This window comes from Hemiscyllium ocellatum, chromosome 43 (assembly GCF_020745735.1).
Source record: "Hemiscyllium ocellatum isolate sHemOce1 chromosome 43, sHemOce1.pat.X.cur, whole genome shotgun sequence".
NCBI lineage: Eukaryota > Metazoa > Chordata > Chondrichthyes > Orectolobiformes > Hemiscylliidae > Hemiscyllium > Hemiscyllium ocellatum.
Window position 1 is genome coordinate 17369513 of NC_083443.1, and position 144179 is coordinate 17513691.

The 144179-nt window shown below is 41.5% G+C and overlaps 1 protein-coding gene across 6 annotated transcripts; it reads left to right on the plus strand.

The window, feature by feature from the left end:
* Positions 1-16950: 16950 nt before the first annotated feature.
* On the plus strand, positions 16951-118988 carry LOC132834932 (cardiac-enriched FHL2-interacting protein). 6 transcript variants are annotated; one of them, XM_060854089.1, is made up of 4 exons: positions 16951-16990; positions 50065-50179; positions 103074-103177; positions 114741-118988. In XM_060854089.1, exon 4 carries the CDS (start codon positions 114901-114903, stop codon positions 118699-118701), a length of 3801 nt encoding a protein of 1266 aa, XP_060710072.1. In that variant the 5' UTR covers positions 16951-16990; positions 50065-50179; positions 103074-103177; positions 114741-114900; the 3' UTR covers positions 118702-118988. The 6 variants fall into 6 exon arrangements, with proteins under 6 accessions (XP_060710072.1, XP_060710071.1, XP_060710073.1 ...); XM_060854088.1 differs by lacking the exon at positions 16951-16990 and adding an exon at positions 49092-49155; XM_060854090.1 differs by lacking the exon at positions 16951-16990 and adding an exon at positions 49950-49976.
* Positions 118989-144179: the final 25191 nt, after the last annotated feature.

Genomic DNA, 144179 nt, shown 5'->3' on the forward strand with positions numbered 1-144179 from the left:
GTGTCCGCAAGTATTCCCTGTCAGTGCTACCTTCTCCACAGCCTCCCTACATTCTTGGACATCCTGAAAAACGGCTAACCTACTTACTGGACTACAAGTCCGGATCACATCCCCCTGCCAAATTAGTTTAAACCCCCCCCTCCCCCCCCGAAGAATGCTAGCAAACCTACTTCCCGGGATATTGGTGCCCTTCTGGTTCAGATACAACCCGTCCTGCTTGTACAGGTCCCACCTTCCCCAGAATGCAGTCCAATTGTCCAAATATCTGAAGCCCTCCCTCCTACAGCAGTGCCTGTGATTCTGTATGTACTCTGAGGGGTATTGAAAGTCTATTAGATCCTTCAATACTACGTTGCCACATCCAATTCCTATGTTACAGGAGCTAGGAAAAGTGTCACCTCAGGCACAAATACACTGCTGAAGGTAAATGTCCATCATTGTATTGGTTGCAATGTATTGAAACGTCGACTTCTCCGCCTCCTGATGCTGCCTGGCTTGCAGTGTTGTTCCACCTCCCGCCTGACTATTTTGGATCCCAGCATTTTATTTTTTGTCTGTAACTATCATTGTATTTAGAGCAGAACACGGGAAGAAAAAGCACCAGTGTTAACAGCATTAGCTATTTATAAAGAAGTGACCCCAAGATGTCATATCAACCAGAAGCTATGAAGAACGGGCACAGGAAGGATATGCAATGCCTCAAGCCAATGTCGTTCAATGAGAATGTACCTGACCTTTTACCTTAACTTTGTTTTCATATCTTAAACTGTGTATCCCTTGATTCTCTTTCCAAAAATCTATCAGTTTCATGCTCAATATATACTCAATGGCTGAGCATCCAAAGCCATCTGGAGTAGTGAATATCAAAGGTTGACAATCATTTGAACAAATGCAGGTCAGAGACTCGGAATACTGCGAGGAGCCCTGACTCGGCAAAGCCTGTCCACCATCGACAAGGCACCGGTCAGGAATGGAATGGAATATTTAACACGTGCAAGGATTGGAGGCAGCTCCAACAACACTTGAGAAGCTTTATACCATCCAGGATAAAGCAGTTGACTTGACTGACACTACATCGACAAACATTCAGTCCCTCCGCCACTGATGCTGAGTAGTGCACTATCTACAAGATACATGAAAGAAATTAAGCAAGTCTCCCAAGGCAGCACTTTTCAAACCTACAACCACTGCCATCTAGAAGGGCAGCAGACCATAACCTAAAGGAGCAGAACATTGAGCCCATTGATTCTGCGCTGTCATTCAATCATGACTGATATGTTTCTCAGCACCATTCTCCTGCCTTCTCCATCATGAAACAACTTATCTGTTTTTAAGTACACTCAATGACTTGCTCTCCACCCTTCTGTGGCAATATGTTTTACAGATTCACCACCCTTTGACTAAAGAAATTCTTCCTCATCTCAGTTCTGAAGGGTCTTCCCTTCATCTTGAGGCTGTGTCCCTGAGTCCTAATCTTCCTATTAATCGAAACATCCTTTCCATGTCCATTCTATCCAGGCCTCTTATTATTCTGGGAGTCTCAATAGAACCCCCTTATCCTTCTAAACTCTTTTGAGTACAGACTCATAGTCCTCAACCAGTCCTCATATAACAAGCTCTTCACCCCCAGGATCATTTTTGTTAACCCCCTTTGGACATCAGCCTCCCAAATGCCACCCTTCCTGAGATACAGGGACCCAAAACACATGGGAAACCAACACTTGTAAGCCCTCTGAGCCACTCACCATCCAGTCTTGGAAATATATCCTCATTCCTTAAGAGTCGCTGTGTCAAAATCCTGGAACTTTCTCCAAAACTGCATTGTCACAACCGGACTGTAACAATTCAAGACGCTAATCCTAATCCAAATTCCTAACCCTCTCACAGCTCACCACCACCTTCTTAAGGATGATGTGGGATTGGCAATAGATGCTGGCCCATTCAGTGATGTCTATGTCCCATGAATTAAAACTTAAGTTTCGAAATTTTGCCTCATCTCAGCCCTGTATCCCTCAGCCTGGCATTAAGTATTGATCTACATTCTGCAGTCAATCAGCATCTACCTTACTAAACACAATTTTTATAGATTGCAATGAGATCGCTTCTTGTTTTTCTATACATCACAGGATATGGTTCCATTCCAGTGAATTAATTCTCTGTGCATGAGATTTTGTGGCTCTCTTTATAGCTCCAGTTGTTAGTTTTCAGAGAGCTAATTTTAGATCAAGTCAAAATAAATACTGGAAAGATTCTACTTCTGCAAGCAATGGCTCGGGACAAGCTGTCCAAAACGTTCTAAATTCATTGCCCCACATCCAGATCACTCACATTTGGAAGGGTTTACAATGCTGTGATGTGATCCACACTAGATTGAGTCCTATGACAAAAGGCATGAAGATGAAAATTCCAATGTTAGAGAAACCTTTAGCTGCTCTTAGAGAAACACTACCACCATGGAAAAGATATTCAGCAAGTGTTCTCATTTGTTGATGAACGTTTAATGCCATGATATAACTTTAACTGTATTGTTAATGTACAGCCCATCTGCAGAGCTCAGAGCAGAGTGATTGTATCTGTGTATAGTAAAAATCAAATCACTTAAGCAAAATATTCATTCTGTTTTACTGAAACAATTATATTAATGTATTATTGTGTGGTCATTTGATTTTAAAAATCTATTATCATATACCTTGCCCATGCCCAAAATAAACAAATTACAAATCAAAATTATTTATATTTTAAACATTAATTGTAAACTGCAGAAAATAAATATGATCTTGCTACTGCTATTGACTCCAGGAAAAAAGTGTAACCTTTGGCAACATCAGTGCTTCTGAAACCTGAGAACAGCTGTTTGTAGAGTCATAGAGTCCTACAGCACAGAAACAGACCCTTCATTCTAACCAATCCATGCCGACCATAATCTCAGACACAACTAGTCCAGCTGCCTGCACTTGGCCCATAGTCCTTCATATATTTCCTATTCATGTAATTAACTAAATGTCTTTTAAATGTTGTAACTGTACCAAGATCCACCACTTCCTGAGCAAGTTTATTCCACATCCAAACCACCCACTCTGTAAAACAAATTACTCCTCATGTTTTCTAAATGTCTCTCCTCTCACACAAAAAAAAATGCCCCATATCTTGAAATCCCCATCCTAGGGAAAATACCTCTTATGATTTTTTACAGAGCTCTATAAGGTCACCTCTAATCTCCTACGTTCCAGTCAAAAAGGCCCTGTCTACCCAGCCTCTCTTTATAACTCAAACCTTCCATACCTGGAAACATCCGGGTAAATCTCTTTCGAACCGTCTTCAGATTAATAATATCCTTCTTGTAATTGGTTAAATTGGTGTGTAATAGGACATCTCACAAGTCAGGGCTTCAGCTACCTCACAAATCACAAAGGGCAAGCCTGGTAGCTTCTGGCTGTCCTCAGAGAATCAAGCTGGTTCAGATCCTTAAATAGACTTGTCAATCTTCCTAGATTGAGTGAGACTCTGCAGGAATTAAAGATTCATCTTTTAGATATATTGCCATGAAAAAACCTGGGCAAGCTGACACAGGGGTCTTAAAAATAATTTAGGTGTTTATTTTTGCTTTACTTTAAGCTTTCAAAATATAAAATGGTCACAGAATAGAAGGAGGCCATTCAGTCAGTTGTGCCTGGTCTGGCCCTCTGAAGGAGCAATTCAGTCATTGATACTCATTGTGTAAGGGCTCCAACAATCCAAAGATATGCAGGTTAGGTGGATTGGCCATGCTAAATTGCCCATAATGTCTAGGATATATGTGGATTAGCCATGGGTAATGTGGGGTATATGTGGATTAGCCATGGGTAATGTGGGGTCATAGGGTAGTGGAGTGGGATGGTCTTTAGAGGGTCAGTTTAGACTCAATGGCCTGCTTCCACTCAGTAGGGATTCTATAAATATGTAATAGACAGGGTTAGAAAGAAGTCGAAAGTCTAAAGACCATTCTTGACCTTGCTTTCACCTCGACTCATTCATCATTAACCATACCTCATGGATGTGGACATAAAACCACACAATGAAACACTGTTCACCAACTTCTCTCTATAGTCCTAAGTATTCTTCCTTATCAGAAAATGATCAAATTCACCCTTAAAAGCCTTGATAGAACTTTTCTGTACCAGACTCTCAAGCACTGAATTCCAAACCCTACCCGCTACACCTATGAAAAAGGGTGTCCTCATGTCACCATTGCTTCTTTTACAATCCTTCCATTGTGGGCTAATAGTTTTTCCCTATCTACTCTGCCACGACCCTCCATGATTTTCCCCACTACTCAGAATCCAACAGATGCCTCACTTTTCCCTACTCTACTAACTTTTTCTCACAATATTCTATTCACGTTGGCATTATTCTCTGATGCTATCTTCTGACTCACAGACCCCTACTAAGTTAGTTTAAATTTTCCCCAGCGGCACTAACAAATCAATCCACAAGGCAACGTGTACCAGCAGTATTTAGAGATGATTGCTTTAGCTTATGAGGTCCCATTGCCCCTTCAGCTGCTGCCAATGCCCCAAGAATCTAAAGCCTTTCCACTTGTGCCACTTGTCCAGCCCCACATTTATCTGCTTCACCCTCCTATTTCCATACTCGCTGAACATAATGGAGGCCCTGCTTTTGAGGTCCTGCTTCCTAATTTCCTATCGAGCTCATAGAATCATAGACTGTACAGTGTGGAAGCAGGTCATTTCACCTAACAAGTCCACATCGATCCTCCAAACAGTATTCCACCCACATCTCCCCCACCCCCATGACCCCACCCCCCCTATCCCTGTAACCCCTGGGTGCTATGGACAATTTAGCATGGCCAATCCACCTAACCTTGGATCCAGCTAGCTCTTGAAGTTCTGAGTACAGGACATCACCCCCCCTTTGTTTAGCCAATGTCATTGTCACTGTCGTTAGCATTTAGGATGGAGTACTAGTTGGATCAAGGACTTCCATATGAAATCATCGAATTCCAACAGTATGGAAGCAGACCATTCTGCCCATGAAGTCCACACCGACCCTCTGAAAAGCTTCTCCACCCCCCCCCCCCAACCCACTCTATCTCTGTAACCTTACATATCCCATGATAATCCATCTAACCTACACATCCCTGGACACTATGGGCAATTTAGCATTGCCAATCCACCTAACCTGCCCATCTTTGGATGATATTACTTATATTACCTTACTAATTCTTCTTGACTGCCTGGTGGTCCCTCATTCTTTCTCTCCTGGCATGTTCTTAAACCACAGGATATCCACAATTAAATACATGCTCTTCACAATGTTATCAACCTCAGGAAAGTGCCACATTAACACCAGTTGCTGTTCAGTCCTTATAACCCAGGGCATTAGCTGTGGTGACTGACAATACTTCCTGCACTTATGGTTATCCAGGAAACAGAAAGCATCTTGGAGACCCCGAATTACACCGGACGTGCACTGAATAGTATGGGGCTGTCCCGCTGTTCTGCTGTCAATCAGTTAATAAACCTTTGACCGCTAGTAACCCTTAGCATGACTGCAAATTAACTTTGCTACTTAAAATAAGAAAGAAAGACTCACCAAAATCCCTCTGCCTATTTGTTGATTTTGTGCAAACATGGAAAAAGTGAGTGCTTCACTTAATGGTTTGTTATAAAAAAGTTTTTTTTTATCTTCCCAGCTGCTTAGACTAACTCGCTAACTTTGGAGACAGGACAGTGCCACAGTCTTCCTTCCCTGTTACTGTGTGACTATTTACACTTTCTTGAACTTGTGTGCTCAGGTCTGTTCCAGCTTAGAATAGAATGGAATCCCTACAGCGTGGAAACAGACCATATGGCCCAATAAGTCCACACCGACCCTCAGAAGAGTAACCGACTCAGACCCATTTCCCTACCCTATTACTTTACATTTACCCCTGACTAATGCACCTCACCCACATACCCCTGAACACCATTAGCGTGGCCAATTCACCTAACCTGCACATCTTTGGATTGTGGGAGGAAACTGGAGCACCCAGAGGAAACCCACACAGACACAGGGAGAATGAGCAAACTCCACACAGATAGTTGCCTGCGGCTGAAATCAAACTCAGGTCCTTGGTGCTGTGAGGCAACGGTGCTAACTACTGATTCACCATGCCGTCCCAACCTCTGTAAAGTAAAGACTCCCACAAGCCTAGACCTCGATTTTCTCTCTCTCCAGTACTCTCAATTTCTGCATGGTCTGCTGCAGCTCCTAATGGTCTCCTCAGGTAAGGTTTGATAATAGAGCAAGATAAATAACTGACCACTCGAAGATTGTAAGTTCAGGAGTATGCCCAACCCTGTCTTGCTAAAGTGCTGCACTGGGTAGATGTTGCCTAGAAATGGACCAAAAGCTACAAAATGGAATGAATATAGTCAGATCTTTGTTGATCATTATGGAAACAATGGGCCAAATGGCCCCTGCTGTGATATCAACATCTAAGAATCTATATCCCGTGCAAAACTTTACCTGGTAGGATTGTATCTTAAGGACCTAGGTGCCAAAGATGTCTTAAATGGAAGGACACTTCCTAAACCTTCTTTTAAATGTTAACAGTGTGCAATGGTCTGGCAGTTCCCCACTGTCACAAAAATTTTCAAAAGAACTTGCATTGATGTACTGCTCCTTATGACCACCAGCATCTCAACATATTTCACAATGACGTGTGTGAACTCCCAAGTTACTCATTCACCACAAAATATATTGGGAGATGTGAGGCAATGTAACTAGGTGAAATATAAATGTGAAACAAAAGCAGAAGCTGCTGGAAAAGCTCAACAGGTCCAGTAGCACCTGGAAAAATAAATCAGAATTTACATTTCAGGTCCAGTGACCTTTCCTCAGAAAGGAATATAAATGCAAATTCATTCGCGTTTCACCATCTGTCTCTGTCCTTGTGAAGTGCTTTGGGATAACCACTCTACAAGGAGGTTATAAAAATACAGATACCATGCCATGATTCAATTCTGTTCATTCTGCATCGCTTAGATGAGGGCCAATATGATTGAAAGCACGTGGACAGTAAAATGTTTGAAAACACTGTCAGCACCATTAACCAGAAAGAACAAAGCAATTCAGAGACAAACTCTTCAGAAGGTCCACATTGAAGCTTCCATTTGTTGGTCAATCCAACATACCCTTCAGAATCTTTCGGTGGGTTCTGGACTGTCAAAGGGATCAAGAGGTACTGGGAGAAAGTGGGAGAATGGGGATGAGAAGGGCAGAGCTGACCTGATGGGCTGAATAGCCTAATTTCTGCTACTATGTTTTATGATCTTTTTATTTCAGATTTTGAGCAGTTACAATACAAGCGGTCCCTTTGTGTGAAGAAGTGCTTTCTGATGTCCTTCACAAATAGCCTCCATATAATTTCAAATATTATATCTGTCCATTCTTAACTCCACCACAAGAGGAACAAGTTTCTCTTGTCTGCATTCTGTACCTAATTCCCCCTTAGCACATTTAATACCCGAGAATACTAATCATTCAATGTGTGAAGACAAACTTCCTGTTACCAGTCCTGTTAGTTTCAGAGTTAGAGAGAACTAATTACAGTACACGTTTTAAAAATATTGTCAACTTTAATATGTATTTTTCAATGAACTACATGTCATATGCACTGAAATAGCACTCTGAACAAGAAGCAAAAGTGTTAAAACTGAAGTGTGCCTATTGCTATGGAGATAGCTATAATAATCTCAATCTAGCACCATCTGACAAGCTCCAACAGCAATCCATCGGCATCTATTTTGGTTCAGGTAAAGAAACAGTCAGGAGAAATGAGAGGTCTTAATGCAGTTTTGTTTACTGCTGCTAGGCATATTGTTGAGAACCTTTTGGTATTGCATTCAAAGTTGCATCACACTTCAGTACTTTTGTAGCATTGTAGCATTACCATTTGTATATTTATAAAATTGTAGAAACCCCACAGTGCAGATTTGAAGCCATTCCACCCATTGAGTCTTCACTAGCCTTCCAAAAAGCATCCCACCCAGATTCCCCTCCTCATCATCCCCCCCGCCTCCACCCCCATATCCCTGCATGGAGTTTTTAACCATGGTTAATCCACCTAGTCTGCACACTGTGGAGTAATGTAGCATGGTCATTCCACCTAACCTGCACATCCTTGGACAGTGGGAGGAAACTGGAGCACCTAGACAAAACCCACGTAAACATAGGGAGGATGTGCAAACTCCACACACACAGTCATCCAAGGCTGGAATCGAATCAGAGTCCATGTGAGGCAGCAGTACTAACCACTGAGCCATGGTGCCATGCTAATGGGATTTCCAAATGGATTACTGATGATTGCATTTAATTGGTTACCTCAAGTAGAATTCAACTGGGAACAGTTAGAAATGAATTCCAGGGATGGAATGTTCATTGTCTTTTTTTTTTCTGTGTAGAAGTTTAATTGCAAGATTTACTTCGATAATATTTCAATCTCAAGTTGAAATGTCTATCTGGCCTTAACTGGCTCTAGGAAATGAACTTGGTATTTGTGTAAACAAACACATTGCAAGATTCCATTTCACGGCACGGTGGCACAGTGGTTAGCACTGCTGCCTCACAGCACCAGAGACTCGGGTTCAATTCCCGACTCAGGCGACTGACTGTGTGGAGTTTGCACGTTCTCCCCGTGTCTGCGTGGGTTTCCTCCGGGTGCTCCGGTTTCCTCCCACAGTCCAAAGATGTGCGGGTCAGGTGAATTGGCCATGCTAAATTGCCCGTAGTGTTAGGTAAGGGGTAATGTAGGGGTATGGGTGGGTTTTGCTTCGGCGGGTCGGTGTGGACTTGTTGGGCCGAAGGGCCTGTTTCCACACTGTAAGTCTAAAGTAATAAAAAGATTACTTCATGATCTCAGTCACAGATTTTGTTATAAATTTTTTATTCCATTAAGGCAGCTTGTTGCCTCCTTCTCAAAGGCAGTTAGGGACTGGACAACAAATGTTGGCCACATCTCATGAACAAACATTAACAAGGCAGCGTGATAGGAATGGGAAAAGGCATGGGAAATATGGGAGTGAAATGAGATCAAATGTATCATATAGAGGTGATACAGATGAGGGTCTAAATGGTGCACTGTTACATTACAACATTCTGTAATTCTAAACAAACGCGGCAGGAAATTGTAAAGTAATGGAATGGGAGCACAGGAGTGGAACTAATTGCTTTTGCAAACTGCCAGCACAGGTTGATGGACCAATTAGCTTCTTTAAAGTGCTCTAACATCTACAGTTCAATAACACAATAGTTCTATGGAATGTCCGACAAACAGCTTTGATCTTGTCGATAGTATTGCAATCCTGAACTGCAGCCTGGATTTGTACCATTAACCTGTGACTCACTGCCTCTCTCTCAGGCTCAAAGTCCAATACTCCATAGCCATGCAGTAGGCATTCGATGTAGTGTTAATATCAGGCATAGTCCTTGAAATTGGATTTCCCCTCATTCATATGCTGTTCCATCCTATCTCTCAGTATAGGTTGGAGGCTCTCATGCTTGCTGAGGTTGTCTAGTTTAGGCTTGCTTGCTGATAAGAGTCCAAGAACTCTTTAATGATGAGTTCAATGGGTAATGATTGGTCATCACCATTCAATATTGGTCATGCGGTTATAGGTTTCATTATCGCAATGTCATTCTCTGATGGTATAAAATTAGATGGCAAGAGAGTTGTATGTGTTTTATAAAATTCTTTTCTCCAATAGAAAATTGGACATTGGATAGGTTCATCTCTCCAGTTAAATTGTAGAACCACGAATTTAGTGTAACTTCAATACACATGTAACCACATTACTCTGAATAATTTTCTGTTCTTTCATTTCAAACAGATACGGTTATAATAATATTTCTTTCCAAGATACTTTTTGGATCAAGCTGGTTTTGCTTCTCAAGTTCACCTTTAATCCATGGATTAACATCCATTGTTAGTTGCTCTGACTGTAATTACAGTGCCAAGAGACGATAAGATATCTTATTGAGATTTATAAAATGAAAAAGAGGATAGATATGATGGATGTCAATGGTCTTTTCCCTCGGGTGGATGATTCAAACTGAGGGGCGTATTTTAAAGTGAGAGGAGAAAGATTTAAAAAAGGACACGGGAGGTAAATTTTATTTTTACACAAAGTAGTTTGTGTGTGGAATGAGCTGCCAAAGAAAATGGTGGACGCAGGTAGAGTTACAATGCTTAAAATACATGTGGAAATATTCATGAATAAGAAAGGTTTGGAGTGATATGGGCCGAGCACAGACAGATGGGACTAGTTTAGTTTGGGAACATGGTCTAAGATAGCCAGTTGTACAGACATTGAGGGTTGGCAGTGGGATGGGTGAAGATGAAAATCAATTAGTCTCCATGCAAAACTAACCAATATTAATGGTACAAACTGGGGACAAAGGGGTGGGGAATGCCAGGAGGAGGAGACCAAAGCCAACCAGAATTGTTCACATAATCTTGGGTTAAAAGGAGGTACTATTTTTTTTTAAATTAGATTACTTACAGTGTGGAAACAGGCCCTTCGGCCCAACAAGTCCACACCGACCCACCGAAGCGCAACCCACCCATACCCCTACATTTACCCCTTACCTAACACTACGGGCAATTTAGCATGGCCAATTCACCTGACCCGCACATCTTTGGGTTGTGGGAGGAAACCGGAGCACCCGGAGGAAACCCACGCAGACACAGGGAGAATGTGCAAACTCCACACAGACAGTCACCTGAGGCGGGAATTGAACCCAGGTCTCTGGTGCTGTGAAGCAGCAGTGCTAACCACTGTGCCACCGTGCCGCCCATTACTCATTACTCATTACATACTGAGCCATAAACTAAAATCTCAAAAATGTCCAAGCTGGTTTCTAGATTAGAGGTCCAGCAGGTTGTTGAAAAACCATTGGCTGGAATGCCTGATATCTGGCACAACATGGCTCAGTATACATGGATCACACTCCTCCCATAGGTAAATGGAGGCTGCAGTTGGCATATGTCAACTTAGTCTGGAATGCTTACTGCTAGTTTTGAAAGTCAGGCTGAGTGTGGAATCAAGTAAGTCACAGGTGTCAGGGTAGGACCTGTGTGTAGGGGATCAGGGTAGGGCACCTGTGTTGGGGCCAGGGTGAGGCATGTGGATAGGGGTCAGGGTGAGACATGTGGGCAGGGGATCAGGGTGGGGTAAATGGGTAGGGATCAGAGTGGGGCAAGTGGGTAAGTGTAAGGGTATGGCACCTGGGTAGAGGTCAGGGTGGGGCAACTGGGTAGGGATCAGGATGGAGCAAGTGAGTAGGGATCAGGATGAGGCAAGTGGGTAGGGATCAAGATGGGTCAGGTGAGTAGAGGTCCGGTGAGCCCATTCCATTTTCCTCTTCTGCCTGTTCCTCAGTTGTGAGATTATCAGCCAGCATTTGTAAATTGCCCCCCCTGCGTCTTAGCATGGGTACATATGGATTGTAACAGAAACAATTTGGATGAATTAGTTTAAGGACAACTCACCTGAAGAGTGAGTTTCAGTTTAGAATACTAATAAGGATGCTTCATTTATTACATCACATGCTTTTGACTCACTTGCATTGATTTTGTTGAGACAATTTATCTGAAATCAGTGTCAGTGACTCAGATGATTGCTGAATCCTGAGCACAAATTGGGTTAAGTGACTGACACGGTATCGACAAATTGTTGTGCTCACCTTAAAAACAGTGTGCTGGAAGCAGGCCTAATTCATAAAGTCTGAAATTCATCCTCAAAGGAATTTTTCATGAGTGGCACTGTTTTATATGTTGTCTCCGGAGGGTTTTAATATTGAATTGGAAATTTTGGATGAACAGGTCTGCATTCAAAGCTTTTGAATGAGATTTTTTTTTAAATTCTAAGGAACTGGTTACAGTGTTCCAATCCAACTGGAAAATGATTTGTTAAAAATCATTAATTAAACATGCAATATTGGGTGACTCTCAGTGACTGGATTTAAAACAATTTTTTTTTGTGGTAACGTCAATTCTAACTGTATTAATCAAAGTTTACCAAGTTATTACTCATAAATATGCCATGTGATATTTAAAATGCAAAATGAATGTTCAAAAGAAATTATGGTTTTTTGTTGGCTGTCCAATTGCACTGTTTATAGACAATCAGCCATATGTGAATATTTTTTCACAGAAGCATGGGGAGAAATGTTACTTTGGGCATTAGTCTTGATATGGTTTACACTGCAAGTGGCAACTATGTCTACAGAGAAAGTTTATTCCTAGTTCTTTGCGGTACAAGCATTGGAAAGGAATTCATTAAAATTCATTATGTTCTTTCATATAACCTACAGCAGTTTGCTGTTTTTGATTTATTCATTCATGTGATGTGGGAATCGCTACTCTGGCCAGCATTTGTTGCTCATACTTAATTGTCCTGTAGAAGGTGACATAGCCAAGGGGAGTTGGAACACTCATGGTGCAGTTCATAGAGTCATAGAAATGTACATGATGGAAACAGACCCTTCGGCCCAACTCATCCATGCCGACCAGATATCCCAACCTAATTTAGTCATATTTGCCAGCACTAGGCCCATATCCTTCCGACCCTTCCTATTCACATTCCTCTGAACCCTTCCTATTCATATACCTATCCAGATGCCTTTTAAATGTTGCAATTGTACCAGCCTCCATCACTTCCTCTGGCAGCTCATTCCATATACACACCACCTTCTGTATGAAAAAGTTGCCCCTTAGGTTCCTTTTATATCTTTCCCAGCTCACCGTAAAACTATTCGCTTGAGTTCTGGACTCTTCCACCCCAGGGAAAAGACTTTGTCTATTTATCTTATCCATGCCCCTCATGATTTTATAAACCTGTATGAGGTCACCCCTCAGCCTTCGACGGTCCAAAGAAAACAGTCCCAGCCTATTCATCCCCTCCCTATAGCTCAAATCTTCCAACCTTAGCAGCATCCTTGTAAATCTTTTCTGAACCCTTTCGAGTTTCACAACATCCTTCTGATAAGAAGGAGACCAGAATTGCACGCAATATTCCAAAAGTGGCCTAATCAATGTCCTGTACAGCTGCAACATGACCTCCCATATTCAATGATTTGATCAATAAAGGAAAGCGTACCATATGCCTTCTTCACTATCCTATTTACTTGTGGCTCTACTTTCAAGGAGCTATGAACCTGAACTCCAAGGTGTCTTTGTTCAGCAATACTCCCGAGGACCTTACCATTAAGTATATAAGTCCTGCTAAGATTTGCTTTCCCAAAATGCAGCATCTCATATTTATCCAAATTAAACGCCATCTCCCATTCCTCAGCCCATTGGCCCCTCTGATCAAGATCCTGTTGTAAATTCTTTGCTATCCACTACATTTCCAATTTTGGTGTCATCTGCAAACTTACTAGCTGTACCTCCTATGTTCATATCCAAATAATTTATATAAATAACAAAAAGTAGAGGACCCAGCACTGATCCTTGTGGCACTCAGGAAAAGATATTGGAAAGGACTTCCAGGGTTTTGACCAGTAACAGTAAATGAGGGAAGATATATTTCCACGTCAGGACAGTGAGTAGCTTGGAGGGAAACTTACAGGTGGCTGTGCTCCTCTGTAACTGCTGCCCATGTCCTTCGAGGTGGTAGAATCTCTGATCTGTTGTTGTCGCCAGATATTTATAAGGCTGGTCCAGTTAAGTCTCTGGTCAATAGTAACCTGTAGGTTGTTGATAGTTGGGAATTCAGCAGCAGTAATGCCATTGAATATCAAAGTGTGATGATTAATTCTCTCTTGTTATAGATGGTAATTATCTGGCACTTGTGTGGCACAAAAGCTATCTTGCTAATTGCCAGCCCAAACCTGGATGTTGTTTATGTATTGCTGTACTTGGGCAAAGACCGCTTCAATATCTGAGGAGTCCAGAATAGTGTTGAATACCATGTAGTCATCAGTGCAGGCCTCCAAGGTCAGTGGGCGGCAGTGATTTCTGCAGCTTAGAGAGAACATTGTCTTGGACAGTACCCTAAGAAGTTCCTGCTCTGATGTCCTGTGGCTGGGAAGACTTTAGAGGACAAACCCCCAACAAGCAAGTAAGACTCCAGCCAGTGGAGTTATTCATTTCATATTGACTGTAAGAATCCAACACAGACTCAGTCTGAGGCAATGTTTTTTCCACAGTTGACCAGCTCCACCATAGTGCAGTTGGTGAGCCATTGTAGATAGTGAAATTCCCAACTAGAGTATTCTGTGCCCTCGCCACCTTCAGTGCTTCCGCCTAGTCATAGAGTCATACAGCACAGAAACAGACCTTTCAGTCCAACCAGTCCATGCTGAACATTATCCCAAACTAAATGAGTCCCATTTGCCTGAGCCTGGCTCATATCCCTCCAAACCTTTCCTCTTCATGTACTTACCTAAATGTCTTTTCAATGTTGTAACTACTCCTGCATTCACCACTTCTTCAAGAAGGTCATTCCACCCGCGAGCCTTTCTGTGTAAGAAAAAATAACGCTCATGTCTTTTTTAAATCTCTCTCCTCTCACCTTAAAAATATGCCCTTAGTCTTGAATTCCACCAGTGTAGGGAAAAGATACCTATCTCTACTCCTCATGATTTTATAAACCGTTATAAGGTCACCTCTCACCTTCCTATGCACCAGTGGAAAAATGTCCCAGCCTATCCAGCCCTTGTTTATAACTCAAACTTTCCAAACCCAGCAACATCCTGGGAACCCCTTCTAGTTTAAGAATATCCTTCCTCTCATAGGGCAGCCAGAACTGGACACAGTCCAGAAGAAGCCGAGAGGAGAATAGATTCTGAGCCATGGTGCAGATTTGTGATGCTGAATGGTAATAAACAAGAAGTCCCCTTACCAATATTTAACCTAGATATCATGGTGGCTGAAGTCCACGTTGAGACTCCCAGGGTAACTCCCTCCTGACAGCATATCAATGGACTCTGAGAGATGATGATAGTAGTGTTTGGGACATTGTCTCTAAGGTATGATTCCCTGAGTATGATTATGTCAGGATGATGCTTGGTGAGTTGATGGTTGACTCTCGAACGTTTGACACAACACCCAAAGGGGAAGACTTTGCTGGGGTTTTTTCGTTGTTGATGTTTCCAGGCCTAAGTCAATGCTGGCAGTTGATCTGATTTCTTTCTTTAGAGTAGCTTGTTAGATCAATCACATTGCTAAAGGCCTGGACTCAAATGTAGATGAAACCAGATATGGATAGCTAGGTTTTTTATTCACTTGTGGGTGTGGACATCACAGGCTGGGCCAGCATTCATTGCCAGTCTCTAGTTGCCCCTTGAGAAGGTGGTAGTGAGCTGCCTTATTGAACTGCTACAGTCCACTCACTGTAGTTTAAACCACAATGCCCTGAGGGGGGTAATTCCAGGATTTCAACATAGCAACAGTGAAGAAATGGTGATAAATTTCCCAATCAAGATGGAGAGTGGCTTGGAGGGAAACTTGTGGGTGATAATATTCGCATGTATCTGTTGTCCTCGTCTATCTAGATGGGAATGATTCCCTAAAAGACATTAGAGAACCCCAGATTTTTTAATGGTAGTTGACAGTGGTTATCAAGTCCCCATTGGCTAGGTTTTGAGTCAGACTTTCTTTCATAGACTTCAAATTTCTTCAGGTGCCTGAGTAGGTTTTAAATTCATGTCCTCAGAACATTAGCCTGGGGTCTCTGGTTTAATAATCAATGACATTACCATCGCCACATTACTTCCCTTAAATATATATCTCTATGGAGGTTATCTTATTAGTGTCCTTTCTCATTCAGATGTGGGCTGAATAATGTATATGTCAGAAACTGCCAAGATCAGAATATCCAGCTATTGCTGTACTCTGGAGACTGGGTAATGGAAATGAACATCAGTCTGGATGGGATGCAAGTTCTGCTTGTTTACTGACACTGAGGAAATACTTACTGTCAATCTGTGCAAAGTGTCATAGCCAGTGGGTGGATTAGAATGGACTGGAGTCCAGAGAGATGTTAACTGCAGCCTCATCCTCTCAACCTGTGAAGTGAGGCTATCTGAAGCTATTGGTGTGACTGTACTTCAGCGACTGACTTACATGAAACTGAGTTAAAAATCACACAACACCAGGTTATAGTCCAAGGGGTTTATTTGGAAGCATTAGTTTTCAGAGTGCTGCTCCACATCAGTCACCTGATGAAGGAGTGCTGCTCTGAAAGTCAGTGCTACCAAATAAACTTGTCAGACTATAACCTGGGGTTGTGTTATTTTTAACTTTGTACACCCCAGTCCAACACCAGCACCTTCAAATCATGGAACTAAGTGGTGTCTAAAAACTTGCAAGGCATTCCAACTCTCTGGACATCAACTCACACCATATTGATGTTTGATATTGTTCTGTTTCCTAGCATAAAGAAGGTAATCAGTGTTTGCAGTCAGTGAGCAGTGACTTGCACATTTGTGCCAGCAGACATCCGTTTGTGTGATCACAGAGCAATATGGAGCCAACAGTATAACTTAAGTCAGCAGTAAAAGCATGAACCACCGCAGTTGTAATCTAGTGATTTTACAATTAAAAATAAAGTACTTGATTTTGATTCAAGGTCAGGAGGAACAGAGGGTTGATTCTGAAACTCCTAACAGATTGCCAAATACTCTTCAGCATATTAATGAGACCACCCCTCCCCCCCCCTCCCCCCCCACTCTTTGACAATCTTTCTTCAAATGAAATAACTGCCCTTCACTCTATCCCCATAGGCTTGACGTAACAGAATGCTATCTGCATCACAGCAACCATAGAGTAATAATGGAATAGCTAGTCTGCTGCAACAAATCCCAGTCAAGTGCTGCAACCAATCAAACATTTAGCTCTTCTGTTTCAGCCTGTGAACAAGGAAAAGCGAAATCCTTTTGAGTGCTGTCCTGATCTCACGCTTGATCAGTCAGGAACCATGTCATGGAATTTCATTGACTATTTCAGGTCAGTTACAAACAAGCTTCCAACATCAATAACTGTCTCTCAAGCCCGCACTGGGCACATCAATGATGTCAGAAGTGGAGAGAGGGAGAGAGAGAGAGAGAGAAGGTTGGTAATGTTAAAATTAAAATTGTATTAGATTGATTGTGGTGTGTTGCAGATATGAAGAACCAGCTGCTTTATGAAAGAAGTATTGTAGGTGGTCTCTTGATACAAACATATTGTAGTGCATTCTTTGCTGTTGAAGGGCAATAAATCGTATGATTATTGCACCTCTAAGAACTTCACTGGACTGAAACATATAATGTGACAATCATGCAAAACTGTTTGTTAATGCAGATATGACAGCATCAAACCACAGTTAAAACAGCCAGTGCTTTAACATGCTTAATGCATAATATACAAGAACATACATGTAATCATGTGAATTAGGAGCAGGAACGGGCCAGCTGACCTCTTGAACTTACTCTGCCATTTGATATGATCATGTTTGATCTGATTGGAGCCTCTACTTTCGCTCATACTCTTTGACACCCTTCTCACGTGATCCCATGTCTTTAAAAAAAATTCATCAGTCATGCCTCTGAAAGGATATGAAAGGGAAGGACAGAAAGAAAGTGACGTGTGTCTAAAATAACAGAGAAAACTGCAAACCCACTTCACCAACAGACCTGCTCAGACCTGCTGAGTTTCTCCAGCAATGTCCATTTTTGCTTCAGATTTCTAGCAACTGCACTTCTTTGTTTTTTGGTCATTATGCTTCCAGTTATTTTGCAACTCTTGCAAGATTGTTATTTGAAATGAGCTTTAATTGTTAAGTGTTGTTACATTAATCAACAAAAGTGCACTCTAAGCATTGCATTCAGATTTCCTGGAACTAAAAATGACAAAAACTGTACAATGATTCATTCAGCATTTGAAAGAGGAAGAGGCTAATGTTTGCAAGGCTGCTTTTTATCAATGGCAATGTCACATCTTTTGGATTGGAAGTCAGAATATAGGCTAGTTTGGACTACAGCTGAAACAGGGGAACTAAAGACAACTGAGGTGTTTCTGTTGAGAACAGCTAATTCAGAATAACAATCTAACTTCAAACTCAGCTTGGTCTCCATATCTGAGTACCATTTGGAAAATTCAAATGTTAATTGCAGTATTGGCAAACGAAAGATCGAGACACCTCTTTAAAAATTATATCTGTGGGCACATTGTAAAAGAATTTAAAAAATTGGAATCTTGTCAATGCCTTGCAAACATCTCCAAATGCTTCATGAGCAATAAATGGCTGAATGTTAGGCTGGATCTGTCAAGTTCCTGCAGGTTGATTTGCCTGATTTTATTTATTTGTTAAATTTCCAGATTTTATTTGTAACCTCATTTGTGTATTCTGCACCTATTCACTTCGAAGCTGTCTTGACAAAGGCTGCAATAAAATTGTATGTAAGCTTTTTTTCAAATACTAATTATTTCTATTCAGTTAATTCCTATTTAGGTAAACATAATGGAACCTAACACTTTGCCCTTTCAGTGTGGGAAATGTAATATACTCGAGATAGTTTGCTAAATATTGTTGTCAACAAATGCAGGAATGTGACATAATAGTTACTAAAACGTTTCTACAATTGGTTGCTAAATCTCCCCAGAGGTTTGTAATCTTCCATGAATGAAATCAAAGGGCAACAAGTTGCAGAGTGACTTTGTCCTGTGAGATTACTGAAGAACGATGTTAGCATTTTAATATTTTCACTGGATTGACTAGCAATCATATAAATAGCATGGAGCTTGCCTAAGGATTTTACTATCGACCCTTATTGTTTCTCCCCCATTCAGTTGAACAGAAAGAGATTGGTCCAATTCAATGATTTCAGAAGTCAAATACTCTCTCTCTCTCTCTCTCTCATTCAGGCGCACACACACACACACACACACACACACACACACACACACACACACACACACAGTCTGCCTATTGTTTAAACCCTGTAAAACATGCATGGTCAAGCCATCCTGGCTTTGTGGAGACCTAGGCCCAACTCAGCTGTTAAATCCACCTCAACCCACCCATTTCTTAGCCGACCAACCAATCTCTCATTCCCTCAAGCTAGCCTAGAATGTATCATTCTACAACGTTGCTTTTTCCAAAAGGTGCTTTTCCCTTCTGAATTTCTTCCTCCCTCTCCCAAGCTGGATATGGTTCCATGGCGGTTGCCTCTCTCTGGGCCTCAACCAAGCAGTCCTTCTTAATTGAGTCACAGAGTCACGGAGATGTACAGCATGGAAACAGAGTCTTTGGTCCAACTTGTCCATGCTGACCAGATATCCGAAATTAATCCAGTCGCATCTGCCAGCTCTTGGCCCATATCTCTTTAAACCCTTCCTATTCATATACTTATCCAAATGCTTTCAAATGTTGTAACTGTACCAGCCTTCACCACTTCCTCCGATTGTGCATTCCATACGCACACCACCCTCTGTGTGAAAGGTTGCCCCTTAGGTCCCTTTTATGTCTTTCCCCTCTCACCCTAAACCTATGCCCCCTAGTTCTGGATTCCGGTACCCCAGGGAAAAGACCTTATCTATTTATCCAACCATGCTCCTCGTGATTTTATAAACCTCTATAAGGTCACCTCTCAGCCTCCGACACTCCAGGGAAAACAATCCCAGCCTATTCAGCTTCTCCTGATAGCTCAAATCATAATCTGGATAGAATCATAAGCAGGCTTTCACAAGAAGACTACACTATAGGGAATAGGAATACAGTTTAGGATCTCAATTCAATGCTCGATTCATGAATAATGATCATGAACCTATGAGATTATTGGTTTTAACAAGCCCATCAAGTTTACAAATGTTCTTCGGGGAGAAACTCTGCCATCCATACATGGCTGGACCTACTTAAATTTCCAGATCCACAGCAATGTGATTGACTCCATAACTTCCCTCTAAAATATCCTAGCAAGTGACTCTAATGTAGTTGGCACTTACTCACAGGCAACTAGAGATAAGCAACCAGTGCTACAGGCCTTACCATTGGTGTTGACATTGCTACATCAAAAATAATTATAAAAATTACTAATTCTAACAGCAAGCTTGAGGCAAGCAAATTGAAGTCAACTGGTATGTCCCTGTTGAGTTCAACTAATTTAGAACAGGCATTGAACCTGAAAAATATCCTTGTCCCCATGTTTCACGAATACACTGAGGGAAGTATTTGTATTTTTATACAATTAAAATGGAGACATTGTTTTAAGAAAAAAACACACATATGAGGGTGGCATGGTGGTTCAGTGGTTCGTACCGCTGCCTCACAGCGCCCAGGACCTGGGTTCAATTCCAGCCTCGGGCGATTGTGGAATTTTCCCAGTGTCCATGTGTGGTACCTTCCATAATCCAAAGATGTGCAGGTCAGGTGAATGACCATGCTAAATTGTCCCATGGTGTCCAGTCATGTGCAGGGTAGTTGGATTAGCCATGGGAATATAAGGTAGGGGGGTTGGATCTGTGAGGGATGCTCTTTGGAGAGTTGGTGTGGACTTAATGGGCTGAACAGTCTGTAGGGATTCTAAGCCATTCTAACATAATTTAATGAAGTTGGGGAAAAATTATGGTCTGTGATTATGAAGTTGAGGATTCAGTTGGAAGGAAGAACAGAGTCCTAGGTTCTGGATATAGGTTTGCTCGCTGAGCTGGAATGTTCGTTTTCAGACGTTTCATCATCATACGAGGTGACATCATCCATGAGCCACCGGATAAAGCACTGGTGCCATGGCCCGCTTTCTATTTATGTGTTTAGGTTTCCTTGGGTTGGTGATGTCATTTCCCATGATGATGTCATTTTCTGTTCTTTTTCTCAGGGCGTGGTAAATGGGATCCAAGTCAACGTGTTTGTTGATAGAGTTCTGGATGGAATGTTATGCTTCTAGGTATTCTATTACGTGTCTCTGTTTGGCTTGTCCTAGGATGGATGTGTTGTCCCAGTTAAAGTGATGTCCTTCCTCATCTGTATGTAAGGATACTAGTGAGGGTGGGTCATATCTTTTTGTGGCTAGTTGATGTTCATGTATCTTGGTGGCTAGTTTTCTGCCTGTTTGTCCAGTGTAGTGTTTGTTACAGTCCTTGCATGGTATTTTGTAAATGACATTAGTTTTCCTTGTTGTCTGTATAGGATCTTTCAAGTTCATTAGCTGTTGTTTTAGTGTGTTGGTGGGTTTGTGGGCTACCATGATGCCAAGAGGTCTGAGTAGTCTGGCAGTCATTTCCAAGATGTCTTTGATGAAGGGGAGAGTGGCTAGGGTTTCTGGACGTGTTTTGTCAACTTGTTGCAGAGAAATCGGTGGACTATGTTCATTGAGTACCTGTTCTTTTTGAATCTACTACATAAATGACTTTCCTCTGCTCTGCATAGTTCCTCTGTACTGCAGTGTGTGGTGGCTCTTGAAACAATGTTCTAATGCAGCTTCGTTTGTGGATATTGGGATGATTGCTTCTGTAGTTCAGTATTTGGTCCGTATGTGTTGTTTTCCTGTAGACACAAGTTTGAATTTCCACATCGGCTGTTCGCTCTACTGCAACATCTAGGAATGGCGGTTTGTTGCTGTTTTCCTCCTCTTTGGTGAATTTTATGCCAGTAATTTTATACCTTCACAGGAAATGATACCACCAACCCAAGGAAACCTAAACACATATATAGAAAGTGGGCCACGCCAACAGTACTTTATCCGGAGGCTCACTGATGATGTAACCTAGTATGGTGACAAAACTTCTGAAAATGAACCTTCCAGCTCAGCGAGCAAACCTACATCCAGAACCTCAACCTGAGCTACAAATCTTCTGAAAACTCGAGAATCCTAGGTCTCAGTCAAGGACAGAAATATTGAGGTTAGTGTAGGACATAGTGGAAATATTGGGACTCCTATGAAGTTGGGAGCAGCTCTTACACTGATTGGGCACAGGCGGGTCCCACTGGCAAAGTGGGTATGCTTGATGCCAATTCTGTGTGAACACCTATCAATGACTACTCTATTACCATGCATAATTACTATTGGATAATAATTGTGTAATATAGTGTAAATATTGTGTTACTAATGTATAATAACATTACTATTGTATGAATAACATTTTGTCTCTCATCAATGGTTCATTTGGAAAGGATTATTCGGAGAAGGAATGGAAAAGTGAAGCTGAGAAAATGAAAAGGGCTAGGTGCCATTTGCACTGAGGTTTACATTCACCTGAAGTATAATTCCATGAGCAATGCATTGAAAGGAATGGTTTTTGATTAGATTAGACTTACAGTGTGGAAACAGGCCCTTCGGCCCAACAAGTCCACACCGACCCGCCGAAGCACAACCCACCCATACCCCTACATTTACCCCTTACCTAACACTACGGGCAATTTAGCTTGGCCAATTCACCTGACCCGCACATCTTTGGACTGTGGGAGGAAACCGGAGCACCCGGAGGAAACCCACGCAGACACGGGGAGAACGTGCAAACTCCACACAGTCAGTTGCCCGAGTCGGGAATTGAACCCGGGTCTACAGGCGCTGTGAGGCAGCAGTGCTAACCACTGTGCCACCGTGCCGCCCCAAAGGTTGGCCTAAAGATTGTGTGATCAATCAGTGACTAGTTGTTGCAATAGCTTTGTCTCCCAATTGCAACAAAATTACACCAGCAAGTAGGAACTGGCAGAATCATGCAAGAAATTGCAAGTGAGGCTTTATGCTCAAGATACAGATATAGGATGTTACCAGACCTTCCTCTCAGCTTAAGACTTTGAGAAGTTTGCAATGGAATTGGTGATCAACTTTTCTCTTAATGGTGACAGTGTTGGATTGATGAGAATGAAGACACTTTGTTGCTCTTCTGTTGAGACCCTCCATGAAATGGTGTCGGGCAGGGCATTAATTAACAGTTCAAAGTTTGTGAGAAGATTTGTAGCTCGGGTGCTCGTTGTTGTGGTTCTGTTCACCGAGCTGGGAGTTTTTGTTGCAAATGTTTCATCCCCTTTCTAGGTGACATCCTCAGTGCTTGGGAGCCTCCTGTGAAGCGCTTCTGTGCTGATTCCTCCGACATTTATAAAGGTTTGTCTCTCCCGCTTCCGGTTGTCAGTTGCTGTCCGCTGCAGTGGCCGGTATATTCAGAACTGACAGCCAGACTACTGCGACCACTAGGACTCATAACAGCACACAAACCAACAGCCACGCTCAGACAACAACTCACCAGGACAAAGGACCCGATATCCAGCAAGAGCAAAACCAACGTAGTGTACAAAATCCCATGCAAGGACTGCACAAAACACTACATAGCACAAACAGGAAGACAGCTAACGATCCACATCCATGAACACCAACTAGCCACGAAACGACACGACCAGCTATCCTTAGTAGCCATACACTCAGATGACAAACAACATGAACTCGATTGGGACAACACCACTATTATAGGGCAAGCCAAACAGCGAACAGCCAGGGAATTTCTAGAGGCATGGCACTCATCCACAGATTCTACCAACAAACACATCGACCTAGACCCAATATACCGGCCACTACAGCGGACAGCAACTGACAACCGGAAGCGGCAGAAACAAACCACTATAAATGCCGGAGGAATCAGCACAGAAGCGCTTCACAGGAGGCTCCCAAGCACTGAGGATGTCACCTAGAAAGGGGACGAAACGTTTGCAACAAAAACTCCCAGCTCGGCGAACAGAACCACAACAATTAATTAATAGTCTCAAAACGAGTATTGACAACTCTTGTACTCTTCCTGCCCAAAAGACCCTATTTGTATTGCACATGTGTAACCTGTCAATATTTTCTTTTAAAAAAAAACTATTCAGAGATATTATTACACAGCTCTAGAGCAGGTGGGACTTAATGCTGGGCCAGAGGTAGGGACACAGTCACTGTACCACAGAAGCCTACGTTAATTTGTATTGTTGTTAGAGTTCACTTGAGTGAAGGCAACAATTTGAAACTCGCTTCATAAATGCCAGACTGAGTAGGTTGCACAGAGAATCTTGTCAGAAATTTTGTTTGTTTTGTTTTTGCAGCATTAGTATTTACAGTGCTAAGCAACTGTCAGTTTTGACGATGCTTTTGTTAATGTTTTAGGTTTGTATATACAAAGAATACTTTCTCTGAGCACATTGTTTGCTGAGGGAGGTGGGACAAGTGAGAGGATATCTCAGTCAGAGATTTCCAGTGTTCTGATGGCTTGGAAGGGAAGTTAATCCCTTTATGATTTCCCCAGTGGTCTGGGAGGTTGATTTCCTAACTCAATTCTGAACATAAAGTCTATATCAATCCAAATATTCATCCCTAACACCTTGTAATAAAGGTAATAAAGGTCATAGTGGGTAATGATGGCTGGTGCAGCATTTTACTCAAATATCTTTGCTAACTATATCTTTTAAAATGGTTAAAAATCACACAACACCAGGTTATGTTCCAACAGGTTAAGTTGGAAGCACACTGTGTGTTGTGTGATTTTTGACTTTGTATACCCCAGTCCAACACTGGCATCTCTAAATCTTTTATCATGGATCTTGTATTGAATTTTCACCCGATGACCAGCACACATAGAACATAGAACAATACAGCACAGAACAGGCCCTTCGGCCCACGATGTTGTGCTGAACATTTGTCCTAGCTTAAGCACCTATCCATGTACCTATCCAATTGCCGCTTAAAGGTCACCAATGATTCTGACTCTGCCACTCCCACAGGCAGCGCATTCCATGCCCCCACCACTCTCTGGGTAAAGAACCTACCCCTGACATCCCCCCTATACCTTACACCCTTCACCTTAAATTTATGTCCCCTTGTAACACTCTGTTGTACCCAGGGAAAAAGTCTCTGACTGTCAACTCTATCTATTCCCCTGATCATCTTATAAACCTCTATCAAGTCACCCCTCATCCTTCGCCATTCCAATGAGAAAAGGCCTAGCACTCTCAACCTATCCTCGTACGACCTATTCACCATTCCAGGCAACATCCTGGTAAATCTCCTCTGCACCCTCTCCAAAGCTTCCACATCTTTCCTAAAATGAGGTGATCAGAACTGCACACAGTACTCCAAATGTGGCCTTACCAAGGTCCTATACAGCTGCAACATCACCTCACGAACCTTGAATTCAATCACTCTGCTAAAGAACGCCAATACACCATAGGCCTTCTTACAAGCTCTATCCACCTGAGTGGCAACTTTCAAAGAACTATGAACATAGACCCCAAGATCCCTCTGCTCCTCCACCTGACTAAGAACCCTACCATTAACCCTGTATTCCGCATTCTTATTTGTCCTTCCAAAATGAACAACCTCACACTTGACAGGGTTGAACTCCATCTGCCACTCCTCAGCCCAGCTCTGCATCATATCTAAGTCCCTTTGCAGCCGATAACAGCCCTCCTCACTATCCACAACTCCACCAATCTTCGTATCGTCTGAAAATTTACTGACCCACCCTTCGACTCCCTCTTCCAAGTCATTAATAAAAATTACAAACAGCAAAGGACCCAGAACTGATCCCTGCGGAACTCCACTTGTAACTGGGCTCCAAGCTGAATATTTACCATCTACCACCACTCTCTGACTTCGACCAGTTAGCCAGTTCTCTATCCAACTGGCCAAACTTCCCAGTATCCCTTGCCTCCTGACTTTCCGCAGAAGCCTACCATGGGAACCTTATCAAATGCCTTACTAAAATCCATGTACACTACATCCACTTCTCTACCCTCATCCACTTGCTTGGTCACCTCCTCAAAGAATTCAATAAGACTTGTAAGGCAAGACCTACCCCTCACAAATCCGTGCTGGCTGTCCCTAATCAAGCAGTGTCTTTCCAGATACTCATAAATCCTATCCCTCAGTACCCTTTCCATTACTTTGTCTACCACCAAAGTAAGACTAACTGGCCTGTAATTCCCGGGGTTATCCCTATTCCCTTTTTTGAACAGGGGCACATTTGCCACTCTCTAGTCCCCTGGCACCACCACCATTGACAGTGAAGATGAAAAGATCATTGCCAATGGTTCTGCAATTTCCTCTCTTGCTTCCCACATAATCCTAGGATATATCCCTCAAGCCCAGAGGAGTTGTCTATCCTCAAGTTTTTCAAAATGCCCAACATCTTCCTTCCTAACAAGTATCTCCTCTAGCTTACCAGTCCGTTTCATACTCTCCTCTTCAACAATACGGTCCCTCTCATTTGTAAATACTGAAGAAAAGTACTCATTCAAGACTTCTCCTATCTCTTCTGACTCAATGCACAGTCTCCCACTACTGTCCTTGATCAGACCTACCCTCGTTCTCGTCATTCTCATGTTTCTCACATACGCATAAAAGGCCTTGGGGTTATCCTTGGTCCTACCCGCCAAAGATTTTTCATGCCCTCTCTTAGCTCTCCTAATCCCTTTCTTCAGCTCCCTCCAGGCTATCCTGTATCTCTCCAACGCTCTGTCTGAACCTTGTTTCCTCAACCTTATGTAAGCCTCCTTCTTCCTCCTTACAAGACATTCAAGCTCCCTCGTAAACCAAGTTTCCCTCACACAACCATCTCTTTCCTGCCTGACAGGTACATACATATCAAGGACACGTCGTATCTGGTCCTTGAAAAAGTTCCACATTTCAACGACATCCTTCCCTGACAGCCTATGCTCCCAATTTATGCTCCTCAGATCCTGTCTTGCAGCATCGTATTTACCCTTCCCCCCAGTTGTAAAACCTGCCCTGTTGCACGCACCTATATCTCTCCACAACCAAGGTGAAAGTCGCAGAATTGTGGTCACCATCACCAAAATGCTCACCCACTAACAAGCCCATCACTTGTCCTGGTTCGTTACCAAGTACCAAATCCAATATGGCCTCCCCGCTGGTCGGACAATCTACGTACGGAGTTTGAAAAGCTTCCTGGACACACTGCACAAATACCGCCCCATCCAATCTACTTGATCTAAAGAGCTTCTAATCAATATTTGGGAAGTTGAAATCGCCCATAACTACTACCCTGTGACTTCTGCACCTTTCCAAAATCTGTTTCCCAATCCGTTTCTCCACATCTCTGCTGCTATTGGGGGGCCTATAGTAAGCACCCAACAAGGTGACTGCTCCTTTCCTATTTCTGACTTCAGCCCATACTACCTCCAAAGCCAGATCCCCCTCGAACTGCCTTTCTGCAGCCGTTATACCATTTCTAATTAGCAACGCCACCCCGTCCCTCCTTTTTTTTTAACCACCCCCCCCCCAATCTTACTAAAACATCTGTAACCAGGAACCTCCAACAACCATTCCTGTCCCTCTTCTATACACGTTTCTGTGATGGCCACAACATCGTAGTCCCAAGTACCGATCCACGCCTTAAGTTCACCCACCTTATTTCTGATACTCCTTGCGTTGAAGTATACACACTTGAACCCATATCTGTGTCCGCAAGTATTCCCTGTCAGTGCTACCTTCTCCACAGCCTCCATACATTCTTGGACATCCTGAAAAACAGCTAACCTACTTGCTGGACTACAAGTCCGGATCCCATCCCCCTGCCAAATTAGTTTAAACTCCCCCCTCCCCAAAGAGTGCTAGCAAACCTACCTCCCAGGATATTGGTGCCCTTCTGGTTCAGGTGCACTCTCCACTCAAACTTCTCACCTTCCAGAAGCCTCTGTTGACGACTTCCAGGTTCCCGCTCCTAGTTAAAAAAAAAACACAGACTGCGAAAAGAAAATCGTTAGTTTAAATTGATCTCCGCTTACCTTCCGGCTCCCGTCTCTGTGCGCCCACTGTAGCACTGTAGCACATGATAATCAAATGCTACTGAACAGAAGGTTGCATGACTGACTAGTGCAATGACAATAGGAGCTGGGAGAGCATGCAAAAAAAGATGTTTTTAAAATTATTATAATTAACCTGTCCTCCAACTGTCCGCTCAATTTTGTATCACAACGCAAAATGTAGGGGAACCTCTAACAGCAGGTGGCGACAGTGTGGGAGGGTAACTGAATCATTTGAACAGATGCCTGTTGGAGGAAGGGGGAAGCAGGTTTTAATGCAGAAGGAGAAGGTGAGGACTGCAGATGCTGGAGATTAGAGTCGAAGAGTGTGGTGCTGGAAAAGCACAGCCAGTCAGGCAGCGTCCGAAGAGCAGGAAAGTTGACATTTTGGGCATAGGCCGTGGACCTGACAAGGGAGTCACAGAGGGAATGGTCTCTCCAAAATGCAAATAGGTGTGGGGAGGGAAATATATCTGTGGTGGTGGGGTCTGTTTGTAGGTGGTGGAAATGGTGGAGGATGATGCGATGTATCTGGAGATTGGTGGGGTGGAAGGTGAGATCAGGGGATTCTGTCCTTGTTGCTCTGGATCCTCACCTTCCACCCCACCAATCTCCGGATACATCGCATCATCCTCTGCCATTTCCACCACCTACAAACAGACCCCACCATCACAGATATATTTCCCTCCCAATCCCTATTTGCAGACCATTCCCTCTGCGATTCCCTTGTCAGGTCCATGGCCTCCACCAACCCATCCTCCCCTCCCAGCATCTTCCCCTGCCATCGCAAAACGTGCAACACCTGTGCCCTCACCTCTGTTCAAGGTCCCAAAGGATCCTTCTATATCCAACACAAATTTGCCTGTACTTCCACACACAGTATCTAATGCATCCATTGCACCTGATGTTGTCTCCTCTACGTTGTGGAGACAGAACGCTAACTTGCAGATTGCTTCAGAGAACATCTTTGGGAAACCCATACTAACCAACCCCACCACCCCGTGGATCAACACTTTAGCTCCCCCTCCCACTCCCACTCCACCAAGGACATGCAGGTCCTGGGCCACCTCCATTGCCGAACCCTAACCACCCAACACCAGGAGGAAGAACACCTCATCTTCCACCTTGGGACTCTCTACCCACACAGGATCAATGTAGATTTCACCAGTTTCCCCACTTGACCTCCCTCTCACCTTGTCCCAGTCCCTACCTTCCAACTCGGCACCTCCATCTTGAACAGTCCTACCTGTCCATCATCCTTCCCACCTATCTGCTCCACCCTTCTCTCCAACCTATCAGTTTCCCCCCACCCCCTCCCCATCTACCTATCACATTCCCAGCTACCTTCCACTCAGCCCCACCTCCCTCCCATTTATCTCTCAGCCCCCTTGGCCCACAAGTCTCACTCCTGATGAAGAGCTCTTGCTTGACGCAGAAGGATTAGACAAAGAATCTCTTCAGCTGCAAATGTGTTGCTGGTCAAAGCACAGCAGGCCAGGCAGCATCTCAGGAATAGAGAATTCGACGTTTCGAGCATAAGCCCTTCATCAGGAATAAGCTCTTCAACCAGATATGAACCACAGGCTTCACTCCATGGAAAGATTATCTTTTCCATACTTGCCCTACATTTCCCTTCATGTTTTACTTACTTGATGCCAGTGGAATAAAAAATTCCTGTCTCATGCTCTTTGGGCTGTCTGTGTGTTTGTGTACACCGAGATAGAGACAAAAAGATACACAGGAAAGGAGGCGAGACTGAGCTAAATTAAAACTGAAAGAACTGTGGATGCTTTAACAAGAACAGTCTTGAACAAAAATGGAAATTGATGAAAGAGTTCTGAGGAAGGGTCACTGGACGCAAAATGTTAACTCTAATTTCCTTCCACAGATGTAACCAGACCTGCTGTTTTCCAGCAATTTCTGTTTTTGTTCAAGACTGATCTGAACTCACTTCCTCTGTTCTATCATGTATCACTGCATTACATTGTAAATTCCCTTCCTCCTCATGATAAACGTGCAGTGAAGACATTGAACTGCCAACATGACTAGGTTAAATAAAACAGAGACTTTACCTTTCTGTAGCCCCTATCATAGTTACAGGACATGCTTTATAGTAAATGCAGTACTCTCTGAAGTATGGTCATTGTTGTACTGTAGGAAACACAACAGCCAATAACATGCACAGCAAACTTCTGCAAAACACCACTTTTATAATGACCACATAACCTGTTTTTGTGATGCTGGGTGAGAGCTAAAATTATTGGTCAGGACACCAGGAAGCACTCTTTTCTTCAAAGTGATGCCATGGATTTGTTCACAACTGTCCAAGCGTGGGGCCAGCCTCGAAACATCTCATCCAGAAGGCATTTTTAGTCAAGCCTTGGAGTGGATCATAGAGCCATAGAGATGTACAGCACAGAGACAGACCCTTCAGTCCAACTCCTCCGTGCTGACCAGGTATCCTTAATTAATCTAGTTCCATTTGCCAGTATTTGGCCCATATCCCTCCAAACACTTCCTATTCATATACCCATCCAAATGTCTTTTAAAATGTAATTGTACCAGTTCCTACTGTGTAATTGTGGCAGTTTATTCCATACATACACCACTCTCTGCATGAAAATGTTGCCCCTTCGGTCCCTTTTAAACCTTTCCCTTCTCACTTTCAACCTATGCCTGCTAGTTATGGACTCCCCTATCTTGGGGAAAAGACCTTGTCTATTTACCCTATCCATGCCCCTCATGATTTTATAAACCTCTATAAGGTCACTCCTCAGCCTCTGATGCTCCTGGGAAAATAGCCCCAGCCTATTCAGCCTCTCCCTATAGCTCAAACCCTCCAACCCTGCAGCATCCCTGTAAATATTTTCTGACCCTTTCAAGTTTAACAACATCCTGCCGATGGCAGGGTGTCCAGAATTGAACACAACATTCCAAAGGGGCTTAACCAATGTTCTGTACACATGCAACATGATCTTCCAACTCCTATACTCAAAGCACTAACCAATAAAGGCAAGCATACCAAACACATCTTCACTACCTTGTCTACCTGTGACCCCACAGATTATACCAGTTCAAAAATTTGTGCAGGATTTGAGTGAAAATCAAAAAAATGGTACCTTAGCCAACTGTAATTCTGTATTTCTTTTCTGCATGTCGCATAAAGGTTACACATGGTCTTACATTTGTGTGAAATTCTATGGGAGATCACAAGTATATAAACTTACTTAAGCTTGCTAGCCTGTTGAAAAAATGCTTAAACATAATTTACTTGCCGAAGTATAAAGCAAAGTTTAGATATCTTGCTCCAAACTGGTCTGATTGATTAAATTCTTTCGAAATCCAATTCCCATTTTTGAGGAGTCCATTCCCTTGCCCACATTTCTCCACCATTCTTCACAATCTTACACTTAGCACTGAGTTCTAGTTCCAGCAAGACCTGTAGCCAAGATTGTTGACATATTTCTGAAGGTGCCATCACACAATATGCAACAGAGTGAGAAAATATTGTAGTGTGATGAGTTTTATTTGGGAATGTTGATTATTATCAGTAAATAGATCCATTTTTTTTCAAAAACACAACAGGATAAATTTGTGAGGTTTTACATTTTGGTGGGAAGAATCAAGGCATAGACTACTTTCCAAATGGGGAAACACAAAGGGGCATAGGTGTCTTAGTTCAGGATTCTCTTCAGCTTAACATGCAGGTTCAGTCAGCATTTAGGAAGGCAAATGCGATGTTGGCATTCTTTTTAAGTGGACTAGAATACAAGAGCAGAGATGTACTGCTCAGGCTGCATAAGACTCTGGTAAGACTGCATTTGGAATATGGTGAGCAGTTTTGGATCCCATACCCAAGGAAGGATGTGCTGGCATTGGAGGGGGTCCAGAGGAGGTTTAGAGGGAAAATCCCGGGTTTGAAGGCCTTGTCATATGAAGGGCCGTTGAAGACTCCGGATCTTTGGTGTAGAAAGGAGTTTAGAATGCTGAAGGGGAATCTGATTGAAACTTACAGAATACTGAGAAGTTTGGATAGGGAGACATGGAGAAGATCCTTCCACTAGTAGGAGAGACTAGGGCCCAAGGGCACAGACTCAGGGTGAAGGGTTGACCCCTTGAGATGAGGAGAAACTTCTTCAGCCAGATGGTAGTGAATCTGTGGAATTCATTGCAACAGAGGGCTGTGGAGGCCAAGTCGTTGAGTGTAATTAAGACAGAGATAGGCAGGTTCTCGCTTGGTAAGGGGATCAAGGGTTATGAGGAGAAGCCAAGGGAATGTGATTGAGAAACACAGCCATGATCAAATGGTGGTGCAGACTTGATGAACCAAATGGCCTATTTGTGCTCCAACATCTTATGAAGTATGGTCTGACTTTTATTTTGCACTGTATCTACCTATAATCTGGTGGCTTCCTGTTTAACATTTAGTTGTCAGTCTGTCACTCTTCCTGTGCTCATCAAGTTCAAAAATCTACAACAACTCATTTAGATAAGTCAACAGATAAGTTTTCAAGATGGAGAAAGTTCTGGTGTCCCACTTGCTCTCTCCAGTCAACTCGAAGATGACCTATTTATTCCTAAACTCTGTTCAATGAACAGAAAACAACATTTAATGCATGCAAATTCTTGAGGCTGAAATTTGTGCACTAAACTCTCATTAAGCATTTTTTTTGGAAATATGTTGCGCCCACCTATTTCCCCTTCTCTTTCTTACTACCTCAAAATGAAGCGTCTGACAGATTTGCCAACAATGTGGTTTCCTTTTCATAAAAGTGTGTTGACTTTGCCCTTCCTCATATTTGTTAAAGGTAAAGAAACCAAAGCACCATTCTCCCATGTGTGTGTGTGAGAGAGAGAGAGAGAGAGAGAGAGCTAGTGGTGAGATTAACCTGATGGTCTCCATACCTCAGGCAAGGACTGAGGTTAGGAAGGCACGGACTTTCATGATAATCTTAACTGGTGCAGGAATTGAACTCACACTGTTGGCATCACTCCACATTGCCAGCAGCCAAATGAGTGAACTAATGATCACTTACCACATAGCTAAAGGTAGATTGCAGCATTTAACAATGTCAGACTAACTGTCTAAAAATTTTCAATTTTCTGTTTCCCTCTTTATATAAACAGCAGGTTTTTCAGAGAATTCTGAAAGATGAAAGCCAGTGCATCCATTACCTCTTTTAAATTCCAGCATGCAAGTCATCAGGCACAAGAGTTTTGTCAAGATTTAGTCCCAACCAGATGCATTGACTTTGATTTTCCAGAATTCACTGGCTTTACTACAGCTGTTCGAAAAGAAAGTTACTGGATCACCAACGTCTCCGACTAAGTAGAAATAAGCAATAAATACTTATCTTGTCATTGACACCTAGATTTTAAGAATTCTATTCTTGAAATGGCTGCCACACCCCTCCCCCATTTATCTCTCCACCCTGGAGGCTTCCTGCCTCTATTCCTGATGAAGGGCTTTTGCCCGAAACGTCAATTTTCCTGCTCCTCGGATGCTGCCTGACCTGCTGTGCTTTTCCAGCACCACTCTGATCTAAACTCTAGTTTCCAGCATCTGCAGTCCTCACTTTTGCCTGCATACAATGTAATTGTCAGTCTGAAAATTTGTCCCAATTTCTGCCTGTGTATCAGCAGAGGGGTAGTTGGTGAGTTGCAAGCTATTCATTCTTTCCAAGTGTAGTTTAAACCAGTACTGGGAAGATACTAGTGTTATGTTAAATTTATGGGGTGACTTTACATCCATAATATAATTTCGGATAATCATGGAGTGATAATCTGAAATTTAAACCCAACTATTTTAATGCAGCCAAATAAAGGGGGTAAGGTAGGTGATGTGCAGCATATTGGACTTTGTGAACAACTGTCTAATTCCCATGAACCATATTTTTAGTAAGTGTCTGCAGCTCATGGCTGAATTTCAGCTCAGACTTGTGGAACTAAAGTCTGAAATTTGGACACTGCTATGCTTCAGGGAAGCGGCACATTATCAGGACACGGTATCTCAGGAGACATTGACATTACCTAGCTGGGCTGGTCAGGTTTGCTTTGTGGCCAGGTACTGGAGTGTCTGACTGTAAGAAAAGCAAGTATTGGTTGTCAGAAGGTAGTAATGGAGAAAGCTAAGCCTTTGTCATTGTCCAATAGGTTTGAGATTCCTGCATCTTGTATGGACCAGAGTAGGAAGAATGAGAAAACTGATCGCAACACCATGGTGCAGGGAACCATTCAAGTGGAGGACTTAAAAGAATACATGTGAAGTTGGAGTGCAGTAGAATTAGAGCAATAGATACAGTTACCTGTAGCTGAGAATCAGAATCCTGAAAAATATGTTGCCTGCCCTTTGCTGGGGTTTAAGAACATCTCCTCAAGCTGCAGGGGACCTTAGAATGAGAATGAAGGTATCCAATTATCCTGGAGTATATGGGTATCAACAACATAAGTAGTACTACGAAACAGGTTCTACTGAGTTCGGGCTAAACCATAAAGACAGTAATCTCTAGATTATACCCAAGTCATGAAGACATTGCCTGGAAACATTTAAGTTCAGAGAATTGAGTGAAAAGATGAAAGATTGGTGATCAGCTGTTTTATGTTCTGAGAACTTTCGATTGACAAATGAGTTATAGAGGGCAGACAAGAAAGTGGAATTTAGGTCACAGTCAAATCAGTCATGATCTTATTAAATGCTGGAGCAGTCTCAATGACCTGAATGACCTATTTCTTCTCCTATTTACGATCTTATAATGAATGTGCCATCAGCTTTATTCACATCTTCCCGTGAGCAAGTAAACCCAAAATCTTGCTCTGCATGTCATTTTTTAATGGTACAATGGTGAACAGCAGACCGTGCTAAGTTTGGGAAGTTTTAGCAAGGATGTAAAACTACACCTCACTTGAGCAGTCCAGATAATAGAACAATTGGTTAGCATTCTTATGTTCTGACCACACAGTGAGACAGATGGGAAAAGCCAACAAGTCAGCCACAATCAATGACACTGTCATTGATCACACATCTTTGGGTACTGTTTGAAGAAAGCACAGCGTGTATTTGGACCCCATCTCTCTCATTGCCCTCAGGGACTTCTAATCCTCATCCAAATTGGGTAGAGCTGAAGGAACAACCAAAAGTATTTATGGTCTCCCAATGCTGCTCAATGTAATGCAATAGTAATTGGCAAGTCTTCAATAAATTGTAGATCTTATGATCTGAATGCTTTAGCAGAAATGCAGTTTTTAAAAAAATAGAAAAAACAAATATATGATAAAGTCAACGCAGAAGAAGAGCAACATAACCCCTGAGAAAAGGAACACTTTGATAACAATGACTATAAAACAGCAGCAAACTTGCATTCACAGTCAATCCAAACCCAGGCTAGTGACCCAAGGTTAATCCTCGGGATGGAGCCTCCTCTTAATTCCCATTATTCAGTGTGGGTCCCCACTTCAGTTATCCTTCAATTTTGCAGATTCCTGCAGCATGTTCTCATTCCATCCATAGAATGAATTGGGTGCTTAGCCAAGAGAGTCTCATTTCACTCCTATGTTGTTTGCCATCAGTTTGCTGGCTTCATGCCAGCAGCATAGCCTTTGAATACCAATCTTAGACCTTTGAAGGGACACATTGGGTGCTCTAATATGCTAACATAATATTGTGGGCAAAATATTAAATGGTGGCATTTGACTATAACTTGAAAGGAGTTTGTCTATCTCTACTGAAAACTGAGCAATGTTGAGCATACTGCACTTCCTAAAATCTGTTTGGTTATATTGATTGTCCTATAAATCTAACAAAATAAATTAAAAAGCTTCTGATCCATTTTGGCACTCATTTGATGAATAAGTATTTCAAAATCATAGATTGGTATTAATTGCTATTCCAACTGTCTTACTGCTTGTTCTAGCAATATACTGTTGAAAACAAATTACATCTGTTAATAGATTGCAGTTTAGTGATGAACAATTTGTAGCTTATTTTATAAAAGTTGATATTCAGCAAACTTGTGAGGAATAGAGCTAAAGCTTTTGTCCAATAAATTACATTGTGTTGACTACCTAGTGTTGTGGATCTATTATTATAGCTCTGACCAAGATCACTTATACACAAATTAGATAACAGAATAGGAACATGACTTGAGTCCTGGAAATCACAACAACATTCCCATCAGGATACAGGCACATATCCATCAAGAATACAAATTGTTATAGTGCACAAAATAAGTTTGAAACAAATTTTTGACAGTCCTTTCATGCAATCTGTTACCTAAAATTTAAAAATCTGTATTTAATCAACACGAGTCACAATCTTGGGAAGCCCCAAAGTGATTTACAATGGATTAAGTAATTCTTGAATTATATTAATGGTATTGCTGAAATTAAAATAAAACACACACATTTTGACAAAGCTTTCCTCTTGCACTCATCAGGACGATTTGCAAGAATACCAATTCAAGGAGAAAAACAACATTTATTCAATACGAGGGGACAGTGTGGATTTGTTGAGAAATATCCTCTTCTTGGTAAAGGAATTGCCTTGGAAAAAGCACCCATTAATGCTGATTGACAGTTAACTGCCAGACAATGCTTTAATTTTGCACCAGGCAGGTTGACTCTGATCAGTCAGACCTTTGCCTGAAGAAATGAACCAGTGAATAACTGTCACCTATTTGTTGAGTTGTTTAGCAGTTGCTGTAAAGCCAAAATAATATTCTGCCTGTCATACATAAAATAATGTGATGTGTGAATGTTCTCCTTAAATTGGTACTTTTTGAAAACTGTCCTAATATGTGCAATATGAAAAGTTTTCAGAAAATAGATCTTTTTCAGCATATTGGAAATACAGCAGGTGGTTTGCACACAGGAAGTTTCCACAAACATTAATGTGATAATAGTCAAAAGCCTGTTTTTCAATTATGGGATAAATATTGGTCAATATGTCGGGGAGACCTAATCTGCTCACTTCAAAATAGTGTTATATCTATCTAAGTTGGCTATTTAAGGTTTAGCATTCCCTCAGTGCCTTTCTCCAGTGTAGATTGAATTAGTCTATCTGCTGCCAGTAATGTACCCACCTGCAGGCCCAGAACTGCTAGAAGGTACAAGCCACAGGTCAGTGATGGTAGATAGGGAGTTAGAGAGTGGGTGTTATAACAAGGGTTCAAGGCCAACTGCAGCAGCCTTTGCAGAGGGTATTTCTCCCTTGCCAATACCAGGTCTCTGACTGATGACCCTCCATTCCCAGAAGCCTTTCCTCCAGTTCTTGCTGAACAGAATTGAGGAGTTTGTGGGCGGCACGGTGGCACAGTGGTTAGCACTGGTGCCTCACAGCGCCAGAGACCTGGGTTCAATTCCCACCTCAGGGGACTGACTGTGTGGAGTTTGCACGTTCTCCCCGTGTCTGCGTGGGTTTCCTCCGGGTGCTCCGGTTTCCTCCCACAGTCACAAAGATGTGCGGGTCAGGTGAATTGGCCATGCTAAATTGCCCGTAGTGTTAGGTAAGGGGTAAATGTAGGGGTATGGGTGGGTTGCGCTTCGGCGGGTCGGTGTGGACTTGTTGGGCCGAAGGGCCTGTTTCCACACTGTAAGTAATCTAATCTAATCTCTCGAAAAAAGTTGCTGTGCTACTGAAGAGTGATCATCACTGTCTCATCTCCAGACTCTTTGCCAGAAGTATTAATAGCTTGTGGGTGGCACGGTGGCACAGTGGTTAGCACTGCTGCCTCACAGCGAGAGACTCGGGTTCATTTCCCGCCTCAGGCGACTGACTGTGTGGAGTTTGCACATTCTCCCCGTGTCTGCATGGGTTTCCTCTGGGTACTCCAGTTTCCTCCCACAGTCCAAAGATGTGCGGGTTAGGTGAATTGGCCATGCTAAATTGCCCATTGTGTTAGGCAAGGAGTAAATGTAGGGGTGTGGGTGGCGTGTCGGTGTGGACTTGTTGGGCCGAAGGGCCTGTTTCCACACTGTAAGTAATCTAAAAAATCTATCTCTCACTGGTTGAGGAAGTTGTAGGTTCTGTATGAATGATTAAAAGTTTAGAAATGGATAGCTTAAACCTTTTTATCAACTTGAACTTGATGCAAACCTTTGCAATCCATATCTGACCCCACAACAGGTCCCTCTCACTCATTAACACAGTGACACTAACCTACATCGAAAAACAACTTGGTCAGCTTTAGAACTCACTTTTTTCATCTTCAAATCCCACCATAGAGGCAATCTGATTATGTCTGTAGCCTCCTCCAATCATACAGTTATATAGCAATCCAATTCATCCGCAACAATCAGATATCCTAAACTGACCTCATCCTATTTGCGAGAATTTGGCCCATATCCCTCCAAACACTACTATTCATGCACCCATCCAGATGCCTTTTAAATGATGTAATTTTACCAGCCTCCACCACTTCCTCTGGCAGCTTGTTCCATACACACACCACCTTCTGTGTGGAAAAAGTTGCCCCTTGCATACTTTTTAAATCTTTCCCCTTTCACCTTAACCTATGCCCTCTAGCTCTGAACTCCCCCCTCCTGGGGAAAAGGCCTTGGCATTTCACACTATCCATGCCCTCATGATTTTATAAACCATTGTAAGGTCACCTCTCAGCTTCCGATGCTCCCAACCTATTCAGCCTCTCCCTGTAGCTCAAACAGCTGTAGCTGTAGTTCCAACCCCAGCAACAGCCTTGTAAGTCTTTCCAAAAGCACAGAGAGCAGAAGTGAAAGCAATATTCCAAAGTGGCTGAATCAATGTCCTGTGCCGCAGCAATTTGACATCCCAACTGTCATACTCAATACACTGACTAATGAAGGCAACCATGCTTTCTTCACTACCCTGTCTATCTGCAACTCCATTTTCAAGGAACGATGAATCTCCAGCCCTAGGTCTTCGACTATGGAATTCTATGGAATTCTTTGCCCAGTGAAGTAGCTGATGCTACATTTTTAAAGCTAAGCTAGATTTTTTTTTGTATAATAAAGGAATTAAGGGTTACGATGAGAGCGCTGGTAAGTGGATCTGAGTCCAAGTAAAGATCAGCCATGATCTAATTGAATGGTGGAACAGGCTTGAAGGGCCAGATGGCCCACTCCTGCTCTTATGTCTTTCTCTCTCAGAGATCTCTGCGCTCCTCCACCTCTGGATTCTTGTGCATCCCCTATCTCATTCATTCTGTAGTTAGCAGCTTTGCCTATCTCAGCCCCAGTCTCTGAAATCCCATCAATAAATCCTTCCTCAACTTTAAATCATTACTTAAAACCTAACCTGTTGACCATGTTTTGGACACCTATCCTGATATCTCTGCTCTTGTTTGATGTATCAACAATAATTAAAGCACTTCACCAAGATTTATGATCTTTGGATGGAAGTGTGTCACTTGTAAGCTGTTACTGCAAGGGCAATGGCAGAGTACAAGCCTATGCAATATATATGTGGGGCATTATGGTAGCCAATAGGACTCCTTAAATCATAGATAATTATAAGCTGATTAACTCATGGCAGATGTGTTTCTTACATTTGGTTCTTGAACGTATTTGTCAGGCTGCCTGTGATCTGAGTCATAAATCTAATTGCAGACAGTATTCCCATGTCCCTCATGAAGAATATCAAAACACATCATTTAGCCCACTTCATGTTTGTCATTCTTTTTCTAAAATTGTCCTGCAGGAGAACAAAACATAAGAGTGTTTTGAATATTCTATTTGTTTGTCCATTAGAAGTTGAATTGTTGAGCCTAGGTCTGACCTAAAGAACCCTGCCTGAGTTACAGCACAATTTTTCCTCTTGTTTTAAAAACCCAGGACATCAAGCACTACTTTGTTAACTATCTTATGTGATAGAAGCATTCAACTTGAAAAATGTTAAATAATCTTTACACTCACGGAATTGTAGCAGTGCAGTCCATTTAGCCCAGTCCGTCGCTGATAGCTCTCTGAATAAACAATTCACTTCATTCCATTCTCCCACCTTTTCCTCCTACACTGCACATTCTTCTTTTGTTTTGAAAGACCACCACCAATTCACCCAATCAATTAGCAAACAATAAACATTGCCTAACAGACGTTTTGCTTTCTTAAAGCTAATCCCATCTAGTGTCATTTTGAACATGTCAATTGAAACCACAAATATGTAAATAGTCTGTGTTTGGACTATCACAACAAATCGCATTGGTCTGTGGTCCAAATCGCAATTAATTCAATTAATCTACTCTCAAACCTGATGGAAGCTGTCCACTTGATAGGTTTATAGTGATTGAAAGGCGTACAGTGATTGTTTCTGATGAGGTTTTCACTTCCGTGAACAGCATTATTTGCATGTTATTTACATATAGATAATAAAATCCCTACAGTGTGGAAACAGGCCCTTTGGCCCAACAAGGCCACACCGACCCTCCAAAGAGTATCCCACCCAAATCCATTCCACATTACTCTACATTGACCCCTGACTAATGCACCTAACCTCCACACTATGGGAAATTTAGCACGCCCAATTCACCTTAACCTGCACATCTTTGGACTGCGGGAGGGCCAGAGCACCTGGAGGAAATCCATGCAGACATGGGGAGAACGTGCAAACTCCACACAGACATTCACCCGAGGCTGGGATTGAACTCAAGTCCCTGGCGCTGTGAGGCAGCAGTGCTAACTACTGAACCACCATGCTGCCCACATATATGCATTTGTATATACAGATTAATGTAGACTATCGAAATTCAGTGATAAATGTCCAGCCTTTCTGCAGTGTTAAACAGAGTAAAATACATTCTTACAGGCTCCTCCATCAAATCCACTCTGATCCTAAGAAAAAGACATTATAGATAAGGAGGTGATTAAAGCTCTAAATGATGGAGGATATGCCTCAGCATGAGCCCTGAGTGAAATTGAATACGTTGATCCCTGTATGTGGCTGCTCCTAAAGTGACAGAGATTGAACTGACTGTATTTATTGCTTCCATTCTGAAAGCCCCTTTGGAGCCTCCAGACCTGAGTGTTCATTGAACAGAACCTTTCAGCTCTCAACTCTGTCAAACAGCACCTCCGCGGAAAATCCCCGGACCCTTCCAAACGGAGAGACTATTTGCTGCTTCTGCCATCTTTGATCTTCCATTTGAAAGGAGTGGGGCCTTTTAAAGCCACACTGTAACTCCATTCTCAGCTGCAGTAAGTGGTTCGAACACAGGGTGGTTTCCAAATCTCCTCACTTGATTAATGGGTGCTCTAGAAGGAAATTGCACAGGATTACACATGACACGGACAGGCAGAGAATGTCCATTTTTTCCATTAAACTTGCCCACTCTCAGGAAGGTTGGAGCATTATGATGAAACCAGAGAAAAGGCATATAATTAATTAGGCCCAAGGCTCACTCAACTGTGAACTAATTTTAGAGAGAAGTGTCCAAGTCATCAATTTCCTCGCTAAAATAGGGGGTCCCGAGTTACAAATGCCTGACTTTCGAACACTGGTACTTCTCTATGTGATCCCACACAGGGGTGTAATTTTAAATATACAACTTAGCTGTACTTACAAATAGCTGCTTTATATTGTCCTGCATTGTGTTCTGACTTGTGTACAAGTTAACTTGTGAACAGACTCAGGAATAGAACCTGTTTGCAACCTGGGAACTGCTTGCACTATAGAATTTAAATGAATGTTTGAGTTTCAAGGTTACAAATTCATTTATACTGAGATACCAAAGACACCCTCAGTGTAAAAGTACTGTCAATGTACATGCCTCAGTTTGGCCTCCTGCCCCTCTGAGGTGGGTAATTCTTGCCAATGGGAACTTACCTACAGGAAAAGTGAATCCCTGTTGTGAAGCTGATGTCTGCCGTTTCAAATTTTCTTACCCATTCTCTGCTTCACCACCCACCTCATCAACTTCCAAAGCCTCCTCCATGGGACTGTGGAAGTTCAGCCTGAACTCCTGATTGGAACACCTCTCCTGTTGAGTACCTCATCCACGTGACAGAGTCCAACAACCCCAGAGGGACTGGTTTTAGACAGTTTTCTGTCTGATCATCTGACCACCACATAATAATTCACACTATTCCTTCCTGGGCGAGGGAAGGAAAAAATCAACCCCGAATTTCCACTTGGGATGGAAATCCGTAAATCTTGCTAGAGGACATCTGAATGAGGGCATCAGTTGCAAGAGCTTGAGTCTCAGCTGGGATGCCTTTTTTTATTAATTCATGGGATGAGGGCATCAATGGCTAAGCCAGCATTTATTGCCCTTCCCTAATTACCCAGAGGGCAGTTAAGAGTCAACCACATTGTTATGGGCCTGGAGTCATATGTAGGCCAGAACAGGTAAAGTTGACAGTTTCCTTCTCTAAGGGGGATGAGTGAACAAGATGAGATTTTTCTGACACTGAACAATGGATTCATGGTCATCGTTAGACACTTAATTCCAGATATTTATTGAACTCAAATTTCACCATCTGCCATGGTGAGATTTGAACATGGGCCCCCAGAACATTCGCTGGATTAACAGTCCAGTGATAATTCCACCAGGCTGCCTCCAATACTCTGCATTTCCATTACTCACATTGCTCTGCAATCTGCAGTTCCAATACTCAGATCGGAATAATTTGATGGGATACTGGAGGAGAATGAGCCTCCGCAAAATCTGTCCCTGATATTAGGAGAGAGAAGGGGATGGAGGAAACGTTAATTAGCTCATGTAAAGATCCAACTCTATAAGCTTAACTTCCCCAATCATGAACTCCCTACAGTCAAAGAAAGGAAGAGAAAATAATAGAGTTAGAGGGGTGCAAATGGCCTCTCATTGTGATGACCAGTCATAACCTCAAAAACTTATGGTCATTTTTATTCCAAAATATGGCTTTTAAGAAAGGATTGCTACAGAGACAAGTTAATTGCAAATGTAAAAAAAAATCTATGTGGGGCCAATAGGAAGTAATAGCTAAAGTGTCAAAAAAACTGCAAGCAGACAGAACCACGATCTCTTATGACTACAAAGATAATAGGCTAATGATTCCCTGCTCAACAAGTGACTTCGTGCAGATTATGACCGGTTTATGTTTTTCCCTTAGAAGAATACGCAGAGACAGGATTTTTTTAGAAGTTGCTTCTACACTGGAGTGTGCTAGTGGTACTGAACATGTTTGTGCACAACAGCCTGCATTCAAACATTAACGCACTGTGGTGGTCGCAGTTGAAGAATTAGCCCCTCGTCACCCCTGCATTGCAGCTCGAGACCATCTCTCACTCTGAGTGCTGCAAACCAAATACAGAAAGGAAACAGGACAAAAAAAAGTTCTCTCTCTCTCACCCTGAATGCTGAAAAACATAATTAAAAAGAATCAGAACAACAGAATCTCAACCAATCTGCCTAACTAAGGATCATGCAGCTGACTGTTCACCGATCAATGTGAAAGCTACTGATAACCTACACTGCAGTGGCCACAATGGAAACTATCCGCTCTTCATTAACACCTCAGAGACAGATCTGTATCTCTTTTCATTTCCCTCTTATCTATTTGGGCTCACGCCAATTAGAAATAGGAGGTATTTGTGTTGTGAAAGCATTTCTTCTTGTGTGCAGCGATTAAAAATAACTGTCTCTTTTTGTTTAAGTCATGAAAGCCTGGTTAAATTGCCTTTTCATAAAACATAGGTTCATTTGGGTCTGAGAGAAAACTGTCCACAAGGGAAAGGATTTATTTTTAGATAAACCTTCCAGCAACCACACAAGACGGCAAGTGAATAAAGATGGGGAGCTTGTTCATCCCTCTTCACCCAGAAGCTTAAAGTTTGGTGGCATTCTCTCTGGAATCATAACAAATTGGGGAGCCTCAGTGGGTTCAGCTCATGACACCCAACAATACAAGAGAGTGCATTAAACTCCCATGGGGATTTTGAATACATGTGGATGGCATGGTGTCTCAGTGGTTAGCACTGCTGCCTCACAACACCAAGGACCAGAGGTTGATTCCATCCTCAGATGACTGTCGGTGTGGAGTTTACACATTCTGCCCTTGTCTGCATGGGTTTCTTCCTGGTGCTCTGGGTTCCTTTGACAGTCCAAAGATGTGCAGGTTAGATGTACCGACCATGCTAAATTGTCCAGGGGTGTGCAGGCGAGGTGAATTAGCCATGGGAAATGCAGGGTTACATACATTGGGTAGGTCTGGATGAGATGCTTTGCAAAGGGTTGATATGGGCCGAATGGCCTGTTTCTGCACTATAGGGATTCTATGATGCTGGAAAGCTTAATTGCAAACAAATCAATATTGGTAGCTTTCTTGTGCTATCAATAATGGAATGAATGTTATGGATTTATTTTAACAAAGTAGAGTAGAATATTCCCCTGATCCAAAATGCAAAGTGACTGACAGTTTTTGAGCCATATGTCAAGCTTGACCAATTCCTATAGGCTGCTGGTGAAACGTTCAATTTTAAAGAGAAAGATAACGATAAAAATGTATTTCATCTTCAAAGTCAATTATGGAGAGATGGTGGTAAATTTAGAACGTCTGCCTCTTTATCTAATAGAAGAAGCATGTACCAAACAGCAGACAGGAATTAGACAGAACGAATGATACGTATGTGGACAAATAATATGTCTTTAATGAGTTGTACGTTTTTGGTGCTGGATAGCTTCAGACAGGCAATGGAAGACCAGGATTAACTGGAGATTATCACCTTTAAACAGAAGAGGGGAACTCACGTTAAAAACCTATGAACAGGAATATGATCCAATCAGTTAGTCAGTTGTCATAACCAGACTGACCACAGATATGATATGATTTGTTCTTAAGCTCTTCAAGTTCCCTCAGCTGTCTCTTTCTGTCACTCTTCCCTTCGTTTTTTCACACACTTAATCCCTCCATCCCAACATCGGTTTCTCATATATTTGGCTTTTCGGCTTGGCTCATTCCCTCTTCTAGTGATGCAACTTTTCAACTGCAAAAGGAAAGGCTTGCATTTATGTGGCATTCATGTCAGCCTCCAGACATTCTAAAGCCCTGCAAAGCCAATAAATAAATACCAGGAAGGCAGCAGTAATGTTATTGGTCTAGTAATCCTGAATCCCCAGGTCAATCTTCTGGGGACATGGGTTTGAATCCCACCAGGGTTGATGGTACAATTTACATTCAATAAAAGTTAGCACACAGCAAAAGTTCATGCATAGACAGCTTGTAAACTCTGTTATAGCTTTCTTGTTGTTCATGCACACTGGTCCATAACTGCTTTGTTGTTGTTCACTCTGTTCTTTCAGCTGCCCTTCAAAGTACAATGGATTCCACCATATTCCAGTCTCTGCTTCCCTCTAGTTTCAATACAAAATTGAAATGTTGACTGGATGCTCACCTTAGATTCTCTACTTGTCACAATGCAAGACAAAGCTTCTCTCATTAATAGTGATTTCTATCACCCATCAAAATCTTTCATCTGCAGCATTGAGTCTTTTCCCGTTCATCAGTCAGCAAACATTGAATGTACAAACTCCTCTCCCACATCCTTCTTTGCACTGCCAAGTTTGCCTTCCTTAGTTTTATATCACCATTCTCACCCCTTTTTGTTTTATATTCATTCAAGGGATGTGTGCGTCACTAGCATTTATTACCCATTCCTAAATGCCCAGAGGGCAGTTAAGAGCCAATCACATCATTGTGGGTCTGGAGTCACATGTAGGCCAGACCTGGTAAGGAAGGCAGTTTCCTTCCCTAAAGGACATTTATGAACCAGATGGGATTTATTTTTTCTGACAATCAATTATCATTAGACCCTCAATTCCAGATTCTTTATGGAATTCAAATTTCACCATCTGCCATGGTGGGATTTGAATATGGGTCTTCAGAACATTAGCTGAGTTTGTAGATTAAAAGTCTAGCAATAATGCCACTAGGTCATTGCCTTCCCCTTTCCTCATATGCAATTTTAGTTCTTGGAAAATTGATATTGAGCACCTGCTAACTTTGTCATTTAGCTCCTAAGTCATCATAATAACAGGCATCTAGGGATCTAATGGAAGTGGTATCCATACAGTCTAGATCTTTTTTAGTGGGTCATGACCTCCTCTTACATCAACGGGTATCTATACTGTTTGGATCGAAAGGCAATCATGTAGAAATGTCTGTCCTAATCTGCCATAGTTATATGTACCATGAGGCACGCATTCTGTAGCTGAACTTCTTAAGGTCACTTCAATGAAGATCTTGTGTTGAACAGACTGCTGTATTGTGCATCCGAAACACACGAAGATTCAGATGATTCAAACTACCTCTTGGAGCAGATTAGAAGTGTCAAATCCAAATAGGAAAAATAATTTGCAACTATTGCAGTGAATACCTCAAAACAAGAGCATTGAGTGAATATGCAGTGCCATACTAATGCTGATGTTTCCTGCAAACTTCTGTGCTTCACAGAACTGTGTAAAGTTACACCAATTCAAAAGTGAAACCGTCAAAGGGAAAGTTGAGGCTTTAAGATGGCATGGTTTTCACCCCAAGGACAAATTAATCCGAGAGCCCATTACGTTGACAAAGCTGAAAATCTGGAACTCTGGATCTTAGAAAAAAAACTATAGTCACTCAACTCAACTAAATTAGATTACCTACAGTGTGGAAACAGCCCCTTCGGCCCAACAAGACCACACTGACCCTCTGAAGAGCAACCCACACCCTTACATTCACCCCTGACTAATGCACCTAACAATACAGGCAATTAACCATGGTCAATTCATCTAACCTGCACATCTCTGGACTGTGGGAGGAAACCAGAACACCCAGAGGAAACCCATGCAGACACAGGGAGAATGTGCAAACTCCACACAGACAGTTGCCCGAGGCGGAAATTGAACCCAGGTCCCTGATGCTGTGAGGCAGCAGTTCTAATCACTGAGCCATCGTGCCTTCCTAAGCAAATTGAAAGTTCAAATTAATAACTCTAAACTCTCCAGAGGAGATCAACAGAGTTTCTCAGGACACATCGACTGACGAACGGACAAGCAAACAGCACAGGACAGACAGGGTTAACTGCAGGACCATAAAAGAATCTTGATGCTGAAGTCATCAAATGAAATGTCAGACTAGGCCAATGCAACTAAAGGAAAGAGGAGTCAAAGGCACTGGTATAGTATAACAGGGTCAGCTGAGCAGACTTTGATATCGTGCCAGACAGCGCCTACCAGCAGCCATTAGGGAAGATGCCAACAACCCAAATGGACACTGCCACAAGATACAAACAATGGATGGAAAGACATTGGATGAAATCTTGTGGGGCCTTGAAAGGCATGGGCAATGGCCAGAAATCTGGGAGAAGTCAAGCAAGGCCAATCTCAACATTGGGAACAACCAACAGCTTTCCAGACATCCACATCAAAGTGAGACCCTTGCTCGGGGGTGACCTATTAACAGGGATTATTCTTATTAACACTCTTATTAACTGCAAATCTCACTTTATTAATATGCAGCTTCATATCATTCTGTGGGAAAGATAGAAACTAGATGCCGAGAATTCCCGATATGAAAGTCAGAGTGGGTACTTGGCAACTCCAGCTCATTGCTTCCTTCTTCTGACCGCCGTCTTCAATAGTTGGCACCAGTGGACACTCCAGGACAGTGGCTACGTGCACCTGAAGTTCAGAGGATCTGGCATCCAACATGTGCCAGCCTCTTCACATTATTGTGGCACTTCTGTGATTCACTTACAGTGCCCTTCAACACTTCAACGCTGCACTTTGAAAACGCTGACAGCTATCATTACAATGACAGAGAGTTTTAGATTTCCACAATCTTTAATCAGAAAATGTGGCTCCCTGGACATCAGCCAAGGTCTAATTTTAAGGTTATGTCCCATTGTTCTATATGCTGCACCAAAGGAAATAGTTTAAGATGATATTTTTAAATGTTGTTGGATTTTTGGCAATAGAATCATTCTGTATGCAAAGGTGACCTTATTGTAGCATATGAGATTGGTGGTGGGCTTGAGAGATAGGTATCAAGAAATTGTTTCCCCTTATGGGAGAGTCTAAAACCAGGGCATGGGCTCAGACTGAGGGTCACCCATTTGGGATTAAAGTGAGGAGATGTTCTTTTCTTGGAGAGTGATGTACCTGTGGAATTCTTTCCAAAGACAGCTGTCATGATTGACTCATTCAGTGTGTTAGGACCATAAGACCATAAGACATAGGAGTGGAAGTAAGGCCATTCGGCCCATTGAGTCCACTCTGCCATTCAATCATGGCTGATGGGTATTTCAACTCCACTTACCAGCATTCTCCCCATAGCCCTTAATTCCTCGTGACATCAAGACTGAGATAGACAGATATATATTTCGGAATCAAGGGTTATGGAGAAACGACAGGGGTAGCGGAGTTGAGGATTACCAGATCAATCTTGATCTCATTGACTAGCTGAGCAGGCTTGATGTGCTGAAAGGCCTACACCTGTCTGTCTCATTGTTCTGTCTGCCCCTAGCAAAGGAAACAGTTTCTCTCTCTCTACCCTAACAAATCCACGAACCCCTCAATTAGAATAACTGTTTACCTTCGATTTTGAAGTTGGTGAATTTCTGTCGAGTCTTGCTTCTCTGCCATGTTTCGGCAAAAGATATGTGGAAATTCTCGAGGAACAGTAATAGCATTGCATTGTTAGTGGATAGCTGAGAGTGTGTCGATAGATCTTCCGCTCCATAGTACAGTCTATATGGGTAGGGAGAAAGGACTGTTAACAGATATGTTCTCCACTTAATCTAAACTCCACCTTGCTCAACCTCTACCTACCTTCTCCTTGTCCCTTCAACACTCACCATGCCTTCAAATGGCAAGATCTATTTAATGGAATTCCCCAGTTAAGCTCTTCTGTCTTTCTATATCACATACCTTCTTTTTTATCCTTTATTAAAACTCTTTGACCAAGATCTCACTTACCTCTCCTAGCCCTCCATCAGTAAATCTGCTTTTCCTAAAGGCAGGATGAAATGTCATGGCCCATTTATCCACTGGCCCTGCAGATTAAATGAAAGTCATTGATTTTCAATATATACTATCTGCCATGCAATGAAGAGATTCCAACTTGCTGTTGATATTTGGGAGCTGAAGCAGCTTATGATTCTAACCCTTGCCGTAGAGATCTAGGGGTAGATAAATAAATAGCTGCTTTTGTTCATGAATCACTGATTGATGTCTAATCACTGTCATTCCCTCTCCCAGCCCATAATCCTACAATACATTTGTGACTGTCCATCAACTCATACTGTGAGATCACTACAGCAAGAGCCTTTGGGAACTTAGTCACTGTATCCATCGCCTATTATAGTATTGCTCGTCTGCATATAAGGCTACAGGGGGATTACTAGACCAAGCAGAGAACTGGAAAGTGCTGTTCTCTTATCCTCTGCACGTCTTCTGACCTTCTTTACTGAGAGGTAAGTGTCAGAAACTTAAAGACAGATGCCCCATATGTTCCTCTCGCTTTAAATCACCCCAAACGCTTACACAGCACATGCAGGAGACTGCCTCGAAATTTAGCTCCGTTGTTTTTTGGTCCAGGATTAAAAATAGGAATTTGATGTCAGTTATCTGTTTCAGGAGTCTATTGCTTGATATCAAATGCCCAGCACCTTAATAAAGAGCAGAAATATAATAGTGGAATTGTTAAATCAAAGTACAGCACAAGCCACTGTGTGTTAACCTTGGGTCTCTAATTCACTGCAAGGTGATGAGGCAATGAGCTGCCCTGGAAAATTCAAATCTTGTCCCAGTAGATGACTGTTATACTGGCAAAGGTATGAGTACACTTATTTTGACCTGGTGATGCAATGTTTCTATTTATGGGAGAGAAAAATCAACTCATCATCATGTGGTGCATAGCCTCGATTCCTTTTAACGCTTGCAAAAACAAGTTATTTGGAAAATAAGGTACGTCCAGTTCAGAAGGCACTTGTAATGCTTTTTTTTTGGGGTGGGGGGGGAGCTTCACAACCTCATAACTGCAGCTGAGGCATTCATTCTAGAAGATAGAGTAAGTAGCCAGTCAAAATAACTACCCAAATATAAAAATAGCTGACCAGTCTGTTTGTTTCATCTGTGTGATACTTGACACCAATAGCATTGCAATGCATGTACTAGCTTCCCCATCTGATCAACTCTTTTTGGTTTCTGTTTTCATGGAGTCTATTTAAGTGCCTCTGACTGGTGCTGATTCCCCCTGCAATTTTTCAGTCCCCGCTCTTGGTTTGCACAGGAGGTCTGGCGAGTAGTTTTCTTTGAAACGATTTGAAAGTGTGTAAGATGGCACAGAAAGAGTAACAGAAATCACTTGCTTTTCGCCACAGCTGCCCTGAACTGTATGAAAAGCATTCATAGCTTGCCAGCAGACAAGTACTGAGGAACTGATTGGAAATGCAAGCACTTCAACTGTGACCAGGAGAAAATGAAAACACAGTGATGGTAAGTCAATCTGATTTATTTTCGTGTAACAGAATTTTGGAGGAGAAAGGGCTCCCTAAATCTCCAGTATAAAAAGCCTGAACTGTAAACAAAACCAAATCTGAGTATAACTAATATGCTTTGCCAACAGGAGTCTATCGCATTGTGGATCTTAGATAAATAAATAGATGGATATTTATTTTTGTTGACTGCCTGATTATTGCTTGGCCATGTCATAGCCATCTTGCAGAGAGCTGTGGCCAAACTGCGTATAATGTACTGTTGGCAACCAAACAGCTCAGAACCATACACAAGGAAAGGACATGGGTGGTAGCTGTCAAGTGGGCAGGTTAGATGAAATACAAGTTAGCCTCTATCTTTTATTTTGTTCTTGCAGACAAGTTATAAGATACTTGCACATTTGTTTACTGTTAGTAGTTAGCTCACACTGTTCGTAAGATCATTGTGCCTGTACACTGAGAGTGGATTTTCAGTTTTCACAAGCTGACACGGAAACATATGGTGGTGACTGACTAAAGGCAGAGTTCATTCTTGGTATGAAGAGTATTACGATGCTTTGGTTAAACTATGATTTTAATGAAAAAATAGGGAAGAGCTCAGTTCAGGCAGCCTTTTGAGAAAGTTTCCAAAAGGCAATGAAAGGGTCTATATTGTTTTAAATTTCACTGAAAACAACTCAACAGTTCAAACAGTAAAGCCTACCTGTTATGATGGCTGTGAATGTTTATGAAGCAGCATGGAAGTAAAGGACAGGTTCAAATCCTCAGCTGGGGCATTTGGTAATACCAGCATATTATTCTATTTTTTAAACCCACTGTTACAGGATTCAGTCTTTATTCCACAACGTCCTACAGGCTTCAATAATACATCAGTGTCCACTGTTAATTTATTAAGCTTTGCACTTTTTAGACTTGGCTTTCTAGTACAGGTTTATCTTATATTGATAGTCATTTGGCAGAACTTTATTGGAAAAAATGCACATTTTATCAAAACTTTTCATCTTGCACTCAGGACAATTTGCAAGAATGCCAATTCAAGGAGAAAATCAACACACAGTATACTTAGTGGTTTCCCCTTGGATTAGTGTGTGAGTGTCAGATGAAACACTTTGACAGTACTTGTCTTTTTTTAGCATTACTCCGTTATACTGTGTTAACATTATGTTAACTTAATTCTAACCATTTGACAGATTCTGTAGTCTCACTTACATTCCCTTAAAAAGCTCATCCAAAACACAGGCCTTTTGTTTCGATCACTGTAACTTATGATTAAACAAGATTAAGTGTTGACCATTTGCAATATTCCATATTCTGAAACTCCAAAGACAACAAAAACTGATAACTTTAACACTGATCCACAGCTCCCAGTTGTAAGACTGGGAGCAAAGCTTTTCTCATTTGGAGCATTGCCAGGGCCACCCTGTTTTATGAACAATTTTATTCTTATTTTTCTTGGAATCAAGATTATCCAGCAGATGTTCTTCTTATCCTTTCTGTTTGTCAAGCAAGAAGTTACATCTCAGAGTGAGTCATGCTGTGTGGTGAGGAGGATGATATCCATAATGTCCTTCCCAAGACAGTGCCAAGTTCAAGCTCCATGCAATCTGTGATGGGAAAGACTAAGCAACTATGACCTCAAGAGAAGGAATGATTTGTCCAAAGTACACTGTATCAGCATAAGTTGGAACATACTACGATAGTAAACCACTCTGAAGTTTGTCAGTGTTAAGTATCTTGGATATTCTCCTTTGAATTTGCCATTCATCCATTGTGTTTAAATGGATTCCTTCTACTCTCAGCATACTGAATGTTAAAAGTGTGCAGATCCCTGGCAACAACAAGGCCAGAGCTAACTGTGATGGCTACATTGCTTGAATATGCTGCTGAACCCACAGACAAGATTCTAACTTGAAGAACAGTTATTTTTGTAGGGTACGGTAAGTTAGCTGGCACGTGTGGATGTAGATTCGGCAGGGTTTTGTATTCCATATTGGAAATTAGAAAGAAGGAGTGTGAAAGCTTGCTAATTATTCCTTTCATGCTTCAATGACACCATCTGTTAAGAAACCGAATGAGTGGATATATTCTGCACAAGGGCAATCTCAAAATAATGGGAGATACTCTTCTAGCTTTCATGTGCCCATGTGTTAGAGAGGGAGTGATTTATCAGTTATGGTGTGACAATATGCACCGATCTGAATTACAGAACCTTTATAAGAATTAAGTGTATTGTCACATGAGTTCAGCAAAAAGTTTACAGTTGTCACTTATGGCACCATCTCAGGTACCAAGGCACCTCGGTACAAATTCTTAAGTATGAATTCTTAAGGAAAAAGATATTAAAAATAAGTAAATGAAAAGTTCAGCAATGAATTAGAAAAATAAAGAAGTGAGAGTTCAGATTATCAGCCCTTCCAAACCAGACCCCGTCCAGCCTCACCTCAAGGCTGATAGTTCCATGAGTCTGAGTCCACGCTGAGGCCAGGGGTCTGAGTCCATGCTGAGGCCAGGTGTTTAAGTTCACACTGAGGCTGCGAGTCTGAGTCCACAATGAGACCAAGAGTCTGAGTCCATCCTGAGGCCAGGAGTCTGAGTCCATCCCGAGGCTGGGAGTCTGAGTCCATCCTGAGGCTGGGAGTCTGAGTCCATCCTGAGGCCAGGAGTCTGAGTCCATCCCGAGGCTGGGAGTCTGCGTCCACACTGAGGCCGGGAGTCTGAATCCATGCTGACGCTGGGAGTCTGAGTCCATCTTGAGGCCGGGATTCTGAGTCCACACTGAGGCTGGGTGTCTGAGTCCACACTGAGGCCAGGAGTCTGAGTCCATGCTGAGGCTGGGAGTCTGAGTCCATGCTGAGGCTGCGAGTCTGAGTCCACACTGAGGCCGTGAGTCTGAGTCCACACTGAGGCCGGGAGTCTGAATCCACACTGAGGCCGTGAGTCTGAGTCCACACTGAGGCCGGGAGTCTGAATCCACACTGAGGCCAGGAGTCTGAGTCCATGCTGAGGCTGGGAGTCTGAATCCACACTGAGACCAGGAGTCTGAGTCCATGCTGAGGCTGGGAGTCTGAATCCACACTGAGTCCAGGAGTCTGAGTCCGTACTGAGGCCGGGAGTCTGAATCCACACAGAGACCAGGAGTCTGAGTCCACGCTGAGGCTGGGAGTCTGAATCCACACTGAGTCCGGGAGTCTGAGTCCACACTGGGGCTGGGAGTCTGAATCCACACTGAGTCCGGGAGTCTGAGTCCACACTGAGGCCGGGAGTCTGAATCCACACTGAGGCCGGGAGTCTGAGTCCATGCTGAGGCTGGGAGTCTGAATCCACACTGAGACCAGGAGTCTGAGTCCACACTGAGGTTGGGCATCTGAGTCCATGCTGAGGCCAGGGGTTTGAGTCCACACTGAGGCTGAGAGTTTGAGTCCGCACTGAGGCCAGGAGTCCGAGTCCACATTGAGGCTTCTATATAGAACCTTATAATCAGACGCCAATCTACCAAATGGATTCGTACTCACTCTTCAAACGTTATCCAATGAGTCCCACTCCCCTTTCTCCAAAACCTTTACATATTGAATTTCTCTTTGGAAGTTCTTATTAACTCTGATTTCACCCTTTCAAGGACTGCATTTCAGATCAGAATGAGCTATAGAGAAAAATAATCCTCATCTCCACCCCCAATATCTCACACACTATTTTCCTTTCCTTTAAATCAGTATCCATTGCTGCCCAGTCCTCCGGGCAGATTATCCTTATTTACTCAATCAAAATGCCTCAGATTCCACCCACTCTTACTGCATTAATATTGTTACCAAAATTTTCATTGCAACACCAGTCATAAAATTTTCCCATGATGGGCTTGTCAAAGATATTTTTGGCTACTTCCTTTATCTCTGCTCTATTGGAATCACTGGGAAATGGAATGATAATGGACCGGAATGGAAAACCCAGGCTTCTGAGTCCCTTTTTTAAAAAACATTATTCAGGGAATGTGGACTTCCCTGGTTGGGCCATTGGTTATTGCTCAGCTCATCCATTTAACACAGATCGCAATGGTTATGCTGCCCTCAAGGTCGAAGCCATGAACCTGAGCTGAACAGCTTTTGGAAACCAGGAGTCAAAAAGTGTGGCGTTGGAAAAGCACAGCCGGTCAGGTGACATCCAAGGAGCAGGAGAGACAACAATGCGAGCATAGACGCTGACTCTCCTGCTCCTCGATGCTGCCTGAACGGCCGTGCTTCTCCAGCTCCACACTCTCCGACTCTGATCTCCAGCATCTGCAGTCGTCACTTTCTCCCCTTTGGAAACCAGGAGGCTACTGTATCAATGAGATTGAACAAGCTGATTTGTACTCTGGCCACAAAGGAGCTATAATTGGGCTCGATAAAATTTAGTGGTTCAGTGTTCAGGAGGCTATTTGAGAGGTCCATTATTCACTCTGAGAAGGAATCAGCTCCTAACATTGACCTTTAACCTGACCTTCCATACATTGGGATGGGGACCTTAGTCCTTAATTCCATTTCATTTAAACAAACTGTCCCCACAAACAGAATCTATCTGAACACCTTTTAAATCTTAAACAAATCATTCTCGAAAAGATAATCAAAAAGGTTTAAACCAGCAGTTATTTCCATCAACTTTTCCAAAGCCTCATTCTTCTTCCATTGAAACTGCTATTCCGATCCATAATTATTTCCTGTCAGGAAGACCTATCCACATTGACCAGGCTTTACGGGAAGAAGTGCTCCCTGCTATTAATCTTAAGTGTATTGTCATAGAACAGAGGCGGGCCATTCAGCCCAACATTCCTTGGTCCTATCTCTCTGGTTAAGCAATTCACCGTTATGCCATCGCCTGAAATTTTGCAAGCGTTTTCTCTTCAGGTCATGTTCCAATTCTCTTTTGAGAGTTGCAAGAGAAAACTTGAGTTTTGAATAGCAGTCCAGTAGCTATCATAATATTGTTTGCCTAATAGTCCCTAACAGATTATCAGAATAATTGAATTTTATTATACAACTTGTGTTTCATAAATTAGATTAGATTAGATTAGATTCCCTACAGTGTGGAGAGAGGCTCTAGGTCCCAACCAGTCCACACCGACCCTTCAAAGGGCAACCCACCCAGTCCCACTTCCTTCTGACTAATGAGCTTAACACTATGGGTAATTCAGCATGGCTAATTCACCTAACCTGCACATCTTTGGACTGTGGGAGGAAACTGGAACACCCGAAGGAAATCCACACAGACACGGGGAGAATGTGCAAACTCCACACTTAGGCTACGAAATGACACCCTTCTGGTGCCAGGTCCATAGCATTCTTACCATATGCTCTCCCCTGAAAACTTGCCTTTTTTAATATTTTGTACCTTGATTCATGGTTTATTCAGTAATTATCTTACCCAGCATGTTCTACCTGTATTAGCTGGATTAGCTACCACCACTTAGCATTGCTCAGACACAGTTTCAAGATAGATGGCCCAGTGCTCTACATTCAGAGGGAAATGGAATCCAAGACCTTTTAGCTCTTTCTATCTGACTGGAGCTGTTTGATGCTGTCTCCTACAAGTGCAGATGGAATATAAGTCATATTACATTTAAACTGAAGATACGTATTTCCAGTAAGCTGAATTGTCAGGATGTTAAGCCTCATTGTCCTGCACCATTCGGTCTCTCCAGTTACTGTGGGTGATGATAAGAAAAAACAAATAATGCTAGACTCTTGATATTCACCCATACCGTCCAGCATTCTAACATCTTCAGAATATTATATCAATGGAGGGACAGAGAGCCTGCTCTGGAATAGACAGGTGTGGGTATCCCTTGTACATGAAACACACAAAGTCAGTATGCAAGTACAGCCATTAGAAAGGCAAATAGTATGTTAGTTTTTTTGTTGAAAGAGAATGGAGTATAAAAGCAGACTATAACTGAGTGAAGGATATGATGGACCAAACAGTCTTACTTTGCTGTCGATCTCTCGAGGAATTGCTCAGACCATTCTGGGAGCACAGTGTACAGTTACGATCACCTTACATTTGCATAGTTCACAGAAGGTTCACGAGATTGATTCCTTGGATAAGGGATGAGAAGATGTTGGATACATTTATCCATTACAGTTTAAGAGAATGTGTGGTGATCTTGTTGAAACGGGTAAGAATTTTAGGAGTCTTTACGGGGTGAATGCTGGGAGGATGTCTCAATTTGAAATAAGAGGTCATGAATTTCAAATGAAAATGAGGAGAAATTTCCTCTCTAATAAAGTCAATAAGCTATGGAATTTTTTTTGAAACAGTAGAGGAGGTCAATGTATATATTCAAGGATGAGTTAGAGCAGATTTCTGATTGACAAAGGACTCAAGGATTAATGGGACAAGAAGGAGACTTTTGGAGTTAAAGGCATTATCATATCAATTATGTTCTTATTGAATGGTAGAGCAGGTTCAATGTGTGAAATGACCTACTTGGACTTCTTATGATCTTATGATATCAGGAATACTAGAAGATAGCATATTTGAACAGTGAATATAATTAGGGCAGATTGCATAACTGGTCTGGACTAAAGCTCTCTCTTTAAATTCAGCAAACTACTTTGTACTATACTTTTAACCTTGAGTCTGGCAGACATCCACTAGGCAGGATATGTTTCTCTCCTGCCTAATGTAACACTACATTGAAGTAATTTGTGATCTTCATCTCTGCTCCACTTGAAGAGATATCAAGGGTGATCGGCGAATGCAGAATGGGGAAAGAGAGGACATGAAGTCACAGCCTTGCAGAACCGATAGCAGTCACTGGTGTTTTATAGACAAGCCTTGCAGCCACTCCGCATTCAGCAACCCACTCCACCTCCCGACTTAGAGCAATGAGGTTAAACTCCAGGAAATTTTCAAAGTGAAGGATGGCAGCCAAAATATTCTGAACACTCCTCATTCCATTCTTAGGCCAGTAGTCACAGAGTCATACAGCACAAAAACAGATTGCTCTGTCCATTGTGCTAGTCCTGTAGATAGAAATGGCAGCATCCCATTGGCATTTTAGATTCAGAGATTCATAGAATATACAGCACACAAACAGACCCATCAATCCAACCAATCCTATGCCGACCATAATCCCAAACTAAACTGGTTCCAACTGCCTGCACTTGGCCCATATCCCTCCATTCCTTTCCTATTCATGTACCTGACCAAGTATCCTTTAAATGTTGTAATTGTACCTGCATCTACCACTTCCTCTGGCAGTTCATTCCACATACGAACCACCCCCGTGTGAAAAAGCTGCTAGTCAGGTCCCTTTTAAATCCTACTCCTCTCACCTTAAAAATATGGCCCCTAGTTTTGAATCCCCAGCCCACGATAGGGAAAAGACCTCAGACTGCCTTAAGAGCGGGACTCAGCCCAAGAGAAAACCTCAAACAATCGGGACAGCTTGACAAATACAATGACTTTAATCTGCAATGATTTGGAGGTGCTGGTGTTGGACTGGAGCGTTCAAAATTAAAATCACACAACACCAGGTTATAATCCAACAGGTTTATTTGGAAGCACTAGCTTTCAGAGCATTGCTCCTACTTTAACCTGGTATTGTGTGATTTTTAGCATTCATCTGCAAGTTAGCTTCCTGCATGTCAGTCTTAGATCATTCAGTCACCATTTTACTGCATGTCAGAAGATTGTTAATTCAAACGTTCGTTGTGAAAATGAGACAATTGTTTTATTATTCATTCATGGGATGTGGACATCACTGGATGGGCTCCAGCATTTATTGCCCATCTCTAGTTGCCCTTGATAAAGTGGTGGTGAGCTATCTTCTTGAATCTCTGCAGTCCATTTGCTCTAGGTATACCCAGAATGCTGTAAGGGAGTGATTTCCAGGAAACTGATCTAGTGATGCTGACATATTTCCAACTCATGATTGTGAATGGCTTGGAGGGGAACTTGCAGGTGATGGTGTTCTTACCTTTCTAGATTGCAGTGGTTGCAGGTTTGGAAGGTGCTATCTAAGGAACCTTGGGAATTTCTGCATTGCATCTTGTAGATGGTACAAATTGTTGTTACTCAACGTTGGTGGTGGAGGGAGTGGATGCTTGTGGATGTGTTGCCAATGAAGTAGGCTGCTTTATTCTGGATGCCGTCATACTCCTTGAGTGTTGTTGGAATGTACCCATCTAGGCAAGCAAGGAATATTCCATCACACTCCTGACCTGTGCTTTATAGATGTGGGGCATGCTATGGGAATAGTGTTACTCATTGCAAGATCCCCAGCTTCTTATAGCTATAGTATTTGTATGGCTAGTCCAGTGCATTTCTGATCAAACGGGACCTTGGATGTTATAGTGGGGTGTTCAGAGATGAAAATGCCATTGAATGTCTACGATCAATAGTTAGATTCTCTATTGCTGAAGACAGTCATAACCTGGCATTTGTTTGGTATGACTGTAACTTGCCACTTGACAGCCCAACTTTGGGTGTTGTTCAGATCTTGCTTTATTTGGACACAGACTACTTCAGTATCAGACCAGTTGCAAATGGTGCTGAACATTGTGTAGTCATCAGTGAACACTTCAAACGTTATGACGGAGAGAAGATCATTGAGGAAGCAGCTGAAGATGGTTAGACCTAGGACACTACCTTAAGGAACTCGTGCAGAGATGACCTGCAACTGAGATGACTATCCTCCAAACACCATGACTGTCTTGCCTTGTAGCACGTATGGTTCCAAACAGAGGAGAGTTTGCTCTCTGATTCCCAATGATTCTGGTTTTGCTAGAGCTGGATAGTCAAATGCAGCCTTTATGTGAAGGGCAGTCTCCCTCATTTCATTTGGGAATTCAGCTCTATGGTCTATGTTCGAACCAAGGCTGTAATGAGGTCAAGAAGTGAGTGGCTCTGGAGTCACTGAGCAGGTTATTGCTGAGCAGGTGCTGTTTGACAGCACTGTTGATGACACCTTCCATCACTTCACTATTGATTGAAAATAGACCGATGGGGTGCTAATAAATTAGTTTGGAATTGTCCTTTTTTTGTGTACAGTGCATCCCTGGGCAATTTTCCACATTGTTTGGGATATACTAGTATTGGAGCTCCAGCCCAATAGTTTCACTAATGACACAGTGAATTTTGGAGCACAAATCTTCAGTAGCATTGTTGGAATGGTGTCAGGGCCCATAGCCTTTGCAGTATCCTGTACCTTCAGTTAATTCTTGATATGTTATGGGTTGAATCAAATTGGCTGAAGACTGGTACTTGTGATACTGAGGATCTCTAGAGGAGGCTGAGATGGATAGCTACTCAGCACTTCTGGCTGAAGGTTGTTGTAAGTATTTCAGCGTGACCTTTTATACCAATGTGTTTGTCTTCCATAGCACTAAGGTTAGGCTATTTGAGGAGTTTTATTCACTAGTGAGTTACTTAAATGTCCTCCATCCATTCATGACTGGATTTAGTCATTTAAATTTTAGCAAAAACGATGTCATTTATCAAGGATAGATCAGAGCATATTCTACATGGTGACATGGGAACAGTCATGATCCAAAGAGACTGGGAGGGTGCGAGAGGGAAACAAATGCACACATCACTAAGATGGTCACAGACAAATACAAAAATGTATAGTAGGAAGCCAAGTTATCTCACACTACAAAGAGATCTTGATCAATTGGGTCAATGGTCTGAAGACTGATCGATGGTGTTTCATTTGGATAAATGTAAGATGTTGCATTTTGGTAAAACAAACAAGGACAAGACTTATACAGTTAAAACCAGGGCCTTGCGTAATTAGATTAGATTCTCTACAGTGTGGAAACAGGCCCTTCAGCCCAACTAGTCCACACCAACCCTCTGAAGAGTCATCCACCCAGACACATTCCCCATACTTACCCCTGACTAATGCACCTAACTCTATGGGCAATTTAGCATGGCCAATTCACCTTACCTGCATATCTTTGGACTGTGGGAGGAAACCAGAGCAAACCCACACAGACACAGGGAGAATATGCAAACTCCACACAGATAGTCACCTGAGGCTGGAATTGAACCTGGATTCCTGGCACTGTGAGGCAGCAGTGCTCACCACTGAGCCACCATGCCACCCAGAACTAATGAGAGATGCAGGGGTTCAGGTACATAATTCTTTGAAGTTTGCTTCACATGTAGTCAGGCTGGTGAAGATGGCATTTAGCACATTTGTCTTCATTGCTCAGACCTTTGAGTATCGGAGTTGGGACATGTTGAGGTTGTAACAGGACATTGGTGAGACCTCTTCGGAGTACTGTGTCTGGTTCTGGCCGCCCTGTTACAGGAAGGACATTTTTAAACTGAAAAGGGATCAGAAAATATTTACCAGGATGTTGCCAGGAATGGAGGGTTTGGGTTATAAGGAGAGACTGGATAGGCTTGGGGCCTTTTCTACTGGAGCATCAGAGGTTGAGGGATGGCCTTTATCGAGGTTTATAAAATCATGAGAGGTATGGATAAGGTACATAGCAGGTGTATTTTCCCTAGGGCTGGTGATTTCAACATGGGGGTCATATTTTTAAGGTTCGAGGAGAAAGATTTAAAAAGAAGATGATGGGCAACTTTTTTACATAGAGAGGGGTTCACATATGGAATGAACTTCAGAAGTGGTGGATGCAACTCCAGTTACAATATTTTAAAGACATTTGGATCAGTACAAGAAGAGGAAAGGTTTGGAGGGATATGAGCCAGGAGCAGGCAGATGGGATGAGTTTAGTTTGGGATTATGGTCGGCATGGACTAGTTGGATTGAAGGGTCTGTTTCCATGCTGTATGACCCTATGAAGTTAAAATGCTACTGGGATGTTGCCATTTGTATTTAGATGACTACTACAAGGGAATAGAGGGTATGATATAAATACACAAAGGACTGATTAAACAATGCCTAGAATACTGTGAGTCATTCTGGGCATGACATCCTCAACTGAAATATTGGATTTTGGAGAGAGAGAGAGAGAGAGAAAGAGAGAGAGAGAGAGAGAGCAGTGCTCCAGCACGATACTTGGACTCCAAGGTTCAAATTGTCAGGAGAGATTACACAAAGTTCGATCAGCCCTGCAGTTTAGAAAGTGAAGAGGTATTTAGATGAAGGTCTTTTTAAAAGATATTCGGGCAGTTGTGACTCACTGGTCAGAATAGTGTGGGTCCAAGCCCCATCAGTGGAAAATCAAGGTGATGGTTAATTAAATAATGAATGACTATCGGAGACCCTGCCTGCTACTAAAACTGATTATCTGATTGTTGTTTCAGTGTGGGAGTTAGCTGTGTGGGCAATTGTTCCATTATTTGGATATTGAAAAGTTTATAATTCATTGATTGTGAAGTGCTTTCAGACATGGAGTTGTGACCTATACTATACAAATGTGCATTTTTCTGTGTGAACAGCATACAAACCAGTGTAGTTGGGACACACAGGAACGTAATAAGACATGTACTTGTTTGCCATTGAATGGAATTTGTCCCCTCCATTCTTAGTGCTTAGTGTTTGCCATGGTGACCAGGTGCACTTCCACAATTCCAGGAAGGACAAACCTGACTGAAAGCATTAACGATTCAACTCTGTCCTATTCAATTATGATCTAAATAATTGAGCAGATTAGCACTTAGAAATGGGATCATAATAGCAGTGAATTGATTTCTTTTCCCCCCTTGAACTTCTCATGAGCTGTACACCAGAATTTGAAAAGACAGTCATCACATCACCTTTCGCCATCAGTCAGCTGTCCTTCTATAGACACTTGCGATAACTCTTGGCTCGATGCTACAGCTTTGTAATTTTATCTTTTTTTTATTTCAGTGCAGTAAGTTCACACTAACACAAAGTGTTGTTCTTTTTTTAATTTATCCATCTGCTGTTGCTGCTTGCAAGGCAACTTTCCACATGGCAGTGTGTTTTTCTATGCCAGTGAAAGCAGATGTTTCTAGTACAAATTATGCCATAACTTAAATCCAGTTGGAAATGGCTCATAGTTTTCTTCTTTTAAGATGTACATATTCAGAAAAGCACATCTGGAAAGACTGGGTCTTTAAATTTAATAACACATACAAACAAAAATGCGATATTTATGAACTTGATAAAGCTCGAACTAAAGCAGAAAATGCCCAGGTGTTGTAAAACTCCAATGCAATAATGTCAAACATTGCAGCTCATTTAGAATCATAGAGTCATGTGGCATAAAAATAGGCCCTTTGGCCCACCATGTCTATGCTAAACAACAAACACCAAACTATACTAATCCCAGTTACCTGCACTTGGTCCATAGCCTCCTAATGGTGAAGGGCTTCAGCCCGAAACATCGTTTTTCCTGCTCCTCAGATGCTGCCTGACCTGCTGTGCTTTTCAGCACCACTCTAATCTTGGCTCTTATCTCCAGCATCTGCAGTTCTCTATAACTTCCTAAGCCTTGGCAATTAAAGTGCTTGCCCAAATGCTTTTTAAATGCCTCCACTACCCTCTCAAGTAGCACTCATTCCACATTTCTACCATCCTCTGGGTTAAAAAGGATTTCCTCGGATCGCCTCTAAGCCACTTACTCCTCATCTTACACTTGTGACCTCTAATCAGAGAGATTTCTGCTCTGGGGAAAAGATTCTCACAATCTTCCCATTCTATGCCTCTCCTACTTTTGTGTACCTCAGTCATTTCCCCCCTCAGCCTCCTCTGCTCCAAGGAAAACAAACTCTGTCTATCCAGTCACTCCTCAAAACTGAGACTTCCCAGCCCAGGCAACATTCTGGTGAATCTCCTCTGCAACCACTCCAGTGCAATCACATCCCTCGAATAGTGTGGCAGCCAGAACTACACAAAATAGTCCATCTGTAGCCCAACCAACGTTTTATAATTTGGAGGGGCTAGTGTTGGACTAGGGTGTACAAAGTTAAAAATCTCACAACACCAGGTTATCATCTAACAGGTTTATTTGGAAGCACGAGCTTTCGGAGCCCTGCTCCTTCATTAGGTGGTTGATAACTAGCACTAGTGCTTCCAAATAAACCTGTTAGATTAAAACCTGGTGTTGTGTGATTTTTAAAGTTATATAAAGCTGAAGCAAGACTTCCTTTCTCCTATACTCTACACTCTGGCTAATGAAGGCAAGCATTCTGTCACCCTGCGCTAATTCTTTCAGGGATCTATGAACTTGTACAACAAAGTCCATTTGTTCAAAAAAATAAGATATTGCTTGAAAATCTGAGCAGGTCTGACAGCATCCGTGGAGAGAAATCAGATTTAATGTTTCAGGTCCAGCGACCCTTCTTCAGAACTGACACAAAAAAGTAACTCTGATTTCTCTCCACAGATGCTGCCAGAATAGTTCTTTTTTTCCAACAATTTCTGATTTCCAACATCCACAGCTCTTTCAGTTTTAAGGTCCCTTTGTCCCTGAGTACTCCCTAGGGGCCTACCATTCATTCCATATATCCTTTAAGTTTTCAGAACTCAGTGTCAAGTTTTCTTTTATTCATTAACAGAATTAGGGTGTTTCTGACTAGGCCAGCATTTATTGCCCATCCCTAATTGCCTAGAGAGCAGTTAAGAGTCAACCACATTGTGGGTCTGGAGTCACATGTCGGCCAGACCGGGTAAGGATGGCAGTTTCCTTCCCTAAACGACATTAGTGAACCAGTTAGGTTTTTCCAATGATCAACAAAGGATTCATGGTCATCATTAAATTCTTGATTCCAAGTTTTCATTGAAATCAATTTCCACTTGCCGTGATGGTATTCAAACCCAGGTCACTCGAACATTATCTGGGCCTCGAGATTAACAGTCTAGCAATACTACCACTAGGCCATCACCTCCCCAGTAAGTGCACTTAAACAAGTTAATTGAACTGTTCAATCCCTTTAAGACTGTTGCATGCACAATTATACATGTCTGCAACTTATAGTGAATATATTTTTGTTCCCTGCATGGTACATTTCTGTTGGCAATATGGTCACTCACTCGTGCAGCTTATAGGGAACGCATATGAAGATTCCTTCTACTTAAAATCAGAAATGTGTTCAAAATGAAATGGCAACCGCAAAGAACTTCATGGATGTGGTTAGGATGGTGCTACACAACAAACTAAGCCCTTCCCTTTGGATTCAACTTTGAAGGAACTGATTTAATCAGCAACTGCCTATTTGCTTGTTTAAAACAACCTGGCTTGGCTTTTTTTTAAACTGCTCCCATCTGAAAGCGATTTTCCAAAGAGCAAACCTTTCACTTTTTCTTCTTGTCCCTGGTGTTAGCTATGCTTTCCAGTGCACATTCGATACTAGAAACATGACTCTACACGTTTGAGTTGGCTGTTCTGTTGACTCTGATATTAATAATGTAAAATATGTTGGAATGTTATATAATAAGACTAAAGATGCAGAACCTGTGATGCATTAATAAAATCTACAGTATCCTTCAGAATCTTAAAACTCTTGGAATTAAGACAGGATGCACAGCCCCCTCATCTACCTTAATACATGTCAGGAGCAAAAGTTGAGAACATGGCAATGTACTGGAGCAGGAAATATTACTGAGGACCATCTATCCGATCATAATGTTTTGAAAATAGATATTTAGGTATTTTCAGTGACAGAATGTTTCTACTTCTGGGGAAATCTAGAAATAGGGGACACAATTTAAGACCAAGGAATCTTCTATCTGAGACTGAGACAGGGAGGAATGTCTTCTCTTAAAGAGTGGTTTGTCTCTGAAATTCCCTTTAGATTCCCTACAGTGTGGAAACAGACCCTTCGGCCCAACAAGTCCACACTGACCCTCCGAAGAGTAACCCGCCCAGACCCATTTCCCTCTGACTAATGTATTAGATTCCCTACAGAGGGGAAACAGAGAGCAGAGAAAGTTGGATTATTCAAAGGTTTTCTACATTGAGTTAGACAGTTTTTTTTAATTGGAAAGGGAGTTTAGAATGTTAAGAGACAGACAAGGGCATTAATCAAATCAGCAATGATCTTATGGAATGTGGAACAGGCTTAATGAGCTGGATGGAACCACCCTTCAATATGCCAAACAGTGCTATCAGTGTGGATAAGTTGGTGCAGTCTCAACAGGCCAAAGGTCGTCTTCTGTGCTGTATGATCACATCTGGATTTTGAGTATAATATTGGTACTTGAGGAGGGACAAAGTTATATTGGAGGCAGTTTAGATGATATTTACTTGATTTTTAAAAATATATTTATTCATGGGATGTGGGCACTACTGGCTGGCCAATATTTATTGCCTGTCCCTGGTTGCCCTTGAGAAGATGGTGATGATTGATTCCAGAGATGAGGGATTTGTCTTGTGAAGAGAGATTGAGTGGTTTAGGCCTATACTTTTGTGCAGTTTGAAAGAATGAGAGATCTAATTGAGGCATATCAGATGCTAAAGGGGGTTTACAAATTAAGATGTTTCTTCACGTGGGACAATCTAGAATGAAAGGTCAGAGGACAAGGGATAGCAGATTTAAATTGGAGATAAGCAGAAATTACTTCTCTCAAAGTGTTGTGAGTTCACTACCCAAGAGGATGCAGAGATAAGTTAAGGAGGAGGCAGCCAGATTTTTAATTTTTGATGGATTGAAGGATTATGGAGAGTGAGTAGGAAACTGGAATTGAAATCACGGTCACATCAAATGACAGTGCAGACTCAAGGAGCTGAATGGCCTAGGCCTGCTTTTAGTTCTTAAGTCCTTGTACTCTTATGACTCCCTTACTCTTTGACAATCAACTCAAATTTTGGTAGTCTTTCCATGTTTTTCCCACCCCTGGATGAAATAGTGAATATTTTCAACCTTGTTCTTAACTTTGGAACAATCCACTCATTGTCGGGTCAACAGTTCTGGGGAAGGCAAAGGGAATATTGTGAAGTGTGGGAATGTTGATACTGTTGACTAGGAGGAGCCTGCACAAGGCTAGGTCTATCATAATGTGTTAATGATGAGGCAGAGGGCCGCAGAGAACGAAAAGAGAGAAAGCCAATCCTGCTGTACAGGGGCTCACTGCTTTGTGAGACAGCTTCCTCATGTGTTCAAAGATCTGTGAGATCGAGAATTGGCCAAGCTCTTCATTTACATTAGGACTTATGGCAAACGCACATCACCCTGCACAGAGTTCACTCTTGAAATGAGGGACAGCTGATAATAATGGCAGTCTCGCCTGTTGCGTTTCCGAATCTTAAATGTGTCAATGGGTGCACAATTACGTTTCCCCTTCCCTCTTGTGAACTATTTCTCTGATGTAACCTTGGATCATGTTTCAGGTATTTAATCCCAGCATTGATCTTTGCTACATCCAGATGAAAGTGAGGACTGCAGATGCAGGAGATGAGAGTCAAGAGCGTGGTGCTGGAAAAGCACAGCAGGTCAGGCAGCATCCGAGGAGCAGGAGAATCATCATTTCACACAAAAACCCTTCATCAGGAATGGGATGATAAAGGGCTTTTGCCCGAAACATAAATTTTCCTGCTCCTCGGATGCTTCCTGACCTGCTGTGCTTTTCCAGCAACACTCTATCGACTTTGCTGCATCCAGTCTAACGCTTGAATGTCCAGATAATCCAGTTATCAGAATTACATACAGGACAATCCAAAAATGGTCAAATCTATGCCACGTGTACGCCCAACAATCATTCCTTAAAAAGTCTGCTCTTTTCCTCTACTAGACACTGCAAAATTCCCTTTGCTCACTCTCTGCTTGCACTACATTGATGGCTGCTGTGACCTCTTCATTTGTAGCTTTGTGCCCATTTCTTGCATCCATGATCTCCCCCGCACCCACCATTACTCTGTTACCTCCTGTATAATATTGTGGCATCACTAATATTGTTATCTGCTCCAAATTTAACTTTATATTTTTCCGCATTAGGACATTTTGACCTGAGCACCTCAATTCAACAATCTATCCAAGTCCTCCTCAATTATAACTCTCTCCTCAGTAATCACAATTCCATTTCCATCATACCCTTCCATTGTCCCTCTCAGTAAGTGCTACCATATACTTAAGAGTTTTATTTCTGCTACACTTTCAGTTCATTTATCTGCACTGTAAACAGCAGGACCCCCAATATTGACAGTGCATGTAGCCTTCTGGTTACTATAATTGCTGCTGCACCAACTTCCACTTAAAGCATTTGCGCCATTTCAGTCATCCACTTCAGTAACACTTCAAACTGTTCCGAAAACTTGCAAGCACATTGCATTACATCCTCAGCTTTGCTAAACAGAGGAGGAGGAGCAAAGCCTGAATTAAGTTGTAAGAAACAAGGGTCTCTTTGCCTCCACTCTTGATGTCATTCTGTAAAGTTTAAATTTTCAAATCTGGAGTTTGCCATCAATCACATAGTTCTGATTTATCTTCCCTTCTCTAGGCTTAGTGATTTCCTCCATTATAAGCATTGACTCTTCACTTTGAGTTCCCAATTTGTAAAACAGATGCTAAAAGTGCTGCATTAGTGATGCTACAAATAGCAGTTATGAAATCATATTCTCTGTCTGGATTGATCGTCTCACTCTACCCTGCTCTGAGTGCACCAGATCCGCTTGTTCATGCCTCAGAAAGAGAATTTGCAGCTGTCATGACAACGGATCATAGGCCTGAATTACTTACAGCCACATTGAACTTTGAAGTAAGACAGATTGTTCTGTTGAAACTGAAAGTCCAGAAATAGCTAAGAATGTAATTCGGTGACTTTCTGAAACATTCTTGTGTGTATTACTCTCAGCCTTGGCAGAGACCCTGGAATGTCACACCTGAAAGAGCATCAAGGAATTTCAGAAAGACCACTTCAGAGGGAGGGAAACAGTATAGAAACATGAACCATCTCCTATGAGTTACATCCCCTTACGGTGGGCATAATATATGATAACATCTGGACAACAGAAATGTGTGTGTGTGTGTGTGTGTGTGTGCAGGCACGTGTGAATGCATATCTGGTATTTTACTGCTTGTGTGAATAAAGTAAGTTGTGAAGGTAAAGCAGAAGGACATCGACTAGTGAAATAGAAAATAATGGAAGTCTCCTGTCTCTTTCACTCTCTGATTTGGAAGCCACAGTCAAACTGGAAACCAGACAACTCCTTTTGGCTAATCTACAAAATCTCCAAATCAAATGCTCAACTATCAGAGTGGACGCTACCAGAATTATCCAATTTAATGAATACATGTTGTCATCTCCTCCACGTAGCCAAATTAATTTGTGATGCACATAATTTGTGACAGATTTTTTTTCTCATCTCTTATTTCTAATCTGTGTATGTACGTTATGTTTCATTCTTCCTCACATTTTAGTTAACTAACAAACTCACTCTTTAACTCAAGAAAGTCTGGTCAAATTGACTGCTTTTAAGACATAAATAATTTGGAATTGGTAAATGTATCCATAGGGGAAGGAATCTTTTGTTTTATGTTAACCTTGTTGTAAACCCATTGGGGGCAGGGGGTTGAGTAAAGATGAGGAGATGGACCCTTCCCACACATCCATCCCCAAATACCTGCATCATATTGAATAGGGGGCCCTTATATAGGGATTTGTCACAATACAGCTCATACAATACCTATGCATTACTATTAGCTGGTGTTCTTTGAACAGGATCCCTGGAGTTGACAAACTTCCTGATAAGCACTTTAAACAATCCACCTAGGCCCACGCTTGAACTATTGGTGCCTATTTAAGTGTAATGTTTGAATGGATTGGTACTGCAGTGGTTCAGGTTTGGGTTTGAAAGCCCATTGTCAAATGCTTATAGAGGCCTATTCATCGGAAAAACTCTTTAACTTGATCCATGTTGTTAGTTTGGGAATTTGGATTCACAGTGTCAAAGGCTTAATTGATACTGAGAAGAATAGAGTCTCAGCCTTACTTCAAGGTACTTACTAAATGCAAAGCCCGCAATGTAATTCATCATATTGTCTCACAATTTATATTTTCAAGGACATTGAACTTGCGAGCAAGAGTAAGCCATTTTGCCCTCAGAGCCTGTTCCACCATTCAATAAGATCGTGACTGATCTGGTTGTGAACTATAGAGTACTTTTAACCTCATAGAACACTTCACAGGAGAGTTATCAAGCATGATTTGGTGCTTTGTTAGTCAAGTTAGTGGGCAATCTGCTTTATGTACATCATGAACATAATTTGCCCATTCATTTTGCCAATCTGTAAACACCTGTTGTCCTTCTGTGTTTTAAACAAATGTTTAAAAAGATTGTGCTTGTAATGGTTATGATAGTGAATTTGATTGTAGAATCATAGAGACATTAAAGAGGCCATTCAGTCCATCATGTGTGTACTAACTGCCCATCCTAATGCCAATTGCCAACACTTGATCCATACAGAGTTACACATGCAGATCCAGTTTCTTTTTTGAATGCATTGACAGTTTACACTTCAACTACTCAAACTGTGCAGTGAATTCCAGCCACTATCTCTTAGTGAAAATGTTTTTCCTTTTATTCCCTCTAACTCTGCTACCCATCACATTGCATCTGTGCCCCCTGACCTCTCCACTAGGGGAAGCAGATCTTCCTTGTTCACTCTGTCCAAGTCACTCATTGTTTACAACTTAATTACAACTGCTCAGTTTCCTCTGTTCGAAAGAGAACAACCCTAGCCTATCATTTCTTTCTAAATGCCTGTAATTTTCAAGTTCTGGCAGTATTCATGTCAATTTCCTCTGTTCTCTCTCTCACCTATAATTATATCCTTCCTGTAATTTGCTGACCAGAATTATGCATAAAACTAAAAAGTGGCCTAAAAGTGTCCTGCATAGTTTTTCTTTTAATTCACTCAGAGTTGTGAGCTTTGCTGTTTGGCAGCATTTCTTGCCCATTTCTGATTGTTCTTGAGAAAGTGGTTGTGATCTACCTTCTTAAAGCACTAGTTGAAACAGGTCCAACTAGTCCATGCCAATCAGATATCCCAACCCAATCTAGTCCCACTTGCCAGCACCCAGCCCATATCCCTCCAAACCCTTCCTATTCATATCCCCATCTGGATACCTTTTAAATATTACAATTGTACCAGCCTCCACCACTTCCTCTGGCAGCTCATTCCATACACGCACCACCCTCTGTGTGAAAACATTGTCCCTTAGGTCTCTTTTATATCTTACCCCTCTCACTCTTAACCTATGCCCTCTAGACTCTCACACGCTAGGGAAAAGACCTTGTCTATTTACCCTATCCATATCCCTCATGATTTTATAAAGCTCTATAAGGTCACCCCTCAGCCTCCGACACTCATTGTCCTTCTAGATTGTAGTGGTAGTGGATTTAGAAGTTGCAGGCTAAGGATATTCGATGAATTTCTGCAGTACATCTTATGGATGGTACACAGCACTGTTACTGATAATTAGTAGTGGAGGAAGTGAATATTTCAGGATTTGGTGCCAATCAAGTCAATTTGTCCTGGATATTGTTAATCTGACTTGCTGTTTGTCTTTGTCTAGCAAGTAAAGTTCAGTTTCAGGTCAATAGTAACCCCAAGATGGAGTATTCAGTGATGATGATTCAATTAGGTGTCAGGAGTGATGGTTAGATTTTCTATTGATGGAGATCGCCACTGCCTAGCTTTTGTCTGGCACTTGTCAACCCAAGCCTGGATATTGTAGAGATGTTGTAGCATTGGGCATGTTATGACGGAGAGAAGATCATTGATGAAGCAGTTGAAGATGGTACAGCCTAAGACACTACCCTGAGGAACTCCTGCAGAGATGATTGGCTTTCAACACAACAACTGGGATGACGCGATAGCTCAGTGTTTAGCACCGCTGCTTCACAGTGCTAGGGTCCCAGATTCAATTCCAGCCTCGGGTAACTGTCTGTGTGGAGTTTGCACGTTCTCCCTGTGTCTGCTTAGGTTTCCTCCCACAGTCCAAAGATGTGCAGGTAGGTGAATTGGCCACGCTAAATTGTCCATAGTGTTCAGGAATGTGTAGGTTAGGTGCATTAACCATTGGAAATGTGGGGTGATTGGTTAAGTGGATGGGTCTGGGAGGGATACTCTTTGAAGGGTTGGTGTAGACTTGTTGGGCCAAATCGCCTGTTTCCACATTGTAGGTGTTTTATGTTCTGAGTTCCTTGTGCTGGGTATGAATCCATCCAGTAGAGAGTTTCCTATGGTTCCTATTGATTCTGTCATTACATGTGTTTATATTCAATACATGGTTGAATGAAAGAAAGCATCCCCTTTTGCTTTCATTATTACCTTATCTACATATCTAAATAATTCGATTGTAAATTATACGTTTTAATACAACTATATTTTGTTGGAAAATGGGGAACAACCAGGTGGAAAATGTAATTTTAGAGGTTTTTGTAAAATAGCTTATAGCAATTAATCTATTAAATATAGGTTTAGCATCTTGCAGTGTTCGCTTACTCAGTGTTTGACTTTGTGTTACTGATGTCTGTTCATTGATTCTTGAGTGTGATTAGTTATGCTTGGGTGTGGTGAGTGAGAAAATGAAACTGCAGAAAGCAGCTGTAAACTAGGAGAGAACAGATACTTAAAAGCATTGAATAGAATTCCTGTCATGCACAAACACTGGTGCATTTTCTCAGCTTATCTCCAGGCTTAAAATACAACAAACATCTCCCGATGTTTACTGAAGTGAACGAAAATGAACATTAGTCAAGTTCTATGAGAAACACTTCAATAGCTATCACCTCTTCTGAACACTATTGCAAAGCCAAAATTTTATTTCCAAAACTTTATTGCTCATATAGTTTTTCCAGTGTCAGCTTTGAGTTGTTGTTGTTGTCACTCTGCTTTGAACCAGCAACTTGTCAAACTTGAGACCTCAATGTAGAGTTTGGGCATACTGTAATCTCAAGTGACACTTTACTGCAATAGATGTTGCTATTTGAATCATAAAATTCCCTACAGTGCAGAAATAGGCTATTCAGCCCTTTGAGTCTCCCATGACCCGCTGAAGGGCATCCCACCCAGAACTGTGATCAATCCATCTAACCAGCACACCTTTGGACTGTGGGATGAAACCCACACAGGCACAGGGAGAACATGCAAACTCCACACACACCTGAGGGTGGAATTGAACCTGGGTCCCTGGCGCTGTGAGGCAGCAGTGCGAACAACTGAGCCACCATGCTGTCCTTTTGGTATGATGTTTACTCAAAGCCCTGACTGCTAAACTGCAGATTGTACTATCTTTAGAAGAGCACGTGGTTGTCCTGTTTCTGGCGAGCAATCCACTCAAACCCTACCAATTAAACCCAGAGATGGTCTTTTATGGGATCATTCTCCATGTATAAAAATAGCCGTTTTGATTGCTTACATGTTGCAGCAGTAATCATGTTGCAACAGTAATATGTCAAATGCAAAACCCTTCTAGATGGCTGCAGGTTTATAAGGTGCAACAACACTTTTCACTGTATCTCAGTACTTGTGACAACAATAAATCAAACTCAAACTCAAGTGTATGAACACTTTCTTTCTGTGTACTACTTGACAGAGCTAAAATGAAATCAGTGCTGCAAAGCAATATATCTGTTGAAAACACACACAATTAAAGATTATAGAAATCTGAAAAGAATTTAGGTGCAGAAAACTTGTGTTCAATTGGCATTTGTAGACACATTAAATAGAAATTATAATATGTGGTTATTTTGACATACCTGACTGGGCAGTAGTGAGTAATAGTCTGAATCCAATGTGTCTGTTTGGTTCCTATATCCCTTCATTCTCCCTTTCCTTCAACTGCCAATGTAACCATTCAGAAATGTTGGAAATAGATACTCATCACAGATTTGCTATCTCTTGATACAAATTTCTTTGATTGTTGAAGTGAAATATGGTCTCGGTGCTTTGAGACCTCTAGTTTTACAGTGACTAGCAACTGGAGGTTCTCTCTGAATGGACTGGTCAGATGGCTTACTCATCTCTGCCTGTTACTGATAACAATGTATGATGATGCTATTCGCACAAACATCAAATCATTTAGTTCAGAGATTGGATTTGGAACCAGTGGAATGTGGGTTTTGGACTGTATATATGAAGAAGGCTAATGATTAACTTGTCACTATTTCCGGAACCATAATGTCTTTTTACCCAAACTCAGTATGAGAGTGGGAGATCCTGGAATGATAATGGTGATTTGTTTGCATTGGGAGAGTTTTACAAGGAGACAAAATAAACATTGAAGAGCATTGGCTCCTTTTAGAATGGAGATAAGGAGAAACATCTTCAGCCAGCGAGTGGTGAATCTATGAAATTAATTACCACAGAAGGCTGTGAAGGCCAGGTCGTTGAGTATATTTTAGACTGAGATAGCTCTTGTGTATCAAGGGGATCAAGGGTTACAGGGAGAAAGCGAGATTCAGAAATGTATCAGCCATGATTGAATGGCAGAGCAGACTAAATGGGCTGAATGGCCAAATTTCTACTCCTATGTCTTATGGTCATGTGGTCTTTCTGTTCAGAAGGATCTGGAGTTTTTTTTAAGAGTGCTTTGGTTTTCAGTTTTCAGGAGTCTTGGTTGAAGTTCGATGTATGAAACAGTTACTTTTGGAGGAAGATCTTAATTTGCATCTATTAATAAATAAATTCCTCAGTGTAAGAGTTGGTTAATTACTAATTATTGTTTTTAGTTTTAAAATTCATGTCTCAAAATGTTTGGTTAGAACCCTGAAGTGGCTATTTGAAGCTAAGAAAAGTCTAAGTTCAATGATGTGGCTAATTACTATCAAAAAAATTGCTATCAAGCTATCGAGAATAGGAACTGAAAGAAACAGTTAGTTAAACCTATAGATGTGATGGAAGAGCAAACATTCTATCGTGTTTGAGTACTGTAATGTGATGGTATTAGATAGATCGGGTTATATTTTTACTGAGTGTTCTGAAATCTCTAAAATTGTCTTGCATGTAAATCGTTTGGTTTTTTTTATATTTACTTGTAGCATGAGGGCATCGTTAACTCACCAGTATTGATTGTCTGTCATTAGTTTCCCCTGAGAAGGTGGTGGTGAACAACTGAAGTCCTTGTGCTGGAGTTAGATCCACAATGCCATTAGCGAGGGAATTTGAGGATTTCGACACAACGACAATGAAGAAACGGCAATATATTTTCAACTCAGCGTGGTGGGTGACTTGGAGGGCAAATTACAGGTGATGGTGTTCCAGTGTATCTGCTGCCCTTGACATTCTCGATGGGAGTGGTTTTGGAGTGTGGATGGTGCTATCTCCAGTTCTTTGGTGAATCTTTGCAATTATTCCATCTTATCTTTCACTTTGGTGTTTAATGTAAAACCAAATCTTCAACATCAGATGCCTGAGTTTCAGTGAAAATATCTCATTAAATTTAAAAAGTAATCAATGAATGCCTACAGTGTGGAAGCAGGCCATTCAGCCACACAGACCCTCCAAAGAATATCCACCCAGATGCACCCCCTACTCGCTCCCTGTAACCGCGCATTTTCCATGGCTAATCCACCAAGCCTGCACATCCCTGGACACTATAGATAATTTAGCAAGGCTAATCCATCTAACCTGCACATCTTTGAGCTGTGGGAGGAAACAGAGCACACGGAGGAGTGTACAAACTCCACACAGACAGTCACCCGAAGGTGGAATCAAACCTGGGTCCCTGGTGCTGTGAGGCAGCAATGCTAACCACTGAACGACCTTGTCACTATGAAGTCAGATTTCAGTCTGGGATGTGACCTTGACAAGTAATAACATCAGAATAGGATCACAGCTATACTCAATGGATCACCAGCAAAGTAGTCCTCAATCGAACCGCAGGAGAAATGCGAAGTGGAAAGTCAGTAAAATATCAGTTTGAGGAAGAGATCTCCTTCAAATGGTTTGACATTCTTGTAACACAGGATGGTAACAGTGAGCGTTTAAAACTTCTGAGTATCATGTTGCTTTATAAGCAATGATGATTAATGGTTGGATAAGATTCTTGCTTGCGCAATGGTCTTGAGTTCATCTGTTGTTCACATACTAACTATAACATCAAGTCTCAGTCACCCATTCCCCTTGATCTCACTGACTAACACTGGCTCCTCAGCAGACAACACCTTGCTGTTAACATTCTTCTGTTTGTTTTCAAATCCTTCCATGGACTTATACTTCCACCTTCCCTCTCTCTAACCTCCTCCAAGCCTTGGAACCATCTAAGATATCTGTATTTCACCAATCTTAAACTCTTGGACTCCCTGTTTATTTTTTATTTCAAGCTCCACTAAGCACCAGGTTAAATGCTGAATTACCCTTCATTGTACACCTAATGGAAAGGAAATGAAATATGAAAGATTCGGAAGGCATGAGTGATAGCTCATTGGTTTTGATGTTGTGTCGCCATAGTCTTACCAAACCATGGGGCTGCACTCTCATGAGAGAGAAAGAGATCAGTGGTGGAAATTTAACCTGAGGGCCACCACACCTCAGGCAATGGGAAGAGATTGAGAAGGAGATTTCTTCATAGTGCCCTCAGTCAGTGATGGGGATTGAACTACACTGTTAATATCACACTGCCTCATCAGCCAACTGTCCAACAGAGCTAAACCAACTCAATTGGAAACTGAATCGCACCTTCATAAATGTATTTCCATTTCATGCCAATACCAAACTGCAGCTACAAGATTGAAGCTGCAAAGAACATGTCTAAGGGAGTGCTACTCTTTCCCTGATGCCCAGTCTGATGTAACATCTTGTCATTGTTCAATGAAGGGACATCGCAGGTTGGAAACCTTCAAACAGTTGAATACATTAATTTTTATTGAAAGGGAAAATGAAGACAAACAAAAAGCTACACAGCAATTAGTGCAACATGTACAGTTCATAACATCCTGAACCCAGGGAAGCGAGCTGTCTTAGCAAAGTCTATTGCTTGGGCTGGACCACTGATCTCATTATAGACAAATGAGATGAAATGGAGCAATCCATCACAATATATATTGGTTACAGCCTTGACATATTTTGAGGACTGAGAGGTCCTGCACAGATCCCCAGTGGATCCTTGGAAATAATCAGTCATGTAAACGTTTAGTGTAATGTTATCTCGATGGTCAGTCATATAGGATGGCCAGTCACTCCTTTAGGTCACTAGTCCTGCTTCAGTAGATGTCATATTTCCATAACATTATGCCAGATCTTCAGTCTGCAGCTGCAAAGAGCCTTTACTTATCTAGAAGATGATAGACTCTGAGCATTCAGTACTTCCTCCGAATCCTGAGGAGAGCTTCAGCGGCAACCTCTCCATGTTCAGCAGCTGCTGGATGTGACTGCTGGTCCAAGGCTTGCTGAAGCAATTCTTCCTCCTCAACTTCTCTGTGTCTTCAATGTAGAATGGCCACAGTGATGATCCTTTTGCCCGAAACGTCGATTTCACTGCGCTTTGGATGCTGCCTGAACTGCTCTGCTTTCCAGCAACACTGATCCAGAATCTGGTTTCCAGCATCTGCAGTCATTGTTTTTACCACAGTAATGATAACATCTGCTGTGGCTGAACCAATTGGTCAGGTTTCCAATGACCTATCTGTGAAATATCTAAAACAGAACATGACTTCAGTAATGTGAGTAGTCAGTACTCACATCACACACAAACCACATTTAACATAGTTCAAGATAAGTCGCTCATCAAGGTCTCTAACAAGGAGAGCCATGGAATATCTCTACATGGCCGTTTGGCATACGGAACATTATTCCAATAAGTACAGCTCAAGCTGTGTAATTGCAAATGCGGCAAGAGATTGTAAATATGATAGGATTACTTGAATTGCTCACTTCCACGGCCTACATCATCCAGTACAGGTAACATAGTACGTGGTCCAACACTTACAGCCCAAGATGAGAGGAAATCAACTCTGTGCCCTTGTGCAGCTCAAAGCCCTTGGGTTGTTTTTGTGAATAGTGGCCCATATGTTACATGTTGAGATTGCCCGTGATTACTTCTGTTTCTCAGAGATGACTATGATCAATGTGTAACAACCAATGACATGGTCAAGATTGCTTATGACCAGGACTTTGTATCCCATGCAGTTAGTCACTGTGCCTATCACATACTGAATGCTGGGCACTGTCTTCTGACTTCAGAGTTGTGTGACCAATCTGTGTGCATGCTCACTCTGAAACACGCATGCACATGCTTCCAGACTCGGTATGTCATTGAGTCATGCACAATGTCCACACTATACATGTGCACAGAACAGGCATGACATCGAAACAGGAATCAGATGGGGTTGGAGGAATAGAAAGAATGGACGTAGCTGGGGGGTTGGGACAATGAATAGGGCTGGGGGTCAGGGAGAATAGATAGGGCTGGGGGTCAGGGAGAATAGATAGGGCTGGGGGTCAGGGAGAATAGATAGGGCTAGGGGTCAGGGAGAATAGATAGATAGGGCTGGGAGTCATGGAGAATGGAGTAGGTAGGGGGTTCAGGGAGAATGGATAGGTCTGGGGGTCAGGGAGAATCGATAGGACCAAGAGTCAGGGAGAATGGACTGAGTAGGGGGTTCAGGGAGAATGGAGTGGGTAGGGGGTCAGGGATATTAGATAGGGCTGGGAGTCAGGGAGAATGGAGTGGGTAGGGGTTTCAGAGAGAATGGGTAGGTTTAGGGGTCAGAGAGAATGGATGGGTTTGGAGGTCAGGGAGAATGGATGGGTTTGGAGGTCAGGGAGAATGGATAGGTTTTGAGGTCAGGGAGAATGGAGTGGGTGGAGGTTCAGGGAAAATAGATAGTGCTGGGGGGATCAGGAAGAATGGAGGGTTTGAGCTTCAGGGATATCAGAGAGGGTGTGAGGGTCAGGGAGAATGGACGGGTTTGGGGGTCAGGGAGAATGAATAGGGCTGGAGATCAGGGAGAACAGAGGGTTAAAGTACAGGAAGATTGAGGAGGCTGTAGGGGTCAGGGAAAATGGATGGGGCTGTGGGGAATGGGCTAGAGAACAGATGGGTCTCTGGCATGGAGAGCAGATTGGAGTGGAGGCTGGCGGAGACAGCAAACTGTGCTAGAGGTGGGAGCTGCAGGGGGAGAGGGAGAATGGACAGGGCCAATTCCCCACCTCCCCTGCCTGGTCTCTACCCCAACCCTGACCCATTCCTTCCCTACATCAGCCTATCTCTTCCAATCCCTATCTAGCCCAAACCAAGTCCCCTTCCCATTCACACTTTGTTCTTGCCTGTCTCACCTTCCTGAGTTTACTCGGGGTTTGAAATTTTGTGATGAATTTGTAGGTACCTCAAATTGTGAACTTCAGTTTGCAACAATGTTTATATATTGCTTGGACCCAACATAGCAATGGTAAAAACAAGGAACTAATGAGCATTACGCCAGCCATGCAGTAGCATAGCAATATGGTTCCAGTTCCTATTCCTGGGCTTGCTTTTGAAGTTAAATGCAGCAACAGTTGAGTATGAAATCATTCCAGGCTGCATTTAGTGTTCCCTTTAGCCTTTTCAGGATAGGAGAAAGAACCACCAACATGATCCCTCCATAAAAGGTGCCTGTAATCTCCAGTCCACAAATTGTAAAGATTCAACTTCCAAAAGATGCATGCATCAGGGAAGGGGAGAGATATCTGAACACTTTATTCTAGAAGACCTCTAGGATAGGGCAGGGAGAAGACGGTGAGACCCCAAATGAAGCATGGGGTCAGAGTGTACTGTATTGTGAGACCCTTGGCCATATGGCCATCTAGCAATTTTGCGAAGTTTGCTCACATGTGGACGATCACAAGGTATGTAGCAAGGAGAAGCAGACTAACCAGGGCACCTTGATTCAAAGCATCTTTCATGTGGTGGTGTAAAAGGAATGTAGTGGCAGTAGAGGTAATAAGTAAGGCCTTTGACAATGTTCCGTGCAGCATATTATACAGTTATGTTGTTCATCCAGCACCAGGGTTTAGGATTCTGTTCTGAAAAGGTGTAAATGAACCTGAAATGTTTTCTCTCCAGATACTGCTAGTTGCTGAGTTTCTTCAGCAAATCCTGTTTTGTTTCCGATTTCCAACGTCAGCAGGATTTTTGTTTTTCTTTCCCTACCAGGATTTCAGACATCTGCTCAGTTTTGGACTATAACTTGAATTGGAAGTAGGAGGATCCAGTTGGCATGATCCATATAGGTGTCAAAGGTATTAGCCAGGACTTGGACAGAGGTCCTGCTTACACAATATGTGAAGCTGGACATCAAATTGAAGAACAGAGGCTCAAGAGTAATAATAGGTTATCACCTGAGCCACCTGCCAATGGGCAGAGGCCACATAAGATGAGTGAAATGAAAACATGACTCAAAGACTGGTGTGGAAGAAGTGGGTTCTAGTTGAAGACGATAAGACCAGAAGCAACAGGAACAGAGTTAGGATTGGGGTTAGATTTCTTGTACTTTCGTTGTAACAGTTGATTCCCCAATTGATCAAGAATCTCTCAATTTTAGCTTTAAGTATAGATAAGGATTGTGCCCCCATCGCTCTCTATGGCAAGGACTTCCAAAGATACGATGAGTATTGGGTAAAGAGGGGGATGTAACTTTGGGGCAGTCTGCAACTGAGCTGTACAGAGTTCTCATAAACTGCATAATATTTCATATATAGAATCCCTACAATGTGGAAACAGGCTCTTTGGCCCAACAAGTCTACACCAACTCTCTGAAGAGTATCCGACCCAAACCTATTTCCATCCCTATTACTCTACATTACCCCTAACCTACATATCCCTGAACACTATGGACAGCTTAGCATGACACATCTTTGGATTGTGGGAGGAAACCGGACCATCCTGAGAAAACCACACAGACACGGGGAGAATGTGCAAATTCCACACAGACAGTTGCCTGAGGCTAGAGTCAAACCCAGGTCCCTGGCAGTGCAGCCCTGTGAAGCAGCAGTGCTAACCACTGAGCCACCACTAAGTTAAACAACAGGTGGATAGAACAAATCAAGGGCTAGTATTGAGTCAAGAGAGCAAAATGATACCACAGAAGTCAGTGCTGTGTTCATAATTATTTACAAAGTATATTAATGACTTGGATGAAGAAAGTGAATGTACCATTGCCAACTTTGTGGGAAGTAAGTGGTGTGAATGACAAATAGTCAGCAGAGAAATATAAACAGGGTCGAAATGAATGGGCAAAAACTTGGCAGATGGAATATAATGGGGGAAAATCTGATGCTATGAACTTTTGCAGGAAGAAAAGAGGGGCTGATTATTTAAATGGAGAAAGACTTCCAAAAACTGCACCACAGAAAGATTGGGTGTCCTAGTGCATAACTCTAGAAAACGACAATGTTGTCGAGGAGATTACTGAGATACAGGCTACTAGACTAGGTGTGATTGAGGTTCACAAGGAGGAGGTATTAGAAATCCTGCAGAGGGTGAAAATAAATAAGTTCCCTAGGCTGGATGGGGTTTATCCTCGGATCCTCCGGGAAGCCAGGGAGGAGATTGCTGAGCATTGGCATTGATCTTTAAATTGTCATTGTCTGCAGGACTAGTGCCAGAAGACTGGAGAATAGCAAATGTGGTTCCCCTGTTCAAGAAGGGGAGTAGAGACAATCCTGGTAATTATAGACCAGTGAGCCTTACTTCAGTTGTTGGTAAAGTGTTGGAAAAGGTTATAAGAGATAGGATTTATCATCATCGAGAAAAGAATAATTTGATTAGGGATAGTCAGCACGGTTTTGTGAAGGGTAGGACATGCCTCACAAACCTTATTGAGTTCTTTGAGAAGGTGACCAAACAGGTGGATGAGAGTATACCGATCGATGTGATGAATATGGATTTCAGCAAGGCATTCGATAAGGTTCCCCACAGTAGGCTATTGTACAAAATGAGGAGGAATGAGATTGTGGGAGATATAGCAGTTTGGATCAGTAATTGGCTTGCTGAAAGAAGACAGAGGGTGGTGATTGATGGGAAATGTTCATTCTGGAGTCCAGTTACCAGTGGTGTACCGCTAGGGTCGGTGTTGGGTCCACTGAGGTTGAGGGCATAGAAGAGTGGGTTAGTAAATTTGCAGGCGACACTAAGGTCGGTGGAATCGTGGATAGTGACGAAGGATGTTGTAGATTACAGAGAGACATAGATAAGCTGCACAGCTGGGCTGAGAGGTGGCAAATGGAGTTTAATGTGGACAAGTGTGAGGTGATTCACTTTGGTCGGAGTAATCGGAGTGCAAAGTATTGGGTTAATGGTAAGATTCTTGGCAGTGTAGATTAGCAGAGAGATCTCGGTGTCCAGGTACACAGATCCTTGAAAGTTGCCACCCAGGTTGACAGGGTTGTTAAGAACGCATACAGTGTTTTAGCTTCTATTAACAGAGGGATTGAGTTCCAGAACCATGAGGTTATGCTACAGCTGTACAAAACTCTAGTGCGGCTGCACTTGGAGTATTGTGTACAGTTCTGGTCACCGCATTATAAGAAGATGTGGAAGCTTTGGAAAGGGTGCAGAGGAGATTTACTAGGATGTTGCCTGGTATGGAGGGAAGGTCTTACGAGGAAAGGCTGAGGGACTTGAGGCTGTTTTCGTTAGAGAGAAGAAGGTTGAAAGGTGACTTAATAGAGACATATTAGATAATCAGAGGGTTAGATAGGGTGGACAGGGAGAGCCTTTTTCCAAGAATGGTGACAGCGAACATGAGGGGGCATAGCTTTAAAGTGAGGGGTGATAGATATAGGACAGATGTCAGAGGTAGTTTTTTTACTCAGAGAGTAGTAACGGTATGGAATGCTTTGCCTGCAACGGTAGGAGATTCGCCAACTTTAAGTACGTTTAAGTCGTCATTGGACAAGCATATGGACGTACATAGAATAGTGTAAGTTAGATGGGCTTCAGATTGGTATGACAGGTCGGCACAACATCCAGGGCCAAAGGGCCTGTACCACGCTGTAATGTTCTATGTTCTATGTTCTATAACTCAGAAAAAAAATGGCATTCAAGTTCAGTAGGTAAGAGGGAAGGCAAATGGAATGGTAGTCTATACTTCAAAGAGAATGAAGTATAAAAATAAGAAAGTCTTGCTAAAACTATACAAGGCATTAGTTAGACCACACCTAGGATACAGTTTTTGTCCTCTTATCTAAGGAAAGATACACCAGCATTGGAGTCAGTCCAGAGCAATGATCCTGAATATGAAGGGATTTTCAAATGTGAAAACGTTGGGTACATTTGGCCAGAACTGATTGGAGTTTAGAAGAACGAAAGCTGACATTTAAGATTCTCAGGGACTTAGGAGGGTAGATGCAGAGAGGCTGTTTCCCCTCATGATTGAGTTGTGGACTGAACAGCATAATCTGAGTTGCTCAATGAGGGAAGAGATGAGGAGCAATTTCTTCTCTCCAAAAATAGTGATTCTGAAGAATTCTTTACCACAGAATCTGGATCATTGAGCATTTTCAAAACTGAGATTTTTTTTAGTCAATATGGGGAAAAGGCAAGAAAGAGGAGTTGAGGATTGTCAGATCAGCCATGATCTCATTGAATGGAAGGACAGACCAGATGGACTAAATGGCCTACCTTTGTCTTATGGTCTTATAATATTATTGAAAATGAAGATCACATCAATAGCAGGACTAGACACTACAAAGATAACAAAACGTCAAAACTCTTTGTATTTGATTGTACAAAGTACTTATATCAAAGTAAATGAGTTGGTAGCATACATTAAGTAAATAGATATAATCTTATAGACATTACACAGGCACGGCTGACTGATGACAAACATTGGATTCTGCATATTATGAGGTATATTACATTCAAGAAGAATAGGAAGTTATGTAAAGGTGGAAGGGTGGCACACTTAAGTAATGATAACATGGGTGTAATAATTGGTGATGATCTTGGTTCCAAAAACAGGGTATGGAATCAGTTTGGGTGGAGTTGAGGAATAGCATGGGGAAAGGAGCCATTAGTAGGAATGGCCTACAGGCCCTTTAACCACAATTTGAACAAAGTATATTGGAAGAACTAAATGTTAAATGAATAGCAATAATTATGGATGACCTTAGTCTACATATAAATGGGGAAAAAAGTCAGATTGGCACTATTATACACTTAATGGTAAGGTGCTAGGGAGTGTTGCTGAACAAAGGGACGTTGGAATGCAAGTTCATAGCTCCTTGAAAGTGGAGTCGCAGGTAGATAGGATAGTGAAGAAGGTGTTTGGTATGCTTTCCTTTATACGTCAAAGTATTGAGTACAGGAGTTGGGAGGTCATATTGCAACTGTACAGGACATTGGTTAGGCCACTTTTGGAATATTGTGTGCAATTCTGGTTTTCTTCCTATCAGAAAGATGTTGTGAAACTTGAAAGGCTTCAGAAAAAAATTACAAGGATGTTGCCAGGGTTGGAGGATTTGAGCTATAGGGAGAGGTTGAATAGGCTGGGGCTGTTTTCCCTGGAGAGTCGGAGGCTGAGGGGTGACCTTATAGAGGTTTATAAAATCATGAGGGGCATGGATAGGATGAATAGACAAAAGTCTCTTCCCTAGGGTGAGGGAGTCCAGACCAGAGGTATAGGTTTAGGGTGAAAGGGGAAAGATATAAAAGAGACCCAAGGGGCAATATTTTCATGCAGAGGTTGGTACAAGTATGGAATGAGCTGCCAGAGGAAGTGGTGGAGGCTAGTACAATTGCAGTATTTAAAAGACATCTGGATGGGTATATGAATAGGAAGGGTTTGGAGGGATATAGACTGGGTCCTGGCAGGTTGGACTAGATTGGGTTGGGATATCTGGTCGGCATGGACGAGTTGGACCGAACAGTCAGTTTCTGTGCTGTACATCTCTATGACTCTATGACTCTAGTAACCTGAATAAGTTACTAGAGTCATACTCCTTTCAAAAACTATCAGGAACCAAACAGAAAGCAGTGTAATGAGACAGCACTCATTATGACATCAGAGTAAAGGCACCCCTAGATTACAAAAACCACAATATCACTGAATTTTAGAGCCAGATTTAAATAAAGAACCATAGGTCTTCACATTGTATTTTAACTTTAAATGGGGGTAAGTATGTGGTCATGAAAGCTGAGGTAGCCAGAGTGAACTGACATACTAGTGAGTTAAAAGAACATTGGGGAGACAAAACTTAAATACTGTGTGCAGCTTTGGCCTTTTAATTAAGGAAGAATACAATACACTGGAGGTGATTCAAGGAGGTTTTGTAGATTGATACCTGATTGATTGATTGATTGACTGTTGTTACGTGTACCAAGATACAGTGAAAAGTGTCGTTTTGTGTGCTTTACAGGCACAGATTGTACCATACAAAGTGCATCAGGGTAGCAGAACAGAATGGAGAACACAGTATTACACCTGCAGAGAAGGTGCCGAGAGAGATCAAAATCAATATTTCAGATATCTGTTCAAAAGTGTGATAACAGCAGGGAAAAAGCTTTCTTAAATCTGTTCATATGTTTATTCAAGCTTTTATATCTTCTGCCCAACAGAAGAGGGTGGAAGAGAGTATAACTAGGGTGGTAGGAAGTCTTTGATTATGTTGGTTGCTTTCCTGAGGCATCGGGAAGTATAGATGGGGATTCAGAAGAAAGGAGGCTGGTTTGTGTGATGGACTGGGCTGTGTTCATAACTCACTGTAGTTTCTTGCAGTCTTGGAAAAAGCAGTTGCCATACCACGCTGTGACGTATCCAGATAGGATGCTTTCGAAGACACAGTCATAAAAATTTAAAGAGTCTTTGTGGACATGCAGAATTTCCATATCCTGAGCAATTTGTTTTCATGAGGGTTTGGAAGAGTAGGGCATGACTTGATTGAATGGTCTTGACAAGGTGGAATGTGGAAAGGATGTTTTCTCTTGAGGGTGAGGTTCAAACTATTTTAAAACTAAGGCTTTCCCTTTTAGGACAGAGACAAGGCAATATATTTCGGAGATTTGTTCCACTTTGAAACTCTGCCTCCAAAATGCTCTGCAGATGGAGTCAGAGAATATTTTAAAAATGGAGCAAGACTTCTGCTAGTAATTTATATGTTTGTTTTAAACAGACTCAAGCCCCAGCAATTCACTACAATACCAATAGGGGCACCAATAAATGTATGCTCCCTGCTTGTATAAACATAAAAGTGGTGCAGCACAGAAACAGACCCTTCTGTCCATCGCTACCAGATTTCCCCAAGTAAATATTCCCATTTGCTTGTGTTTGCTCATAACCCTCTAACCCTTTCCTTGTTCTCCATTGTAGAGTTTCTCCCATGCTACGCTGGAAAAGTAATTTGAATGTTTTACAAGGAGTATCACTGAGAGGGCAGTGAATTTCAGCTGAGACCTTAGTCCTATTACAGGTGCTTGAAAGCCATTTTATGGCAATATTAACAGATCAAGGAAATTCTCCCCAGAGTCCAGCCAATATTTATCCATCAATCCAATTCAACTGAAGCTGGTTAATTGGTCATGGGCCCCATTGTGAATTTGGAGATCTTACTTGCCCACATTGCCTGCTGCACCTCCTTCTATTGTAATAGACATTGTGACTCCCAGGACTGTCTTTTATTTGCGATCCATGCCTTGCGTTGTTTTGGAATGCTGTTGGTGCCATGACTTTTTTTTTTTATTATTCAAGCATGCTCAGTATGCTCATGCAGACATGTCCTCTATCATTGGCCTGTTCTCATAGCCACACCACCATCCCTGCACCCTTGTCTTACCGACTGATATCCCAATGCCTAGTTGGAGACCAAGCTGGTCCTTCATTTCACACTCGAGTGCTTGTCATCCTGACGACTTGTGCCCTGGCCCCTGTCTCCATGTGCTGTGCTGCTCCCATGAATTGAGTCCAACATTATTCAACTCACATGGATCCTGCATACCATGCAGTCTGGTACTGCACCCGTGAGGTTACTCTACATAGCTAGAGTCCCCCTACATTGAGTCTGCTGTGTCTCTACCTTATCTAAGAGTGACTGTCGCCTGACTGTCAGGAGATACTGTAAAATCTTTATTTACATCCTAATAAACAAATACGGATTGCAATATTCCTGTACAGTTTCTTCCAATCCTCTCTTCTCAGAGTCATGACAGCATGTGACTGTTGATATCAGATCATGTGCATTAGTTTTATTGACATATCAATTCACTTATTACCACACTGGCAGTAGTAGTTACCTTTCCAAGGCCAAAATACCTTCAGAGGTCATTCTGCTTGTTCTTTCTTTAAGTACTATTTTTATGTCTGTCTGGTTAGTTCAGAGATGGAAGCCTTCCACCCCACTTATTTCTATTGAGTGTGCATGAGCAAACTGCAAATCAGATGCTTCTAATCTACAATTCCTCCAGCAGTCTGTAATACCAGTGCTATTTCTGTTTTACCACATGAATTTTAATGCCATGCAAATAGACACGTTTGTAATCATTGATGACTACATTCACAATGCATAAGATTAACGATCCAAATTACATACTAAAGCAGTCACAATGGGATGGTTGAAGGCTGTGAATCAACACAAACACACACCACATAAATATACTTTCTGTTAGTTTGCATTCTTAATACCAGACACTCTGCTACTGAATAACTAACTCGGCATCCAATGGAAGTACGTAATTTGCCAGAGTTGACAAAGGACTATAGACAGTTCTCTCTGTGAGATAGACAGGGAAAGAAAGACTGAGCAATATATTCATTTATACAGCAAAGGGAGCTCCACTCTGCCATCATTAGGAAGGTTGGGGAGGCAAGGTCTCCATGAACCATTGCATCTAGTCCAGGAATTGAACCTGCAATATCAGTGTCACTGAGTAATTGAATAACCAACTCCCACAATTTAATAATTCAGTGAAATAACTGCACAGAGCCCTGTATCCCATCACCAAGTCACTATTTATTTACATGCTATCAATGCACTAGCTGTGAACAACCAGCTAGGTGTCAATCCCTGAAATCAGGAGACTCTGAATCTCCCTGTTTTTTTGAATTAAACAATTCAGTTTACAAAACAATTAACACTAACAGCTGTATACAGAAAAACAGCAATTTTACAAGGGAGAGGAGCAGCAAAGCCAGGCACTCAAACCCTACCGTTCAACCTGTTTTCAGAGAAATGAGGACAAACCTCAAATCCCAGTTTCAATCATTACAAAAAAGTAACAATGACATTTTATACATACAAGACAGTCCAATTACATAAAAAACCAGTGCGTACAATACAGACCCCCAAGACCCTCCCCTCCCATCACCTTCCGGCCACTCTAAGGCAGCCTCTCCCTGTTATGTCGCCAGCCAGGTCTCCCTGATTGGCCCAGGTTAACAACCTCAATCAAGGATCTGACAGTAAATGAGATCCGCCTGGTTCCAATCACTGTATTTAGTCCTGTCAGTCTTATGACTGAACCAACGGCATTGAGCCCACGTGTACTATTTTGCAAACGTCTAAATGGGTGAGACGAACTTAGGGTATTTCTTCAAAAGTTTGAATTTTGGAGATAGATGAGAACACAGAGCCTTGATAACTAGTCTAATCAACTTGCAACATAAACTGCATGACTAAACTGCGGTGTTGAACATACAAAATACAACAACAAATATTGTAATTGGAGGGGTTGGCTGCATTAAATAAAATTAAGAAAGTAAAGAGACAATTCCTTGCAGTTAGATTTGAGGATAAAAGCAATCAGTTTGCATTTAAAGAACTGAGGCAATTAAATGGCAACTTATACTGAAAGTTGGGCTTCTGCTCGTTCGAATTTGGAAGACTGAGAGGAGACTTTATTGAAACATACAAGATTCGTTGAGGTCTTGACAGGGTAGATTCGCAGAGGTTGTTTCCCATGTGCGTCAATCATTATCCAGAGGGCATCATCTCAGTGTAAGGGTTTGGCAATTTAAGATAACAATGAGGAAGAATTTCCTTTCTCAGAGGATAGTCAATCTGTGGAATATTTTAATGCAGAAGTTGAGTCATTAAGCATATTCAAGCTGAGATTAATTTTTCTTTGTCCAGTAAGGGAATCAAGGGTTATGGGATAAGACAAGAAATTTGAGATGAGTATTATCAGATCAACCGTGATCTCAGTGAAAAGCAGATAGGCTGAAAGGCCTACTTTTGCTCCTATGTATTATGGTTTTAAGAAGGACAAGCTATTCATTGGTGATGAATGTTGGTACATCATGCATTGGTGATGAACATTGGTGCATCATGCATTGGTGATGAATGTTGGTACATCATGTATTGGTGATGAACATTGGTGCATCATGCATTGGTGATGAACATTGGTGATGAGTATTTGCAAAGGCAAGGAGAGAGGAGGCTGAAGGAAAATGAACATGTGTGATCATGTTAAACTGTAAATAATTACTCCTCAAACAGACTGCTAAGGCAACTGAATGATACAAGTCCAGTGGCTCACTCTGGCTGATGGAAGGCATCACGGAGATTACTGAAGTAAACTCAATGAAACAACAAAAACTGGCATCAGAGACACCCAGATCAACATTCTGACAGGTTACCAGTAATAATTCTGTTGACTTAGTCAATGGATGACTTTGTTTCTAGATCTGGACTGTATTTCATAAGCCCAAAGCTTTCCATATGTCCTCAGTTCAGTTGCCTTGTCAATGGAGATATCCTAAGGAGCAAATTCACCTGTTGGTGAGTACCCTTTACAGGTGCGTTATGGAATGGAATATCACAGGCGGCTTGCCTTTTTGCATGCACGTGGCAAAGGTCAACACTTAACACACCCCCCACCTCCCCACTTATGTTTGGAAAACACAGACATAACTCTGTACATTATAATCTTAATTTACACACAAACTCATAGCAAACTGAATACAGTGTGATGCGTGGCCCAGTGGACATTTAGATGGTCAACCAAGACATAATGTTTTTGGTCCTACACTTCTTGTCCAATTTAAGTAGCTTGCCGATCAGAACTTTATTCTATTTAGTAAATATTTTTGTAGATGCTTAATTAGAGCTTTAATTAGGGGAGGCAATGGCTTAGTGACATTGTCACTTGACTACTAATCTGGAGACACACACAATATTTTGGTGGCCAGGGTGCAAATCTCATCACGGCAGATGGTGGAACGAATTCAATTTTTAAAAATCTGGAATTAAGAGTCTACCAAAAACTATTGCTGATTGTCGGGAAAACGCATTTGGTTCACTGATGCCTTTTAGGGGAGGAAACTGCCATCATTACCTGATCTGGCCTACATGTGACTCCAGACGTACAGCAATGTGATTGACCCTTAACTGCCCTCTGGACAACCACAGAAGGGGAATAAATACTGGTCTAGCCAGCGATGCCCACATCCCTCAAATGAATAAAGGAATCTGATTCTATATCCCAACCTCCCTCCAGCACCTCTCATGCACTGCCTGAATTTAGAGTAAAAAAAAATCACCTCATGACCATGTCTTTAGCCTTGTTTAACTCAACCAACCAGATTGAAAACAAATTGTAGGGGATCCTCCAGCAGTAATATTCCCATAGTGTAAATAAAATCTATATAACCGTAATTTTGGCCACCTGAAAGACAGCTGAGAGGAGAAATACTAAATTTCTACAATAATTCAAATACCTTGCTGCATTATAAAGCTGTGTGATGGCACTTTGTTGAATAAAATGAAATAAATGAAGCCTAATATCCAAGAGCATAACCACAGCTGGTGTATAAGTACAATAAAAATGAACTAAACTGTTCTGTGGGGACGTGTTTTCTTGCCGATCTTTTTCAAGAAATGTCGACAGGTTCTGCTTATGATCCCATGTTTTTTTTAGAAATTTTTATATATTGCATTTCTGATTGTTCTGATACTCGCAGATGCTGTGGATTCTTTTTGTTCCTTGGTCCAACATTGCAGTGGTCTCTGTTCCCTTCATTTCCCATGTACTGTATATGTTTGGTAAGGTGGCTCAACAACTAGGATAGGGTTGTGCTGGGGATCCTGCAGTTATGAAAGTGTGGCTTCCATGATATCAAAGGTGTAAAGGCACAGCGTATAATTCCCTTTTCTAATGCTTGTCGAGTGGCTGGGGACTCCTGACCAAAAGAAACTGGGCTTGATCACAGCCAGCAGTGTCAACATCGATGAGAGAGTTCTGCAATAACCATTTGTTGGCCTTTGGAGTCCAAGCGATTTAATCAACTTTGAGATGATGATCCCTACCATGGTATTCCAATTCTGGCATCTGTCACGTCCAAATATTGGCTCGAATCCCCCAGCTTTGCCGAAATATATCATTGGGAATTTTTTTTCAATTCTTGAAGGAAACTGATAAGGTCAACATTTATTGTTGACTCCTCACTGTCGTAGAACATAGAACATGGAATAGTACAGCACAGTACAGGCCCTTCAAACCTCGATGTCGTGCTGACCTTTTATTCTACTCTAAGATCAAACTAACCTACATATCCTTCATTTTACTAGCATACATGTGCCTACTGAAGAGTTACTTAAATGTCCATAATGTGTCTGACTCTACTACCACTGCTGGCAGTGCATTCAACACAGCCACCACTCTCTGTGTAAAGACACTACCTATGACGTCTCCCCTAAACCTTCCTCCAATCAATTTAAAATTATGCCCCCTCATGATAGCCATTACCACCTTGGGAAAAAGTCTCTAGTTATCTATTTTATCCATGCCCCTCATCATTTTCTACACCTCTATCAAGTCATCTCTCATCCTTATTCACTCTGATGAGACAAGCCCTAGCTCCCTCAACCTTTCTTCATAAGACATGCCCTCCAGTCCAGGTAGCATCCTGCTAAATCTCCTCTGCACCCTCTGGAAAGCTTCCACATCCTTCCTATAATGAGGCAACCAGAACGGAACACAATACACCAAGTGTGGTCTGAGCAAGGCTCTATAGAGCTGCAGCATAACCTCACGGCTTTTAAATTCAATCCCCCACCTCATGAAAGCCACACACCTCATTCCTTTTTAACAACCCTATCAACTTGGGTGGCAACTTTGAGGGATCTATGGACGTGGACTCCAAGATCCCTTTGTTCATCCATACTGCCAAGAATCCTGTCTTAACCCTGTAACTTGCAATCAAATTCGACCTTCCAACATGAATCACTTCATACTTTTCCAGGTTGAACTCCATCTACCACTTCTCAGCTCAGCTCTGCATCCTTTCAATGTCCTGTTGCAACCTACAACAGCCCTCCATACTGTCCACAACTCCACGAATTTTTGTGTCGTCGGCAAACTTACTAACCCATCCTTTCCCTTCCTTATCCAAGACATTTATAAAAGTCACAAAGGGCAAAGGTCCCAGAACAAATCTGACAGAACACCACTGGTCACCGAACTCCAGACTGAATACTTTCCATCTACTACTACCCTCTGTTTCTATGGGCCAGCCAATACTGTGTCCAGATAACCAAATGTCTTGTATCCCATGGCTTCTACTTTCTGAATGAGCCTACCTTGGGGAACCTTATAAAACACCTTGCTAAAAAGTCTCATATACCACATCCACTGCTCTACCTGTATCAATGTGTTTTGTCTCATCCTCAAAGAATTCAATAAGACTTGTGAGGCATGGTGTGTCTTTCACAAAGCCATGCTGACTATCTCTAATCAAGCTATGTTTTTCCAAACAATCATAAATTCCTCTATCAGAATCCTCTGTAATAATTTGCCCACCACCGACATAAGATTGACTGGTCTGTAATTCCCTGATGAAGGGCTTTTGCCTGAAACGTCAATTTCACTGCTCATTTGATGCTGCCTGAACTGCTGCGCTCTTCCAGCACCACTGATCCTGTAATTCCCAGGGTTAACTCTATACCCTTTCTTGAACAAGAGAAAAACACTTGCCACCCTCCAATCATCTGGTAATACACCAATGGACAGTGTGGGCACAAATATGATTGCCAAAGGTATTGCAATCTCCTCCCTCACTTCCCATAATAACCTTGGGTAATATCCCATCTGGCCCAGGGGACTTATCTATCCTCATATTTTTCAAAATTCTCAGCACACACTTTTTCTTAACATCAAACTGTTTGAGCATACCAGCCTGTTTCGCATTATCCTCACAAACGACAAGGTCCCTCTCAGTAGTGAAAACTGCAGCAAAATATTCATTAAGGGCCTCCCTGACATCCTCCAACTCCAGGCAAAAGTTCCCTCTACTATCCCTGATTGGCCCTACCCCTACTCTGGCCATTGTCTTATTCCTCACATAAGTGTAGAACGCCTTGGGGTTTTCCTTAATCACACCCACTAAGGCTTTTTCATGCCACCTTCTACCTTTCCTCAGTCCATTCTTCAGTTCCTTCCTGGCTACCTTATAACCCTCTAGAGCCCTGTCTGATCCTTGTTTTCTCAATCTTAAGTAAGCTTCCTTCTTCCTCTTGACTAGATGTTCCCATCCTTTGTCATCCAGGGCTCCTTCACCCTACTATCCCTTCAGTGCCTCAGTGGGACAAACCTATCCAGCACTCGTAGCACTCCCTAAACAACCTCTTCATTTCTGTCATGCATTTCTCTGAGAATATCTGTTCCCAATTCATGCTCCACAGTTCCTGATTAATAGCATTGTAATTCCCCCTTCCCTAATTAAATACTTTCCCATACCGTCTGCTCCTATTCCTCTCCATGACTATAGTAAAGGTCAGCGAGTTGTGATCACTAACACCAAAATGCTTTCCCACCAAGAGATCGGACACCTGACATGATTCGTTCCTAAGCACCAAATGCAATATGGCTTCCCCTTTAGTCAGCCTATCTACATATTGAGTGAGGAACCCTTCCTGGGCACACCTGACAAAATCTGCTTCATCCAAACTGTTTGAACTATCCTCTGATCCGTAGCTCCAGTCCCCATCCCCCTGTCAAACAAGTTTAAATCCTCCCAAAGAGCCCCAGCAAACTCCCGCCCAGAATATTGGTACCCCTCCTTGAATTGTTTGGCTCCTTCAGTCATTTCAGAGTCAACCACATTGCAACATAATCGCCATAAACCAATTTAAGATCATTAGCCAGGCCTGCAGTGTGATGTGCATTTTAAAAGCTGCTTACAAAAGTATTCAAGCCCCTGTAATAAATTGGTTTATACAGTATGCTTTTTCAAAATAAAAGGAATCATAGAGACAGCCAAGCTCTACTGGATTCCCATGGCAATGCCTTGCCTTATCAGGATCTATTTGATTGACTATTAAGATTGACTGTTAAGTATCTTGATGCATCTTCATGTTATTTACAGCCCAGTCATATAGACCCTCTTCTCATTCTTTATAAAATAGTGTTGTGTTTTTCAAGTCTGTTTCGGGAATCCTAGTTCTGATCAGTGCAAGATGAAACGTTTGAACTTCTTGGCTCCTCTTTGCAATGTTTAAATCACCTTTAGGCCAGATCATGTTAAGATGGAAAATTTTCTCCCCAAAATGACAATAGTGAATTAGATGGTTCTTTTACAACAGCCAATCGTTGTTTCATTCTCAACTCCAGATTATATTAGATTCAAATTTTGCCAGCTACCATACCAGGATTCAAATGTTCCCAGAATATTAACTTGGATTACTGGCCCAATGATGATGCCACTATGCCACTGCCTCCCTATCCCTGATTGTTAATGCTATGCAATTCTATTCACTATTTCCATAAACATTAAGCCCTAAAATTACTAGAAGTTTTCTTTTAGCAGGTGGAATCAGCTTCCCTTAAATTTATTACTTTCCATCTGTTGAAATGACACTCAATCCCACTTTTCAGAAACTATACCTCATAATGTTGAGGCACTATTTATTTGGCCAAAAGTGACGCACAGAGTAAATGTGTGTTAGTTTTGAAACATTGGTGTCTGCCATCGTGTACTCCCAACTCAATTAGAGCATAACATCCAATTTATTACCCTAGTCCCACAATTGGCCAGCCCTACCACCCTTTAAGAATTCTACGTCCCTCCAAGTTTGGCCTCTTGCACATCCCTTGTTTCCTTCCCTCTACCATTAGTAGTTTGTCTTCAGCTTCCTTCTTAACCCTCCTAGCATCTCCACCCATTGCTTCCTTTAAGGTGCTCTTTAACTGGTCTCCTGTTTACCTGATCTTATATGTGGCAGGGGTGGGGGTGACCTCTTGTGTGATTACACACTGTGAAGCACCTTGAAATGTTTTCCTATGTTAAAGAAAAGTTGTTATTGTTCTTCGTCTTCTACTAATTTTTATGCTTCTTTGCAATCCCCTGTCAAAGCAGAATCCAAAGCCCCACCTAATTATTGCAGGATAAGTCAGCAGTGAGCAAAGCTATTGCTCCAACTATGACAGATCCTCTGAGGAATACAGTCTGCCTAAACACTTACAGCAACATACATTCAATTAAGATGTACTTGTATTTTATTCCTGATGAAGGGTGTATGCCCGAAACATCGATTCTTTTCTTCCTCAGATGCTGCTTGACCTGCTGTGCTTTTCCAGCAACACACTCTCGATTTTATGAGTCTAGTCCTATCTGCCAACCCTAGTAAACCTCGGCTCTGTAATATGACACATCAGAGCACTTTAAACTGTGCCCATCGTCACCACTTTGTGTGAAGACTAATGTATTATTGCACTGAGAAGGTATCTGTGATCTTTCTTCAAACATCCAAGCTCCATTCTAGGACTGGTGAGGTGTAATCTTCAGAAAGGAGTCTTCAGCATGGACATATCTTTATTAATGATAGAAGGCATGAGACGTGGAATGTGAATGCAGCCTCTGTATAAGATCTATCTGCCTAACTTGTATCGTAAACTTCTGTGTAGGAACCTATAAAATATACTTCTATAACTGAGTTAGCAACCATCTAACATGTAAAGTACAAATCTACTTAAAAAAATAAAAGCCATATTTTCATTCATTTGTTGACTAATGTTGTCAATCTTTTCACTATTAGCGTTACTTGTGGTCTTTGTGTGCAAGTTTTGGAAGAGATCTGATCTGATCTGATCTGAATGGCTCGTGTTTCCAAGGTGGTTCATGGACAATTAGCTCCTCAGAGAGCTCCTCGCTGTGTATATCTATCCTTTGTGGCATCTACTGCCATCTTTTGCCCTTCCTCCTCCCATCTCCCTCTTCTGTTGTTTTAACTTCCATCAGCTCAAGGTCCATGTTGGAGGCAAGAAAGAGCAGCAGGGCTGATCTTCATATCCACAGAAATCCAGGAATATGGAGTTTGAGAGAAGATCCAGATCTTTCCCAGAGCATTCCCAAAGTAAGGATATCATTGAGCCAGAGGCTTGGTGTCATGGTTTCTTTCTAACACTCCCATGATGCATTATGTGACACTCTCTCACATTCATGGCAGTATATAAAGCAAAGCCCCCTTTAGATCAGTCTAATACCATGGACTGTAGAGATAGCATGAACATCAGCCATGAATTCCAAACTCAAAACACTTGCAAAAATGCGCTTGTACTTATAACTAAAAATAGCTTAGTATATTGCCTAATTGGAAACTAGCTGTCTGTCTTGTATTAAATTGGCCTGTGATGTGAACAATGTCAGAGAAGGAAACTGGCATTTTTTTTACACTATACTTCAACTGTTCTTCTTTATGTGGAAGGTGTGCTGCTATTTGGAAAGCACAACACACTTGGAGTGAAAAAGCTTCCACAAAATAATGGGATCTTCCCCATGTTTAGAATTTGCCCCATGCCTGACTTAGACTTCAAGCATTGCTCTGGAGTCACCAGGAATTAAAGATTAGCTTTTATTTTAGCATTAGAACTCTGAATTAAAGGGAGAAAAAAATCATAAGAAGATGAAAAAACATTAGGTAGAATCTTGTTCCCTCACCATTGAAGATTTGGTGGCTTGGGGGTGATTTAATTAGGCAAGAGGGTGGCAGGGATTGTTGGTCCCACCATGACGATTAAACCCATGGCAGCAAGGCCTTGAGCAATCTTGTTCAAAGGGATTGGGTGTCTGGTCAAGAGAACCAGCTGAACAAAGACAAGGATCACTGACTGCCCTAGCAGCCCTTGTTGCCAAATCCTAATCTATGGCATGACCATTGATGGACATTTTGTTCAGCATGAACCAGTTTGGCCCAAAGGGCCTATCTCCGGGCTGTCGAACTCTATGATTCTATGACTCTCTACTGTCCATTTAACCCTCTGTCCACCCTCTTCCCCAGAGCGCACACACACTCACACTCAATCTCTCTCACACACACACAAACAGACTCATACCAATATGCACACACTCACACACACACACACTTACACACACACACACACTCACGCACATGCGCGCACACACACACGCGCGCACACACACACGCGCACACACACACACGCGCACACACACACAGACACATACTCAGTCACACTCTGTCTCTCACACACACGCACATACACACACAATCATGTTCTTACACACACACATACATACACACGCCTTGCCAGCCCTATCCCACCAGCACTCATCTCTCGCCTGGGTCCCATCTCAATTCAAGGTCTCAGGTGGACATCATGCCAGCAGCAGCCATCACCACAGCAGTGGCGCTGCTGAGCACAAGATGAACTACTAGCCTCTGGTTAGCAGCAGCTTTCAGTGGCTGAGATTCCGACCCTTGGGGGTCCGCTGGAACAATGGGAATGAGTGGGAGCATTGCTTGACATTGGGGAGACATGAAGGTCACAGGAGTAAGTGGGGTCTTGAGGTGGCATGGGAGGTAGGTTGGGAGGTAAGGGGGTGAGGGGACATTAGTAAGAGTTGGAGGATATGTCTGTTTTGAGACAAGATTCCACAAATTGGAGATGGGTTTTTTAATCCACTCCCCCACCTGGCAGCCTCTGTCGCAGCCCCTAGACATTTTCATGAATCATTTGGCATGACTGCAGACCACATTGACCTCACAACCATCCACCCTCCAGACCCTCCTAGAAGCCAAATTGGGAATTTTGCCATCCCCCCCCTTACCCACCCTGAGGATGGAAGTCCAGGCCTACATCACTGTTCCTTCAATGTCGCTGGTTCAAAATCCTAGCATTCCATTTCTCACAGCATTAGTGAGTTCAAGTAAGCAGCTGACCAGCTCATTCTCAAGGACAATTAAACTGTGGGCTTAAAGTGCTGGTCAGCAATACCCACTTCCCGTGAATTAATTTTTAAAAAGGACAGTGAATGTGAGAAGCATATGCTATAATAAAAATGGGGTATCATTACTGTCTGTGTGGAAGGAACTGGAAGGGCAATACTGAGAGGAAATCCTTCAGTTTGGAAAACAGACAGGCATTTGTGAACATGAGTCCAGGTTAGTATATTACCTCCTGATGCAAGGATCAAGGATATAACAGAACATCTTTGGAACATTCTCTAGAGTAAGGTATATAGCAGAAGGTCATGGTTCACGTCATAGAATCCTACAGGGTGGAAGCATGCCATTCAGCCCATCGGGTCCACACTGACTCTGCAGAGAGCATCCCATCCAAACCCACCCTCCCAATCCCTGCAACCCCGCATTTTCCATGGCTAACCCACCTAACCTACACATCCCTGGACATGATACACAATTTAGCATGGCCCATCCACTCTAACCTGCACATTTTGGACTAGAGCACCCGGAGGATTTGGTGTTGTGTGATGAGAAATGGCTTAACAATCACTATGCAGTAAATGAGCTTTTAGGAAATAGCAACCACAATATGATAGCATTTTATATAAAGTTCAAAAGCACCATCTTTCATTCTGAAACTAAGGTTATAGAGTACAGTAGGGAAACACACCCTTCAGTACAACTCATCCATGATGAATATATATCCTAAATGAATCTAGTCCCATTTCTTCAATCTGAGCAAAGGAACCTATGAAGTTGTGTTGGGAAAATTATCTCAGATCGATTAGGAAACTGCTGTAAAAAATTGATGATAGACAAGCAATGGCTAATATTTAAACAAGCACTACAAGGCCTACAACTGATTGTAATTCCTCTACAGCACAAACACCCAATGGGAAAGGTGAATCAGTCAAGCAAGTGGCTTCTAAGAAACAGCACTAAACCTGAGCCCTGGATTATAACTGAGCAAAGGTGCACCAGGAAACTAGTATGGAAAGGGGAAAGAGAATATGAATGTGAACTAGGAAGAATGTAAAACTCTTCTCTCAAAATGTGAAGGGATAAAGATGAGCAAGGATAATTTGATTTGATTTAATTTATCACTGGCCCATGTACCAAGGTACAGTGAAAAGTGTTGTCTTACATGCTTTATAGGCAGGTTGTACTATACAAGTGCATCAGGCTAACAGAACAGAGCGGAGGATACAATGTTACAGCTGCCAAGAAGGTGCAGACAGAGACCAACACTAACTTCAAAAAAGTCCATTCATAAGTCTGATAACAGTGGGAAATAAGCTGTTCTTGAATCTGTTCATACATCTACACCAACTTTTATATCTTTTGACCAATGGAAGAGGATGAAAGAGTGTATAACCAGGATGCAAGGGGTCTTTGGTTATGCTGGTTGCTATCCCAAGGCAGTAGGAAGTATAGATGGAGTCAATGGATGGGGCTATGTTCACAACTCTCTGTAGTTTCTTTTGGTCTTAGGAAGAATAGTTGCCATACCATGCTGAGATACATCTAGATAGGACACTTTCAATAGTGCATCTATCAAAACTTGTAAGAATCTTTATGGACATACTGAATTTCCTTCACCTCCTGAGGAAGTAGAGATATTGTTGTGCTTTCTTGATTGTAGTGTCAACATGGGAGGGCCAGGACAGGTAAGTAGTGAATGTCACTACCAGGAACTTGACGGTCTCCACACCACCTCATGCAGACAGGGGCATGCCCTCCACTCCACAACTGTGGGCCCATTACATGTGGAGACAGGAGAAGCTATGAACAACAGGGAAATGGCAGGGAGTTAATTTACCTCCAAAGTATTAGGTAGCCAAGGGATCTGTGTAATCGAACAGCGAAAATAAATTATTACTATCACAGAGATAGCACTTGGAAAATTATTTGAACAAAGGGTAAATTTCCTGGACTTCATCCCAGACTGTTGAAAGGAAATAGCAATAGAGAAATTGGATGCTTTTGTAGTTAGCTTCCATAACTCTATAGATTTTTGTAAGGTTCCTGATAACTGGAAAGTAGCAGGGTTGAAGAGGAGACATTGAGGTTAAGTAATAAATTGCAGACTTGTTAACTTGACTCCCATAAAAGGGAAATGTTAAGCTATGATAAAAGATGCTGCAACTGAACATTTGGAAAATAATGGGAAAATTGGACATAGTCAACATGGATCTGTGAAATAAAAATAATGCTTGACAAAATGTAAGTGAAAATGATTGGGAAGAGTAGGTTTTCAAAGGGATCATGATGTCCTTGTTCACGAGGTTGTAAAACTAACATGCAGTTTTACCAAGATATTAGAAAGGCATTCATACGTTATGTTGGCATTAATTTCAAGGTGATTTGAGTAAAGATGCATAGAGCCTTGGTGTAACTGCATTTGAAGTAATGTGTAGAGTTTTGTCTCTTGGTCCAAGGACAGATATACTAATCACAGAAGGAGTTTAATGGATTATCACCTGAGGAGATGGGATTGTTTTATTAAGAGAGATTGAGGAAACTTGGTCTGTATTCTCTGCTATTTTGAAGAATGAAAGGTGAACTCGCTGAAACTTACAAAATTCTTAAAAGGCAAGATAGGGGGATGGGAATCTAAATTCAGCAGGGGGGTGGGAACCTTAATTCAACAGGGGGGTGGGAACCTAAATTGTAGTTCCACTATCCAGGAGGTTGAGAGTAGTGAGGTTAGAGGTAAGGTTTCAAGGTCACAAGAGTGCATTGGCAAGCAGGAAGGTGATTTGAAGTGTGTCTACTTTAACACCAGGAGCATCCAGAATAAGGTGGGTGAATTTGCAACATGGGTTAGGAACCGGGACTTCGATGTTGTGGCCATTTTGGAAACTTGGATAGAGCAGGGACAGGAATGGTTGTTGCAGGTTCCATGATTTAGATGTCTAAGTAAGAACAGAGAAGATGGTAAAAGAGGTGGAGATGTGGTATTGTTAGTCAAGGATAGTATTACAGTGGCAAGAAGGATGTTTGAGGACTCGTCTACTGAGGTAGTATAGGCTGAGGTTAGAAACAGGAAAGGTGAGGTCACCCCTTGTTGGGAATTTTCTATAGGCCTCTGAATAGTTCCAGAGATGTAGAGGAAAGGATTGCAAAGATGATTCTGGATAGGAGAGAGAGGAACAGGGTAGTTGTTATGGGGGACTTTAATTTTCCAAATATTGACTGGAAATACTATGTTTGAGTACTTTAGAAGGGTTAGTTTTTGTCCAATGTGTGCAGGATGTAGACACAATATGTAGACAGGCCAACAAGGGTCGAGGCCAAATTGGATTTAGTTTATTTGGAAGTAGGAGTGAAGGAATAGTGCTCCAAAAGCTAATGCTTCCAAATAAACCTGTTGGGCGATAACCTGGTGTTGTGTGATTTTTAACTTTGTCCACCCCAGTCCAACACTGGCTCCTCCAGATCATAAAATAAACACTAAGTTCTTTCACATTTTTTAAAACTAGTAGCCAGGTAACTTGTTACCTGATGAAGGAGCAGTGCTCTGAAAGCTAGTACTTCCAAATAAACTTGTTGGACTATAACCTGGTGTTGTGTGATTTTTAATTTATTTTATTTTTAATTTATTTTAGTTTTAATATCAATTGAAAATCAGCATCATTAGAATATTAGTACAACTACAACAGACAGATTTCTTACCTATTTTATATTTTGAATAATTGACTCAGAAATTGAATTGCATACATGTGTGTGATTTTCAGTCCACTAAAAGTTATGTGGTTGACTCTTTAAAGGCTCCAATCTAATGGTTCCTAGGATCAGAAATTCCAAGTCTCTATCATTGCACAAAGCCAGTGTTAAAATTCCCATGGCCTTCATTGACTTTACACATCAATTATAGACCAACACTTCAACCCATTGATTCAACTCTCCAACTGTACAGAATCACAGAATTGAAGGAGGCCATTTGTACCATCATATCTGCACTAGCCCTCCAAATGAGCAATTCACTTAGAGCCATCCTCCTGCTTTCTTCCTTTAACCTACATGTTGTTCCTTTTCAAATAACAGTCTGATTTGTTTGAAGCTCTACCAAATTGTTAGACATTGCATTCCAGACTCCCAACTCCTTGCTGCATGAGAAAGCTTTTTCTGATATAAGTTTTGCTCCTCTTGACAATTACATTAAATCTGTGCCCCTTCACGCTTAATTCTTAGTGGGGGCAGTTTCTCCCAATCTACTCTGCCCAAGTCCCTCATGATTTTGAGTAACTCCACCAGATCTCTTCTCAGCCTTCTCTTCAAGAAAATAAAATCCTAACTTCTCCAATCTATCTTCACAACTGCAGTTGCCCATCCCGGGAAGAATTCTGGCAAATTATCACTTCTCCAACCTCTCCAATGTCTTCCTAAAGTGGAGTGCCCTGCCAGACAATATTCCAGCTGAGGACGAACCAGTGTTATGTACATATTCAACATAATCTTCTTGCTCTTGTACTCTATGGCCTATTAATAACATCCAACACATAGTATGTCTTATTATCCTGAACCTGACCTGATGCCTTTAATGACCAAGTCTGGTCTCCCTGTTACAGGAAAGCTATTATTAAGGTGGAGAGGGTTCAGAAGAAATTAAACAGGATGTTGTCAGAAATGGAGGGTTTGAGTTATAAGGAGAAGCTGAATAGGCTGGGACATTTTTTCACTGGAGTGTAAGACCTTGAGGGGTGGTTTATAAAATCATGAGGATTATATAAAAGGTGAATGGCAGGTTTCTTTTCCTTAAGGTAGGGGGTTTCAAGACTAGGGGCATATTTTTAAGGCAAGAGGAGAAAGATTTAAAAAAGACATGAGGGACAACATTTTTTTTACACAGAGAGTGGTTCGTGTATGCAATGAACCTCCAGAGGAAGTGGTGGATGTACAGTTACAACTTTGAAAAGACATTTAGATAAATGCGTGAAAAATAACTGTTTGGAAGGACATAGGCCAAGTGCAGGCAGGTGGGACTAGTATGGTCAGCATGGACTATTTGGACCAAAGGGCCTCTTTACATGCTGTGTCATTCTATGACTTATACAATCTAATTTAAGCAAATTCAGCTATTTAATAACACCTACCTACAACCAAACATGTCCACCCCATCTCTACACTCCTGCTGTCGCTTTTTCCAAAATAGAAAATGCAGTGTAAACCATTTTCGGATAACAGTTACAGCAGTGGATGAGCTCAGTGCTATGGACACCCTGCTTAACATTAATGCTGTGATCTTGGAGTCAGCAATTTCTTAGCTTTCAATGCAATTACAATGGAGGCCTTATGATCAGAATGTTTCCAGATTCGATCAGCGCGGGGTGAGTAGAGCTCAGGCAGAGCAGTCAGGAGAGGGATATGATCCAGATGTGCGTCCCATCACCAGCCGGCATTCTGTCAAAAATTGTGAGTATTGTGCAATCATCAGTTAAAGTCAGGACTCAGCTTTAATGTCGTATCATTCTGTTTCAATCAGGCTGTCTGCACTGACAGCTTCAACACATGCATGGGACAGAAGGGGGTCCTGCAATTCATGTGGCCCTGGCCCAGCTTGAGGCAATTTAGGAGAATAAAAGGGGACGCACAAAGAGGAAGGAAAACAGAAGATACTTTTACCAAAAGTAAATTCTACTCTGTCTTCTATTTTGAAGCTGCCCCAACATGGGGTCATCAAATATATCAGGGACAAGCTAATATGCTTACAGTACATTAAGAATTTGAAAGATCAGCAGTTTAATATTCAATGTGATCACTTTTGTCCAGTATATTAGTTTGCAATCAGCATTTCTGCCTTGGTCCCTTTCCACGGGCCGAGAGAGTTCAAGTAATGTCAAAATTGCTGAAGGTCACAGCTATGCTTAATCAAAGTTTTACTAGCAAAGGATCCAGTTCATTGCACTAAATTTAACTTCTCGCTATAGATGGGCAGCAATGAGACCAAATGAAGGTGGGACAGGAGGCTTTAAATGTACAGGAACCCTGGTCAGAATGCACACAAGCCTTCCCAGTACAGCTGACACAGCAGGTATGTTTCAGGAGAGAAACTTTTCGTCAGTCATGTATGAATGTGTGCTATTTATTATTCATTGCAATTGAAACACAAATTACTCATCTGTTTCAAAGTGCCTGTTACGGCATTATTAACAAGGTCCATGTTTCTATTTACAACTGAAAAATTAATTAATTGATTGATCTGAAAATAAAAATAGGGTCTCACATCTTGTGCTGTTTCCAAAGTTCCGGGCTCAAAGCCTGACCTCTGTCTCTGAACTCGGCTGAGTTTTAACAGCTTCTGAATGCTCTCGGTGGTTGTCCATGAAACGGCAGTGGCAACAACCATGAATATCTACCAAGCTGAGCTTAGCCTTTCACATCAGAGGAAGGTGCGAACAGTTTGCTCATTTGACCTCGCTAGAGGAAGCATCAATCAATGAGGAATTAATGACTCTCGTCCAGACAATAATATACGTTCTCCCGGCGCTTCTTGACAAAATTAGCTCAATTTGTACCTTCCTTTGTCACCAAAGCTCAGTCATTGCAGATGGAGGCACTAAAGGAGGAATGCAGGTATCGTAAATCATAGTTAATTTGCAGAGACATAAAAAAACCATTGCACCTGAGCTCTTGTTTTCAAGCAAAAAAAAAGAGTAGAACTTTTCTGTTGCTGATCTAAGAAAAGTCCAGCAATTCACAAGGAGGGTGGCCTGCAAGGGAAAGGGTTAAAATACCTGCAGGATCCAGATTTACAGAATGACTTAAATCTCTGATAAACCCATGGAGGGGACCTAAAGAGAAACAGCCACAGGGGGCTACATGGGGATCCTGGAGCACCTGTTCCAAACACTTTTCATTACATGCAATGTATCGGTGTTACCAAAGCAGGATCCAGGGGAGGGCGCGGATTCAGTTTCAGACAGTATGCTTTCAAAACTTTTTCAGATGTTCTCGTACTTTGACACTCCAGTAAGTAGTAGTTAGTCAGGAGATTCTCTACTTTGTGGTCCACTCTGCCTTCTACTGGTGGGGCAGTTGTCAGCAGATAATCCCTGTTTGATTTCAAGCTTTTCAATTAATTCATTCAATTGTTTACATCTCACGTTGTTGAGAAAAGTTTGAAAACAGACATTCTACATCATAAAACACTAGGTCATTTTATATTTCAGATACATTTCACACATAAATGTTTGATTGGATGCCTGTGTGAAATATGCAGTAAATACAACTGTTCATAAGTAAACTGAAATGAAGTATTTTATATTATGACACTAATGAATAAGTGTTTTATTCAAGTGCATCAGATAAATACATTCATACTAAAATGCATTAAGCATATGGCACTGAATTACCATTCAAATTATCCTTCATATTTCTATTGCTAACAGCTAATGTAACAACTAGACCCCAGGTGAGGTTACTGAATTTGTTGCGGATTCAGACAGAGATATTAACCATCGAGACCAAGGAACTGAGAGCATTGTTTCCAAGTTTGCAGGTAACACAAATAAAGGGGGAGGGACAGTAGTGTCTCCTTGCAAGGTGAAGGATGCTGTGAAACTTGAAAGGGTTCAGAAAATATTTACAAGAATGTTGCAGGGTTGGAGGGTTTGAGCTATAAGGAGAGGCTGAATAGGCTGGAGCTATTTTCCCTGGAGCATTGGAGGCTGAGGGGTGACCTTGTAGAGGTTTATGGAATAATTAGGAGCATAGATAACAGTTCAAGGTCTTTTCTCCAGGGTAAGAGAGTCCAAAACTAGAGGGCATAGGTTTAAGGTGAAAGGAGAAAGGGGGAAAGATTTAAAAGGGACCGAAGGGGCAACTTTTTCATGCAGAGGGTGGAGCATGTATGGAATGAACTGCCAGAGGAAGTGGTGGAGGCTGGTACAACTACAACATTTAAAAGGCATCTGGATGGGTATATGAATAGGAAGGGTGGGAGTGGGACTAGATTAACTTAGGATATCTGGTCAGCATGGATGAGTTGGACCAGAGGGTCTGTTTCCGTGCTGCACATGTCTATGATTCTATTGGGGGGAGGCTGCAGAAGTACTTGGACAGGCTAGGACAGTGGGCAAAGAAGTTGCAGATGGAAGACAATGTGGGAAAGTGAGAGGTTATGCATTTTGGTCAGAAGATTAGAGGCACAGACTATTTTCCAGATGGGAAAGGCTTCGGGAATTTGAAGCATGAAGAGTCCTATGAGTCCTAGTTCAGGATTCTCTTAAGGTTAACATGTAGGTTCAGTTGACCATTAGGAAGGCAAATGCAATCTTAACATTCATTTCATGAAGGCAAGTCCTTCATTCGAGGAAATTTCTTGTAAAACCTCCTCAGAACCCCCTCCAAAGCCAGCACGTTCTTCCCTAGGTACGAGGCCCAAAACTGCACACAATATTTCAAATGTGGTCTGACCAGAGTCTTACACAGCCTCAGCATTACATCTCTGCTCTTGTATTCAAGCCTTCTAGCTCCTTTGATCAGATTGCTAATGTATAACGTGAATAGTTGTGGCCCCAACAACGACCCCTGTGGAACTCCACTCGTCACCAACTGGTATCCTGAAAAAGACCCCTTTTATCTCCACTCTCTGCCTTCTGCCAGTCAGCCAATCCTCTATCCATGCTCAAACACTGCCACTAAAACCATGGGTCTTATCTTATTTAACAGCCTCCTGTCCATCACTTTTTCAAAGACTCTATAGAAATCCAAATAGATCATATCTACTGGTCTCCTTTGTCTAACTTGTTCATTACCCCATCAAAAAATTCTAACAGACTTGTCATGCATGACGTCCCTTTGACAAAGCTATGCTGACTCTGCCCTGTCTTACCATGTATTTCCAAGTACTCCAAAATCTAATCCTTAATGATGGATACTTAAATCTGACCAATGACCAATGTTAGGCTAACGGGCCTACAGTTTCTGCCTTCTGCCTCCTTCCCTTCTTAAATAGGAGTGTTACCTTAGCCAGTTCCCAGCTCAGACCCTCCCTGTTTTCAGTGATTCCTGAAAGATCACACCAATGTCTCCACAATCTCCTCAGCTATATCCTGCAGTACTCAGGGGAGTAGTCCATCCTTTCCAGGTGATTTATTGATCTTCTGACTTTTCAGCTTCCCTAGCACCTTCTTCTAAATGATGGCCACTACACTCACCTCTGTCCCTGACTGCCTTGATGTTCTGGTATGTTGCTGGTGTCTTCCACTGTGAAAACTGATGCAAAGTACCTATTCAGTTCCTCTGTTATTTCTTTGTTCACCATTATTCCTCATTTTCCAGCCGTCAACTCTTGCTTCTCTTTCAACATCTTTATATCTAAAAAAATCTCTTGAAATCTTCATTTTTATTCCTCGTTAACTTACTCTCATATTTCATCTTCTCCTCCTTTATTGCTTTTTAAGTTATCCACCAGTGTTTCTTAAAGGCTTCTCAATCCTCTCGCTTCCCACTAATCATCATCACATTGTATATTTTTCCTTTTGCTTTAATGCTGTTCCTGATTATCTTTGTCATTCACGGTTGCCTCATCCTCCCATTAATATATTTCTTCTTCCTTGATGAATTTCTGCTGTGTTTCCTAAATGACCCACAGACACCACTGTCAATGTTGCTTTACCATCCTCCCTGCTTGGCTCCCCTTCCAATAAATTCTGGCCAGCTCCTCTCTCGTACATTTGTAGTTACCTTTACTCAAATGTTATGTTGTTATATGTGATTCTATCTTCTCCCTCTCAAACTGCATGGTGAATTCTTTCAGATTATGGTCACTGCCCCTGAGGGCTTCCTTCACATTAAGTTCCCTAGTCAAGTCTGCCTCAGTGCACATCATCAGGCCTGTTCACTTGTTGGGTAGACTGCAAACTGCTCAAAAAAAACTAGAGACAAATTCCTTTTCTCGGGGTCCTCTACCAATCTGATTTTCCCAGTGCACCTGCATGTTGAAGAGCCCAGGCATTATGGGTGAGTGCCGAACCAGAGGACACCATCAGGCCTGTTCACTTGTTGGGTCGACTGCAAACTGCTCAAAAAAAACTAGAGACAAATTCCTTTTCTTGGGGTCCTCTACCAATCTGATTTTCCCAGTCCACCTGCATGTTGAAGAGCCCAGGCATTATGGGTGAGTGCTGAACCAGAGGACACAGCTTAAAAATACGGGGTAGACCATTTAGGACAGAGATGAGAAGAAACTTCTTCACCCAGAGAGTGGTGGCTGTGTGGAATGCTCTGCCCCAGAGGGCAGTGGAGGCCCAGTCTCTGGATTCATTTAAGAAAGAGTTGGATAGAGCTCTCAAAGATAGTGGAATCAAGGGTTATGGAGATAAGGCAGGAAGTGGATACTGATTAGGAATGATCAGCCATGATCATATTGAATGGCGGTGCAGGCTCGAAGAGCTGAATGGCCTACTCCTGCACCTATTGTCTATTGTTGTAGTAGTGCCTTTCCTACGAGACTTTTCTATCTCCTGATTTATTTTCTTCATCACATCCTGACTACTGCTAGGAGGCCTGTACAAAACTCCCAGCAGGATCTATTTTCCTTTGTGGTCTTTCAACTCTACCCACACAGATTCTACACCTTCCAATTCTATGTCATTTCTTGCTGTTGATTTAATTTCATTTCATACTAAGAAGGCACCCCTGTCCCCTCTGCCCACCTGCCTGTACTTTCAATAGGATGTATAATCTTGGATGTTTAATTCCCAACCTTGGTCCCTTGCAGCCACATCTCTGTGATACCAAAATCAGCCCTGCCAATTTCAATGTGTGCTACAAACGCACGTACCTTGTCTCATATACTACGTGCATTCAAGTACAACACCCTCAGTCCTGCATTTACTCCCCCACTTTTCGTAGTTGTCCCCTCATCTGTCATGCCTGAGATTAGATTCCTGTCTCTTTCCACAGTCCCTGTCTGATTATTTGTTCTGGAAACTTCAATAACCTCTGCTAAGCTCATCCAATTTTTACCTTTTCCAGAATCTTCCATGCAACTGAACCCACCCTCCAACTAAAGCCCTATCCGCACCTTTAGTTATGTAGTTCGCCAGGACTCTGATCCCAGCATTGATTCAGATGGAGCCCATCCCATCGGAATAGCTCCCTCCTTCCCCAGTATTGATGCCAATGTCCCATGAATTCAAGCCGGTTGCTCTCACACTAATCTTTAAGCCATATCTTTACCTCTTTAACCTTGTTGATTGTGTGCCAATTACCTCAGAGCTCTGGAGTTTATTACCTTGTCGGTGCTGCTTTTACAATTAGCCCCTGGCTGCTGATATTCCCTCAGCAAAACCTCTTTCCTTTATCTACCAATATCACTGGTTCCTGCATGGACCACAAGAACTGGATCCACCCCTCCCACTCAAGTTCCTCTGTAGCCCAGATAAGATATCCTGATCCTGGGCACCAGACTGGCAACACAGCCTTCGGGACTCTCGATCCTGGCCACAGGGTACAGTGTCTATTCCCCTGATTATATTATCCCCGATTACAACTATGTTTCTTCCCCACCCCCACCTTGAATGTCTTCCCGTGCCAAGGTGCTATGGTCAGTTTGTTCATCCTCCCCACTCTGGTCCACACAGAGAGCAAGAATCTCAAATCCATTAGATAATCTCAGCACTACCTGGTGGATCCCTCTGCCTGCCTCATTCATAGGAGAAAGTGAGGTTAAAATCAACCTGGTCCTCACCTTCCACCCCACCCCGGATAGATCAGATCATCCTCTGCCACTTCTGCCACTTACAAACAGACCCTAACATCACAGATATATTTCCTTCCCCATCCCTATCTGCGTTTCAGAGAGACCAATCCCTCTGTGATGCTCTTGTCAGATTCACACCACCCACCAGCCCACACCCCACATCCAGCACTTTCCCTGCCAACACAAGAAGTGCAAAACCTGTGCCCACACCTCCCCCTTCACCTCCATCAAAGGAGGGCACAAAGGATCCTCCTACATCCAACAGATATTTACCTGTACTTCCACCCACATCGGCTACTATATGCGGAAGAATATCTCTGAGACATGTGCGCCAATCAAATTCACTCCCCTGTAGCTGAATACTTCAACTCCCCCACCCACTACACCATGGACATGCAGGTTCTGGGCCTCCTCATCGCCAATCCCTGACCACCCAACACCTGAAGGAAGAACACCTCATCTTCTGACTTGGGACCCTGCAACTACACGGGATCGCATCAGTTTCCTAATTTCCTCTTCCCCCAACTTATTTCAGTCCCAAGCTTCCAACTCGGCACTGCCCTCTTCATCTGTCCATCTTCCTTCCCAACTATCCAGTCCAGCCTCCTCTCCAACCTATCACCTTTCTCTCCCCTCACCGCCTTTCATCTACCTATCACATTCCCAGCTACCTTCCCCCAGATCTACCCAGCTCCCATTTATCTCTCAGGTCCCTGGCACACAAGCCTCTTTCCTGATGAAGGGCTTGTGCCTGAAATTCTGATTCTCCTGCTCCTCAGACGCTGCCTGACCTGCTGTGCTTTTTCGGCACCTGACTCAACTCTGCCTCACGCTCTCCTATCCCTAACCACTGACCGAATTCGAGGCAGTTAATCTAAGGGGTGTGGCTGCTTCCTGAAACACAGATTCCAGGTAACTCTCCCCCTCCCTGATGTGTCAGAGGGTTCAAAGCTCGGATTCTAGCTCATCAAATCTGAGCCAAAGTTCCTCAACCTCTTGCCAGAGATGTTGTCAGTATAAACCACAATGCAGTTACCAGCTCCCACTTACAGATGTAAGACACCTCCTGGCCCTGCACCTCTCTTTTAATTACTTAGTTATAATTTGATTTTTAAAAAATTCTTACTAGTCTTTTAATTTATAGCCTGTAAATAGTTCCCCTATTTACCTTTGACAGTAATAGACAGTCAAACTAGTAACTATCACCAACCAATGAATTTATGGTTTATCTTTGATGTCACTCCTTTGTGCTGAGCCCCAATCCCAAATTTCAATCTATTCTATTAAAAATAAATCTTATAGCTCTGAGCCAACAATAGGAAGCAAAAAGCCCTTCTTCCCTTCTGCACAGATTTACCACATTGCTTCCAAATTCTCTGCGCTGTATGCTCAGTGAGACTGTGTGTCACTCCGGATGTGATCTCTCTTTCTTGACCATGCTCAGCTCACACTGGATACTCCCAGATCAATAAAATGCATTTTGATGGATTTTAAGTTGGTAGATATCAGTTGGGAGACAAATAGGAATGTTGCTATTGGCCACCATACTCTAAAATTAGGGAGAAGAGGTAACTGACCAGATTCTATCCTTCTTTGGTTCTGAATATCATGACCCATGAAATTAGCCCCAGTGTGTCTTCCTAAGAAAATTGAGATGTACATATTCCGTTGGTAAAGTGCAACTAACAGTTGTTAACTTGAGACTCCATCCACTTTGTCAAGTGGCCTTAATGGAACAGTTCGCGGAGAAGTGGTAAGGTATTTCAGAAACATAGCCAACGTTCCTCCCTCATTCACCAAGTTATTCCAGTGATATAGCCAATGTTCCTCCCTCATTAACCAAGTTATTCCAGTGACATAACCAATTTTCCTCCCTCAATCACCAAGTCATTCCAGTGATATAGTCAATGTTCCTCCCTCAATCACCAAGTTATTCCAGTGAAATAGCCAATGTTCCTCCCTCATTAACCAAGTTATTCCAGTGATATAGCCAATGCTCCCCCCTCATTCACCAAATCATTCCAGTGATATAGCCAATGTTCCTTCCTCATTCACCAAGTCATTCCAGTGACATAGCCAATGTTCCTCCCTAAATCACCAACACCAAAACAGCTTATCTGCTTATTCCCTGTTTCAAGAACTTTGCAATGCACAAATTGGATGTTGCCATTTCCTACATACCAACAATGAGTGCACTCTAAGTTTGTTGGTTCTGAAGAGCTTTAAGAAGGCAGAGAAAATGAAAGGCACACTACTAAATGCAAGCCTTTCTTTCTTACTTTATTAACAATGCACCACGGTTGACCAGGATCTTCAACTCTCGCCTTATTGCTCAGTTATGAAATGGGAATCATTGCAACAAACGAAAGGAAAATAGATTGATCACATTTTATAAATATGGAATGGACTGAATGGAAGTTACAGATAAAAAGTGAACACAAGATTGCCACAGACAAGCTACAAAAACTAATTGTTTCCAAGACAGGGAACACCAAGCTCTCTTCCTAAAGACAATCCAACAAGGAACAAACTGCCAAAGGAAATAGTCACAGCCATATCACTTGAAATTTTCATGACCAATCTCTTGATTATTTATACATATAAATTTCTTATTGCCAGGGCTACTGTAAAAGCAGGTCATGTCTGGTTTAACTATCATCAGCCATGCAAATGTTGAATATGGATGTTAGTCTATGCTACAGACACGGTCAAAATAGAAGGAGTCTGGGTGGAGTAGTGAAAGGGTTAAAATTACCAGCAATTTTATTGGGTTCCACCTCTCCATTCTCCTTTTGTTTAATAGTGATAGGGAGAATGATACTTAGGGTTGACCATCAATTTGACAGCATGATTATCTCTCATTTAATATTTGCAAAATGTCACATGTCTAATCACCCTACCACCCTCTACAAGCTTAGCTAACTCGTCACTTATTGTCAAGCACTGCACCAGACATCAGTTCCCCGAGTTAGATACAGGAGAGCAGCCAGCACCTCTGGGACAGAACTGTCGTATTAAACAGGATTTTATGAAGATAAAAGTAAATGTGCCAACTCAGGACTCACGTTGTGGAAACTGCTGTCAAAACGCCCACAGGTCAAAGATAAGGCTGCAATGTTTTAACCCCTGTCTCCTCTCTGTGCTTTCTAGAGATGGGACTCTTTATAGGAACCACAGAATTAACTCTCAGGATTTATAAGAAGGCAGTTTGTGACAAAAAAAAAGTTTTATGTTTCAAATGTTATGGTCTTACTTCAAAATCAAATTTAAAATCAAATCTATATTAGTTCACCTGACCTATGGACTAATCTATTTCACAAATACTTGTAATTTTGTTAAAATAGTACTATATCATATCTTATTTTGAGAGTACCTGCAGATGCTGAAGCAATCCATGTCCAGATGCAGCAAAATCTGGACAATATCCAGGTTTGGGCTGAAAAGTGTCAAGTAACATTCACGCCACACAATACATGCAATGATCATCTCCAACAAGAAAGAATCTCGCCATCGGTGCTTGACATTCAATGGCATTACCATCGCTCACTATCATATCCTGAGGGTTACCATGTCCAGAAACTGAACTGGACTTATATAAATATAGGGACTATAAGATCAGGTCAGAAACTGGGAATACTGCAGCGATTAACTCACCTCCCTATTCTGTAATGCCCGTTCGCCATCCATCAATAGTGTGCTGGAATATTTCCCACTTGCATGGATGAGTGCAACTCCAGCAACACTCAGATAGCATAACACCATCCAGGACAACTCAGCAGCTTGGCTGGCAACAAGTACACAAACATCCATCCCCTCCACCTCTAATGCTCAGTCAGTGTGTACTATCTACAAGATGCACATTAGGAATTCACTAAGTGTCATTAGATAGCACCTTCAAAACTCACAAATAGGGCCTTCTAGAAGGACAAGGGCAACAGATACATGGGAACACCACCACCCACAAGCTCCCCTTCAAGTTACTCACCATACTGACTTGGACATATATTGCCTTCCCTTCAGTGTCACTAGTTCACAATTCTGGAGCTCCCTCACTAAGGAAGGGAAGCCTTGCGTATTTACTTACAGCACATGGGAAGTACTGGTTCAAGAAGACAGCTCACCACCACCCTCTGAAGGGCAGCTAGGAATGAGCAATAAATGCTGGTTCTGGCAATGATGCCTTCATCCCATGAGTGAATTAAAATGAAATCGCAATCTGTGTATAATTCAGTTCTCCATTCTGCTTCTCTTGTACATACATTTTTAACAATAAAATGAGCAAAGATAGATTAGCATACTCATTAATATATTATAATCTATATATAAAAAATTAAAAATTAAAACATGCTTTCTGTTACTCAAGGCAAGTTTGGACAGATTCAATTCAACTCTTAAATCACAGACATAAATAGCAAAAGAAAAACATTTTGTTGAACATTGCCAACGTGGTATACAATGGCAGTGTAAGTTATCAATATCTGATAATAGAAAATCAATAACTTTTTAATTACAATTCCATTAATTGTAATGAGTTGCATAAACAGTAATAATTTGTGCAAAGCTGCTAATTGGGAGAAACTAAATAGAAATCAATCAGGCTGTTGAATCAAAAAATTCTCTATATATCACTCTGTTTTCAATTAAGAATGTGACCTATTTCCTCAAATGTTCTTAGAATGATTTGACCTATCCCCATACACCATATCTCTGGTTTCACTCTCTAGAGTAGAGAGTGAAAGTTAACAGAATTGACAAGTTTGTGCAGACTGGCTCCTCAATACACCAGTGACCAGGGAAGATAGCTGTCATTGGCAGTAATGATTGTAGGAGGTGGGAAAGGAAAATGGATGGAAAATTAAGGTCAAGGGTGATTTCAGTGAAGAATATGAATAAAGGGTAAGCTCAAGAAACCACGTGTTAGTGTTAAATGTCTTTAGTAGGGCTAAGATCTAAATACAGAATATGTTGCAATGTCAGTCAGTAGCTGAACATGATGTGGAGAAGCCAGTGTTGTTTTTGGGATGGGCAAAGTCAGAAGTCTCACATCACCAGGTTATAGTCTCCGAGGGTTTATGTAATATCAGAAGCTTTCAAAGTACTGCTCCTTTGTCAGGTGTAGTGGAGGTAAGAACACAAAGACAGAGTAGAAAGGCAGTAGCTGAAAATGTAGCAAATGTGGATAGGTTTATATCTGGCCATAACATCTCTTTTGCTTTGTTGAAATGACCTCAAAAGGACAAATCTCTTTGATCATTCCTGAGTTGAAGTTCTGCAAAAGAAAAGAAGGTTCCAACAAGTTCATTTTCAGTTGGTGAGCTATTGAAAAAGAGACAAATGCTTAAGTCCAAACCTTTTCAGGTTATTCTATTGATTCCATTGCATAAGTAGATATTACATGTTTGTCTCTCTTAACAAGTTTTGAGAAGATTTGTAGAAAGCAGGAAACATCAGCAGTGCTTCGTCCAGAGGCTCACTAAGGATGTTACTGAGTATGGTGATGAAACGTCTGAAAATGAACCTTCCAGCTTAGGGAGCAAACATACATCCATTCTCTCCTTAGCTTTCACCTTGTTCTGTTCAGTTTTAAATGCTGTTCATCTGTAATGAGCTGTAATGAGGAAGTGTTCTATGCTGAAATATTGGCTATATTCTGTCAACTGGTGCTGTCTAAGCAGCAGCATCGTCCAATATATTCAATTGCATCACAGATTGACAATATTTGACATCGTTTGTATCTTCTATCTCAAAATCTAAAATGCTCATAAGCTCCGTACTGTAGTATTGCTTAATAAGAATACAAGTGTTAAATTGCAGTGTCAAATTGTATAGGTCTTATTCATTGTAATAATGTTATAAAAAAGAAATAACTGTATGTTTCTTTGCACAGGGAAGAAGTCCTTCTTTCACGACTTGGTATCTGAATGGATGAAGAATGAAGAAGCTCCAGAAATCTTAAGTACGAAGCCAAATGTTTTAGATACCCAAAGGAGAGTAGAATTGAATGTGTGTGTGTCAATAAAAGAGATACTGGTGAGCAGCCCAGTATTATGGACCTTTTGGATAACCGGGGTACAACAAAATCAAAGATCATGCAAGGACGTTCGAAGTACGTGGATGGTTTTAGTGATACGTCGAGCGCTGGAAGCATTTTGGATGAGGCAGACAGAGAAGTGAGTAGGCTTACAGAGCGTGCTTTTAAGAGCTTGTGTGTGGCAGAGGAAGGCATCTGTAATGACGTGGATATTCCCAGCTCACCATCGGCTGTCAGTGTGAATCAGACAAGTGACCCCCCAAGTTCAGACAAGGGCAAGCATTCTACGAGCAAACTGAAAAACTGTAATAAGTCATCGAAGCTGCTCCAGAAACAACCAAACGAATTACCTGACACATTCCACGAATCAACAGTCCAGTGTCCTGTTGAAAAAAACGATGCCAAGGGTGGCTCACAAACTGGCTTCTCAGGCGAAACTATTGGCTCAAATCAGCAGCTGGGCAAACAAAAGTCAAAAATCTCTTCTCTGATTGAAGCTTTTGATCAAAGTGAGAATGATTTCACAGGAGATATCACGGTGAGTGCGAAACAAGTTACTGTGAGTGGACACTCTGAATTACCAGGGGGCAGTGATGTTAAGGACATTGCACAATGGGATTCTTCAGCTATTATCAACTTGCACAAAGAGAAATCTAACTTCTCTGCTGCTTGTCAAGAAAAATATTGGGCAAACAAGAAGCAAATTCCACCAGGGAAAGGCAGCAAAACCAATATTTTGAGCTACATGAAAACTGCACAGTACAAAAAGCAAGGCCACGTAACTGAAGTGGCAATTCCTAATCATTCGAGTAAAAAGCTAGACAAAAGTTTATCTGAAATAGTCAGCAAAGTGAAGAAACCCGATTCAAAGAGCAACTTCCTTCACAGTGAGTGCAGTGCATTCAAATCCTGGCACGATCACAGTAAGCTTCTATTTGAGGGGGATCATCATGTCGAGACATTGACTGCTAACCTACAGTCCAGAGCAGAGAAGCAAAACTTCTGTGATGATAATACAGTCACTTGTAGAAAGGTGTGTTCATTGGTGACAGTGCAGTCTCCAAATGAAGTTACAGTTAACACAGTGCAGAGGCCGGTGAACTGTTCACCCAGTTGCAAGGATTCAGATTTTCATTCATTGCCAAATGAGTATAATGTCAAAGCAAATGTAAAGCAACACAATAGTTTGCAGGTAATTGAACCCGAAAAGAATAGTGGTGGTGCAACAGAAAATGGGAATGAGGGAAAGGGCTTTCAGCTGTGGAGAAGTTCAAGGAATCCACGATATAATAGACAAACAGCTGCAGAGCTTGTGAGTGGAGATATTAGCTCTGCAGAATGCTACCCTATAGCTGACCTTAAAGAGGCTCCAACACAGGCTGAGCTAATCCCTCAAGAAGAGAGTCCCTCCTTCAGTATTTCAAAGCTTCTGACACCAAATATTGTCCACAATACAAATGAGATGGACAGGTCAACACAACAGCCAATTGTAGTGACACCTCCTGTCATTCAACTTCCTGGGACTCAGGGAGATGAAGCTAGAGGTGGTGCTGATTACCAATATCGTGAGAATTATAAATCCAAGGCTTCAAGTCTGCTTTATAACCTCAAAGATGTCAGAAAACGAGTAAAATCCACCTACTCTAATGCTGGTACACCTCAGAACCATTCTGAACAAAGCAAGAACAAGGATTTTATTTTCCAAAACATACATCGAGCCAGTGAAAGAACGTCTTCTGCACCTTTAAGACTAGGCATTAAGGAAAACCACATAGCTGACTCCATTGAACAGGAAAAACCTGATAAAATGCCTAATGCCAAAAATGTGACTACTCCTTCTGGGCATTTCAATAAAGCCACAGTTATCCATAAAGCTGAGCCAGACTCGTGGAAGAATGATGACTATCTCAACTTAAGGTCACCACAAACCGTTAGTGAAGCCAGAACTCAACCCAGCTGGCGAACAAGAAGCGCAAGGCCCCGTTCGGCAATGGTTTCAACAGAAATTCATGCAGAGAGAAGCTTGGACAGAAAGCTTGCGGTTCAACTGAATAAGGTCAATGAGAAGAAGGAAACGAGATGTCCTTCCACAACCTTCCAGAAAACATCAGCATTGGCGAGAAAAAGCCCAGAGGAAGCAGAGGCAATGCCAGAAAAGGCAGATGAAATGAAAAGTAGATTCCATCACAGTAGAAAACTAGAGTCTTCCTCATTCAGCCACAGGAGCAGAACTGGCTGCCCAAATGAAAATCATTTCAGAGAGCAAGATGGCAAGTTGGCATTGCAAAAACCAGAAGAAATCTGCCGACCAATGTTGGAAGTGAATGTATCAAATAACTGGATATCTTCCCATTCTGCCAAAGAAGACAAAGGTACACAGGACATAAAATCACCAAACCAGTCCTATTTTGTCCTAGGTGATGATCGCTATCAAGACACAGAAAACATGACGGTTGACGTAGCGACTGAAAGGGGCACAGGTGGCAATGCCAAAAGGAACTTTTTGAATAGTTGGCCTGCAGCTGAGGAGGGCAAAGATACTGAAAAGAATGAGTTGCAATATTATGCACTCAGTGACTCAGCATCCAATTCTGGGAGGAAAGCTGAGAATCAAAACTCACTTCTGGAGAATCAAGGTCACCTGCAAGAGAAAATGGCAAGAGATTTACCTGGGCATAGAACGAAAGACGGTAGTCCCTTGGATATAACGTGTGAAGAAAAATTCTACAACATTTTCTCAAAGCAAGAAATACAAGGGCGTACAAACTCACCGAGGTCTGGTTTCCTTAAAAACAAAGACAACATGGTGAAAACATCCCCAGTAAGTAAAGGGGTGAAGCCAGCTATCCCCACATCAGTTCCTGAGGGTGTAGAAGCCAATTCCTTTAAGGAAACACCAAACATGTTCCTGTCAGAAGGAAACCCAGAGTGTGACAAACTTGAGATTTCTGTGGAAAGATCAGCAGCAGCATATCCTCGGCCAGAGTCAACATGTAGCATCGATTCAAAAACAGCAGGTAAACCTCCCGTTGTTCCTCCAAAGTCTGAAAAAGCATTACGCCGAGCCAAAAAGCTAGCCACCAGACGAAAAAAGGCTGATGTCAAGCAGAAAACACAAAGCATCGACGACACAGAAACCAGTGCAACTATATCCAATGTACCTGTGTCTCCCCCATGTGTCCCCATATCACAGACGCCTGTGGTTTGTTCTCCAGAACCAACACAGCCAATGGATTCATGTGTAATTCCAGCAGTACCCAACATCATGGCATTAAATAGCATGCAGCCCATTGCATCTGTACATTCATTTCCATTAAGCCAAAGAAAATTGCTTCAAGATCCTGAAACCGGCCAATATTTCTTTGTAGATATCCCAATTCACGTACAGGCAAAGACACTGTATGACCCAGAAACTGACAAATACTTCCAGGTGTCCATACCCTCAACAGGTCAAAATACATCACTAGATTATTTTAATAATTCATATGTGTTATACCCTGGATTTCTGTCTTTTCCTTTAACTTCAGTATCATCTATCAGGACACCATCTCAAATGTCAGCACCTGCAATTCTCCTGGATGTACAAGACAAGGGGAAACCTTTACATGAATGGACAAACACTGAAATGGGGCGCACAGGGGTTCAGGGAAATGAGCCATATATTGAGACACTTTTTGATCCTCACACTGGATGCAGGGCAGATATTGAAGATGTGACTTGGTGCAATGCAATGAATAGTCAGTTGCAACCAGAAGGCCATAATTTGGACTTAATTGTAATGGGGGAGCTGGAGGATATTGCCGTAGAAAACAATTAGCAAAAGGTAACAAAGGCTGTGATAATACATGCTGAAGGAATCTCAGCCTTTTAAAGATTACGTTCCTGTCTGCAGAATAACTCAGAAATGACATCTCAAGTGATTCACACATGTTACTGCTTTGTAAGGTGGTTCATAACTATTCAAATGTTAAAGTAGATATGGCATCAGAAATTGGAAAATCAAATAAAGAAGCGAAAGGGAAATAAACAATGCATCATTTCTTAATGATAAAGAAAAAGAGATAACAGTTGCAAAACTTAATGGGCTTTGAAGCTAGGATGATTAAAACATACAATATATTTTAAGTTTCAGAGAAAATATGCATCGTGTGATTTTTGTTCCCATTATTTTACCTTTCTCTTGATATATCTGTAATAGTGAATTTTCTTCAGAAAAGTTCTGAAGAGTCGTATTACACTTGAAATGGTGACTTTGATTCTCTCTCCACAAATGGTGCCAGATCTGCTGAGTTTCTCCAGCACTTTTTGTTTGTTCCAGAATCTGCAGTATTTTTGCTTTTATGTCTGTAATGTTGTTTTCCCCTGAAGGTTAAAACTCACAGTCTTGATAAATTGAGGATGGTCTTGGCTGAAGTAAGCATTGACTTTTTTTTAACATTTGATTTAAGTTTATTAAAATAATGAGTGCAATGTTGATCATAAAGTAGTCCCATGTTTTCTATTGCTAAAAATTGACAACATTTCTTGCACCAATATTCTATTCCCACATGAGAAAGGTGAGCACCTTCTTCAAACCATACCTACATGTATCCATTAAACCATTCCCAATCAGAACACTTCTGAATATAGCTTAGCTTTGTCTCAACTGAAATGTGCATGTGCTTCTCCAATACTCTCTCTGAAAGCTAACCTGTATAATTCCCTAAATGATAACCCTCCCAAGTTCCCAGCTTTTGCTTCATGTATCTCCACTATGCAATGATTAGACTAGATTAGATTCCCTACAGTGTGGAAACAGGCCCTTTGGCCCAACAAGTCCACACCGACCCTCCAAAGAGCAACCCACCCAGATCCCTTTCCTACATTCACCCCTGACTAATGCACCCAATATTACGGGCAATTTAGCATGGCCAATTCACCTAACCTGCACATCTTTGGACTATAGGAGGAAACCTGAACACCCTGAGAAAACCCACACAGACACAGGGAGAAGGTGCAAAATCCACACAGGCAGTTGCCCAAGGTGGGAATTGAACCCAGATCCCTGGTGCTGTGAGGGAGCAATGCTAACCACTGAGCCACCATGCCATCCCAAATGTGGTGAAACTTTATTCCATTAAGTTTTCAGGATGCAATAGCACCAAAAATAATAATTAAGATTGTAATTTATCAGTTAATTTGTAATCTGAATTAAGAAAAGAAGTATATGAGATAGCAACCCCTTCCATCTCTGAATGTGAAGGAGGTGGGTGCAGAATTAGACATACCTTGTGATAAGGAATTGGGCAGTAAATGACAGGGAAGTTTCAGGCTCAAGCTCTGAGCTGTGCGGTTACAAGGAACTTAGCTGATTCATCTCTTAATACCTTTGCTCTGAGGGGATCCATATACTTCCTGGAAATAAGTTGGTGACTGAATAAAATCTCATTGTGGTTCAGTTGTCTACCAGCAACACAGATCTCAGCTGAGATTGTGGTGCACAGGTTGTAATTACATTGATTTGAAACAGAATAAGAGCCATCTCTATCTAGAAACGCCTGTTGCTCTTGGACAGACACTGAATGAGGGCTTACGTACATTTTATGCTTCATTGTAATGTTCTCCATAACTAGTTAAATCACTGGCAGTTGAGCTTCAACAGCAACAGCTTCATGTCCCACCTTTAATATGCAATGTCTCATTTCGTTTCACATGTGTGTCATCAGAAAGACAAATCAGCACTGATCTAGAAAACAGGTGGACAAAAGTTTAACCAAAAAGATTGGTTTTAAGGACTATGTTCCAGATGGAGAAAGAGGTAGAGAGTAGATTGATTTAGAATGGGAATATAAGAGTGTAACACCTAACTGGCTGAAAGCACAGCTACAAGTTGTGAGACCGGAACTTGGAGAAAACCAGAATTCTCAGAGAGGTTGTCAGACTCAAGGAGGTTACAGAGATATTGTGGGAGGAACCAGTTGAATGCAAAGATAAGAATTTTAAATTGGATACATTACTGAATAAGAAGCCATGTAAGTCAATGCACTCACGGGTGAACAGGTAAGACATGAAAAATGTTCACGTGGATTATGCTCTAGAAAGATATTGGCTCCCGTGCAGCTACACACTTGAGGAGAAAAAGAGGTGATTGTATTGAGGTCTATAAAGTCATGAGAGGTATTGATAAGGCAGATAGCCAATATCTTTTCCCCATGGTTGGGGAGTCTAAAACTACAAAGCACAGGTTTAAGGTGAGAGGGGAGAGATACAAAAGGATGCAAAGGACAATTTTTTACACAGAGGGTGGTGTGGGTCTGGAATGAGCTGCCAGACATCGTGATGGAGGTGTGTACAATTTCATAATTTAAGAAACATTTGGAGAGGTACATGAATGGATAGATTTGGAGGCATATAGACCAAATGTAGGCAAATAGGCCTAGTTTCACTGTGAAAGCTGGGCAGCATGGGCCAGTTTCCATGACGTAAATCTCTATGACTCGATCAGTGTAATTTCAATACTGTCAACAAAAGTTAAAGATTTCAAATTTTCTATTTGGGTTACTTCCCACTCTTTACTATTGCAGAAAGGAGATCAGTTTTGCTTGAAATGGGTTTTACTAACCTGTTGGAGTTTTCTTTTGAAGAGGTAACAGAAAAGGTCAATGAGGTTTTGTGTCACATGCGTGGACTTTCAAAAGGCATTCAATATAGATCCACACAACAGATTTGTGAGAAAGTTGTAGCTTGTGAAATAAAAGTGAACTGTAGCATCAAGGATATAGAAATTGATTGATTGTTAAGAAACAGAGAAAAATGGTCAATAGATACTTTTCAGGCCAGGGAAAGGCTTGTAATGAGTTCCTCAGGTGTCAGCATTGGGATCCTAGCTTTTTCTGATATGTATTAATGATCTAGGTTTTGGCATGCAGGGGATGTTTGTGGATTATATGAAACTCAGAAGTATTGGAAACTGAGAGAATAGCATTACTAAACCCTACAAGAACTAGAGAAGTTGTTGCAGTGGGCAGAATGGTGGCAGATGAGATTCAATGCAGAGAAGAATGAATTGATGCATTTTGCTTGGAAAAAGATGGATAGACAATAGGAAACCAATACTTAAGAGGTACAAGAGTAGAAGGACCAGGATGTGCATATGCATAGAACACTGAAGGTGGCAGGACAGGTGGAGAGAACAGTTAATGAACCAAACAGTATTCTCAACTTTGTTAATAGAGATGTAGAGTACGAGAGCAAGGAATTTGAGCTGAATGTAAACATAACACTTGTTAGAGCTCAACTGGAGTATTGTGTACAGTTCGGTACATTATAGGAAGGATATAAATGCATTGGAGATGGTACAGAAGAGTTTTACAAGAATGGTTCCAGGAATGAGAAATACCAGTCATGAGGATAAATTGGAGAGGTTGGGATTTGGAGAGAAGGAAGCTCAGAGGAATTTTGATAGATGTTTTCAAAATTATGAGAGGACAGGACAGAGCAAAGAGAGAAAGAAACTGTTTTTATCCTAAAAGAATTAAGACTGAGAGGGCACAGATTTAGAGTGATTTACAAATGTTGCAAATGTGATGTGAGAAAAGTCTTTTTGAGAGGAGTGCTCGGGTCTGGGTTACACAGCCTGGGAGTGTGATGAAAGCAGAGTCAACTGAGGCATTCAAGAGTTGATTGTTTAAATAGAATCAATGCGGAAAGGGTTTGAGGAAAATGTGGAGAATGGCACTAACACATGACACTTGTTGGGGAGCTGGTCGGCTCAGTTGTGATGCAAAGTAATGCCAACAGCATGGGTCCAAATGCCACACCAGCTGAGGTTACCACGAGGGACTCTCTTTCTCAACCTCTCCCCTTGCCTGAAGCATGGTGACCCTCAGGTTAAACCACCACCAGCCCTCTCTTTCTCTCTCTTTTTCTATCAAGAGAGCAGCTCTCTGTCCAGTAGGAATATGGTGACTTTACCTTTGCCTTTAAATACGTTATGGACTGAGTTGTATTACATCTGTGATTCAGTGATCCTGGTAAATGGTTGAAATTATATGGTGCATGAAAGTTGCAAAGAATAATCAGTAATCAAGTATCAATCTGGACTTCAAAGGACATGGTGATTTCTCATATGTTCCCGTGAAAAGAAAATGTAAGACACCTTCTGTTGGCAAGATAAGCAATGCTGTTACTGAAATATCTTTTCACAAACATCAGTTATTGAATAGACTTTGGTGGTGCTGATCTCTGCCACTAGGGGTCATGTAGCAATGAGAATGTTACAGAAATAAGGCATTGTACAATGTTTACAGCACAGAAAGAGGCCATTCAACTTGTCATTACCTATGCTGGCCCATTGAAGGAGTACTTCATCTAGTGACACTCTCTGCCTTTTGCTCATAGGCATGCAATTATTTTTCCTTTTCAGATACTGATCCAATCCCCTTTTGAAGATCTCAATGATCCCAATTGTGTAGTCCAAATCCTGACAACTCACTGCATGAAAGAGCAGATCCTCATGTCACCATTACGCCTTTGGCCAAATCTCTTAATTTAATGTCCAATTTCTCAATTCTTCCACAATAGAAGTAGTTTCTCCATATTCACTCTACCCTTATGACTCTGAGCACCTCAAGCAAATTTCCCGACCTTTTTGTTTTCCAAGGAGACCAGATTTTTTGATCTTTCTACGTAACTAAAGTTCTTCATCCCTGGAACAATGAATCTACTCTGCCCCCTTCTAATGCCTTCATATCCATCTTAAAATGTGGTGCCTAGAATTAGATGTAATATTGCAACTGAAGCCAAACAACTGTTGTATACAAATTTAACATCACCTGGAGTCATAGAGTCATACAGCACAGAAACAAACCCTTGGGCTCAACCTGTCCATGTTGACCATAATCCCAAACTAATCAATCCCATCCACTTGGGCTTGGTCCACATCACTCCAAACTTTTCCTATTCATGTGCTTATTCAAATGTCTTTTAAACACTGGAACTGCACCTCCAACACTTTCTCTGGAATTTCATTCCGTTCATGAGCCACTCACTCACCCAAACCATCCATTCCTGGCAATACCTTGCTAAATCTTTTCAGACTCCTCTCCAGTTTAATATCTTTCCTATAACAGAACTGAACATGGCACACCAGAAGAGACCTCACCAATATCCTGCACAACCTCATCATGGTGTCCCAACTCCTGTATTTAAAGGTCTGAGCTGAATATCTTTGCTTTTATACTTTATGCCTCCTACTGATGAATTCAACTATTATCAACCAGTCTCTCAAACTGTTCTATCATCTTCAAAGACTTATGCATAAACCCAGGTTTGCCCCTCCAATCAGTTTAGAATTATACACGCTGTTTTATATTGTCTCTCCACAACTTTCATACCAAAATGAACCATTTAAACTTTAAATCTCATCTTCCACATTTTTGCCTATTTCAACAATCTGCCTATGCCCTTTTGAACTTTTTCATTATCTTCCTCACAGCTCATGATACCTCCAAGTTTCATATCACCTACAAATTCTTAAATTGCACCTTTCTTAAAAACACTGGGAAATAGCTCTTTGATATGTGTCAGGAATAGCAGAGGTCTGACCACCAGTTCCTGGGAAGCTCCCAGATAAAATTTCTTCCAGCCTGGAAAGGCAACTTTGGACCATGATACCCAGTTTCCTGATACTCAGCCACTTTCATATCCATGTTCCTTTTATTCTATAAAATCTAACTTTGTGAATAAGTCAGCATGTGGCACACCTTTTCAAAATGCCTTTTGAAAGCCCATGTCCTGCACAATAATAACATTACTCTGATCGACCCCTCTATTACTTCATTAAAAATTTCAAACAAATTAAACACAATGTTTTCTTAACAGATCCAAACTGGCTTTCCTTAACAAAAACTCACATTTACCAATGTGATTATTACATTTGCCCAACTTATAGTTTCTTAAAACCACCTCACCAGGTTTGGTAAAGTCTTGGCAAAAACAGATACAAGGTCTTCCTGATGAGGAGCTTATGCTTGAACATCGACCCTCCTGCTCCTCGGATGCTGCCCGACCTGCTGGGCTTTTCCAGAACCATACTCTCGACTCTGATCTCCAGCATTTGCAGTCCTTACTTTCTCCCAGATACAAAGTAAGGTAAGACTAACATATTGGATCAACTGGGCTTGTGCTCATTGTAATTTAAAAGAATGATGAGCTCTGTTTCTGCGTGAGTTTCCTCCGGTTTCCTCCCACTGTCAAAAGAACAGGTTAGGTGAGTTGGTCATGTTAAATTGCCCACAGTGTTCAGGGAAGTGTAGGTTAGGTGCATTAGTCAGGGGAAAGTAGAGCAATAGAATAGGGAAATGAGTGTGGATGGGTTACTCTTCAGAGGTAGTGTGGACTTGTTGGGCCTAAGGGCCAGTTTCTACTCTGTAGGGATTCTATGATTCTATGAAAATCCTGATGGAATGGATAGGCTAGATGTGGGAATAGAGTTTCCCTAATTTGAGGAAGTCCAGACCCAGAAGTCACAGTCTAACAATAAGGATAAGCCATTCAGGACTGAGATGAGGAATAATTTCTCGATTTGGATAATTGTGAGCCTGTAGAATTCTCTTCCTCAGAAAGCTGTTGGGGCCAGTTCATTAGATATATTCAAGAGGTGGATGTGGCCCTTGTGGCTAAAGGGATCAAGGGGTATGGAGAGAAAGCAGGAATGGGACACCAAGAGTGCACGATCAGCCATGATCATATTGAATGGTGGTGCAGGCTTGAAGGCCTACTGCACCTAATTTCTATGTTTCTATGTATCACAGCCAATCAACACCACCCCCTGCTTCCAACTCCCCATCATGAGTTTTTAGTCTGTGATCAGTTCCAACCTTCTTCTGATTACCTTTTTATTATTTATATGATGATGGAAGACTTTTGAATTTTGTAATATTAGTTTCTAATCTCATCTCATTCTCTCTCTTTCCTTCTGGTATTTGTTTACCGGATAGTGCCAAGATTCTTGAACTGCACCCATCCGGGCAAGTGATAAGTATTCTATTCACACTCCTGACTAGTGCCTTATAGATAGTGCACATGTTTTGGGGATTCAGGAGATGTGTTCCTCACTGCAGCATTCCTAACATCTGCCCTGCTCTTGTAGCTACTGTATTTATATGGCTAGTCCAGTACAGTTTCTGGTCAATGGTGACCTCCAGGATGTTGATGGTAGTGACATTGAATGTCAAGGGCCAGTGGTTAGACTCAGTCTTGTTGGAAGTGGAAATTGCTTGGCATTTGCATTGCATGAATGTTGTTTGCCACTTGTCAACACAAAACCTGTAGATTGGCCAGTTCTTGCTGCATTTGGACATGGACTGTTTCAGTCTCTGAGGAGTCACAAATGGTGTTGAAGACTATGCATTCATCAGTGAATGTATGCATGTCTGACCTTATGATGGCAGGAGGGTCATTGGTGAAGCAGCTGGCGATGATCAGGCCTAGGACACTACCCCGAGGAACTCTTGCAGAGACACCCTGGAGCTGAGATGGTTGACTTCCAGTAACCACAACCATCTTCCTATGTGCCAGGTAGGACTCAAACCTTTCTTTGAAAAAAAAAGACTGAATATTAAATATTTCTGTAAAACAGGTGTTCAGAAATGAAAGGATGGGGTATTGGAAATTAGCTTTACACCATTAAAATAAATATGGTTGATTTCAGGCTAGATTTTTAGAAGACGTAAATGAAGGTGCCACAGGGGAGATACTGAAAGAACGTTGTCTGTCCTTGAAAAACATAACGAGAACAGTCTCAGAATAAAGTAAGAATTGCCAAACTCAGGAAATGCTGAAAGCAAACACAGAAAGTACAGGAAAACCTCTGCAAGTTCAGTACTATCAATAGAAAGAGAACGAGAAATTTAATGTCCATCATCACTCTTCTTCAGAATTTGTTCCGAATAAGGAATCTCAATCATTTAGGACTGAGATGAAGAGAAATTCACTTTAGTCAGAAGTTTATGACTTTTTGGAATTTCTATCAAAGAGGGGTTGTGAATGTTGCATGACTGAATGTATTTAAGGGGGAGATGGACAAATTTATAATCTCTCAGGGATTCAAGAGAAATGGAAAGTGGGTAGGCAAGTGCGACAAGTGTATTGTCTCGGGGAGAAGGGCAAAGGATCATATGATCTACTCCTACAGCTATTTCTTAAAAGAAATTCATTATAGTTCAGCCATGTAACGTTAGAGAGGAAATCATTGCTTGACAACACAGATGGATGGGGAGGAGTTGAAACATTTTCAGATGGGATGGATATGGATAGTGAATTTTCCAAAGATTGGTGTTATGGACCAGGCCAGACCCCCTCAAAACATTTCAAGAAAGTCGCCCAGACCCTAAGTTTGCTAGTTGTTTTAAAGCAGGTGTATTGTGGATATTCCAGGAGAGATACAGCTGGTCAGACCACTTAGTTTTAAACAAAACAGAATTTATTTACAAGATTGCTGAATGAAACACAAACAAAAGAGAACAGGATACTGAATAACTTAACATACCTGAAAACCCAACAGATTATCCCAACCTAATGATGCTTTTTCAAATACTTGCAACAATCTCTGTAAATACCCCTTGGCACAAAAGGTAAAATTAAACACAGAGTCTTACAGGAGAGAGAGAGAGATGGCAACACGGCATATCCTCTTAGATCAGCAGCCTCAAACTGAACTGACTGCTTTCAGTGGACAGCCAGACTGCGAAAGCCAAACCAGAGAAAATCTGAGCTGTGAGAACTGGTCGCTCCCTTTCATTGTACAAGTCTTTTTTAAAGTTGAAAGCATTCTCAAGTTGATCAACCCCAGACATTTCAGAGACTGTGTCTTTACAATCTCCTGAAAGAAAAACTAAGGACAGCCTATCCTTGTTAAAGGAGCAACATCATTACATTGGGCTGAAACTTCTTTTATTTTGTAATGTTAGAAAAGATTTGGATAAAGGCACAGAAATGCAGGATGGGTTGATGATGGGAGGCATGACAAACTGTGTGGAAGAATGCAAACATTTGCAGAACATCAAGGATTAATTTAGTGACTGGTGGCTCATTCCTTTGGAAAAAGAAAGTGAAATATCTATGTAAAGATATTTAATAGTTTGGAACAACAGAGATATAAAGACCAGAGACTGAGATCATTACTAAATTGACAAAATGACATTTCGGGTGTAGGCAAGGGAGTGTTTGAATTTGTACAAGACTGGTCCATCAACAGCTTAGAGATATAAGCATTAAGTTAATTAAAAGGCAAAGGGATAACTGAGGTACTTGCATCTAGACCAGTTCTATTCCTAATGCCATTGAAGTTGGCTTTCCCCCAGTTAATTACTCTTGCTCTGGAGTGTACTTTATCTTTTTCCATAGCCAAGCTAAATCTTATATGATGCAATGATCAGTGTTCCCATAATGATGCTATTCACTTGCTAAATCCATTTCCAAGAATCAAGTTAAGCAAGTTCTCCTTTCTCATTGAAGTGGAAACAAATTGCTGTAGAAAATTCTCTTGTTTATATTCTATTAACTCCTGGTCCTCCACTGTACTTTACACTTGTAATCATCCAGTCCTGCAAGGTCCTTAAACTCAGCAAAAACCACCTGAATCATCAAGATCTCTCTACCTCCCTCTCCTTTAATAAGGTGCCTTTAAAATCCAGCCCTCTCAACAAGCTTGGGGCCATCTGTCTGAAAATCTCTTCCTGAAAATTTTGTTCAATAGCAATTCTGTGAAGTGTTTTAGGATGTTTAACTGTGTCTAGGCAAATTGTTAGTGCTGTCTTCTGAGAAGTCTCATATTAAATACAGCTGTGTCAAACATTTCAGCACACATGCCCTTTGATCATTCCTAATCCATTCCTTCAATGGAGTCCCTTTCTAACCAAGAACCAAGGGAGTTTGCACATTCTCCCCGTGTCTGCGTGGGTTTCCTCCGGGTGCTCCGGTTTCCTCCCACAGTCCAAAGATGTGCGGGTCAGGTGAATTGGCCATGCTAAATTGCCCATAGTGTAAGGTAAGGGGTATGTGTAGGGGTATGGGTGGGTTGCGCTTCGGCGGGTCGGTGTGGACTTGTTGGGCCGAAGGGCCTGTTTCCACACTGTAAGTAATCTAATCTAATCTAAACAGTTAGTATGTTTGCATAATTGTGCAAGGGCTGTGTGTAAGGAAGAGAAGAAAGTGGACTCAAGGCTGGCAATGAGAGCAATCAAAGGGGAAAGAATTAGCAGTGCGATGATGGAGGTTGCATATCTCAGTGGGTAGCAACAGGGCTATGAAGAAAGAGGAGATTGAAGGGCAGGTGAGCAGTGAAGATGTGAGGATTGCCTAAGTGGTTTGGAGTAATATGAAGAACTGCCATGGTGGCTGACAAGCAGTTGATTGCCCCCACAGTAAGTCAGTGCACCTACAGTGAACAACAGCTAATCTGCAACTGGGACATGAGCCAATATGCATACAGTCAATCACTATACCAGTCCTCCAGCATCATAGAAAACATTTATCACCTCCATTAACACCAGTGTAGACCACTGCATCTGGCATGAGGTGTTACAAAAATCAATCAAAAACTTGACAGTACATTTGTCACCAACAGGAGTGCTTAGGTCAGTAATTTTGCTCAGATCAATGTGTTTATTAAACACTAAAATAGTTTCTGAATAAGAATTGCATTAGGTGACATACATCAATGTAGCTTAGTTCCTTCGATTCTTGGTCCCGTTCCTTCACACCAGTTATGATTTCTTTGGACATTGTAGATGCACATGAATAAATGTAAACAGACTTCAATTTTAGTTGTTTGATAAGAAAGGTACTCAAGCACTGTTAAGAATCAGCTAACAACACAGCGTGGTTAAGGGGATTGGTTTATGTGTTAGTTTATATCTAAACTTTCAGAAGATGTAAATTTAGGTGCCGCAGGAGTGATACTGAAAGGTTGTTGCCCATCCCTGGGAGACCTTGAAAGTAGGAGAACAGCCTCAGGATAAGGAAATAACTACCAAACACTGCAGATGCTGAAAACAAACATTAAGTTCTCTAAAAGCTTTGACGGCTTGGCAGCCGCTATGGAAAGAGAATGGGCATTATGTTTTAGGGTCGAACTTGACTCTTCTTCAGAATAAATGATCTCATTCATTTAGGGCTGTGATGAAGAAAAGATTACTTCACTCAGAGGTTTGTGAAAGTTTGGAATTCTGTACCCAAGCGAATTATGAATTGTTCATCACTGAATATATTTAAAGGTGAGATGGACACATTTACATCCATTCAAAGCTTAAAGGTGTAAACATTCAGTGAATTAGAAAAGTAGGCAATGAAGAGTAGTCACTTTCAAAATCAATTCAGCATTTGGTTACATATCAGACAATATAGTCTGGAAAGACTTGGGTTATTGGTGAGTCAAACAGAAACCCTTTCAGCGACACAGATAAAAACTGGTACGATTGTCCAAAGCCATTCACAGCAGCCTCACTTCATCACTAATTGGGTTCCTTCGGGTACGTTCTCAGTTGTTAGTTCACCAATGGTCTAAATAAGCTCAGGAGTGGAACTGTTTTCTGGTTGTACATTATTCACCCCCATTCACAGTCTTCCAATAAGACAATTTAATTTAGATCCTCTCTAACCAAAATTGTGTCAATACTTGTGGGTCACCATTTGTATTAGATTTGTCTTTATTCAATTTACTGAAAATCTTAGATATTTTCATTATATACAAATATAGAACCTTAATGGATTACTTTTTGTTATTGGTATTCCCAGCAATGAGCTCACTCTTCACTGTAGATAATTGCATAATAATTCATTAAATATGGCATTATTGATAACAAGACAAATGTATTATTTACAGTATGCATGAATGACTTGCATGAAACAAGTTAGTATTATTGTTAAGTTTGCATTAAAACATTTGGGCAGGCAAGTGGTTGTCACAAAGAGCCTACAGGGGGTGGTAGACAAATTTAGCAAGTGGTCAAATGTTTGGCAGATGGAGTGCAATGTTAGGAAAATGTAAGTTTATGCACTTTCACGGGAAGATTAGAGGGCCTGAACCTTACTTAAATGGAGAAAAGGGATGGAGTATAAAAGTAGAAAAAGTTTGCTAAACCTGTACAGAACAGTCGTGAGATCACAGCTGGAATACTGTGAGCAACTTTGTGCACCTTATCTAAATAAAGGTCTGTTAGCATTGGAGGCAGTCCAGAGAAGGTTTGCTAGGCTACAACCAGGTATGGAAGGACTGTCTAATGAGAAGAGGTTGAGTAGATTGGGCCAGTGCTCCATTGGAATAAAAAAATGAGAGGTGACCTTACTGAAACCTGCAAGATTCTTAGAGGGTTTGACAGGGTTGAAGTGAAAAGATTGTTACCCGTTGCAGAGGGCATAACCTCAGAATAAAGAATCACACATTTAACACAGAGAGGAGGAGGAATTTCTTCCCTCAGAGGGTCTTGAATCTGTGGAATTCTTTATCTCAGAGGGCTACCGAGAGTGGGTATATTCAAGGCTGAAACAGACAGGTTTTTAACAACAAGGGAAATGGGAATGAGGCAGGAAAGTGGAGTTCAGCTTTAATCTCATTGAATGGCAGAGCACACTCAATGGCCTGGATGGACTACTTCTGTTCCTACACCTTATGGACTTATGAATATAAAATCTAAAGAGAAATTAAAGACTCCTTTTGGAAAGCATCCCCAATTATTATTCTGAGGACTATATGCAGTAGAAGCTGAAGATTGTGGGGTCAAGTCCACAATAGGAGTTGAGCACAAGTCTAGGCTGACACTGAGTGGAATGGTTGTGTTTTGCTCATGTGAATTAAGAATGGATGACCACACCCTAATCATATACCATCAGTCTGGATCATGCCGTCTGCCTGGAATCCAAACAATGGAAGTGGAGCAATGCAATACAAGTGCAGCTGATAAAAGGCACCTCATTGTTTTGATGTTCAGAAGATACTGAACAGGAAGAGATGATATGGCCTTCAACACTGTAAATGTGCAACTATTCCTTAAAGACTCTCTAAAGAAAGTTTGTTATGTTTGGTTTCCAGGTGAGTTATTTGGACAGTGCAACAGGTCAGGGCAGAATCCCATGTTGAGAGATCCTGGGAGAAGATAAGAGAGAAGTTTGCTATCTTCAGAATAATAGCCCCTAAGAGATTTTCATAGCAATCACCTACACAGGAAGTCAAGAACAAGATGTTTCGTTTTCACCAGTTGTAACACAACTAAAATCTCACAACACGTTTCAACTCCTCAAGCATGTCCACAAAGTGTAAGAAAATTGAAGCATCAAATGGGAACTTTTATAGCACAAACATCACCAGGAATGGGTCCACATGGCAAGCTTCAACAAAGCACAACTGCCTGATATTCAGGATGGCCAATATAGGCACGTTAGTGTTAATTTTCCAAACCTCCAAAAAATCTCAAAACAGGACCTACACTTGGGTGACACTCAACAGAAAGAAAGCAGAACTGAATACAAGGAAATTTCTAAAGTACATTTGAAGAGGTTGCTCTGGATCTCTTATGCTTTGAAACTGAGAGAGATTAGGGAAGGGTAATTATCTGTAGTATTTAGCATGCATGATAGGAAGTGAATCTTGTCCACAAAGAGAAAGACCCAATGTGCCACAGAATCATAGAGTCATAGTGATGTACAGCACGGAAACAGACTCTTCAGTCTCATCAGTCACCTTGTGTACAGGCTTTATCTGCCAAATAGGACAAAGGCCAAGTCTTGAAACGACCAATCCTAAAATTAGGATGCTAAATCCTCAAAATAAACGTATGGGAATGATAAGATAAAAGTACGATGTTTAGGGTACAAAAAAGGGAAATGTGCATCAATATAATATCCCTTGTATCCTCCGAATATCGGAAAGTGTGCTTCACAATCAATGGATTGCTCCTTAAATTATGTGCTTGATTAAATTAGATTCCCTGCCGTGAGGAAACGGACCCTTCAGCCCAACCAGTCTTCCAAAGAGTAACCTAGCCAGACTCATTTCCCTCGGACTAATGTACCTAATACAATGGGCAATTTAGCATGGCCAATTCACCTGACCTGCACAACTTTGGACTGTGGGAGGAAACCAGAGCAAACACACACAGGCACAGGGAGAATGTACAAACTCCGCACAGACAGTCACCCAAGGCTGGAATCGAACCTGAGGTCCTGCTACCGTGAGGCAGCAGTGCTAACCACTGAGCCATCATATATGTCAACCATTAACCATTTTGAACACAGCCAGTTTCTGCAAACAGAACTGAGATAGATAGTCGGTTAATTTGTTTTGATGGTGAAGGGTGGTCAATAAGACCTGGTCAGAATAAGAAAAGGTCTTTCCTGTTCTTCGTTCAATAGTATTCCCCAGCTGCCCCATACATTAACTCGAAGAAACGGGTCTTGTTTTACCATTCAGTTGAAAAGATGGCACTTCTAACAATGCATGACTTGCCTCAAAGTCAGGCTAGGCTAGAGCATCCTTCAAGTCCTGTCGGGGGCTTAGTCTGACAAGATTTATCTCAAACTACATTTACTCTTTGGTACATTTAAAACAGACCTTGTGGTTGCAATGTGCACCATTGTTGTGGAAAAAAGAACATGTTTCCTGCATAAATTTAACAACATTGTCCTTAAGAAGACTAATATTATGTTATACAATCCCTTGGCTGTCAGGATAGATTATCACTAATAGTCCTCCTCATTATTACATATTATTGTCGTTGTGCTGTTCGTCATGTATGACAAAGCTTATTCAGTGAATGCAGTTAGGCTGAAAGCATCAGTTAAGGTTTGAGATGCAATTGTCTATTTGACAGAAAAGTGCTGTATCTCAGGGATATAATTCAATATCTTAACCACACTATCTCTCCACTTCCTGATTCCTCTCTGAGATTTTCTATAAAACGATCTCACTGACCATCATCTTAGCTACTCCTTCCAATAATTTCTTCTCTGCCTTGCCACCATATTTGATTTTACCACTGAGATATTTTTTCTATAATAAAAGTGTTGCATCGATGCAAGTTGCTAAACCTACAGCAATTATGACATTTTATCAGTCTTTCCTGTCAAATTTATAGCTACAATATTATTTACTTTGCCATCTTATTCTCTCCCAGAACTGAGCATCTTTAGATAACTAATGGCCTATCAGTTCTGATTTATCTTACCTAGCATGCTATGTTCATAACACAAATATTTGCTCTCATGCTAATTATACTTATTGTAAAGCTCCATTTAACAGTGAGTTTCATCAAGTTAAGTACAAAATTCCAAGTCTATTTGTTCTCTGTGAGTTCCAACTTGGCACAGTGACCACCAGAAAACTGCTGCTGCGCAACGTCATATACCTCCAGCAACCTTATAGTAACAGAAAAGTACAGCTTTCACACAGCAGTCCCTCTTCTCTCACATCATGTCCTGACAGGGTGCAGGTTTTGCTGTTGGTCACCTTTGCCTCCAGAGTCCTGGTTAAAAAGAAGGTCTTCAAAAGGTAACAGTTGCCTCATGGCATCAGTGCCAGTGAACATGGCAACATGGCATTTTCTATCAGTTTATTCACGTTATCATCACACAAACAAAAAAAGTGTTATAGTAGCTCCCTAACCACTTGGTCACAATGTGCCAAAGTTACAGCTGGTAAGTGACAAACTACCCAATCATTAATTGTGAAGTAACCCTTTCTACAGATGCACAAGTGTTTGCCCTTCAATAAAGCACCAATTGGGACTAATTAACTGCTCATTATGTGAGGCTGCGTGGAATTGGACCGAACCCAAATAAAGTTCTTGCAAGATATTCTGGCACGATTTGGTCCCTTTCCTAGCATCTTCTGCATTACACAAATACTAATTCTGCCATGTGGTTCATCACAATAGAAAATAAAGCTAAGATTCACTTCGGAAAAGCTACATCATGTTTGGCATTCCTGTACTGGGATAACTATGGTATTCATCAGGTTTGTCAAAACTAAGGGATGTCAAAACTAAGATGCATTATGCACTATTCAAATGAAATCAAGTTTTTCTATGATACAAATGCACTTGAGGTTATTTTATTCTAACTTGCATTTGAAAACCTAATAGAATCGAGTGAAACACTGTTTTGACTCCCATGTTGAATTTCTTAGGCAAGATCTAAGTCTAAACTAAGAAAATGTAAAGGTTTATGCATTTGCTGTTGGCATTACAGTGGTGTAATGTTTCCCTAAGTTAAAAGTAAATCACAACTGATAGGGAAACATGACTTAGAGATGCAGGTGTTGGCCTGGGGTGTACAAAGTTAAAAATCACACAACACCAGGTTATAGTCGAACAGGTTTAATTGAAAGCACACTGGCTTTCAGAGCGACGCTCCTTCATCAGGAGGTAGTGGAGGGCTCAATCCTAACACACAGAATTTATAGCAAAAATTTACAGTGTGATGTAACTGAAATTATACATTGAAAAATTAATTGTCTGTTAAGCCTTTCATCTGTTAGAATACATTGATAGTTTCACTTCTTTCATATGTAAATCACAAAACCTTTTTTAAAACAAGTTGCATTCTTGGGTTAGCTGTTAACAATGGTGATAGCTAGACAATATGTTGAAGATGTTTGCCCCCTATGTTCTCTGTCTATGCCATGATGCTTACATTGATTCTAATCTAAAAAGTGAGATAACGGAGTTTTACATAAATTCATGCAGTTTTTGAGCTCAGAGTTCTACATTAATGCATGCAATTTTTGAAGAAAGTACAATGTAAACAGCATGACAACGTTGCATTCTTTTATAATACACAGGAGATCTGGTTTGATTTTTATGCTTATGAGCATTATATTGTGCTATTACACTTACAATCCTTGTCCAATAGATAACCAGTGCCAAAGTTAACTACAGATCAATCATGTACAAAGTCCTAGAGCTAATGGAGCCCCTGTTTGGGCCAGAAATCAATATTATTTCATTTTATTCCAGAATGCCGATAAACAATTAGTGTTACTTCAATAAGCGTTGTACAGGATCCCCAAGGCAGGTAAAGATGGCACCAGGTATAATCTAATGTTATAACCTTACATATTAAAATTGCAAATAAGTTACAATAAGACAAGACAAAGGTTTGCACAAATGCAAATTAATTTCAAAACAATGGGCCAAAGTCACATTGATAAAGCAAATGTCAATGCTTTAATTCAATAGAACCAGACTACTTTCTGTTAAAAATGCTGCTATAACTCTGTCAAATTCAACAAACAAACATATCCATTTTGAGGTCAGTTTCAGCTATACTATAAAAACCATAGATTCTTTACATATGAAGTTCCTTGACTTTAGATTTCTGATTGACATTAACTCCCCCCTTTCTACTCATAAATCCCTCAATGAATATATTCATTGCCTAGCAGGAGATTGATCAAGGTGAGGCCTGAACTGACTTCCATTGAGCAAGATTGCAAGTCTCAGTCCGATTGGAAACAGAGGCCTCAAGAGCACCTAAGAGAAAAGCTCCAAGGTTCCTGGTCCTGATTGCTATCTGTTGGCTGCAGTCCCACTGGACTCATTATCCAAAATGATAGGTTAATGTCTTGGGGACATGGGTTTGAACTCTAGCATGTTGCATTAATTCAATATTTGAATTCAGTAAAAAAAAAGACTTTGGAATTAAAAGCTAGTCTAATGATAGCCATAAAAATTATTGTTGCTTGTTGTTAAAAAAAAACCCATCTAGTTCAGTAATATCCTTCAGGGAAGGAAATCTGACATCGTTACCTGTTCTGACTTACATGTGACTTCAGACCCATAGCAATTTGGTTGAATCTTAATTGCCTTCTATAATGGCCTAGCAAGCTATTCAGTTCCAGAGTAGTAAGGGAAGGGCAATAAATGGTGGCCTAGCCAGTGTTGGCCATATCCCATTAATGATTTATTTTAGAACTGGAATGGAGATAACAATAGCTGAGGCAAGATTAGGAGCAGCTAAACTGAAAGATCCTGACATGTGCTGTCCAACATGCAATGATGACTTGAGAGACGTCGAATGAGGTTGGTGATGAAATAACTCCACAAAAGCCAGTAGACCATCACCAAGTCACCTTTTATTTGCACATGCAGAGTACATGACACTGATCCAGCTAGCTCAGAGACTCCCTGACACTATTGTCTATATCTGTCAGGCAGGGCTCGCTAATTGGACCAGGTTAACACCCCCAATCAGGAAACTCATATTCCACGATATCCACCTGACTGATCTCATTCCAATCACAGCAGGCGATCCATTAAATCATACTACTGCCAGTATCTCGTGAAATAGAGTAGCAAAAATTACAACAGATACGTTGAAAACAAAACATGTCCCAGTTTACCGATCTCCCATAAAGTGTCAGAGCCATGTAGGTTTTGTTCCAAAGTTGAAAACCAAAATAATAACCACCTGATAGAAAAAGCATGTTTAGTTGCTATTCCTGTCTGCATTAGATGATAGCTTATTTGGAACAGCAACTGAGACATTCAAAAAAAAACCTGCAGCTCATATTCTAAATCATTACTTGTGCTTATTCTTTTAAAAATGAGAAAACAAACTGGGCAATACATTTTAATTAAAGGCAGAGTCTGCAGATAAAAGCTCTGCTGTTAAAATTCACACATGATGAAGTGATCAGTAAACGCTGCTAATATTAAAACTTAATTCAACCACTAGCTTTCCACATATGAATGAATAATTATGTTGGGGGCCCAGGGGCAAATATCTGTGGAACCAACAAGTAGATCTTAATCATTTCTTTTGTGACACTCAAACGATTGAGTTGTTCTTAGTGATGATCTCATTCAGTGTCGAGATGTTTTGAATATTCAGGTAGAACCATCAAACATAAATGTGTTATTTTGTATATACAACATGTGATTCTCTGAATAATACTTTATGAGACCTAATTAAACCAAGGGGATTGTGGTATCTATTAAAAAGCACTTCTTTGCACATTAAGTGAATTTAATTCATTTGTTGCATTATCCATATATATCACATGGCATTTCTTCATTTATTCCTTTGGTAACATTGTTCATACATAGAGTTTCAATTAACAAGTAATAACAGAAAAATTAAATGAAGTGGACAAGAAAAATAATAACAATAAGGTGGAGTTTTTTTCTTTCTTGGCTGGGATCTCTGAAATGAAGCTAACTTTCTAAAATGAATTTGTGTTAAAAAAAATTCCGGGAGATTAATGGGTAATATGGGTACGGTTTCAAAGCCAGAACATGTTTACAATTCATTCTCTCGCGGTTGACAATTAAGGGACTGACATCAAATGGTCACAGGTTTTCTTAAAATTACTTTCTAATTGTCACCTACTCGCAGCACCAAAGTTGTCAACAACTGGAATTTAAACAAAATTGGCATTTATTTTCATGTGAAGAAGAATACATTGATGCAGTTACAGATACTCTTCTGGCATTGTTGTGCCAAAGAGCAGGGAGCCTTACTCTGCATGGAGCCCGTCCTCTGTGTGACCCGAGGATGCTGGTGTTGGTCTCCAAAGGAGAGCAATGCGCCCATTCCACATCTTGCTTCCTACTAAGCAATGAAGAACTGATCAGAAATCAGTGTCACATATGACAATGAAGAGCACTTAAAAGAAAAGTACATTTGTTGAAAAGATTTGTCAAACTAGGACTGTGTTGAGTGCTGGATGAACAAAGAATGATGGTCCACCTCATTAAGAGCATAAGAAAGAAGAACAAAAATAAGCAATATTTCCTGCAAGCCTGTTCTGTAATCTAATAAAATGATTTTCAACTTCCTGTACATATAATGGTAAGATCCTGGGGAGTGTTGCTGAACAAAGAAACTTTGGAGTGCAGGTTCATAGCTCCTTGGAAATGGATTCAGAATTAGATAGGATAATAAAGAAGATCTTTGGTATGCTTGCTTTTATTGGTCAGTGCATTGAATATAGGAGTTGGGAGATCATGCTGCAGGTATGCAGGACCACTTTTGGAATATCCTGTTCAATTCTGGTCTCCCTGTTATAGGAAAGTCGTTGTGAAACTTGAACGGATTCAGAAATGCTTTACAAGGATGTTGCCAGGGTTGGAAGGTTTGAGCTAAAGGGAAAGGCTGAATACGCTGGGGCTACAAAGGCTGAGTGATGACTTTAGAGAGCTTTATAAAGTCATAAGAAGTATGGGTAGAGTGAATAGCCAAGTTCTTTTTCCTGGGATGGGGAGTCCAAAACTAGAGGACGTAGGTTTAAGGTGCGAGGGGAAAGATTTAAAAAGAATCTAAGGTGCAACTTTTTCACACAGAGGGTGGTGCGTGAATGGAATAAACTACCAGAGGAAGTGGTGGAGGCTGATACAATTACAACATTTTAAAGGCATCTGGATAGGTATATTGCAATGGACCAGGCCAGACCCCTCAAAATATTTCAAGAAGGTAGCCCAGACCCTAACTTCGCGAGTTGTCTTAAGCAGGTGTAAAATGAATACTCCTGGAGAGAATCAGCAGCTCAAACCATTTCGTTTTAAACAAAACAGAATTTATTTACAATATTACTGAATAAAACATAAAGAACAGAAAACAAAATTCCTAGTAACTTATCCTATCCAAAGACCCAACAGATTATCCCAATTTAATGATGCTGTTCCAAATTCTTGCAACAATCTCCATAAACACCTCTTGGCACAAAAGGAAAAATCAAACACGGGTCTTACAGGGTAGAGGTCAGAGAGACAGTATCAGCCTGGACCTGCTTCTTTAGGTCCAGCAGCCTTTCTTTTCACACTCCTGCTTTTAAAAAAACCAAACCAGAGAAAAGTTGAGCTGGGAGAACTGGCCACTCCCCTTTCATTGTGCAAGTATTTTTTTTTAAACACAAAAGCCTGAGGCAGTATCTGTTAGCTATTATCAAATTGGCCCTAACACCTTTCAAATTCCAGACTTTTCTGAGTCTGTGCTGAAAATGTGTTGCCGGAAAAGTGCAGCAGGTCAGGCAGCATCCAAGGAGCAGGAGAATTGACATTTCGGGCATGAGCCCTTCTTCATTCCTGAAGAAAGAAGAAGGGCTCATGCCCGAAACGTCGATTCTCCTGCTCCTTGGATGCTGCCTGACTTGCTGCGCTTTTCCAGCAACACATTTTCAGCTCTGATCTCCAGCTTCTGCAGTCCTCACTTTCTCCTTTTCTGAGTCTGTGTCATTTATAACCATTCTGAAAAAAAAGGCCAAGGACAACATAACCTTGTTAAAGGAGCATCTTCATCACAATATGAATAGGAAGATTTTAGACAGATATGAGCCAAGTGGGCAAGTGGGACTAGATTTATTTCAGATACCTGGTCGACATGAACAAGGTCTATTTCTGTGCTGTAAGTCTCTACGATTCTATTACTAGATGTCCATATCCCTCAATCCCCTTCAGGTCCTTAAGTCTGTCGAGCCTTACCTTCAATATACTCAATGACCTCTTTGTGTTCGAGAATTACAAAGATTAAGATCCCTATGAGTGAAGCTATTTTTCCTTCTCTCAGTCATAACTGGTCAACCTTGATCTTAAAATTATAATCCAAAGTTGTACACTGTCTGGCCAGGGGAAACATCCACTTAGCATCATCATTGTCAAACCTTCTCAGAATCTGCCTGCTTTGTTGATTTCACTCCAAAGGATTTGGGCCTATTCTGCTCAATTGTTCCTTGCAGGATAAACCTCTCATCCCAGTAATCGTTTCACCTTCTACCATCCTGCTAGAGGCATTGTACGATGATGATCGAGTTGTTGACTAATCATTGCAATCAATCTCTATCAATTTGTCTTCAACAGCCAATTAAGGAGCTTGTTTTATATTCTTCTGTTTTAGTTTCCTAGCTGATGAGCTCATTTGTTTCAGTCCAGTTAAGACCATACGTTGCCTTGTTTTCACTATCATGACTATTGACAAGAGCTAGCAATTTCTGCATTTGTATGGACTTATGAGTGGCAGCAGTGTTTCCTTATAGGTCCACCAAGATACACTCCTTCAAAGGCACTTAGAGCTTGATCCTCAGTCTTAGTGGCACTGAGGATCAACACCTCACCCTTTTGGTCCTTCCTTTTAATCTCAGGGACCAATCTCTTCTCTGTAATCCCAATCCCACGTCCATTCCCCTGTGGTTTAGGGCAATGGAAGATGCTAAGAGAGGCAGCAACCTCTCGCTGGTTGTCCCATCAGAGGGCGAGGCAGTGCTAGTTTGGATTAAAATCTGCCCAAGTCTTGCTCACCGATCACCAGTTTATATTGGCTCCATATCCCTGAAACACCTCAGATTGAAAATGCTCATTCTCCACAACCTCATTCCATCTTGTCTCAGCCATCACCCCTCAAGCCCCCATCAAACCACATCATCTGTCTAACACTGACCTTTTATGTACCCATCCCTTTAATCTACCATTAGCTTCACAGACCTCACATTCTTCAATTCTTTCAGTAAAGCTTTCAAACCAATGTACTACCCTTTAAGGTCCTCATTAAAACTAATTTATGTTCATAATCTTTCAGTCTGCTGTCCATTTTGGCTTAACATGCTAATTAAAATATTTTTCACCAGATTATTTTTATAACTAATCTCAGGGAATTTTTATATTTGTCTGTTAAGATTTATATATGATTTGGAGGAGCTGGTGTCGGACTGGGATGGACAAAGTTAAAAATCACACAACACCAGGTTATAGTCGAACAGATTTATTTGAAAGTACTTTTAATCAAGATTTATCTAACTTTTAAAGGAGCTGTTCAAAATAATTTGATTACTAATAATTCTGTTATGAACCTGTTAAAATCTAAAAGCTAGGTTTATCTGTTATCCATCCCTCTGAACATGTGTCTCCATAGTCTTACCAGACCATAGGGCTGCTCTCTCGACAGCCAAGAATGACTGGTGGGGGTTTAACGGAAGGGCCACCACACCTCAGGCAGGGGGAGAGGTTGAAAAAGAGAGTTCTTCGTGGTAACCTCAACCACAGCAGAAGTTGAACCCATGTCGTTGGTGTCACTCTGCTTCACAAACCAGCCATCCAGCCAACTGAGCTACATGAACAAAATTAATATGGTCACATATTATGCAGCAGCACAGCATTTTTTAAAGTCCATGTTCTAAGAATCTGTGGGGCAAGTCTCCCTGACCTTAAGGGGTAGCTGGTGCACTCACGTTTCCACCCAGCAATGAAAACATGTGAATATTGCAAAATGCCTCCTTCGGTGCAGCTCAGCTGAAAGAGCTTCATCTCCCAGGTGAGGGGAAAGGCAACTGCCAACTCCACGTGGATTCCGAGCACTGACATCTAAGATCAATTTAATTAGATAGTGAGGCCTTTGGCTCAACAGTATCGTGTATAACCTCTGCAATCAGTACAACCCTCAAATTGATATGGGTATTCATTCCAATCCTTGTAAAAACTTTATGACCATATATTAATAAATTAACGATTTAATAATTAATTATCTCCTTAACAAACTAATTGCTGTTTTCCTAGGAGGATTTATGACCTTGTGCCTTCAAAGCACTAAAGGTGATGTCATGACATTTTGTTTATGCCAGATCAGTAAAAAAAGATTTACAGCAATTTTTTTCAGACTGTTTTCATCATAATCATGATCCATTCTTCAGTAGCTGGCTGACAGTTCATCTTTAGTCCTTGTATTTCTTCTTTATTTTAGAGTTGTCATGTCCTGTTCAATAGCAGCAGACTAGTTAGGCTCTCTTTCGGTGAGCTTGGGTTGCAAACCTACCTTTGAGAGAGAGAGTGAGAGACTCCAGGACTAAGGCCCGGGCAAGAGTTGTTAGTAAAGGAAGATGCAACCAGCCTCACACTGCAAATCGAGAACACTGGAGTCTCTACCATCACTGTTACTCACTCCATGATACAATATGCAAGTAATGTTGGCACAGCAACTCAAACTTCCTGAATGAACACAGAAATTTGTCCTTTTTTATATTCACTTGTGGAACATGGGTATCACTGGCTGGCCAACATTGATGCCCATCCCTATTTGCCCTTGAGAAGGTGGTGTTGACATTCCTTCTTAAATCGTTGTAGTCCTGTAGGTAGGAAATTCCAGCATTTTTATCCAATGACTGTGAAGGAATGGTGGTATATTTACAAGTCAGGATGGTGCATGGCTTGGAGGGGAACTTGCAGGTGGTGGTGTTCCCAAGTACCCGCTGACCTTGTCCTTCTACATGGAAGTGTTTGTGAGTTTCTAAGATGCTGTCTAAGGACCTTTGGTGAATTTCTACAGTGCATCTTTTAGATAATATACACTGCTGCTACTGAGCACCTGTGGTGGAGGGATTGGATGTTTGTAGATGTAGTGCCAATCAAGTGGGTTGCTTTGTCCTGGATGGTGTTGCTGAGTGTTGTTGGAGCTGCCCCCATCCAGGTAAGTGAGGAGTATTCCACCACACTCCTGACTTGTGCCTTGTAGATGGTAGATAGACTTTGGGGTGTCAGGAGGTCAGTTACTCACCACAGTATCCCTAGTCTGTGACCTGCTCTTGTAGCCACTGTGTTTATGTGGTGAGTTCAGTTGGGTTTCTGGTCAATAATAACCCCAAAGATGTTGATAGTGGGGGATTCAGTGATGATAATACTGTTGAATGTCAACCACTCAATGGTGGTTAGAGTGTCTCTTTCTGGTGATAGTCATTGTTTGGAATTTGTGTGGCATGAATGTTACTTGCCACTTGTTGGCCCAAGTCTGGATGTTGTCCAGATCTACTGGACAACCAAAACTGGAATACATTATCAAGTTAAAAAAAGTACAAGAACCAGTGCTAAAATACTGCCTATTTTAGAAATCTAAATTAAACACAGAAAATGCTAATGAAACTCATTAGGTTTGGCAACATTTGAGGAGAGAGAAACAGGATTAGTGTTTTGAGTTTGATATGAATCTTCTTCAGAATTTCAACAGGTCTGGCAACATTTGTGGACAGAGAGCTAGCATTTCTGAAGTTCTAAAGAAGAGTCATATTGGACCCCAAATACTAACTCCATCTCTCTCTCTTTCTATAGAATCTGCTAGACTGGCTGAGTTTCGCCAACATTTTCTGTTTCTTTTTGGTTTTAGAAGATTAAGTGGGTCTCAGATGAATGGACAGTTTTGAAAGAATACAAATTAACAAAAAATTGAGTGAGTGAATAAAAGAAGGTTCAGCATTCTTGAGGTGCTTGGAAGACAGGGAACTATATGATACTCTGGTTTTCAACAGAGTGAGCAGGGAAGGAGGGGAGAGAGTACAGAGCATCG

What these genes read in the sequence shown, in the direction of transcription:
- LOC132834932 (XM_060854089.1), top strand. Translation starts at nt 114,901, where the DNA reads ATGGACCTTTTGGATAACCGGGGTACAACAAAATCAAAGATCATGCAA.